The sequence below is a fragment of the Mirounga leonina genome, unplaced genomic scaffold, assembly GCF_011800145.1.
Source record: "Mirounga leonina isolate KUSES-001 unplaced genomic scaffold, KU_Mleo_1.0 Mir_493, whole genome shotgun sequence".
NCBI classification, from domain to species: domain Eukaryota; kingdom Metazoa; phylum Chordata; class Mammalia; order Carnivora; family Phocidae; genus Mirounga; species Mirounga leonina.
This window is the reverse complement of record NW_023270780.1, coordinates 2691349-2830532: the sequence shown is the minus strand read 5'-3', so window position 1 is coordinate 2830532 and position 139184 is coordinate 2691349. Positions and strand designations below refer to the sequence as shown.

At 47.3% G+C, this 139184-nt stretch overlaps 6 protein-coding genes and 1 long non-coding RNA gene across 28 annotated transcripts in view; 4 read left to right on the top strand and 3 right to left on the bottom strand.

Moving 5' to 3' along the window:
• POGZ (pogo transposable element derived with ZNF domain) overlaps positions 1–6339 on the top strand; it is a 51052-nt gene extending 44713 nt beyond the window's left edge. For both annotated transcript variants that reach the window (XM_034990028.1, XM_034990027.1), the window contains exons 13-19: positions 1761–1895; positions 2008–2180; positions 2337–2477; positions 2936–2992; positions 3184–3296; positions 3509–3533; positions 3671–6339. In XM_034990028.1, the coding sequence (XP_034845919.1) occupies positions 1761–1895; positions 2008–2180; positions 2337–2477; positions 2936–2992; positions 3184–3296; positions 3509–3533; positions 3671–5342 (2316 nt within the window). In that variant the 3' untranslated portion in view covers positions 5343–6339. The remainder of the gene's footprint in view (positions 1–1760; positions 1896–2007; positions 2181–2336; positions 2478–2935; positions 2993–3183; positions 3297–3508; positions 3534–3670) is intronic.
• A 1863-nt stretch (positions 6340–8202) lies between these two features.
• Positions 8203–10623, bottom strand: PSMB4 (proteasome 20S subunit beta 4). The gene is made up of 7 exons (XM_034990029.1): positions 10435–10623; positions 10002–10208; positions 9579–9725; positions 9322–9403; positions 8829–8945; positions 8531–8619; positions 8203–8326 (listed from the first exon to the last, which is right to left on the bottom strand). Exons 1-7 carry the CDS (start codon positions 10572–10574, stop codon positions 8314–8316), a joined length of 795 nt encoding a protein of 264 aa, XP_034845920.1. The 5' UTR covers positions 10575–10623; the 3' UTR covers positions 8203–8313.
• Positions 10624–44998: 34375 nt separating this feature from the next.
• SELENBP1 (selenium binding protein 1) lies at positions 44999–52772 on the top strand. Of its 3 annotated transcripts, none has more exons than XM_034990024.1 (12): positions 44999–45089; positions 47590–47646; positions 47828–47940; positions 48196–48381; positions 48890–49010; positions 50159–50341; positions 50615–50793; positions 51230–51308; positions 51406–51527; positions 51781–51873; positions 52048–52166; positions 52372–52772. In XM_034990024.1, the coding sequence occupies exons 1-12, from the start codon at positions 45086–45088 to the stop codon at positions 52532–52534; spliced, it is 1419 nt and encodes a 472-aa protein (XP_034845915.1). In that variant the 5' UTR covers positions 44999–45085; the 3' UTR covers positions 52535–52772. The 3 variants fall into 3 exon arrangements, with proteins under 3 accessions (XP_034845915.1, XP_034845917.1, XP_034845916.1); XM_034990025.1 differs by lacking the exon at positions 44999–45089 and adding an exon at positions 46277–46297; XM_034990026.1 differs by lacking the exon at positions 51781–51873.
• Positions 52773–62636: 9864 nt separating this feature from the next.
• On the top strand, positions 62637–68722 carry RFX5 (regulatory factor X5). 6 transcript variants are annotated; one of them, XM_034990021.1, is made up of 10 exons: positions 62637–62726; positions 63594–63728; positions 63959–63992; positions 64420–64502; positions 64752–64871; positions 65062–65181; positions 65321–65402; positions 65674–65875; positions 66108–66208; positions 66351–68722. In XM_034990021.1, the coding sequence occupies exons 2-10, from the start codon at positions 63613–63615 to the stop codon at positions 67338–67340; spliced, it is 1848 nt and encodes a 615-aa protein (XP_034845912.1). In that variant the 5' UTR covers positions 62637–62726; positions 63594–63612; the 3' UTR covers positions 67341–68722. The 6 variants fall into 6 exon arrangements, with proteins under 6 accessions (XP_034845912.1, XP_034845913.1, XP_034845911.1 ...); XM_034990022.1 differs by having other exon boundaries at positions 62705–62786; XM_034990020.1 differs by lacking the exon at positions 62637–62726 and adding an exon at positions 62797–63136.
• On the top strand, positions 66441–104535 carry PI4KB (phosphatidylinositol 4-kinase beta). 8 transcript variants are annotated; one of them, XM_034990017.1, is made up of 14 exons: positions 79299–80686; positions 80909–81145; positions 86475–87411; positions 91931–91975; positions 94377–94604; positions 95676–95903; positions 97461–97570; positions 98079–98183; positions 98403–98526; positions 99302–99567; positions 102069–102201; positions 102448–102568; positions 103219–103281; positions 103676–104535. In XM_034990017.1, exons 3-14 carry the CDS (start codon positions 86503–86505, stop codon positions 103855–103857), a joined length of 2514 nt encoding a protein of 837 aa, XP_034845908.1. In that variant the 5' UTR covers positions 79299–80686; positions 80909–81145; positions 86475–86502; the 3' UTR covers positions 103858–104535. The 8 variants fall into 8 exon arrangements, with proteins under 8 accessions (XP_034845904.1, XP_034845906.1, XP_034845901.1 ...); XM_034990012.1 differs by lacking the exon at positions 103219–103281 and having other exon boundaries at positions 79304–80686; positions 80913–81145; XM_034990011.1 differs by lacking the exon at positions 103219–103281 and having other exon boundaries at positions 79304–80686.
• Positions 75219–78490, bottom strand: LOC118000342. Of its 2 annotated transcripts, none has more exons than XR_004676434.1 (3): positions 78462–78490; positions 77884–78085; positions 75219–75258 (listed from the first exon to the last, which is right to left on the bottom strand). It is a non-coding gene; the product is annotated as an uncharacterized LOC118000342 (long non-coding RNA). The 2 variants fall into 2 exon arrangements; XR_004676433.1 differs by having other exon boundaries at positions 78431–78488.
• A 236-nt stretch (positions 104536–104771) lies between the features above and the next one.
• ZNF687 (zinc finger protein 687) lies at positions 104772–114306 on the bottom strand. Of its 6 annotated transcripts, XM_034990006.1 has the most exons (10): positions 113994–114306; positions 110690–110798; positions 108195–110317; positions 107873–108051; positions 107384–107560; positions 107133–107295; positions 106644–106976; positions 106437–106549; positions 106047–106188; positions 104772–105901 (listed from the first exon to the last, which is right to left on the bottom strand). In XM_034990006.1, the coding sequence occupies exons 3-10, from the start codon at positions 110298–110300 to the stop codon at positions 105404–105406; spliced, it is 3711 nt and encodes a 1236-aa protein (XP_034845897.1). In that variant the 5' UTR covers positions 110301–110317; positions 110690–110798; positions 113994–114306; the 3' UTR covers positions 104772–105403. The 6 variants fall into 6 exon arrangements, with proteins under 6 accessions (XP_034845897.1, XP_034845896.1, XP_034845900.1 ...); XM_034990005.1 differs by lacking the exon at positions 110690–110798; XM_034990009.1 differs by lacking the exon at positions 110690–110798 and having other exon boundaries at positions 114118–114270.
• Between the last annotated feature and the right edge of the window lie 24878 nt (positions 114307–139184).

The window sequence follows — 139184 nt, the reverse complement described above, 5'->3', positions numbered from 1 at the left end:
CTATTGAACAGGTAGTTGGATATATAGGTCTGAAGCTTGGGAGAAAAGCCTGAGTTGTGGAAAACATACTTAGGAATCATAATTACATAAATAAAGTGATTTTAAACGTAGAAGTTGCCATGTTCCCTCACCCCCAATTGAGAATAAGATGAAGGTTTAGAACCTCTGAAGACTCTGTCTACAAAGCCAGTACCATAGTCCTAGGAGGAAAACCAGAAGAGACTTGATGTCAAGGAAGCTAAGGGGAGGAAAGTGTTTTGAAGAAAGGGGTGTGATCAAAATGTTGCAGGAAGATGTCAAGCACTATAGAAACTTAGAGGCCAACCTTTAATTTAGCAACGTTGATGGACGCCATGTGGTTGGTTAGCAGAGTGGAAGTCAGATTTCAGCAGGATGAATGAAGAGGTGAGGAAATGGAAAAACTTTTTTTTTTTTTTTAAGATTTTATTTATTTATTTGAGAGAGAGAATGAGATACAGAGAGCATGAGAGAGGGGAGGGCCAGAGGGAGAAGCAGACTCCCCGCTGAGCAGGGAGCCTGATGCGGGACTCGATCCCAGGACTCCAGGATCATGACCTGAGCCGAAGGCAGTGGCTTAACCAACTGAGCCACCCAGGCGGCCCTGGAAACAACTTTTTTACAAGTTTCAGAAGGGGAAGACTGAGGGTTGGCACATCCAGGGGAAGAGGTAGCAGAAGAGAATTTGTTCTTGCTTTTGTGTTTTGATTTTAAGATGGGTTAAATAGGGCCTTGTTTTAAAATGCTGCAAGGAAGGAGCCACTAGAGAAGAGTGAAGGTATATAGAGAAGACACAAAATGGAGAACCAGATGGGTGCACCTGTGCTTAACATTTGCCTGGGTCTGCACACACGTTCCTGCACTGTCACATGTGAGCTCCCTCTTGGGCTCACATACTCATATGCATAGGGGTGACTGCCTGTAATCCTCCACATGTGTATTTCCAAAGAGCAGCATGGAAATTGTCCCTTGTACTCAGGTAAATGGAGTCTTGTTATCCTGGGAAGAAAACCATAGACCTGGGTCTTGTTTCTGAAGGACTTCAGTAGTAGGCAGTCTGCATCCTCAAACTTGTGTCACAGGGACAAGTGCATGTCTATATATTGATGTGTTAAGAGGAAAAATAGCAAGGGATAGAAAGGTATAGAAAAGGTAGAGAAAAATACTGTCATTCATGTTAAGAAAGGAAAAGAAAGGACAAAGAGGGAGATTGTGATTGGAGATGTGTTTGTGTTATGTGGCTATGTGCATAGACTGTCCATGAAAGAATACCCAAGAAACTGGTAACAAGTTGTTTCTGTGCAAAGGGATGGAGGGTTGGAATTGAAGGCAGACTTAAAACATGAAGGAATATGGAATAAAAAGTAAAGATTTTTTTTTTAGTAATGTACATTTTACTGTGTTTAAAAAAAAGAAGAATGTCCAGAAGTAGGTAGCACTGTCTGCATTGTAAAGACAGAGTAGGGGCAAGTAAAGCTTAAGCCACTAATCCACATTGTTAAACCAAGTCAGGAAGAGATGGTTGGAGGACCTAGTCATCCTGGCTGTGAATCTGCCTTTCTTTGGGACCATGGGAGGTGATGATTCTCAATGGTAGGTTTTGGTGTTGTGTATCTTTCTTCCTCTTTCAGTTACCCACAGAAAGGGGGAAAGGATGATTGTTAGCATTAATCTACCTTCTCATCAGGAAAGAAAATTTATTGGGAATCTTCAAGGGATTCTCTTTCTTTTCCCCCCTTCAGAAGAGGAATGTTTATCACTGCAACAAATGCCGGCTGCAGTTTCTCTTTGCCAAGGACAAAATTGAACACAAGCTTCAGCACCATAAAACCTTCCGTAAACCCAAGCAGCTAGAAGGTTTGAAACCAGGCACGAAGGTAAAGGGCTTGTCACCGTTTCTTCTATAGATCCAGGGGGCGGGGGGAATAGAGATTATCAGTATTCCAAGGTTTAGCACAGTGTCTAATTGTTCCTTCCCTTGGCTTGCAGGTGACAATCCGGGCTTCCCGAGGGCAGCCACGAACTGTTCCTGTTTCCTCCAATGATGCACCTCCCAGCACCTTGCAGGAGGCAGCACCACTGTCCTCCTCAACGGACCCTCTGCCTGTCTTCCTTTATCCCCCTGTCCGGCGCAACATCCAGAAGAGAGCTGTTAGGAAAATGTCAGTGCCTTCTTCTGGAGGCTGGGGGTCGGGTGGGCACGACGACTCCTATAGCCAGTGTAATCTAGTAGCCTTTTAGCAGGATCTGTTGTCTGAAGCCACCACAGTTTGAGGACTCCTGGGGCGTTAACAAGAAATTTCTTTGTTTCTTGACAGGAGTGTCATGGGCCGGCAGACGTGCCTGGAGTGCAGCTTTGAGATCCCGGATTTCCCTAATCATTTCCCTACTTATGTTCACTGCTCTCTCTGTCGCTATAGCACCTGCTGCTCTCGAGCCTACGCCAACCACATGATCAAGTAAGTCTCTGTTAAACATCTTATCTGGAAGTTCAGATTCTCCAGAACTCATTTCATTCCCTCCTTCAACTCTTAGAGCTGTTTGTCCATCTCTCCTAGCAGGGTAAGAGTCAAACCCATGTTCATTTGGCTTTGATGGTCTGTGCTCTAATTTTGTAGGACCTTGCTACTCAGAGTGTGGCCCAAAGACCAGCAGAAGTAGATGGGAGCTTGTTAGAAATTCAGCCTCTGCTCCCCAACCCCAGGCTACTCAATCAGAATGTGTGTTTTAATAGCTCTCCTGGTGATTCATGTGCATACTCATAGGGAATATTAATATGACAGGAAAACTGGCTTGGGTTGAGGTGAGGATGGATTAAAGTGGCATCTCTTTTGTTGGGGCATTGTCAGAGACCAAGATCTCTTGGTTAATGATCAGAACCCCCTAACTCATGCTGTTTTCTCTTTGTCTTTCTCAGCAATCATGTTCCACGCAAGAGCCCCAAGTATTTGGCTTTGTTTAAAAATTCTGTGAGGTAAGGGAAAACTTAGTGATGGTCTCTTAATTTTTCACGTTCTTACATTAAATCCTTTTAAGTAACTTAGGGAGGGGTATGTGAATTAATTTGAGAAAGAGGAGAAAGGATACTCTCTTTATTAGACCTCAGATTTTATCCCTAGTGTCACTGATACATTTGTTTAATATACTCTTGATTCTTTTTCTTAGTGGAATCAAGCTGGCTTGCACTTCATGTACCTTTGTTACCTCTGTGGGAGATGCCATGGCCAAGCATTTGGTATTCAACCCCTCTCACAGATCCAGCAGCATCCTGCCACGGGGTAAGTAGTAGAGATGGGAGTTAGTGGGACAACAAAAAAAGAAAATAAGGATATAAGTCCTACCATGAGTCAGGAGCCTCTCTACCTGGGCTAGCTCGTCCACTGTTCAGATAGACATCACCAAATTGGAAGCATTCCAGCCTGACATTCATATAAGACTGGAGGGCTTGTTTCTTTGAGTTAACATTTCTTTATTGTCTCATTTCCTATAGGACTCACTTGGATGTCTCACTCAAGGTAACAGGAATCTCACTTCATGGTTTAATTTCTATTTTCAGTGTGTTTTCATCTATTATTATTATCGCTGCTACTATTAGTATTTCATTTTCCTGGTTTAACTGAGCTTTCTTTTCCTCTCTTTGCTAACCCTTTAGACATGGCCACACTCGTGACCGAGTCCATGACCGGGGCTTGAAGAATATATATCCGCTTCCTGCCTTCCCCTCTAATAAAACTGCCACTGTGAAATCTGCGGGGGCCACCCCAGCTGAGCCTGAAGAGCTTCCAACTCCTATGGCCCAAGCACTCCCGTCACCAGCCTCAACTGCAACCCCACCACCAACCCCAACCCACCCCCAGCCTTTAGCCCTTCCACCCTTGGCTGCAGAGGGAGCCGAATGTCTGAATGTTGATGACCAGGATGAAGGGAGCCCAGTCATCCAGGAGCCTGAGCAGGCAACAGGGGGTGGTAGTGGCAGTGGGGTTGGCAAGAAGGAGCAGCTGTCTGTGAAGAAGCTTCGAGTGGTACTGTTTGCCCTGTGCTGCAATACAGAACAGGCCGCTGAACACTTCCGAAATCCCCAGCGACGGATCCGGCGTTGGCTTCGGCGCTTCCAGGCCTCCCAGGGGGAGAATCTGGAGGGCAAATATCTGAGCTTAGAAGCAGAAGAGAAGCTGGCTGAGTGGGTCCTAACCCAGCGAGAGCAACAGCTACCTGTGAATGAGGAGACCTTGTTCCAGAAGGCCACCAAAATAGGACGTTCTTTGGAGGGGGGGTTTAAGATCTCTTATGAGTGGGCTGTGCGTTTCATGCTCCGGCACCACCTGACTCCCCATGCCCGACGAGCTGTGGCCCACACCCTACCTAAGGATGTGGCAGAGAATGCAGGACTCTTCATTGAATTCGTACAACGACAGATTCACAACCAGGACTTACCCTTGTCCATGATTGTGGCTATTGATGAGATCTCCTTGTTCCTGGATACAGAGGTGCTGAGCAGTGATGACCGTAAGGAGAATGCCCTGCAGACAGTGGGCACAGGGGAACCTTGGTGTGACGTGGTGCTGGCCATTCTAGCAGATGGCACTGTCCTCCCCACCCTGGTTTTCTACCGAGGACAAATGGATCAACCTGCTAATGTGCCAGACTCTATATTGCTAGAGGCGAAGGAGAGTGGCTACAGTGATGACGAGATCATGGAGCTGTGGTCAGCCCGAGTGTGGCAGAAGCACACCGCTTGCCAGCGCAGCAAAGGCATGCTTGTGATGGACTGTCATCGCACTCACTTGTCCGAAGAGGTGCTGGCTATGCTTAGTGCCTCTAGCACCTTGCCTGCGGTGGTCCCCGCAGGCTGTAGCTCCAAAATCCAGCCCTTAGATGTATGCATCAAACGAACTGTCAAGAACTTCCTACACAAAAAGTGGAAGGAGCAGGCTCGGGAAATGGCAGATAACGCGTGCGATTCTGATGTCCTGCTTCAACTGGTGCTGGTCTGGCTGGCCGAGGTGCTGGGCGTCATTGGGGACTGTCCAGAGCTGGTGCAGCGGTCCTTCCTTGTGGCTAGTGTTCTGCCTGGCCCTGATGGCAACATTCACTCACCCACGAGAAATGCTGACATGCAGGAGGAGCTCATTGCCTCCCTAGAGGAGCAGCTGAAGCTGAGTGGGGAACAGTCTGAGGAGCCCTCAGCTTCCACTCCCCGACCCAGGTCATCTCCTGAAGAGACAATTGAGCCTGAAAGCCTTCACCAGCTCTTTGAGGGTGAAAGCGAGACCGAGTCCTTTTATGGCTTTGAAGAAGCTGACCTAGATCTGATGGAGATTTGAGTGTTGGGGTCATGAGCGGGTGTGGAGTGGGGGTGGGAAAGTGTGAAGGGGAGGGTAGGGGGATTTCGGGGAAAGGGGATATGCCAGGTCGGGTATTTGGTTTATATTTTTTAATTTTATGCCACCATTCCCCCCGATGGTGACTTCTGTTTCCCTGTGGATTTGTGGATTATTAGGAATACCAGTAGTGATCCCGTCTGAGCCAAGAGCTGGCCCATTGGTCGTTCACTTCTGCTAAAAACAGGTTTTCGTGACTTTTTTTTTTTTAAATTTAAATCACTGTGTTTGGTATTTTTCTGACAAAATCAAGAAAAAGAAAAAAAAATTCTTCGTGGGCGAATGTTAAATTTTTTGTTTCCCCTTTTACCTCAATTGTATCATAGTACATCTGGATTTTTTTTTGTTTGTTTTACTGTGTGGCAATGTCTTTGGGCATGATGCTATCCAACCATTGTCAATGTGAGAACATTTCTGAAGATGGGAAAGACAAAAATATGTAGCTCACAAACTCTGGTTTATTATATATATGGATAAAAAAAACTTTTTTCATTGTGGTCTTAACACTTTTATATAAAAATGAAAATGGAAAAAAAAAACCCACTGAACTCTCTTCCTTCTCCTTTCCTTCCTTCCCTCTCCAGAGATGTTGATTTCTCCAGCAACTCTGAGATACAAAATTGTGGCTTTAAAAATGCATGAAGTCACCTCTCATCCAGAATGATGAATTAGATTTGTTTTTCCTCACCACCCTCCCTCCAACAAAAACATGACAAAACCAATATTCTTTGCACTTGGGATCCTTACCCCTTTTCCCATGCTCACATCATCACTCTGGACAAAGAATCATACATGTGTCATTAGCAAGCAAGAGGTACTGAGGTGATCACAGTGTTAGGGTGGAAGCCATTCCCAGTGTATGGGTCTGCATCATGTTAAGTGGACAGCATGCCTGTTCAAGAGATCACATGTCCTACAGCCAGGAGCTTGTGCAAGAAGTGTTGAACTTTAAAAACAAGACAGACCACTTGTTGAAATCCTGCTTACCCTGTGGCTTTCCTTACTTCTCTTAATGCTTAGAGAACAGTGTGACCTGAAGAAGAAACACACAGGGGTGTGCACAAAGAAAAAGACATGAATCTTTATTTTTCACTGCCAGCTTCAAGGAAAGAATTTTTCTACGATTTGCATGAGGGATTTTTTTTAACTGTATGTACTCATGGTTATAAACTGAAATGTACTGTATCATACAGAGAAAAGGAACAAAAACCCAAGTCCAGCTTTCCCACAGCTAAACCTTCTGTCCATCCCAAGGCTTTCAGCAACATGTCCCTCCTGGGAGCTAAGGAGGCAGCCTGCAATAGGCTTGTAAATGGTTCATCTTTAAAATGTACATAAGTGGAACATTTAATAAAATGAGGGGAAATGGATTTATAAACAATGTGGTTTTTTTTCTAGGTAACCCTATTTTAGTAGGCTTTCACAGACTGGGACATGCTCAAGATGTGATGGGCCTGGTGGTACGGGTGTGACATTTGTTACTACCCTGTTTCTCCTCACCTCCATTTTTTGGTTTTTTAACCCCCAGCACACTATAATATAGTGAACTGGAGTGATCCCGCCCATAAACAGTTTGGCCAGCTTCATGAACCCATGGCATCTGAAAAGTGAACTGAGGATCCATCTTCTCTTGGGCTTCTCTTCCCCAGCTTTTTTGCCTGATGCCATTTTGACAAATACGGACTTTGAAGTCAACCCTTTGCCTTTGAGAAAGTTCAAGAACTATGGTCAACTATCTACAATGACCTAATCCTTCTCTTTGGTAGTCTCCACAGCAGCCCCAGCCTCAGCAGAGCTGGGTTCCTGGCCTCTGCATACTATATGACTTTCTTGATGGGTAATTTTTTTAAGACCATAACACCAACAGTGGATCAGCTGGGTTTGGCCAGGAAGTTATCTTTGTGGATTCCACCCGCATGGCTTAGTAGTAGAAGGAAGTTTTTTTTGTTTTGTTTTTTTTATAATTCAGTTTAATCAATAAACAAGTATTTATTGACTACTTTCTGTGTTGAGACTGAGTATGTGGAAGACTGAAATAGAAAACTCATGGTTTCTTTTTACTTTTCATTTACTAGTTTTGTCGTAACATGGATAAAATGGAGGGATATTTTGATCTCCCCGTCAGCGCTCTCACCTCACTAAACTTCTGCAGTTTTCAGTTTGCTGCCTATACTAGTTTCTCAAAGCAGTTTAGAGAGGATGTGCATCTGAATCACCTAGGGTGTTCATTTTTCAAGTTCAGGTTTAACACCATTTTGGGAGAATTTTGGCTAATGCCCCAAGTGATCTGACTCACAGCTAAACTTAGGACTTTTAAATGAACACAGTAATTTTAAGACGTTTTCTGATACTAGATATGGACAATAAACATTTAAGTTAAATGTTGAAGTTACTTAGTATTAAGGGTGAGGAGGTGGCATGGGTGAGGGATTGAAGCTTACCCAGAGCAGCTTTATTAGATGCTACATTTCCATCTTTGAAATGGTGTTTTAACTAAAATCACATTTGCAGCCAACATTAAACCAGAAAATCTTTAAGAATCTAGCACATGGGTGGAAACGTTGAAGAAAAATGTTAAGCACTTTGTTATCCCACAAAGATTAAGCCTGGCCTCTCTACGAAGCTGTTTTCTAGTACAGGCCCAAATGACAGTGGTGCATCTCCTGTACCGTCATGCAGAAAATCCTGTATTTGCTGTAAGAATCAAGAGCCGAGGGTTCTGTCAGCAGGGAGGGAGATGGCATGTGGCAGTACTTGACACCTTCACTCCTGGTGTGACTTAAGACAATAAAACCACTCAGCAAGCATTTCAAAGGACTGATTTATTTTACAATAGAAAAGTATACCTCTGAACCAGCCAAGTTCAAAGTTAGAAGAAGGGTACAACTGCAGTTCTGGATAATGCATCTGTATTTCATTCAAAGCCACTAAAAAGGAAGAGAGCATAATAAAATTGTGACACCATCGAGGAATTAATTCCTAAATGCAACTCTATCCTCCAACCAAAACCCTCTCAACCCAAAGAATTCTTTTGGTTGAGACCTCCAGAAAAACCCAGCTTAGTACAAGCCAACGGGCCTCCCAACTGTTCTACCACTTATTTTTAATTCTGTAATTTTAATTTCAATCACCTGATCATGTGAGCAATCTCCCAGTTAGTCTCTGCAGACAGTGGTCCCTCAATTTCAACACCTTTTTCGGTGACAGTGGCGATTTGAAACTGAAAGAAAGCAGAGTTCCCAATGAAAATTCTACCCCCCACCCCATGAAGTCCCTGAGACCTACTCAAAGGTCAAGTTAGGGATCTTCCCCAATCTGAAAAGAGGAAATTTGGTAATCTGTTCTTCAAAAGCGAAGACCCAGGTATTACAACTATCCAGAGCCCACCAGTTAGAGTCCCATTTCTTTATTATTCATATCCCTCCTCACCCGGTTATAAGAACGGGCATCTCGATAATACAGCACTCGCATGCAGCGTTCCACTAGCTCTCGGGCCTCAGTCTGGCTCAGGACTGGCTGCTTCTCCAGAACTTCTCGCAGTAGAGGCTAGGGAAATGGGAAAAACATGGGAGATACCAGGGGCTGAACACCTGTTGGTCCCAAATCCACAGTATAAATGATTAAAAAAAAAAGACGACAATCCACCTACTGCCTCACCACACTGAATTCTGCTTACCTGTGCTAACACCAACTTGAAGGGTAAATTCTAGGGCATCCCTCTTTGCACATGTCTACTGAATCTGACATACCACTTTGTCATCAGAATATAAGTGCCAACACATAGCCTCCAGACTATAAAGAAAGCCATCTGCCCAGCAGTAGGGATCCTAGCCTAGTCCTCACGTTGGAATTTCAAGGGAAGAACAAGCAGATGACAACTAGCCCCCACTGCCTTGTCTTCCCTCCCCTCTCATGCACTTACCTGAGCCAAGTATGCACCATAACCAGTGGCCAGGGAAGGGGCTTCATAAGCGACACCAAGCATGTCCACATAACCAAGGAAGCTAACAGGACAACACAACAGGTCAAAGAATTCATTTCATCTTAGGTTTTCTTAGGTATCTTAGCTGCAAGATGGGGCCATGGGGTCTGAGAAGTGGCATTCACTCAGAGGAAGAGATAAAACACTACACAGACACCAGAGGTTGGGTAGTTGGGGAAATTAAGTTACAAGTCAACCTCTCTCCATCAGCATAGCCTCCAATGACCATGGTGTTCCACAGGGGGTTCATCTTGGAGCGGCGGCTGTACATGGCCCTGGTCAGCCATGAATGAATAGCTCTAGGACTATAGCTGTGTCCATCTCCCAACAGCTCTTCATCAATCCTTAAAAGGAATTGGTCATGAGAAAAAGGAAAGAATGGAAGTCGGGAATTCCACCCACCCCGCAAAAGAAGTTACCATAATCTTCCCCATTTTACATCCCCTAACGCCGAAAACTATGTATTGCAAACACTCTCATCTTCCACCCCCAACAATTTTTCTGTCCTCTGCTGCAGCCTCAAAGTCCTCCACTCTAGAACTTCTAAGGGGATTTAAAGACAAAAACAGTGACTTCCTCTCCCCACCTGGGATCTATCCCCTATTCTCCAAATAACTTACACCATCTGGCCGAGAACTTGCTTCAAATACTGGAAATCTGCGTAGTCTCCGGAAGCACCCAGCATGGTGCTGTCGTTGACTCGCATAATGCGAGAGATGTTGCGGAAACGAGCCAAGGAGCCGTAGGAGCCCAGCATGTCTGCCGCAATCACCACTCCACCCTCAAACTTAACGCCCAGGACCGAGGTCCCGGTCACCATGGGGTTCCTAGACAGAGAGAGGGAGGTCTGGCGAGGGGAGAGGCACAGGAGAAGAGCCTGAGCTCTCTTCCACGCAGTGGGTTCCGCTTCTGATTTTCCATGTCTCCTTTCACTCTTCGGGACTCTCGGCCCCGCGGTCCGCACCTCGCCTTCCCCGGTTTCCTCAGAACCGACCGGCCCTTCCAGGCCTCCCCGTCCCGCCCCCTGCGCAGGCTAAGACGCCGAGAACTTACTGCGTGTGCGTAATCGGACCCCCGTAGGGCGCGGACGCCGGCTCCACGGAGGCACCAGGAGTAGGCGGGATGTGGTAAAACTGCCCGGGAGCCGGACCTCCGGCCCAAAGTCTGGACCGCGACTCCAAAAACGCTTCCATCTTAGTCACGGTGGCAGAAGAAATGATAACGCATGCGCCAACGGAAGCGGAAGTGACCCTTCGGTGGCCACACCTTCTTCCTGCCAGCCGCTTCCAGCAGCCATGTTGATGAGGTCACAGCCGACCGTAAGCATCCTCGTGGTTGGTGGCAGAGACCCAGAGAGTTGGAATTTTCTGGCGTCGCAGCGCTTGGTTGCATCGCAGTAGAGGCTGGACTAGATCAGAGTGTTCTGACGCACAAGTTCAAGGAAGGGAGGTTGATTGGGAGGTGGGTATGGGGAGCCACTTCAAGACACTGTGGAGGCAGAAATTCTCGTGTCCTTTTTTGGATCTTTATCAAAAAGCCCCACGTGAAACTGACAGTGAACCAGGATCGCTTACAGACGTCTGTACTTCTCAAAGCAGTCCTGTATAGCAGGCATTATTCGACCTATTTTATAAATAAGGCTTGTGGCGTAGTTATTTACCTGACCGCACAGCAAGTAAAGATCTGAGTCTTCAAGCCCAGATTTAAAAAGGAATCATATAGGGACGTCTGGGTGGCTCAGTGGGTTAAGCGTCTGCCTTCAGCTCAGGTCATGATCCCAGGATTCTGGGATCAAGTCCTCCATTAAAGGGAGCCTGCTTCTCCGTCTGCCTGCCGCTCCCCGTGCTTGTTCTCTGATATAGGAGAATCTTTTAATCATACAGATGTGCATGCCCTGGGGTGTATGGTATCCCAGGTGGATCACACTCTATGGGACCCTGGACAGATGTGTGAAAGTTCCCTTATTGTCAGTGTTCTTGCCCTCCTCGTGAGCAGCAGAAAAATTCCATTGACTGTGGGCGTGAAACTAAATTCCAGGAGTTCCCGTTCCGATGTGGTTCTGTATCAGGCACTGGAAGCAGTGTCTAGAATCAAACTGGTGAATCTAAAACCACTACTTTGCCACTCCTCCCTGATGTGGGAAAGACGTTAGGGTTCGAAGCTGATGGCCAAGGAAGAATTGAGAGGTCTTTGGTGCAAAAAGGTGATTTTATTAAAGCACAGGGACAGGATCCATGGGCAAAAACAGCTGCTGCCCTGGGGTTGTGAGGGGTGGCTGATTATATACTATAAGGTTAGGGGAGGTAAGGAAAAAGGGAGGTTTTGAGAGAACTTATTCATATGCTAAGGAGGACCTACAAGATACTGGAGGCCTTGCCATTGTCAAGTTAAGGTGGTTTTTTCCCCTCTAGCAAGGCATTAACATTAAGATAGGAGATTCCTGGAAGAATGTCCTACAGGTCCCACCCAGCAGTGGGGGCTGGGGGGAGGTTGCAGGGTGTCAATTCACGCTTTATCTTCAGCCAGCCTTCTGCTCCCTCATCACTCCGTACACAACTTGAATTTGAATTTTTTACACAGTGGGAAACCAAATCAATTTTGTTTCTTGTTTTTTTTAAAGATTATTTATTTATTTATTTGACAGAGACACAGCGAGAGAGGGAACACAAGCAGGGGGAGTGGGAGAGGGAGAAGCAGGCTTCCCACTGAGCAGGGAGCCCAATTCGGGGCTCGATTCCAGGACCCTGGATCATGACCTGAGCCGAAGGCAGACGCTTAATGACTGAGCCACCCAGGCGCCCCCCAATTTTATTTTTTAAAATTCCCTGAGTGGAGTGCCTGAGTGGCTCAGTCTGTGGAGCCCGGGACTCTTGATTTTGGCTTAGGTCATGATCTCTGGTGGTGAGATCCAGTCCCGCTTGGGCTTTGTGCTGTACTGAGCAGGGAGTCGGCTTCTCTCCCTCTCTCTTCCCTTCCCCCTGTTCATGCACACTCACGCTCTCTCTCTCTCAAATAAATAAATAAATCCTTAAAAATAAAATAAAATTCCCTGAGTCAATTTGAACCAAAGCAGTGCGTGAAATTTTAACCTAATTAAGTAACAAAATATTTTACTAGGTCATGAAACCCTGGGAAGGGAAGGGTCAAGATCTTGTGTTAGAGGCACCCGACTGACACCCTTTGTATCACCTTTTGGTCTTGAGAAATATACTTTCCTTTCTAAAAATAGCCACCTCATCCCCAAACCCTACATTCCAGGTGACTCCTGGGCCACTCAGAGTTTTACTTGGACAAATAGCTGGCACTTAGTGGGATGATGGCTTACTGGGACTCCTCGAAAACTACAAGAATACCTTGTTATTTGTAGCTGCCAGAGCCCTCATAATATGAACTTTAAATCAATCAGCAATTAGCTGGCTATGTCCCTGTTTAGAAGTGACCTCCTGGGTTGCTGGTTTTTGGTCTCACTCATTTTTAGGTCCCCAGAATAAGGCTCTTCTAAGGCCAGTACCGGTTCCAGAGATTAGACGGGTCTAAATGAAGAGAAGTGAAAAGATCTGGAATCATCCAGCCTGAGAGTAGAATGGCTCTCAAACCACCAACATTTGATGACGCAATATTCAAAAGAAGGTGACCAGCATGTCTTTGCTTATGAGGTGAAAACAAGACGTAAATTAAACTGAAAACAAGGGAAATTAGGAAGTTTCTTTCTTCTCTCTTTTTTTTTTTTTTTTTAAGATTTTTTATTTATTTAACAGAGAGAGACATAGCGAGAGCAGGAACACAAGCAGGGGGAGTGGGAGAGGGAGAAGCAGGCCTCCGCGGAGCAGGGAACCCGATGCGGGGCTCGATCCCAGGAGGCTGGGATCATGACCTGAGCCGAAGGCAGACGCTTAACGACTGAGCCACCCAGGTGCCCCTAAATAAAATCTTTTTTTAAAAATTCTCCATATTGGGCACCTGGGTGGCTCAGTTGGTTGGGCAGCTGCCTTTGGCTTGGGTCATGATCCTGGAGTCCCTGGATCGCGTCCCGCATCAGGCTCCCTCTGACCCTCCCCCGTCTCATGTGCTCTCTCTCTCAAATAAATAAATAAAAAATCTTAAAAAAAAATTCTCCATATTTTCATCTCTATGTCCATTATTTTCACTCTTTTCCTTAACACGTTAATCATAGTTATTTTTAGATTCTTATGTGCTGACTCTAATATCTGGATCATCTGTGGGGTTTTTTTCTGTTATCTTTTTCTTTTCATTTCGATCATCTTTCTTTTCTCTATGCAAATAGAATAATTTTTTATTGTCTTCTAGAAATGATGAATAATTTTAAAGGTTCCATAGCATGTTCTTTTCCACCAGAAAATGTTTTCCCTTTTTCCTTTCAGGCAGTTAGAGTGAGGGGCTGATCACCTCAATCCAGTCAGGGATTAGGCTGTATCAGGGTTGGATTGCTGTTTCAGTCTTTTCGCTCATATTCTTCAGGCATGTTCCTCACAATCTTCTGATTGAAAACTGGGCAGGTATTTATCTCATTGGCCCTGAAATACTGAAGAAGATTGAGCTAGCTCTCCAGGCTCCTGCTCCATGCAGCTCAGAATCTGGCTGATATCTTGAGGAGAAGACCAATTGAGGTTCTTGTCCTTCCTCTGTCTCAGCAGGTCTTTGTTTCCTAACCAATAATGCCAGACTGGGAGATTAATCTGCCTTTTAGAAGCTTGTAGTCAGGGGGCACCTGGGTGGCTCGGTTGTTGGGCGTCTGCCTTCGTCTCGGGTCATGATCTTAGGGTCCTGGGATCGAGCCCCACATCGGGCTCTTGCTCGGCGGTTAGCCTGCTTCTCCCTCTCCCACTCCCCCTGCTTGTGTTCCTTCTCTTGCTGTCTCTCTCTCTGTCAAATAAATAAATAAAATCTTAAAAAAAAAAAAAAAAAAGCTTGTAGTCAGGCTCTTCAGCCTCCTGTACATTCCAAGAGTTCAGCAAATATTCCATGAATAAACTGGCCACCTAAGTTTTCAGCTTGTCACTCCAGCTTTGAATGACCACCCAAAACTGATGATTTCTCTTCCCCAAGTAGAAGCATTCTGCCTGGGTTAAGCTTTAGCCTCAGCCTGTGCTCAGCTTAATTCAGATTCTTCCTTCTCTGGAATTTTACTTCACATAGCCTTCATTCCTTCCATAGCCCTTTGGTACTTTTTTTAAAAATATGGTTTTTGTAATTTATCTAGATTCTTACTGCAGTAGAAGGACTGATCTGCCATGACCTACAAGTTACCAGGTGCATTCATACAGATGCTGTAATAAATAGCTACAACCTTAGTAGCTTAAAACAACAAGAATTTATCATTGCACAATTCTAGAAGCCAGAAGTCTGAAGTTGAGGCATCAGCAAGACCACACCCCCCTGGAGGGTTCCTTGGCTTGTGGGTACATCACTTTCTGTCTCTGTCTTCACATAACCTCTTCCTCTGGGTCAAATCCCCCTCTGCCTTTCTCTTATAAGGATACTTATGATTGCCTTTAGGACCAACCCAGATAATCCATTATAATCACTTCATTTAGAGATCCTTCATTTAATGACATCTGCAAATACCCTTTTTCCAAATAAGGTAACATTTACAGGTTGCAGGGATTAGGGTGCAGATCTATCTCCAACCATTATCAACCAATCACATGTGGATTCAGAAGTGCATGTGTTTTCTTAGTTTTTATAATTGAAAAATAAAATACAGAAGATCATGCAAAGTAAATATATTACTTGATGAATTATTATAAGGCAAACACCCTTGGGATGCCTGGATGGCTCAGTTGGTTATGCGTCTGCCTTCGGCTCAGGTCATGATCCCAGGGTCCTGGGATCAAGTCCCACATCAGGCTCCTTGCTCAGCCGGGAACCTGCTTCTCCCTCTGCCTGCTGCTCCCCCTGCTTATGCTCTCTCTCTCTCTCTGACAAATAAATAAAATCTTAAAAAAAAGGCAAACACCCTTGTAACTACCATCTAGATCAAGAAATGGAACCTTTCCAGCTACCCCACCCAGTCCCAATCACAATTCTCTCCCTCCCCTAAAAAGCAGCCACTATCCTGACTTTTATGATAATCAGTCCCTTGTATTCCTTTAGTTTTATCAAGCAGGTATGCTTCTCTGGACATTCTACTTCAGTCTTTCCCACTTCTTTGATTTGGTATGTATTTTGAGGTTGTTGTTCTTTTTTTTTCAATCTTTAGCCCTTTTTAATGACATGTTATTCTTCTCTGTATCATTATATACAAATCAACAGTCTTTTCATTTCGTCTTGCCTTTTAGGGATAGTTAGGAGTAAGAATAAACCACTTATTTTTATTATTTTATTATTTCCATTCTATTTTAAAGATTTATTTTATTTGAAGATTTTAAAGATTTTATTTATTTATTTGACAGAGAGAGACACAGCGAGAGAGGGAGCACAAGCAGGGGGAGTGGGAGAGGGAGAAGCAGGTTCCCGCAGAGCAGGGAGCCCGATGTGGGGCTCGATCCCAGGACCCTGGGATCATGACCTGAGCCGAAGGCAGACGCTTAACGACTGAGCCACCCAGGCACCCCTAGAATTATTATTTTTTGATGACCCTTTGACTGTTGGTTGGAAAGTGTCCAGTTGGGTAAAATAGTGAAGATATGCTAAAAGTGCTTTAGTTATAATTATTTAAAATTTTAAATTATGTCATAATCTTTTAGAAGGAAAAAGTGAATTTAGAATGAGAAGGCGAAAAACATCAAACTTAAAAGCTACTGAGTTCCAGGGGCAACTGGGTGGCTCAATTGGTTAAGCATCTGACTCTTGATCCCAGCTCACGTCTCGATTTCAGGGTTGTGAGTTCAAGCTCCACGTTGGGCTCCAAGCTGAGGGTGAAGCCTACTTAAAAAACACAAAAACAAAAACTGCTGAGTGTAAAACAGAATTAAAATGGCTTAAAGATGATTCCCTCGGGGAGCCTGGGTGGCTCAGTCAGTTGGGCATCTGCCTTTGGCTCAGGTCATGGTCCCAGGGTCCTGGGATTGAGTCCCACATTGGGCTCCCTGCTCGGCGGGAAGCCTGCTTCTCCCTCCCCCACTCCCCCTGCTTGTGTTCCCTCCTTGCTGTCTCTGTCTCCAGCAAATAAATAAATAAAATCTTTTAAAAAAACCCAGATGATTCCCTAAACTGACAATGAAAATAAAGCTCTTCAAGTACAAAAAATTGGTTGTGGAGGAACATTCATACTTCACATGGTGATTAGAATTAGGTTGCAGAAGATTTTGTTAGTTACAGGTGACTGATTTTCCCTGAGCACACAGCTTTGGTCTCCGAGCCCTGCCAACACCCTGCCCCTCCCCAGCTCATCTCAAATTGTTGTCTAGGGCACCTGGCTGGCTGTCATTAGAGTATACAACTCTTGATCCCAGGTTCATGAGTTCAAGCCTCATGTTGGGTGTAGAGCCTACTTAAAAAATAAATAAATTAGGGCGCCTGGGTGGCTCAGATGGTTAAGCGTCTGCCTTCAGCCCAGGTCGTGATCCCAGGGCCCAGGGATCGAGTCCCGCATCGGGTTCCCTGCTCAGCGGGGAGCCTGCTTCTCCCTCTGCCTCTCTCTCTCTCTCTCTCTCTCTCTTATGAATAAATAAAATCTTTAAAAAATAAAATAAAAAATAAATAAATAAATAAATAATAAAAGTTGGGTCATGTCATTAAAAAAAAAGGTTGTCTAACCTTTCCCTTAATCCGTCTCATCTTGAGCTGATGGGAACTGCTTTCATTCCACCTCTTGTGGAGGTGATGAAACAATCTTCTATTTTGAATTACTGCATCTACAGATTTCCTCTTCTCTCCCTTTCTTTTCCTCACAGTTTATCTGTTGAAGACCCCATATGTTTTGCCTGTGTACCCTCCCTTCTGCCTGCAGTCTGGGTTTGGCTGATTGAATACTAGTAGTGTAGCTCACCATGTTCCTCCCACCTCTGCATTTCCTGCATGTGCGCAGCTCAATCCAGAGGTCTGATCAGACTCAGGCTTGATGCCTTTGGAGAGACTATAGGTGCTGGTGTGTTTTTTCATGAAGGCCCCTTGTGTCTGATTGTCTCTCCCTTTTGTGATGTTAGCAATTGCTTCTGTTCAGTAAATTCTCTTGGTGTTGCAAAATAATGATATTCTAAATTTGTGATTTCATTTTCATTCCTTAGCTTGAATATTTTTATGAAGAGATACTTCCCCTCATCTGCCTTTTGGTTACGCAGTGCTAAGCATATATAAGAAAGCAGGATAAGGAGTGCCTGGTTGGCTCAGTTGGTAGGGTATTTGACTCTTAATCTCAGGGTCATGAATTCAAGCTCCTCGTTGGGTGTGGAGCCCACTCAAAAAAAAAAGAGCTAAAAAAAAGGATAGGGGTGCCTGGGTAGCTCAGTCTTAAGCATCTGTCTTTGACTCAGGTCATGGTCCCAGGGTCCTGGGATCGAGCCCCACATCAGGCTCCCTGCTCAGTGGGAAGCCTGCTTCTCCCTCTCCCACTTCCCCTGCTTGTGTTCCCTCTCTCACTGTGTCTCTGTCAATTAAATAAATAAAATCTTAAAAAAAAAAAAAAGGATAAATGCTTGATTCTTTCTTTTTAATGATTTTTAAAAAAGATTTTATCTATTTATTTGTCAGAGGGAGCAGCAGCCTCCCCCACTGAGCAGGGAGCCCGATGAGGGGCTCAATCCCAGGACCCTGGGATCATGACCTGAGCCAAAGGCAGATGCTTAAGACTGAGCTACCCAGGCATCCCTCTTTAATGACTTTATTTCTTTTAAGATTTTATTTACTTGACAGAGAGAGACACAGTGAGAGAGGGAACACAAGCAGGGGGAGTGGGAGAGGGAGAAGCAGGCTTCCCGCTGAGCAGGGAGCCCAATGTGGGGCTCCATCCCAGGACCCTGAAATCATGACCTGAGCGGAAGGCAGCCGCTTAACAACTGAGTCACTCAGGCGCCTCCCTCTTTAATGACTTTTAAGATGATTTTGCCCGCTCGTTATCTAAATATGACTTTTTAAAATTTTTATGAATGCGTGGATTTTTTTTTAAGATGTATATATTTGGGGGGGGCAGGGCAGAGAGTGAGGGAGAGAATCTCAAGCAGACTCCCTGCTGAGTGCGGAGCCTGACATGGGGCTTGACGTCATGACCTGAGTTGAAATCAAGAGTCAAACGCTTAACTGATGGAGCCACCCAGGCGCCCCTGAACTCATGGATTTAAATATTATTTATTTTGATGCTCAAATTATTCCAGATTTGGCCAGTGAGAATTCTTTCAAGCCAGCTCCTGGGTCCTTTTACCATTTCCCCATCATTGGGCACCTGGGTGACTCAGTCATTAAGCGTCTGCCTTCGGCTCAGGTCATGGTCCTGGGGTCCTAGGATCAAGCCCCGCATGGGGCTCCCTGCTCAGTGGGGAGTCTGCTTCTCCCTCTGCCTCTGCTGTTCTCGGTCTCTCTCTCTCTGTCAAATAAATAAATAAAATCTTTTTAAAAACCCCAAACATTTGCCCATGATTATTTGAGCACATCCTTTCTGGGACAGCAGGATGTTTCCGGCTCATCTAGTGTCTCTGCACCAGCTCTGGTATCAGTCATTTCTCAGGAGCCTTGATTTCTTTTAGTGGAGTCTAATATTTAGGAACCAGGATTTGGTCCCCAGGTGAGCTCATTACTTTGCAGATATTGCTGTTCACAAAATTTCTCAGTGGAGTGAGCTACACACATACATTTACATCAGCATTTATTTCTCTACTTATCTATAGGCACGAAAAACTACAAGTTTACACCACTATCTCCAATCCCAATCAACACCACTGGGTATATTCTAATTTTCTCTCTTTCCATATTTCTTTTCTGAAGTGAGAAACGCGGGTCCCATTAGCTTCCCTATATGAGTTTTTAGAATCAGTTCGTTTACGTGTGACCAGTCTCCTATCTCCCCTGACACAGTCTCCATCCGTGCACAGCATCCTCCTCCTCCTGTCCAGATTTCAGTGCTCCTCGCTGTGCTGTGGCCGGTCGGTCCCACGCCTGTGCACCCCTCAGCCTGCCTGGGCTCCATCCTGCACTGCGCCATCCCCTCATGAAGACAGTCCCTCTAGCCTCCCCGGCCTCCAACGGCCCAGCTCCGGTCACTGCCACTGCCACCTCCTTACATCTCCCGCGGGGCCACGATGCATCCAGCTCCGCCTCACACACATGCCTACCTTGCTTGGCCCCTCCTAATGGCTTTTGGACCAAATTGTTTACAAAAGGAAGGGATAGGGGAAGTGGGGGGGTGGGGATATATAAATAGTGATGTAGTTTTTTGTTTGTTTAAAATTTTTAGGGGCGCCTGGGTGGCTCAGTCAGTTAAGCATCTGCCTTCTGCTCAGGTCATGATCCCAGAGTCCTGGGATCGAGTCCCACATCAGGTTATCTGCTCGGCGGGAAGCCTGCTTCTCCCTCTCCCACTCCCCCTGCTTGTGTTCCCTCTCTCGCTGTCTCTCTCTCTGTGTCAAACAAATAAATAAATAAAATCTTAAAAAAAAAAAAAAGACTTTGAAGTTTATTTAGAAAGTGAGAGCACACACACTGGAGGAGGAGCAGATGGAGAAAGAGTCCTCAAGCAGACTCCACGCTGAGCAAGGAGCCTGACTCAGGGATTAATCCCAGGACCCTGAGATCATGACTTGAGCCGAAATCAAGAGCCAGTACTTGACCGACTGAGCCACCCCAGGCACCCCCAAAGTGATGTAGTTTTGAGTAGCTTTGGGCTCCAGAGCTGACAGCCAAGAAGGAATTCTTGAGATGTCTTTGGTGCAAAAATATGATTTTATTAAAGTACGGGGACAGGACCCGTGGCAGAAAAGGCTGCATTACAAGTGGGAGGGGTGACTGATTGTATACCTGGGGGTTGGGGGAGGTAAGGAAAAAGGAAGGTTTCTAAAAGGACTTTCAAGTATTTGTCAGTGGGCTGCAGGTCCTAAAGAAATTTAATGTTAGGGCTCCAGGAAATTGAGTTATGGGTCTCTGAAAGTTAGGCTGTTGTTAAGAATGTTTTTTCCTTGTAAATCATTAGGACATTTGTAAACTGATGGAGACTCATGTCCTGCAGACTGTGATCTTTATCAGTTAACCATTTTTGTTTTTCCTTTCCCTTAGTTTTCGGGCAGCCAGAAGTACCTGAGGAATGTCACACATATCCCACCTGGGAGTTCGGGGTGAGGGGGCTTGCGGGGTGTCAGCTTATGCATTTGTCCTCAGTTTGCCTTCTGCTCACTCATCAAAAGTGCCTCATGAATTTACACTGATACTTCTACTTCAAGTAAAATGCTACAAATCTTTTACTTAACCTAGTCTCTGTGATATCTGTATTTCTTTTCTTCCACAATGAGAAGAGACCCTGTTTTCTCAAGGACATAGGGGGGGTTATAGAATTAAAATATCCCAAGATTATTCATTTATTTTATCCCACATTATACATCAGTCTCAGGATAAAAGTATTACTACCACCAACAACAATATCATTTCTAAAAACAATTAAAACATTTTTTGAATTTGTTCTTCCCATTCTCCCCCCTCATTTTAGTAGATATGCTATATCCACATGGTCAGATCATATAGCCATTATACCATACTCTTTTCCTTCTAACTCCCATTTATTCTACAAGTAATTTATAGCTAATATATAATACATATATATGGCTTAAACCAGCTCTCCTTATGTTGATGTTGTTCTGGTAATTTTGTTTGTCTAAAGCCTGGATTCTTCAGGGAGGGCTCATGGAATCTACATTCTCTTACTTAATGAAGTAAGAGACAACAGCAACAGTTCTCCGTACCATTCAAACTTCCATGTCAGTTTTCCTGGGTATAAAATCCTTGGCCCACAGTTTTTTCCTTGAGTATATTTGAGTTAATATTGCTGTGTTTTCTTCTGACTTAGATCATTCTTGTCAAATGACCTAATCACAATATGATTCTCCCCCCACCCCAATAGGATATTTGCTCCTTTTGCCTAAGATGATGAAATGAGTTTTTTCCTTAAAGTCCAGTAATTTTGCTGGAACATGACTATGCCATTCTGAGTCAATTTTTTTTTCTTTTTATTTGACAGAATGAGAAAGAGAGCAAGCACAAGCAGGGGGAGTGGGAGAGGGAAAGGCAGGCTCCCCAGGGAGCAGAGAGCCTGACATGGGACTCAATCTGAGGACCCTAGGATCATGACCTGACTTGAAGGCAGACGCTTAACTGACTGAGCCACCCAGGCGCCCCCAATGTTCTTTTATATGTGGTGTGTTGTTTCAATATGTAGGGGTTTTTTGTTTTGTTTTTTGTTTTTAAAGATTTTATTTATTTATTTTTGAGAGAGAGAGAGCACAAGGTGGGGGCAGAGGGAGAAGCAGGCTCCCCACTGAGCAGGGAGACCAATGCTGGACTCGATCCCAGGACTCTTGGATCATGACCTGAGCCAAAGGCAGACACTTAACTGACTGAGCCACCTAGGCGCCCTCAATATGTAGGGTTTTAAAAATATTTCTTCCCTTGACTTACAGCTTTTACTATTTATTTTCTTCCCCTGCTTTGATTTTCTTCTTTAGGTCTATTATCTATGTGTTAGAGCTCCTGATCTTTACCTATCTTTAGTATTTGTCACTGTCTCTTGAATCCTTAATATCTTTTCATTTATTTTCAACCTTAAAATTTTTTTGACATTCTGTTTCTCTTGAGGCATTATCTGTTGTGTTTATTAGTCTTACATTCCTTCTAGTTTATAGTCTTCATTTCTGAGATTTTTTTTCTTTTATTTCCAGTTCTTTCCTGAGTTTAATCACCTCATAGTTGCATTTTTTCAAATTCTGACTTATGTTGTTCTTTTATTTCTTGTATCATTTCCTCAGTATCTTTCAGCTCATTTTGAAATAGTGAATTAGTTTGTTCTGCTTGTGGGCATGTCTGTCTGGCATGGTTTCAATGTCCATAGGGATATTATCCTCCCTTCTCTCTTTTTTCATAGAATAACTTTGTGTGGGAGTTGCCTTCAAGCCTTGTCTGTTGCTCATTTCTTTTGGAAACATTTGTTCTCCTAACTTTTAGGAGTCCGTGGTTCAGGACAGCTTTTCTAACTTCACAGAGCTCCCTCTGCTGTTGATTTTGTGGAATGCTTCAAAAAACATGGCGGGTGCTAAGATTTCCCAGCTTGGTTCCTCTTTTCCACTTTTATCTAGACCTTCTCTTCCTTTGGCTCTATTATCCCTGTTGTGATTAATTTTTTCTCTGCTTCCAGCAGTTTCTCCTCAGTGTGTAGCACTGTCCTAGAAGGGAGCCTTGCTGCTCAGTTGGAGAGTTCCTGACATCTAGACTACTCCAGCCCCTTTAGACCCTGGGACCCCTTGCCTTCTCAGCCATTGGCTTGGGCAGAGCCCTTCTCTGTTTCAACGGCTGTTTTCAAATTAGCCTGTGCTTTCCTATGAATGCCTGTTGGCTCTTTTGGGATCTCCTGTTCTCAGGTGTGTCTGATGCCCTGTTGTTTTGTTCAGATAATCAACAAATATTATTGATTATTATTCAAAAAATAATCAAACAAATAATCAACACCTCACAGGTCTTTTAGCTAGCGGTGGTTTTGAGACAGGGAAACTGAAGGTGATGCAGACAGGCTGGGTCCAAGGGCCCAGAGAGGAGGTACCACAGGACTAGCCACGAGGTTCCTTGGCTTCACACAGGATGGAAATCAAATGTGAGCCAGGAGGAAGTGAAAGCAGAGTTTATTGAAACTATATGAAGAGAGAAGGAGATACAGACAGAGCACCCAGGAGACTTGGAAAGGAAAAGAGAAGGATTATCATCTTGCTTCGGGTCTGAGGTTTTTATTGGTGACTGTGGTCTGGTGCCCATGTCAGACATCTGGGAACTGGTCAGAGCAGGGCCAACGGCCACGTGTCCTTCATAAGTCACCCATTCCCTGAAGCCAGGGGCCTTGGGGTCAAGGTGTTTAGAGTCAGTGTGGTCTTGGAGAATATTCATGCTGACCCTGCCCAGTCACTCCTGGAAGACTCTGAGGATCACATTATCTCTTTGTCCCTTACCAGGAGGACTCGTGCTGTCTGCATGACAAGGCACATGTAGAGTGGAGGGCTGGGTGCACATCCTAGCAGGAACAAAAGCTGGAAAACTTGCAAAGGGGAAAAAAAAAAAAAAAAGGTTTTTTTTTTTCATGGGGTCCCTTCAGTTTTCCTGTCTCAAAGGGACCCCATGAAAAAAAACATTTTTTATTTCCTTTGCTCCTTTTCCTGCTTCTATTCTTGCTAGGACCTGAACTCCCCACCCCCATCCCCACCCCCCATATGCCTTAATGTATGCCCTTCTTGTAAAGGTCAAGGAGAGAGGGGCAGAGGGAGAGAGAGAATCCCAAGCGGACTCTGCAAGCAGACTGGGGCTCAATCCCACAACCCTGAGATCATGACCTGAGCCGAAATCAAGAGTCAGACGCTTAACCGACCAAGCCACCCAGGCACCCCATAAATTGCTGCAATAAATTCTTAAACTTTTATTGTTACATAATGATGCTTTCGTTTCTGTAGATGCAGTCAAAAGATACATACCTTTATTACTTCTTTATGGATGTCATACAGATAGTACATAAATCCTAGATGCACAACTCAATTAAAATGTTTATATGTATATATCCATGTAACCACTATTCAGATCAAAATATAAATCTTTCCCCAGAAACCTCCCTTATACCCCTTCCAAGTCAATTATCCTCCCCTGAGAGGAAACCACTATCCTGATCTTTGTCAACATAGATTTGTCAGTTCTTGAACTTCTACACTTGATCTTAGCCAAAAGGCCGAGAAGCAATTGATCTTGAACTTCTAATGAACAAATGATGAAGTACTCTTTTGTGCCTGGCTTTTGCTCAGCCATATGTCTTTGAGATTCATCTATGTTATTGTGTAAGAGTAGGGATTTCTTTTTCCTGTGTGGTATTCATTGTATAAATTGGGGTGCATATTTAAATTTGTTTTTTGTATCTTTTATTATAATAAAATATACATAGCATAGAACCTGCCATATTAACCATTTTAAGTGTACAATTCAGTGGCATTAAGTGTGTTTACACTGTTGTGCAACCATCACCACTCTCCATGCAGAGAACTTTTTCATTACCCTGAACAAATAATCACCGTTCCCCATTCCCCTCAGACCCTGGTAACCTCTATTCTGCCTTCTGTCTCTGTGAATTTACCTATTCTTTTTTTTTTTTTTAAAGATTTTATTTATTTATTTGAGACAGAGAGAATGAGAGAGACAGAGAGCACATGAGAGGGGGGAGGGTCAGAGGGAGAAGCAGACTCCCCGCTGAGCAGGGAACCCGATGCGGGACTCGATCCAGGGACTCCAGGATCATGACCTGAGCTGAAGGCAGTCGCTTAACCAACTGAGCCACCCAGGGCCCGAATTTACCTATTCTTGATACTTCACAGAAGGGGCACCATAAACTATTTGTCTTTTTCTGTCTGGCTTATTTCACTTAAGACAGTGTTTTCAAGGTTCATCCATGTTGTAGCATTTGTCAGAATTTCATTACTTGTTAAGGCTGAATAATATTCCAGAGTATGTATATACCACATTTGGTTTACTCATTCATCTATTGATTAATATTTGGGTTGTTTCCACCTGTTGGCTATTGTGAATAAGCACATTTTTAATTTTAATAGATGTTGATGGATTATTTTCAAAAGGAGTGTGTTCTGGACTGAATTGTGACCGCCCCTCCACCAAAATTCACACATTAAACAGGGTGCTTAAAAATAAATAAATAAATAAATAATAAATAAATAAATAAACAGGGTGTTTAGAGATAGGGTGTTTAAGAAGGTAATTAAGAATGAGTCATGTGATTGGGGCCCTGATCCTTTTTTTTTTTTAAGATTTTATTTATTTATTTGAGAGAGAGAATGAGATAGAGAGCATGAGAGGGGGGAGGGTCAGAGAGAGAGGCAGACTCCCTGCTGAGCAGGGAGCCCGACATGGGACTCGATCCCAGGACTCCAGGATCATGACCTGAGCCGAAGGCAGTCGCTTAACCAACTGAGCCACCCAGGCGCCCCTGGGGCCCTGATCCTATAGGACTGGTATCTCTCTTTATATGAAGAGGAAGAGACACCAGAAATTTTATACATTCTCTCTCTCCCTCCCCACATGCACAGAGGAAAGTCCATGTAAGAACATAGCAAGAAGACAGCCATCTGTAAGCCAGGAATAGGGGTGTTGCCAGAAACCAACCTTGCTGGTGGCACCTTGGCCTTAGACTTCCAGCTTGCAGAACTGTGAGAAAATGAATTTCTTTTTTTTTTTTTAAGATTTTTTTATTTATTATTTTTTTAATTTATTTATTTGAGACAGAGAGAATGACAGACAGAGAACATGAGAGGGAGGAGGGTCAGAGGGAGAAGCAGACTCCCCGCCGAGCAGGGAGCCCGATGCGGGACTCGATCCAGGGACTCCAGGATCATGACCTGAGCCGAAGGCAGTCACCCAACCAACTGAGCCACCCAGGCGCCCGAGAAAATAAATTTCTATACTTTAAGCCACCCAGTCTGTGGTATTTTGTTATGGCAGCCCACACCAACTAATACAGATTGTATAAAACTTTTACCCTCAGGGGCACTTGGGTAGCTCAGTCCTTAAGCGTCTGCCTTTGGCTCAGGTCATGATCCCAGGGTCCCAGGATCGAGCCCCACATCGGGCTCCCTGCTCAGCAGGAAGCCTGCTTCTTCCTCTCCCAGTCTCCCCTGCTTGTGTTCCCTCTCTCACTGTGTCTCTCTCTGTCAAATAAATAAATAAAAACTTTTTAAAAAACCCAACAACTTTTACCCTCATAAGTAGTGTGTTATTAGAATGTGCCTGATATCCCCACACCCTCAAAACCATTGGATATTATCAGTCTTTACATTTTTGCCAATCTGATAGTGAAAAATACCTCCTTGTCCTTTTTTAATTTCCATTATACTGATGAAGAGTGTTGTATTCAAATCTTTTCTTTTATGAACTACTTCGTCATAGTCTTTATACTTTTTTTTTTTTTTAAGATTTTATTTATTTATTTGACAGAGATAGACACAGCGAGAGAGGGAACTCAAGCAGGGGGAGTGGGAGAGGGAGAAGCAGGCTTCCTGCTTAGCAGGAAGCCCCATGCAGGGCTCGATCCTGGGACCTAGGATCATGACCTGGGCCAAAGGCAGATGCTTAACGACTGAGCCACCCAGGCGCCCCTAGTCTTTATACATTGTTTTCCTTATTTTTTTAAGATTTTATTTATTTATTTGACACAGAAAGAGAGAGAACGAGCGAGCAGAAGTAGGGGGAGCGGCAGGCAAAGGGAGAAGCAGGCTCCCCTCTGAGCAGGGAGCTGGACGTGGGGCTCAATCCCATGATCTCGAGACCACGACCTGAGCAGAAGGCAGATGCTTAATGACTGAGCCACCCAGGCGCCCCAGAAAAAAAACTTTTAAGACTGCTGATGGGAGTATACACTGAAATAGGCACTTTGAAAATGATTTGACAGCATCTAATAAAAATGAAAAATATACATGCTAAATGACCCAGTGAATCTATGAGCAAGAGACACCCACGTTCAAGAAAACAGGTTTAAGAATGTTCATTTGAGAATTACTTGCAAGTGCAAAAAATTAAACAGTCTTAAATGCCCGTCAAAAGGGGAATGAATAAATAAAATGCAATATATTACATTTATTTAGGAAGCTAAAAAGAAAAAAACTAACATGTAACACATTGTTGAGTGAAAAGGGCAAACTTCAGAATGATACAAATGATATGATACCATTCCTAATAATTTAAATGCACAAAATAATACATATATAAATATAAGGCTAATGGACTCATGATGGTGATTGAAAGTGAGTTTTATGTAATCTTACTTAGGAAAAATTCAAGGAACCTCTGAAAATTTTCCTAACAATAAAAAAATCAAGAAAATCTGCCAATTGAAATGGAATTAAAAGAGGAAATAAGCTTTTTGCTGGGGTGAGGGGAGTAACTTGGTCCCTGAAAGGGAAATGGTTTTGGGAGAAGTTATAATGGGATTTTAGTTTTACAATTTTTTTTTTAAGAATGGATATAGGGGCGCCTGGGTGGCTCAGTCCGTTAAGCGTCTGTCTTCAGCTCAGATCAGATCCTGGGGTCCTGGGATCGAGCCCTGCGTCAGAGCCCTACGTCGGGCTCCCTGTTCAGCAGGGTGTCTGCTTCTCCCTCTCCCTCTGCCCCTCCCTCCCCCGACTTGTCCCCTCTCTCTCTCTTTCTCTCTCTCTCAAATAAATAAATAAAATCTTTTAAAAAATAAATAATAAGGGCGCCTGGGTGGCTCAGTTGGTTAAGCGACTGCCTTCGGCTCAGGTCATGATCCTGGAGTCCCTGGATCGAGTCCCGCATCGGGCTCCCTGCTCGGCAGGGAGCCTGCTTCTGCCTCTGACCCTGCCCCCTCTCATGTGCTCTCTCTCTCTCATTCTCTCTGTCTCAAATAAATAAATAAAATCTTTAAAAAAAAAATAAAAATAAATAAATAATAAAAAAGAATGGATACAGTAATTGCTTGTGTACTTAATTTTTTTTTTTTAAAGATTTTATTTATTTATTTGACAGAGAGAGACACAGCGAGAGAGGGAACACAAGCAGGGGGAGTGGGAGAGGGAGAAGCAGGCTTCCCGCCGATCAGGGAGCCCGATGTGGGGCTCGATCCCAGGACCCTGGGATCATGACCTGAGCTGAAGGCAGTCGCTTAACCAACTGAGCCACCTAGGTGCCCTTGTGTACTTAATTTTTAATGTATTCATGCATGAGACTTTTGGTTTTAGGATGGTAAAGTAAAGATGTCTTCACACCCTGTCATCTTGAAAAATCTTAGGATTTGGAGGCATTGGGTACCTTGAAAGGTTGGGCTGCGGTGGGGGTGCTTAAAATTCAGATTTAGATAGAAACAGGATCACCAGGGATCACTAGATATTTGAGGAAATCCTCCAACATAAAGGAGAAAGAAATCCTCCTCTTTAATCCAACAGCAAAAGTTCTCTCACCTCTCCTAGGCATGTATACCCAAGAGAAAAGAGAACATACGTCACAGGAAAACTGGTACACACATATTCATAGTACCCCAAAAGATGGAAACAACCCATATGTCAATCAACTGATGAATGGATAAACAAAATGTGGTAGATCCATAAAATGGATTATTATTTGGCCCTGAAATGGAATGAAGTACTGACACATGCTACAACATGGGTAGACTTTGAAAATATCATGCTAAATGAAGCAAGCCAGATACAAAAAGTCACATATTGTATGATTCCATTTATCTAAAATGCCCAGGAAAGGCAAATCTATAGATTAGTGGTTGCCTAGGGCTGGGGGTGGGGAATGGAAAGTGGCCACTGATGAATACTAGGGTTGTTTCTTGTTTTTTTGAGATTATGAAGATATTCTAAAATTAGACTGTGTTGATGGTTGCATAACTGAATATACTGAAAACCACTGAACTCAACCCTTTAAATGGGTGAGTTTTATGGTATGTGAATTATATCTCAATAAAGCTGTTTTAAAAGTGATCTGAGAGGAAAACTAACTAAATAAATAAATAAGAATAAAATAAAAGTGATCTGGGGTGCCTGGGGCACTCAGTCAGTTAAGTCTTCGACTCTTGCTTTCAGCTCAGGTCCTGATCTCACAGTTGTGAAATCGAGCCCCACACTGGGCCCTGGGCATGGAGCCTGCTTGGGATTCTCTCTCTCCCTCTGCCCCTCCCAACCCCTCTAAAAAAAAATAAAAAGTAAAAATGATCTGAGAGGAAGCAAAGATATTGGAGGGCAAGGGGGAGAACTTCAGCCCTCCTCCCTTCATGTTTGGAACAAGCCCTTGAAAAATCCTAAATCAGAGAACTTGTTTCTGAAGCCACATTAGTCTTTTTTGATGTCTTACTATTTTCATTCTAAGACCATTTGTGTTCTAATTGCCAGGCTTTTTTTCAATGACTGTTCTCTTCTATGTCACCCTCTTTTTTAGGGTCCCTGACCTCGAGATAGTACTCTCTGAACTTTATGAAATAGTTCCTCTTTAAGCCCACTTGAGCCCAAAAATGAGTTTTACAAAGTATATAAACAGTACCTGTTTACTGTAAATAACAACAACAACAATAATAAAATGCTACATACAAAGTATACACAAATAAATATACAAAGTAAATACTAATTTCACTCTTTTCCCAAGAAGTAAACTTCCTTTACATTTTGTCATGTCTTTCCAGACTGTTTTTATCCACAGGCAAACAAAGAGTTTTGTTTTTTGTTCTTTTGAAAATAGAATCATGTTATACATACAGTTTGGCAGTTGGCAGCCTGCTTTTTGCCCAAATACCTTGACTGTCCTGTGCCAAGATGGATGGTCTGCTTTCTTTATATTCCACAGCACAGATATATTCCAAATTATTTAACCATGCTCTTAATGAAATGTCTACTGTTTTGGGGGCACTTGAGTGGCTAGTCGGTTAAGCATCTGCCTTCGGCTCAGGTCATGATCTCAGGGTCCTGGGATCGAGCCCTGCATCCAGCTCCCCGATCAGCGAAGAGCCTGCTTCTCCCTCTCCCACTCCCCCTGCTTGTGTTCCCTCTCTCGCTGTGTCTCTCTGTCAAAAAAAAAAAAAAAAAGAATGTTATGTAAACTGAATCATACAGTATATAAATTTTTGTGATAGGCTTTTTTCACTCAGCATCTCTGGAGAATCATCTAGGCTGTCATGTGTAAATAATAGTTCATTTTTTAAAAATTGAAATATAATTGACATACGACATTAATTTAGTTTCAGGTGTACAGCACAATGATTTGATATTTGCATATATTGCAAATGACCACCACAATACGTCTAGTTAACATCATCACCACCAAATTTTTCTTTATTGTGATGAGAACTTCTAATCTACTGTCTTAGCTACTTTTAAATATGTAATACAATGTTATTATCTGTGATCACCATTGTGTACATTACATCCCTATGACTTATTTACTTTATAACTGGAAATTTATACCTTTTCACCTCCTGCACTGATTTTCCCCACCCTCCATACTCCTCTCCTCTGGCAACTATCAATCTGTTCTCTGTTCTGAGTTGTTTTTTTAATTTCACATATAGGTAAGATTTGTTTTTCTCTACCTGACTTATTTCACTTAACATAACACCCTTAACAAGAATGCAGAGAAAGGGGAACCCTCTTACACTGTTGGTGGGAATGCAAGCTGGTGCAGCCACTCTGGAAAACAATACGGAGGTTCCTCAAAGAGTTGAAAATAGAGCTACCCTATGACCCAGCAATTGCACTACTGGGTATTCACCCCAAAGATACAAATGTAGTGATCAGAAGGGGCACCTGCACCCCGATGTTTATAGCAGCAATGTCCACAATAGCCAAACTGTGGAAAGAGCCAAGATGTCCATTGACATATGAATGGATAAAGAAGATGTGATTCATATATACAATGGAATATTAGGCATCAAAAAAAAAGAAATCTTGCCACTTGCAATGACATGGATGGAACTAGAAGGGATTATGGTAAGTGAAATAAGTCAATCAGAGAAAGACAGTTATCATATGGTTTCATTCATATGTGGAATATAAGAAACAGTGCAAAGGATCATAGGGGAAGGGAGGGAAAACTGAATGGGAAGTCATCAGAGAGGGAGAAAAACCATGAGAGACTCTTAACTATAGGAAACAAACTGAGGGTTGCTGGAGGGGAAGTGAGTGGAGGGATGGGGTAACTGGGTGATGGGCATTAAGGAGCGCAGGTGATGTAATGAGCACTGGGTGTTATATAAGACTAATGAATCACTGTCCTCTACATCTGAAAGTAATGATACACTCTATGTTAATTAATTGAACTTAAATAAATTTAAAAAAATATAACACTCTCAAGGTCCTTCCATGTTGCCACAAATGGCCAGATTTCCTTCTTTTCATGGCTGAATAATATTCCTCTGTGTGTGTGTGTGTGTGTGTGTATTCTTTACCCATTCCTCCACTGAGGGACACTTAGGTTGCTTCCATGTCTTGGCTATTGTAAATAATGCTGCAATAAACATAGGGGTGTGTGTATCTTTTCAAGTTAGTGTTTTCATTTTCTTCAGATAAATACCCAGACGATCATAGGGGAGTTCTATTTTTAAATTTTTTAGGAAACTCCATCCTGTTTTCCATACTGGATCCACCAACGTACATTCCCACCCACAGGGCACAAGGGCTTCCTTTTCTCCACATCCTCGCCAAGAGTTGTTATTGCTCATCTTTTTGGTAATAGCCATTCTGATGCTGTGAGGTGACATATCCTTGTGGTTTTGATCTACATTTCCCTGAGGATGAGTGATGTTGAGTAGCTTTTCATGTGCCTGTTGGCTTTCTGTGTGTCTTCTTTGGGAAAATGTCCACTTATGTCCTCTGCCCATTTTTTAATCGGATTGTTTGGGGTTTTTTTGCTATTGAGTTGTATGCATTCTTTATATATTTTGGATATAAACCCATTATCACACAGATGATTTGCAAATATTTTCTCTTATTCCATAGGTTGCCTTTTCATTGTGTTGATGGTTTTCTTCACTGTGCAATAGTTGATTTCTTTTTGTTGCTGAGTAAACTTACCATGGTGTGGATATACCAGAGTTTGTTTAATCATGCCAACGCAGAAAGACATCTGGATTGTTCCTTTCTATTTGTGGCCATTACAAATAAAACTAGTATAAACATTCCTGTACAAGTTTTTGTGTGTACTGTTCTCATTTTCCCAACTGATCATGAGGCTGTTGCTGGTCTTTATGACTTTCCCCTGTTACTTCTCATTCATTTGCCTTAATAATAGCTAACACTTATAGAATGTTTACTACATGCCAGACCCTGTCCTAAGTGCTTTATAAGTATTACTCAATTCTCAAAATAACGTTTGAGGTATGAACCATTATTATCCCTATTTTACAGGTGTGGAAACTAAAGCAGAGACAGGTACACAGTCAGCATGTGTGAGCACTTGGCATTGAATCCGGGTCGGTTGGAACCAGAGCTCAGCCTCTAAATCACTATGTTACACAACCAGGACTCAAGATGGTCGGAACTCTTTGCCTACGGAGTGACTTAGACCTTCACTCCTGGAGGGTCTGAATTCTCAGTTATCTCACTTCTACTGCTTTAGTCTTCTGCTGACTTTCACCATTAGACATGGTAGTATAAGGTATCCCTGGAGTGTCCCTGGCTTGCACCCATCTCCCTCCGTCACCCTGTTGTGTGACAGCAACCTTATTTTCTCTAAATCATCAAGATCAGTCACCCCAGCTAACATCTTGTCCCCCTTTCTGCCTATTCTCTCGATGGCATTAAGAGCCCAAAATAGCCAGGTCACTGTGCCAAGGTCCAGTTCAACGGAACTTTCTCTTCACAGAAGCGAATCTCCTTGGGATACCAAACCTCTAACCCAGCGGAACCCAGAGTCATGGGTCTGCAAGCAAAAATGTTGTGAATGGGTCATAACTCCCACCCTTCTCTCGGTTTCTGGGCCCATCGTGTACTCTGGCTGAAAGAAAAATGGTGCCATAGAATGCCTGCTGGTTGAGAACATAAACTGCTCTCTGTGGGCAGCACTCCATTCTTAGAAGATTTTGCCATAAATGAGTCTCCTGTCAGGCCAACTGCTTCCGAGGGATGGATAAGGGACATGATAAGATCCATGACTCTTGTGAGTCTGTGTGGTGGTTAAACCATGGGCTCTAGACCAATCATCTCAATTCAATTCAAATGCAGGCCTCACCACTACTATTGACTTGGCAATTTTTGAAATTTCTCTGTGACTCAACTTCCTTATCTGTAAAATGGAGCTAATGATAGTATGTTGCTCAATATGGTTGCCGGGAAGATTAGATGAGTTAATATGTGCAGGGCACTTCGCACAAAGCTGGACATTGCTGGCACTCTGTCACTGTGCAGTGAGAGCTTTGTCAGAAGCCACGTTGTGTGGGCCACCATGGGAACGTACGAGCCATCCAGGATGTCCACAGATGGTGGTGGCGGCAAATGGATGGGAGCAGGGAAAATAAATCCAAATATGAAATCGCCTTCTAGAGAGACCAAATTTCTGCCCCCTCCTTGTTGAAGAGACCTAACATAAGCATCCTTCACCAGGTGGTGGGCTGGTTTGATGGCTTTCGTAGGTCAAGTGGACCTTCAGCAATAGCCCTCGCTGGGTCAGACACAGCAAGGGCCAGTCCCTCCTTCGAAGGCCATGGGAAGCGTGTGTTCTTGCTGCCACAGCCACTTCGTTCACGGCATGTCTGGGGACGAAATGGAATGACATGCACAAAGCAGGTTGACCTCACCCACCTGATCACCAGAAGCGGCCTCCAGGGAGGGGACCTTATTTATGATGATGAGGGGCCATAGTGACACAAATATTCTTATAATCTGGGACCCTGCTGTGAGGTCTCTGCACAAACCTCCTTCCTAAACTCCCTGTCCCTAGTCCTCTGATTTTGTTCTATCCAAATCTGTCCACCCGGCCAAAGACTGGCCTTGCCCATGAATCAGTAAAGATCCTCAGACTATGTCTTCTCTCAACAGAACCAATGACACATTCCACTTGAAATTTTACCTACTGGAGGGTTTTCCTCCTCCACTCGCTGCCAGGACTATCTCTCAGAAAGCATTGTTATGTTTTTTTAAAGAAAGAGGCATTTAATTTTCTGCAAGTTAAGAAAAGAATTGCTAGTTGTCTTTTTTTTTTTTTTTTAGATTTTTTATGTATTTATTTGACAGAGAGAGACACAGCGAGAGAGGGAACACAAGCAGGGGGAGTGGGAGAGGAAGAAGCAGGCTCTCTGCTGAGCAGGGAGCCCAGTGTGGGGCTCGATCCCAGGACCCCCGGATCATGACCCGAGCCGAATGCAGACGCTTAATGACTGAGCCACCCAGGCGCCCCTGCTAGTTGTCTTTGAAAGCGAATATCTTCATAACAAAATGTCGTGTTTAAAAACTTCAGTTTTCGTAAGTTTCATAACATTTTCTTTTATTATTATTATTTTTTTAAAGATTTTATTTATTTATTTGACAGAGAGACACAGCGAGAGAGGGAACACAAGCAAGTGCAGAAGGAAAAGGAGAAGCAGGCTTCCCGCGGAGCAGGGAGCCCGATGAGGGGCTCATCCCAGGACCCTGGGGCCATGACCTGAGCTGAAGTCAGAAGCTTAACGGCTGAGCCACCCAGGCGCCCCTAACATCTTCTTTTATTGTGGTAAAGAACCTGTAACATTAAAGTTACCATCTCAACCATTTTTAAATGTACAGTTTAGTTGTGGGTTTGTGCAACAGATCTCCAGAACTTGAGAAGGGCTTTATTGCTGCAATCGGAACACTAACACTAACACTTAGTGCATGCTCAGTGCTATTTGAAGAGCTTTACATGCATTAAGTCATTTAATTTTCAAAACAACCTATGAGGGTAGAATTTTTTTTTTAATTATCTCTTTTAGAGATTCAGAACCTGAGGTACACGGAGGTCCAGTTACTTGTGCAAATTCACGCAGCTAGGACCTGTAGAACCAGAATTCAGACACAGGCAGTCTGGTTCTCGAATTCTTGCTGTTAATCTCCTATTAGACCACTAGCGCCGGGTGATGGTGTATTATGGAGAGCCAGCCACCCGTAATCCAAGCTCGAATATTTTTCCTTCTCAATATCTTTCCTGAAGCCAGGAGAGCCGACTTCCGAAGCCAGGGAGCAGACTGAGAAAGGGAGACGCTTTTGGCAAGACAGGGCAAGCTGGAGAGCACACCAGGGCATTTTGTGGTTTCTTTCGGCCTTCGGGAAGTTCTCAGGCTTCCCGCAGCTGTACTTGGAGGTGAGGAGCGTGGAGCTCCCGAGATCCTGGGCCAACTCAGTGGGTTGGTTAATCCTCGGTTCATGAAGGGGCTTGGGCCGCAAAGTCACCCAGTGTCCCATGTTTAGTTTCTCTTGGGACCCAGAAGCCCACAGAAGGCTATTTATCAAGAGAGGAGCTGTTACCTGCTGACGTGGGCTGAGCCTCCACATGTCTTCTGGCCACCCCCGGGAACTCTCCTTCTGGGTCTTGCTTGCCCCAGCCTCACGGATCACCCCAACCTGCAGAGCACCGTTGGCTCCACTGAGTCCTAAGGCCCCAGGGGCAGAGGTGTTGAACCGCAGCCGGGAGCAGCCAGAGAGCCCTTCTCCGTCCTAGACCCCACTGTCCGAACACGGCCTCTGCCCCTCACGTTCCGCGTGCAGCCGTGGCTCCACCAGCACGCGGGAGCCGCGAAGCTTCTGCGGCGCCGCTGGCCGCCCACACGCTCGCCGGAGCGCACATCAGGCTCAGCGCGCTCGCCGCCGTCCTCCTTCTTTGTGGCCTTGGCACGCGCGGCCGGCCAGGACCGTCACGCGCTTGCTCCCAGCTGCAAAGGGATCTGGGAAAGCGAGTGTCTGGCCTTTGTGGTTCCTATAGAGGCTGGTGGTGGGTTCCGTCTCCCACCGAACATAAAAACGGCTGTACGTGCTGCCCCTGCTCGCCGGCCCGAAACGATGGAAGATAAAAACAACCCATCTCAAGGAGCTTCGGGGAAGGTTCTGTGATTCACTACATTAGAGCGAAGCTGTCACAGGCACAGAGTCTGAAATCGGCTGTCTAGATTCGAATCCTGGACTCTGCTGCCCACGAGCTGTGTGAGTTGGAGCGAGTTACTTCCCTTTAGTATGCTGTAATTTCCTTATCTGGAAAATGGACATAATAAAAGAGTTCACTTTAGAGGGTTGCTGTAAGGATTAAATAAGGTAGAGCATGTAAAGAGCTTAAGTACCTGGCACATAGTGAGCTTTTATGTGGGTGTGGGGTTCATTTCTTTCTTTGTCTTTAAAGTGCTTAGAACAGTAGCAAGGCTATCCTCAGCATTTAATAAGTGTTATCTGTTGTTGTTATCATTATGACCTGTTTATTGCCTGCTTGTCCAGGTATTTCTATGGACTGTATGCTAGAATTGGAATTCCTAGGTAAAAGGCTATGCACAATTTAACTTTGGTAGGTATTGACTGCATTTGTTAATAAGGTACCAGTTGGCACTCTCACCAATCCTGAATGATGCCCTTTTCCTTACATTCTTTCCATGACTGGATTTTAACCTTTTAAATTTTTGCTCATCTGACAGGCAACAGTGTTATCATCTTCTTTCCCTATTTCAATTTTTAAATCATGCATGTATTTCAAGCTTACTATAAAATTTAAAAAATACATAATCAATATATAATGTGAAAAAATAAAAATTGCTCCCTATAATCCAAGTCCTCAGAGGTAACCTGTGTTGGTTACATTTGCTAAGTTTGGTATGATAAAAGAAGCTTATCTCTTCAAATCCTTTCCTACAAACACATAACCATATATATATATATATATATACATACATACATAGGTATAGTATATATTTATATTATAAACTAAATTAAATTATATAATTATGTACTATGTAATTATAAATTATAATTTAGCTTAATTAGTTTAATATATAAATGAATCAAATTAATTAAAACCCTGTGGCTTAACTAATTAATTTTATATATCATTTTAATTAAATGGGATCATACTATTTTTCTGCCTTTTCCCCCTGTAACCATATTTCTTGGATATCCTTCCATGTCAAAATGTATAAAACTATACCTTGTGGTTGCTTGGTGTTCATGTTATAGATGTTCCATAATATATTTAACTATTCGCATATTGGTTGTTTCCAACTTTTCACTATTCTGAACAATGTTGCAATGAACATCTTATTAATATATTTGGATACTTGTCTATTTCCATAGAGTGGATCACTAGAAGTGGATTTCCACTGAAAATATTGCTAGGTATTGCTAAACTGCCTTATTTTATTTTATTTTTTATTATTATTTTAAAATTTTATTTTATTTATGAGGGAGAGGGAGAGAGAGAATCTTAAGCAGGTTCCACGCCCAGCACGGAGCCGGATGTGGGGCTTGATCTCACAACCCTGAGATCGTGACCTGAGCCCAAATCAAGGGTCAGACACTTAACCAACTGAGCCACCCAGGCGCCTGCTAAACTGTCTTCTTAAAATGTCTCACCATTTTATACCTTTGTCAAAACATACAAGAGGGGCGCCTGGGTGGCTCAGTCATTAAGCGTCTGCCTTCGGCTCGGGTCATGATCCCAGGGTCCTGGGATCGAGCCCCGCATCGGGCTCCCTGCTCGGTGGGAAGCCTGCTTCTCCCTTTCCCGCTCCCCCTGCTTGTGTTCCCTCTCTCGCTGTGTCTCTCTCTGTCAAATAAATAAATAAAATCTTTAAAAAAAAAAAACAAAAAACATACAAGAGTGCCCTTGTCCCCACACTACTTCCAACACTGAATATTAACAATCTTTTGATTTTTGAAAATCATATCTGCTGTTTTTGCTTCAACAAGTATTTCTTCGGGGCACCTGCGTGGCTCAGTTGGTTAAGCGTCTGCCCTCAGCTCAGGTCATGATCTCAGGGTCCTGGGATCGAGCCCCAGGTCAGACTCCCTGCTCAGTGAGGAGCCTGCTTCTCCCTCTCGCTCTGCCTGCCGCTCCCCCTGCTTGTGGTCTCACTCGTTCTCTCTCCCTATCTCAAATGAATAAAAAAAATCTTTAAAAAAAATCTTTCTTAAAAAAAACCACCACATGTATTTCTTTAATTGCTAATGAGATTGGGTATCTTTACTTATTAGCCATTTATCCTTCATTTCCATATCCTTGGAATATTTTTCTATTGTTTGTCTTTTTCTAATTGATATGTTCGAGATTTTTTTTTTTTTAAGATTTTTTATTTATTTGACAGAGACACAGCGAGAGAGGGAACACAAGCATGGGGAGTCAGAGAGGGAGAAGCAGGCTTTCCGCCGAGCAGGGAGCCCGATGTGGACCTCGATCCCAGGACCCTGGGATCAGGACCTGAGCCGAAGGCAGACATGATCAACACACTGAGCCACCCAGGTGCCCTAAGCGTTTTTTAACTCTGGTTAAAAACTCTGGTTTCTGAGCAGTCTTTTGATAAGCTGAGACAGGAAATCCCAAAATATTCCCATTCCAGAGAGCACTTTCCATCTTTCTACACTTGGACGTGACCCTGGGGAGATCCTAGGGGAATAGCAGGTCAGATACTGTATATGGGAAACAGAGAATCCAGGAAGGCAGTGAGGCTTTTCCCCAGACCTTCCTCTGATTCCATGTAGAACTGAAGACAAGTCTCCCAAAGCCTCAGGCTTCCCATGTCTTTGGGACCCTGGAGGGAGTATCCCCCCACTCTTCCCAGGCAGCATTTTGGTGGTGAGGTGAGAAAATGGAGGCCCTGAGAAGGAGGGGATTTGTTCCTGCCCGTCCTGAGCTTAGTAGAGAAACTGTGACTCAGGGATATGACTCTAGGGGCCAAAGGTTCTTCCAGCCTCAAATAGAAGGGCTTTTATTTTCCTTTGGATTTTTTATTTATAGTATTATAACATGTCCAAAATGAGGCTTGATTAGGGGTTTTGATGGCTTAATTTGGGCCATTAACCAAGACTGACGTAATTCTTCCCAGGGCTCTTACCTGAGAAGGTGCAAGCCAAGTGGGCCTCTGTAAAGGTAGAGATGATTGCATAAAAGCCATTTTATTGTTCTTGTCTCAGCTTTTCTGGAGCCAGGCTTGGCACAGGAGGAAAGCTGGGGCAGGAGGGGCGGGGGGGGGGGGCAGGTCATAGCAAACTTACCCCTGCATCCCTGTGACTGATGTTGCTGTTACCCCTTCTAGACTACATACCTGGGTTCAAACCCACTTCACCTTTTCTTCTGGTAGATTAGATATGTGACAAGACACATAATGTCTGTTCCAGTCAGATCCTTCTTCACTTAAACTTGGATCTGTCTTCGAGGTATCTCCCTTTCTCATCTACAGATTGAAGAGATTTAAGAATAATAGGAAGCTATGAACCCTCTTCAGATCTTGATTCAAATGAACTGTAAAACAAAAATTTATAAGACAATAGGGGATATTTGAACACCGAATATTTGGTAAGAGTCAAGACTTACTAATTTGTTTAGGTGTGCTTATGACATGGTGGTTTTAAAAAACAAGAATTCTAATCTTGAAGGGATGCAAACAGAAATATTAATGCAAGAAATATTATCATGTCCAGCGTTTGCTTCAAAACAATCCAAGGTAGAGGAGGGCCAGGAGGTATAGTTGAAGCCAGATGGGTGATGAGCAGATTTTTATGGAAGGTGGGTGGTGTACCTGCAGGTTCATTATACTTTTCTCTCTATTTTTGTATATGTTGAAATTTTCCTCTGAGAGAGAGACAGAGATACAGAAAAAGCTCTCTCCCTCTCTCACTTTCTATTCTTTTCCTGTCGCTCCAGAGAAAGACACTTCCATCTCCTCAGTGTCTCCCTTGCTCTTATCATCAGAGGCAGGCTCCCAATAAAACGGAGTCACACGTAACAGCTCAGGGGGAGTCCCTGCAGCGGCAAGTTGAGAAGAGGCATCCCATCCCGAAGAAATACACCATGAGTGGCGAAGTTTCCAGCACCATGGCAGTCCGGAAGGGAGGACATTTCTGAGCGGATGGGGGGTGGGCAGGAAGCCCCTTGTAGGAAGCCGGGGCAGAGGGCTCCATCCCCACCCCCACCCCCCCCACCCCCTCCACCCCGCTTCTCTGAGCTCTGTTGTTACCGTGGGCGGCAGGCTTTGAACTCAGCATTGTGCAGAGACAGGGAGGTGCTGTGAAGTAAGTGTGAGCAGCTGGTTGAATTCGTAAAACTCTGATTCCTCTGATGCGAGATGAAGAAAACGCTACTTAGCTGTCCAGGTTTGCTGTGGGCAGTGACCGCGCGGCCCGCCAGCGAGCAGGGCCGGCCTGGCGCCAGTCGCGCCTGGTAACAGCTTTCAGTAAACACTGCCGCCTTCTGCAGTGAAACCGGGAGACCTGGGCAGGACATGGCTCAGAAACTGCTTAGCTGGTAGAAACCTCAACCTGGGCAGCCAGGCCTGCCTCAGGCCTCCCCAGGCTGCGGCTCCATGCGCCGCAGGCCCCTTGTATGGTGGGTTGGGCTGCTCGTTTGCAGGCCAGTCCGTCCGTGTATAGACCAGATGACCCTGTCTAATCCCTGCCTGCTCTCGGCCACCCACATTATCGCGGGTCCTTCATAGCCCTCATCGGCCATTGTGTGATTGGTTTATATGTTTCCTTGATGATGGGCATGGCATCTCTATGAAGGCAGAAACTTTGCCTCGTTCCCCACTTTGCCTACCAAAACAGGTGCTCCAGAAGTGTTTGCGGAATGCAAGAGTGAATGACTGAATGAATGAATGACCACGCATATGTGTGTCTCCCCAAGGAGAGGGCAGACCGGCTGAAAACAACAAAAAATTTAATACCTTTATTTGGGGTTTTGGTTACAAAAGTAATACATGCTTATTAGTTTTTAAAATATGCAAGTGTATAAAGTAAAAATGGAAAATTATCCCCTTCCCTCCATTGCCTCTCTCCAGAGGTAACCATGGTTATACTTGGATGGAGTCTCTTTCCTATAGCACGGGGGTGGGGTATCCCCCACTCCCTTCCCACCATGAAGACCTCACTGCTCAGGTCAGGAGACACCTGCTCTTTCACTGCTCTCCCCATTCCCAAGAAAGGGCCTCTGAGACTCCCCAGAGACACAACACCACAGCTTTCCTCTTTCCTTCTGGTGCTTCTGCCTCCCGGCTGCCTCCCCCGCTACCCTCCCTTCTCTTCACCCCCGCCAAAGCCAGAGCCAAACAAAACACAAAATGGCCCCAGAGTAATTAGAAAAACTGAGCTCCAGAGTTGGATGAACTTGGTAGGAATCCTGCTCTGCATCTCCCAGGTGCCTTGGCCCCTTCTGCGCCTCAGCTTCTTCCTAAGGAAAAGGAGGAGGATTTACTTACAAGATTGGGGTGTGGCAAGGGGTAAGTGGGGCACATGTGCAAGGGAGAGTGGGACCAGGTGGTTCATACAGGTTAGTTCTGCTTTCTCCCTAATATCACTCCCTTGGCTGGACTTTGATTGCTTCCCTGTCACTCTTATTTTGCTAGAGATGAAGAACAACATTTTTTTTTTAACATTTTTAAACATTTTTAACATTTTTATTCTTGGAGACTCCAGCTTCATCATCTCCTCTCCCTTCCCTTCTCTGGGTTTGGTCCTTCTTTCCTCCCTTCGCCATCTTACCAAACGGTGGTCTAAGGACCTGTTTAAAAAAAAATTTTTTTTTTTTTAAGATTTTATTTATTTGCGAGAGAGAGAATGAGAGACAGAGAGCGTGAGAGGGAGGAGGGTCAGAGGGAGAAGCAGACTCCCCGCTGAGCAGGGAGCCCGAAGCGGGACTCGATCCAGGGACTCCAGGATCATGACCTGAGCCGAAGGCAGTCGCTTAACCAACTGAGCCACCCAGGCGCCCTAAGGACCTGTTTAAAGAGGTCCGAAGAAGTCTGGCTGAGGCTGGAAGGAAAAGGGGGAACCCACAGCGGGGCTCCATGCCCCCAAGGTCACAAGAATCCATTTTCTGTCCGTGAAGATGGAACAGAGCCAAAGTTCAGGCAGCAGTTATATAATCTCCTGACTGTTAGGCTGCCAGCCTGATAACCTACCTCCCCTAATGTTTACTGTGCTTTCCTAGAGCTAGAAAGAGCCAGAAGGAGCATGGGCCACACCCACCCTTCTTTGCAGTGGCCATGCCCAGTATCAGGGTAGTGTACAACCTCCTGGGATTAACAGGCCTGGGCTGGGGTCCCACGCTCCCCAGGGACAGCACAGGGCAGGAAGCTCAGGGCTCTCCCCATATCCCTTCGTGTGAATCTGGGAGTCAGCCAGCTCTGTTGGACTCTGGTTGGCTAGGGAAGGGTGGCTCAGATAGAGGAGGGAGCCCTTAAGTTCCTGAGAAGCAGCATTTGGCAGGCTCAGGCCAGAAGGAGGCTGACTAGGGTGGCCCACCATGGGAGCAAAGACAAGCCAGGGGCCATGGACACCTCTCTTGCCAGCCTCAGCCCTCTCCCTGGACTGCCTCCACCTGTAGCCCTAATTTGGACAACTTTTCCCAAGCACGTTGCAGCCTCTGGAGGAAGCATTCTGGGAGAAAGCGGCAGGTAGAGGCTAGGGTGCCATGCAGGAGCCACCGAGCACTCCAGGTCCGAGGTCTGGGCATGAGAGAGCCGGCAGTCCAGGATGGAACAGTGCTTTGCAATTCTTGTCTAGGACAAGCAAAATCACAGCCTCTTTGGAGGTAATGACTCCAGGACTTTTGATGAGAGGGTGAGGATGGGCTTTCTTTCTCTCTCAGATCTTGGATATTAGGCTACTTCAAGCCCCAAAGCAGGAGAGTAGAGGAGGTATGACATGAGACCTCAGGAGGAGGAGGAGGCCAGAGGGGCGGGCTGAAGGCAAGGTAAGTGAAGGGAGCCAGCAGACGAAGAAGCCAGCAGAGGCGAAGAAGCAGCGCGAGGGGCCGCCCCGGGGGGACAGCTGCACCCACATGGCTGACTGGGGCCCGTGCCTGGCCAATGGTGTAATGGTGAGGATGCAGATATAGGAAAAAGGCAGGAGAGGCGGAGGGATACTGGGGAGAAGGGGGTAAAGGAGGCTCCCTGCCATGGGCGGCCACGGAGCATCCTCCTTGTGGGCTCCCTCACCCACGGGAACCAGGCTGGACAGACGCCCATCATACGGCAGCCCAGTTTTGTTCTCCTTCCTTCCACTCCAGTTTGGGAAGTCCATGGATCTTTCTGCGGGCAGTCTCAAGACCAAACTTTGTCCCTTTCACTACCCAATAAAAACTTCACCCCACAGCTTTCATCCAAGGAGATGAAAGTGGCTTCTGTAGACACAGAGTCAGCAGGTTCCTAGAAGAGTGGGGCAAAGTTTACCCTTGTCAGGCAGCCAGCTTTCAGGAAAGAGGGGGCCCTTGGCTTGAGGATGAAGGACTGTTGGGGTGGGTTCCCTTGTCCAGCCCTTCAAACCTGGGCTTCTCTGGATGAGGGCAGCCCCAGAGAGAGCTAACAGATCAGGCCTCAACCCTGCCTTAGTTCTTCAGCAAGCAGTTGCCTTTTGCCCGGAGGCCATCACATGTCCCTGCGACACTATCCTAGCAGGGCTCAGCAGCCCCGGCCGGCACTGAAGCCTCCAGCTGGAGCTCTCCTTCTTTCCTGGACAGGTGGAGACCCTTAGAGTTTTAGGACTCGTCACAGGCCAGTGAAGGACAGTGGCACCATGCTGGGCTGCCCTGGGGCCCTGCTATCTGCCTTGGGAGCTGTTGAGGTACCAAGCGGAGAGATGGGGTTGGGGGGACTCCAATTCCACCTCCTGAGATTTATGAGGGCAATAGAAAGTGATGAGCACTGCCAACTTCCCTTCCACTTCAAAGCTCAAGGCGGGGCACCTGGGTGGCTCAGTTGGTTAAGTGACTGCCTTCGGCTCAGGTCATGATCGTGGAGTCCCGGGATCGAGTCCCGCATCGGACTCCCTGCTCAGCGGGAAGTCTGCTTCTCCCTCTGATCCTCCCCCTCCCATGCTCTCTGTCTCCCATTCTCTCTCTCAGATAAATAAATAAAAAATCTTTAAAAAAAAAAAAAAAAAGCTCGGGCACCTGGGTGGCTCAGTTGGTTAAGCAACTGCCTTCGGCTCAGGTCATGATCCTGGAGTCCCGGGATCGAGTCCCGCATCGGGCTCCCTACTCGGCAGGGAGTCTGCTTCTCCCTCTGACCCTCCTCCCTCTCCTGTGCTCTCTCTCATTCTCTCTCTCTCAAATAAATAAATAAAATCTTAAAAAAAAAAAAAAGCTCAAGGGGAATACAGGAGTCTGGAGGAAGTGAAACCTGGATATTCTAAACCCTGGTTCCTGTCAGGGCAGGAAGACCTGGGTGAGCAGCTGGGTGGGTAAGGTTGTGCCTTTTGGAGCATGGATGGCTGGAATGAGAGGGTCCTTTTAGGAGAGAGCTGACCCTGGCTGTGCATAGGAGCAAGTGGGCCCACAGCCCGGGGTGCCCCTCATGGCGAGAAATAGATCCAATTACAGAGAAGAGCCTTTAGAGGCAGGGACACGTGCACACACACGCTCACACAGACACACACACTCACACACACAGCCGTAAACACCCTGGCAGGCACAGGCTCCCACAAGGACACACAGACGTGCCCAAGTCCAGACAACACAACACTCACGCTGGCACATTTTCGCACGCAAAGACACGCACACACACACACAGGCAACGCACAAGTATACGAGACCATGCACATTCGCAGACCCAGGTACCCACAAAAGAGATGGGTGCACAGGCACAGCGCGTATCTGCATGTGCACAGACCCCTGTGCTCGCGCGCACACACACACGCGCGCGTGCGCGCACCCAGTAACTCAAACACCGGGTAGCCTCCCGAGCCATTTGAGAGCGTCCTGGCCAGCTGCCCCGGGTCTTTCACTCTTTCACTCTGGGCTGCAGCCCAGGCCCTCCTCCTGCCCCACCCCGCCCCCAGTTGGTTGTATAAATTCCTTCCCTTTGCCCCTTCCTGGCACAGCCTGTCTGCAGCACCAGCACAGCCCCGGTCAGGACCAAAGCACACCAGCAAGCCTCATGGGTAAGGAGGGGCCTTCTGACAGCCAAGTGCCACTGACCTCTGGCCCACAAAACAGGAAGGGACAGAAAAGCCAGGTCGGGGGAAGCTGGTTAGGGGAGGGGGTGTTGAACTCTGCTCCAGTGTCCCCACCCCCACCCCTGCATTTCCCAGTTCAGCCAATGTTTCTAGACCTGCAAAGAGAGGAGGGTAGAGGGACTGCTGGGATGGGTGGCCCTGGACCCCCACCTGGCTCCCCAGCGGTGGCCTGGAGGGCTTCAGGGGCCTTTCTGCAGCTGGGAAAATCTGGTAGGGGTGGGGGCATACGTAAGGAAAACCTCTTGTCCCTGGCTGTCACCATAGGTGAAAGATAATTCTGATTCCAGCCCTGGGCCAGATTTTTACTCTAGGAAGTAGGAAACCCAGGCCTTAGGGGCCAGATCACTCTCTAGCCACCCTGAACCCCCCCGATCACTCTGAAAGGGGAATCAGAGCCCACACACTCTCACTGGGGCCCTGTTCCATCCAGTGCCTCCCAACTTCCCAGTCCCAAAAGCCCCCCTATTCCCCATCCTCGGGCTCCCGGATGTCGGGCTGAGGAGGAGTTCGGGTCTGCTTGGGAGTATCGAGGCCCTTGTCCCCTTGCATCTGGCTCTTTCCTGGCCTGGCAGAATGCCTAGCAGCCAGCCTGACACTGGGAAAACCCAGTGAGCTTCTCCTGGGTTCATCTCAAACCCAAAAGTGTTCAGAGATGGTGCTTGAGATGCTTAAGACAGGGAGGGTGTCAGGCAAGAACACTGATGCTCCTGGGGACCTGGGGTTGCACAGGGCCTGACTGACTCTAAGAAATGCTGGGGTGGGGGGTGGGGGGTGGGGAGGGGAAGATGACGCAGCCGGCAGCACCTCCCTCACACCTTCTGTCTGTCTCTGTTCAGCTTTGCGGGTTTCCTGTCTCTGTCTTGATGTCTTGGAGTTTTGAATTTCCTTCTGTTCTGTGTCCAGCAACCTCCTTCCTCACCCCCTTGCCTCCCGTGCCAAGCCCTGGCACAAGTCTCCTTCATTGCTTTGGACTGGCCCTCTCACCCTGCCCCACCCAGCCCAGTCCTCTCCCTGGGATTTCTGTCCCCCACTTCTGGCGCAGCCCTACCCGTATATATACGGCGCTTCTCCTTTACAAAAGTACTTCTGAATACATTGGCTTATTTGACTTTCATAGTCACCTAGAAAAGAAGGTAAGATATTATTACCCCCTTTTAGCCAAAGAAAAAGAGAAAGTAAAGAGAGCAGATATCAGATCTGGACCTTCAAACCAGGTTTCTGCACTCGAAAACGCCGTTGCCACCTCCAGGCCTCCTAAGTCACTTGGCTGCCATGAGTAGGAGACCTGGTTTCCCGGCTGAGGGCCTGAGCCCAGGCACCAGTGTGGCTCGACTCCGGCTCCTCCCACCTCCCCACTTGCGTCCCCCCAGCTGTCAGGGCAGTGGCCACGCTGGCCGCGGGCCAGGGCAGGGAGGCAGCGCCCCGTCTGTGCTCTCCAGTCCAGGATTTCTTTCAGCCTGCAGCTCCCTCTGTGCGTGCTATTCCTCAGCTCTTCCTCCCGGTCAGACCCCAAAGCCTGCTGCCTGAAGCCTGGTCCTGCTGGCGCTCCTTCTTGGCCGCCAACTTTGGTGCCGTAGATCCCTGTGGCTTCTCTTGCCAGACTTCAGGGCCACACGCTACAGCTCTGCTCGGTGGGCCTCTGAGCCCTCCAGAGCTGGACCAAACACAGATAAAGGAAGTGGGGCTCACGGCGGGGGGGGTGGGGGTGGAGAAACTGGTCTAAGGACAGCCAGGTGGTAACAGCCCTATGGCCTCGAACTTCAGCCTCCTGTCCCTTCCTTCCCAGACCTTTGGCTAAGTCATCCAGGTTCTGGCCAGCAGCCTGGGGGCAGGACCCAGAGGGGAGGAAAACGGGAAGTGCCCCAGGTCCGGTAGAGATCCCGGCTGGGCCGAGCCGAGCCCCCTCGCTAGCTGAGGGCAGCCCGGGCGGACTGGCTCCGGTCAAGCGCAACGCTGCCCACTTGACGGCACCTTCCTGTGTACCTCTCCTCAAAGCCCGCTGTGGTGTTCTCGGGACCTTCTTTTTATACACATGGTGTGGAAGTTGAGCTGGGAGGTTAAGTAACTTGCCCAAGCTCCCATGGCTAGTCAGCGAGCCGCTGGGACTGGGGTGCGAGTCGATGTGGTCACTGCTGTGCCACCCAGCCTCTGTCGTGCTCACCCTTCGCCTGCCCTCCCCTGCGTCCTGCTTGAGTGTCTGTCCATCTTCAGGTCCTACCTGTGCAGCTCCTTCTGCCACAGGCACACACTCACCAGAGCTTTGAGGGGCTGGGAGACTGGTGGCAGTGATGACGCTGGAGTTGACACAGGACCCGGGACGGTGTGTCTGCCTTGGCCAGTGGTGGGGTGTGTGTGGTGGCATGTGGGGAGGGAGCCTTCGCCCTCCAGAGAGTGGTCCAAACGACGTGCCCCACTGTTTCCACAGCTACAAAATGCGGGAAGTGTGGACCCGGCTACCCTACCCCTCTGGAGGCCATGAAAGGTCAGTGTGCAACGTCCGAGAGCCCATGCCCCCGGCAAGGAATTCTACAGGCCAGCACCTTCGACTGATTCCACCGCTACTGGGGCTGGGCCACCTGAGACCTCGGCCTCGGCACATTCAGCACTGCCCCTGTCATTCCTCTCCGCCCTGCCATCCCCACTAACTGCTTGCTACCCTTTAGGACCCAGGGAGGAGATTGTCTACCTGCCCTGTATTTACCGAAACACTGGCACTGAGGCCCCGGATTATCTGGCCACTGTGGACGTTGACCCCAAGTCTCCCCACTATTGCCAGGTGAGGTGGAGCTCGGGCACTGGAGGACCCTGAGACCCTTCCCCTGGCCCTGGCCCCAGCGATGCTCCTTCCCAGTTCAGCCTTCTTCACCTTCCTTTGGGTATGATTGTAGAGTGTGTTCTCCACCCAAGGGCACCCCTGAGGTGCTGGGCAGTGATGAATTCCAGGCTGTGCTGTGCTGCCAAGCCCAAGTGGGTCCAGGGATCACAGAGGCATGGTCTGGGTGAGCACCACCCCTCCCCACTCCCATCCTAGGTCATCCACCGGCTGCCCATGCCAAACCTGAAGGATGAGCTGCATCACTCGGGATGGAACACCTGCAGCAGCTGCTTCGGGGACAGCACCAAGTCACGCAACAAGCTGATACTGCCCTGTCTCATGTCCTCCCGCATCTACGTGGTGGATGTGGGCTCCGATCCCCGGGCCCCGAAGCTACACAAGGCATGCGCCCTGTTTTTTGCTCAGGGACCCTGGGGGTGGGCAATGGAGGCGTGAGAATAGTTTTTTGTTTTGGGGGGAGGTTTGTTTTTGTTTTGTCTTGTTTTGTTTTGTTAATTTTCCCTCCCTTAGGCAGGAGCCTCCAGTCCTTCCTTTTAACATGTTTTTGAGCACCATCTTTGTGCCACGCACTCGAGGCTGGCTGCTGGTGATACAGAGTTAACACTGGCAATGGCCCGGGCGAGAAGCTTCTGGTCTCACAGGGCTATGAGACAGGGGGAGAGAAGTCAGTGCTTTCTGCCTGCGGAGTTAGCAGTCTCTCAGACTCTCCCTTGCTGCTCTGCAGAAGCTACCAGATTGAATCTCTGTCCTATTTCCACTGGGAAAATTGTGTCCGTGTCTTGAAGGAAAAGAAGGTGGGGTCAGCAGATAGGAGTAGGGGAATGGGGGAGTCGTAGGTGGGTCCCCCCAGCCCTGTAAGATTCTGATGCCATTCCTTATCCCCCTCCAGGTCATTGAGGCTGAGGACATCCATGCCAAGTGTGGCCTGGGCTACAACCACACCAGCCACTGCCTGGCTAGTGGGGAGGTGATGATCAGCACCCTGGGAGACCCCAAGGGCAACAGCAAAGGTAACTGCTGGCACTGTAGGCACATCTGTGGGGGGAACAGATCCCAAGCTGGGGAAGGGATAGAATGACCTTCCAGGGAGAACCAGAGGGCTAGGTCTCATCCAAAATTTAAACCATAGTCAATTAACTTCAGTTGTTTCAATTATTTCTATGAAGATGAAACCTGACTGATGAATTCACTTAAAAGTTATAGTCAGAACAGTCCGCTGTGGGGAATGTGAGCACAGACATGGCCCCAGAAAAGGCATACATTTGATGTCAGCCTTTATGAATTCAGGAGCAAGTCTCACAGTCCTTGGGACCCTTCATCTTCACATTTGCTCTCTCATTTATGGTACGATCAGGGCTGACACAAAATGTCTACTATGTGCCAGATGCAACCTCTGAGGGAGCTGCTACTAGGAGCTCTGGTTTCCAGATGAGAAAGCAGGGCACAGACTGATAAATAACTTACCCAAAGTCGTACAGCTAATGAGCTGTAGGGGTGGAACTCAAACCCAGGAATCTGAATCCTAATCACTACACTGGGCTGCTTCCCTCTGAACCTTACCCATTTTGTCAGCGCCCTCCATCTGACAGCTTGGAGCAGACTATCAGCTCCTTTTTCTCAGAGATGGGAGAAAAGTGACACTCCTAGATTTAATAACACTTCAGAATTGACATCTAGTTGTATTTGCAAAGAATTGTCCAGGCTTCATAACATACCGAGCAAGGGAAAACATGTTGGGCATTCATGTTGAATGAGAAGTAAATATAATTTGTCTGCTCTTAAAAAAAAATGTAGTGAGCAGAATGGAGCCTAGACTCTGGGAGGAACCCCACAGAGAGTGGGAGGCTGGGCAAGAGAAGCACGGGGTGTTGAGTCCCAGGCTCTTGGCTCAAGGGAACAGAAAATATCCCCTGTGGTCTGGAGAGGACAGGGATGAAATTGATGGTGGTAAGGGCACCAGAGTGAGTCCCCACCTCCCACCCAGTCCTCTGGGTGGGACCCTTTGGACACCTGAATCGAAGGCGCTGGCAAACCCAGTGGGAGGAAGGGGCACCAGGCCATGGACTTGGAGCCTCTTGGACCTGCCTGGGGGTGAGGGCTGGCTGACGGTGGCAGCTCTGTTGCCTCTACCTGCCACGTTACTTCCTTCCCTCCTCAGGGGGTTTCGTGCTGCTGGATGGAGAGACGTTCGAGGTGAAGGGGACGTGGGAACGGCCTGGGGGAGCCGCACCTATGGGCTATGACTTCTGGTACCAGCCTCGACACAATGTCATGATCAGCACTGAATGGGCGGCTCCTAATGTCTTTGGAGATGGCTTCAGCCCTGCTCACGTAGAGGCGGGTGAGAATGCCCTCCACAGGCCAGCAGGAGCCAGGCACGCACGCCGCTCCTCTCTGCTTGAAAACCCCTCTCCGGGCCTCTTACTCCCCTCCTGAGAACCCGACTCTTGGGGTGCTGGTATAGGAGTGTGCTGAGTACTCTGACTTGCTCACGCATCTTTCTAATCCCTCCCACTGGTTTTTTCAACCTAATGCGCGGGGCTGTGCCCTGGCTTTTGCCCACCGCCCCCTGCCTGGATCCTGAGCCCATCCTCTGGTCCTGTCCCCACCCCAGGGCTATATGGAAGCCACATACACGTGTGGGACTGGCAGCGCCACGAGATGGTGCAGACCCTGCCTCTGCAGGATGGGCTCATCCCCCTGGAGGTCCGCTTCCTGCACAACCCCGACGCAGCCCAGGGCTTCGTGGGCTGTGCCCTCAGCTCCACCATCCAGCGCTTCTACAAGAATCAGGTGACCTGTGTCCTCCAGCCCTCTCCTCCCAGCAGTCCCAGCCTGTACCTCTGCCAGGCTTCCATAGCCGTGAGGCACCCCTCTCTCTAGGCGTGACCCAGGCCCCTCGGCCTGGCTCCTGAGCCCAACTTCTCCGAACAAAATCCAAGGCCACTTGCTCTCTCTCTCTTCTCTCCTCAACCCTAAATTCCCACGTATTCATTCAAAAAGTATGTGTGAGCTTCTACAGTAGGCACTGTGCTAGGTGCTGGGAATGCAGTGGTGAAGCAGACGTCATCCCTACCTTAAGGGGCTTGCATCGGACTTAGACCCCAGTGGCAAGAAGACCCTGCCTCGGCTGGCTCCCTGTAGACAGTAGGCCCTGGAGAGACCCACATCTGACCCCAGCCCCCTGATCTCACAAGCTCACCTCTCTGCCTCCCAACCCCACCCCCAGGGAGGTACATGGTCAGTGGAGAAGGTGATCCAGGTGCCCCCCAAGAAGGTGAAGGGTTGGCTGCTGCCTGAAATGCCAAGTGAGTGCCCGGGGCGGTGGGGGGGGGGGTGTCAAACGGGGCTTCCTGGCCGGGGGACAAGAGTCCTTAAAGCCTCTGAACCACACTCCCACCCTAGGCCTGATCACGGACATCCTGCTGTCTCTGGATGACCGCTTCCTCTACTTCAGCAACTGGCTGCACGGGGACCTGCGGCAATATGACATCTCTGACCCGCAAAGGCCCCGCCTCACGGGACAGGTGGGGCGCCAACAGAATGGGGAGCGAAAAGGAGGGAGGAAAAAGAAGTCTGGGGGTGAGGGAGAGGGTATGAAGTGGCTGGGGGATGATAAAGGAGGTGCAGGAATAGCAAAACTGGAGGCTGAGGGATGGTGCAGCCCAGGTCTGTGGGGAGCCATGGCTATACGTGGGGAAAGTGAGGCAAGCTGCTCTTCCTGCAATGTGCTCACCTCCCACCATTGTCCTCCTTTATGCTCTGTATCTCCCTGCCCAGCTCTTCCTTGGGGGCAGCATTGTTAAGGGAGGGCCTGTGCAAGTGTTGGAGGACCAGGAGCTAAAATCCCAGCCAGAGCCCCTGGTGGTCAAGGTGAGGATTTACCTCCCCTCCCCCTCCTCCAGCACCCCCTGCCTCGCAGGGCCCAGCCCAGCTCATGGGACCCTCGGATCCATGCTGGAGAAGTATGGGGTGGGGGGCATACTCCATGATCCCCCTCCAAGGACCCATATGTTACCATGGGCCTGACCCCCTGGTTTTCCCAAGGGGAAACGGGTACCTGGAGGCCCTCAGATGATCCAGCTTAGCCTAGATGGGAAGCGTCTATACGTCACCACGTCGCTGTACAGTGCCTGGGACAAGCAGTTTTACCCTGATCTCATCAGGTGAGAAGCAGACCGCCTGGGCTTCCCTCCCTAGCCCTCCTCTCCCAGAAGAGTCTGGCTTTCTGAAGACTCCTTGGGCACGCCCACCTGCTTCCACCCTGCAGGCCCTGCTCCTTCCCTAGGACCTACCTCTGCATCACAAACCCTTGGGGGAAGGGGATGGCCACCGCTGACCTCTCTTTTTTCCGCTCCCTGTTTCCACCAGGGAAGGCTCCGTGATGCTGCAGATTGATGTAGACACAATAAAGGGAGGCCTGAAGTTGAACCCCAACTTCCTCGTGGACTTTGGGAAGGAGCCGCTAGGCCCAGCCCTGGCCCATGAACTCCGCTACCCTGGGGGTGACTGCAGCTCTGACATTTGGCTCTGAAGTCCACCCCTGGTAGCCAGTCCACATCTGAGCCCTCACTTACGCAGAGACCTGGCTTCGCTCTGCTCCCTCTCGGCCCCCAACCCTTGGCAGATTGTCCCACCAAAGCCAACCTGAGGCTGTTGGAATATACTGAGTAGTGTCTTCATTTACAGATCACTGTTGCATGTTGCTCACTGGCTGTTTTTACATGAGCTCTTGGAAATTACTTTATCAAGAAATAAACTGGTGAACCTATTCCTCAGATCACGTCATCTTTGGGGGCACAAGGTCTATGACTTCCCGTCTGCTGACCCTTTGTATCTTTTTTTTTTTAAAGATTTTATTTATTTATTTGAGAGAGAGAATGAGAGAGAGAGCGAGCATGAGGGGGGGAGGGTCAGAGGGAGAAGGAGACTCCTCGCTGAGCAAGGAGCCCGATGCGGGACTCGATCCAGGGACTCCAGGATCATGACCTGAGCCGAAGGCAGTCACTTAACCAACTGAGCCACCCAGGCACCCTGACCCTTTGTATCTTGCATGGGAAAGTTCTGATGAGTACTCCAAGGGAGTGACTAGTTCATACCAGTGATGACAACACAATACTAAGGGTGCCCAAATCTCACTTTTATGGCCAGACAGAATGTGAAGATTTTGGAGGTGGTTGTCACAAGGAGACCTGGGAGGAGAGAGTGTCAATGGGTGTTCCTAAACTTTATTATTTTTTAAACCCATGCTTTCTTTTAATGAATGTAAAATCTCGCCCACAACCCCCAAGAGAGTGTAGTGTGCCCCCTCACACACAAGGGACACCCCAGACCCCTGACATGGATGGTGCAATCTGCTGGCGAGAGTACTGGAAGGAACACAGAGTTGTCGGGAGGTTAGGCGTGTCACCTCCCATCTGGAAGACAGGAACATGATCGGGCAGGAGGGCCGGGAACATCAAGGTGAACCAACCCAACAGACCAGGCCTGGCTCTCTTGTCTCCATACCTGGATGGTGCCTTAGGCCCTTGCCCAAAGCAGAGATGTCTCTTTTCTCTGCACTAGGTCTTTCATTCTTTATGAAAGGAATGAGACAGGAGTTTCAGGAACCTAAGAGACAAAAGCTAGGCAGTAATTCTATTGACTCCTTAACTCCTTACCCAAGACGATACCAAGCAACATTCAGGTATCAGCCTACATTCTTCTCTGCCTTCCATAAAGGTGTCTTGTTTTAATTAATTATTAATTAATTAAATTTAAAAAGGTGTCCTGTTTTATACATTGGAGCAGTCTAGGACTCCCAAGATGGCACTCCCAGGGCACCCCAAGAATATAACACACTTTTTTCCTTTGGGGTCTCTAAATATGCTCCTTGAAAGATCTACCTCAGCTTAGTCCTGATTCCATCCCCCTGCCTTACCTGTCATCTGGGCCAGGTTATCATATCCTTTGGAAAGCCTCCTTCACTGACTCCCCAGGTAGGGACCTCCAGCACTTAACCTCAGCATGCACATATGTCACATTATATTGAAACTCCCTGTTTATTCCCAGCACCTGGCTTGCATCTTAGCACATAGTATGCTTTAAGGAATAAATGAACATAAAGGAGGTGTGTGGGATGAGTGAGTTACAGGGAGCCTTGGGATTTAGTGGGTCTAACCAGATGTTTCTCTCCTAGATTTCTTCCCTGTCCTTTTCAATAACCAAACTGCTTCAGAAAGAAAAAGGATGGTATAGTTCTACGTCATTTCTAAATATTTCCAAAAGCTTAAAATTCCATTCAACAAAATGAACCTCAAATACTTACCATACCAGAAAGCAAGGAAACTATGAAGACTCCAGGGGTTATGTCTAAAGGACATGGGACATATCTGACAAAAGACTGATATCTAGACCACATGAAAAACTCTCAAAATTCAACAGTAAAAAAAAATTCCAATTTGGTGAAAATGGGCAAAGTACATGAACAGACATTTCACCAAAGAGGATGTAAAGATGGCAAATAAGCACATGAAAAGATAATCAATATCATTAGCCATTAGGGAAATGTAAATTAAAACCATGGGATACCACTACACACCTATCAGGATGCCTAAAACAGAAAATAGTGATAATACAAAATGTTGGCAAATGAGGAAATCCTGGATCATTCATACATTGCTCCACTCATTGCTCCATACATTCCAGCCACTCTGGAAAATACACTGGCAATTCCTTATGAAGACCAAACATGCAGGGGGCAGCTAAGATGGCGGCATAGTAGGAAGACCCTAGGCTTGCCTTGTCCCCTGAACACAGCTAGATAACTATCAAATCATTCTGAATACCTAAGAAATGGACCTGAGGACTGATAGAACAAACTGCACAGCTAGACGGACAGAAGAGGCCACATCAAGGAAAAAGTAAGCAAAGTCATATTAAAAGACAAAATAAACCTCAGGCTTGAGCAAAAAAACCCAAAAAAGACAAAACATGTACTTATATGACTCAGCAATTAACTTCTGGGCATATATCCCAGAAAATTGAAAATGTATGTTCACACAAAAACCTGTATACCGTTGTTCATACCAGCTTTACTCATAATAGCCCCAAACTGGAAACCATCCAAATGTCTTCCAGTGGATTAATGGTTAAACTGCTATATCCATACCATGGACTATAATACTCAGCAATAAAGAGGAATTAACTATTGGTACACACAACAATCTGGATGGATCTCAGGGGAATTATGCTGAGTGGGGAAAAAAGCCAGTCTCAAAAGGCTATATACAGTATGATTCAATTTATATAACATTCATGAAATAACAAAAGTAGAGATTTGGAGGGGCACCTGGGTAGCCCCTCCCCCTCTCTAAAATAAATAAATAAAAATCTCTTTTTTAAAAAAGTACAGAATTGGAGAACAGATTAGTGGTTGCCAGGGCTTAAGGATGGGACTGGAGGGGGGGTGGCTATAAAAGAGTACACAGGGGATCCTTGTAGTGATGACGTTGTTGTGTATCTTGACTGTCACGATGGTTACACAAATCTACAATACGATAAAAAATTGTATGATAAATATACATACACATACATGTAAATGAGTATATGTAAAGCTGGAGAAACATGAGCAAATTTGGCGAGTTGTATCAATGTCAGTCAGTTTCCTGATTCTGATATTGTGCTATGGTTATGCAAGGCGCACCATGAGGGCAAACCGGGTGAAGGGTACATGAGCTCTCTCTGTATTATTTCTTGCAACTACACGTGAATCCACAATTATCTCAAAAGAAAAAAATAACACATAAGTCAACTTGAAGGAGCTTCCACTGACCAAAGATAGAACAATTTGAGTTTCAAAAAGAACAATCATCGAAGTAGACTGAAATATACCAACTATAATAAAATCCAAAAGTTCATGAAAACACACACAGAAAACCCTAATTGGTCATGTTTGAAAGATGCTAGAAAACTGTTTTGTTATTCTGAAAACTGGAGAACAAAGAGAAGGAATCAAGTATTTATCTTGATTTTCCTCAGGAACTTGCCTTGGGATAACCAAATAGTTGATGAGGAAAAGTTTTTTGTAGAATTTCAGCTAGTACATTTAGAAGGAATGATAGAATTTTAATAACACAATAACTTATTGTGTTATTGACAATAAAATTAACAAATAAACAATAATTTGTAACCTCCAGTGACAAATGGACCTAAGCAATGATCATCAGTGGCTGCTAAAACCATTAAATGAAACACTAAAATGAAATTTTATGATGGATAGAGCTGACCAACAAAACCTGAACACACTAATCAGTCTGCATCACAAAAAGAGAGATGACCAGGCATTATGTGCCACCTATGAAGTATTCTTGCCAAAAAGTCAAAATGAATCTGACCAAGCCTCTAGATCTCATGATCAGTTTCCAGGGAACACAGGAGACAAAAGAACAAGTTTTAAAAAATAAAGAACACTACAAAGATACAATCATAAAAATGAAGAATGTGGGAAACTCTATAGAGCAAATGACCTGTTTCCTCAACGAATAAACTGAAAGAGAGAGGGTATAGATTAGGAAGATTGAAGAAACACGTCAACCAAAACTAAATGCAATGCAATGTGTGGACCTTGATACTGATGTGAACATAACAGAAAATACATTTTTTTAGAAAGTTGAACAAATTTGGACAGTAACTGTTTGATAATAATAAGAAATTATGTTTAATTTTTTAGGTGTGATAATGGCATTGGGACTATGCTTTAAAAAGTCCTTATTTTTTAGCCACACTGAAGTACTTACATGAATACTAAATTATATACAGATGTACTGATACTCATTAGAGTGTCTCCATTAAAATGACCTAGAGCAGATGAGGTGGAGAGTGGAGGATATGCAGATAAAACAAGACTGATGAGATGCTAATAATTCTTAAAGCAGGATGATAGGCATATGTATGCGGGGGATTGTATTCTTCCTTTTCCTTTTGTGTGTTTGAAAATTTTTCATAATAAAAACTACAAAAAAAGCTATTCACCTGTATCCTAGTCCTGGCTTCATCTCTCTAATTCTGACCCTACATTACTGAAAGAGACACTCCAAAAAGAAGAGAGTCCCTCCTGTCCCAAATGCCACAGCCAGCAGCTATGGTGTGACCCAATCTTCCCTAATCCCTGCTGTACCTACTCTGACAGGACCCATCTCTGTTGTATGCACAAAGATTCCACCCCATGCCCCAGCACCAGGCTAGAGGAGCACAAATAGCAAAACTGAGATTACCATGTCAAAGTCTAGTGTATCATCTAGGGCCTCCTGCTAGCACCATGGTCAGCTCCATAAGTTGGTTTATGACACCATCTGGAAAGTTCTAGACAGTTTGCTGAGCTCAAGGACATTCCCAGAAAAGCTGTAGCCCTGGTCCGCCATGACAAAGGACTGACAGAGTACTGGAAGGTGTCCATCCATCATTGGTCCTTTTAGCATGGTTAGCGCTCCCACCCACTGCAATTGGGTAAGTCTTTAAGGACAACCTCAAGTAATTGCATTTATCTCGGGGATTATTGAGGATCACTCTCCTTCTTGTACTTTCCAAGCATTTGATTGCCTGGTTCCATGATCTAAATATCTGCTTCTGGCCATTCTCTGGCACACTATTAGGAGTCCCTTTCCTGAATTACTGATTTTGAGGCCTAGCAAACTCTCTGCTCTAAACACTACCTGACTTACAGCAATGTACAACATTATGTTAAGTAAACAAATTAAGTTGCAGAGTTATATATATAAGAGAATAGTATAACCCCCATTTTTAAGAAAAAAATTGGACAAAAACTTCTAGTTAGGTAGACTTGTGTTTGTAAGAACATGGAAATGGGCATGGAGGATACTTACCAGAAATGTTACCCTAGAGGGGTGAAGATTTTTTATGAAACTTATAAGCTGTTTCTAAAACTAACCTGGAAATGTAAATGCATAGTGTTCCAGTTATCTATTGCTGTGTAACAAACCACCCCAAAACTTAGTGGCTTAAAGCAATGGCAACACTACTTTTGTTCACAAATCAGCAGTTTGGACAGGGCTCTATGGGAACTCTGTTCGGTGTCAGCTGGAGCAGCTCAAAGACTAGACGCTAGAATCATCCGATGGCTCACTCACTCACATGGCCAGTGATTGATGCTGGCCGTCACCAGCAACCTTGGCTTGGGCTATGACCTACACATGACCTTTCCATGTGGGGCTGCTTGGCCTCCTCACAACATGGTGGCTGGGCTCCCAGGGTGAGTGTCCCAAGAGAGAGCAAAGAGGAAACTGTATCACCTATTCTAACCTAGACTTGGAAGTCATACAGCATCACTTCCACTGCATTCCATTCACTGAGATAGTTACAAAGACCTTCTGGGCTTCAAGGGGACAGGAAATCGATTCCATCTCTTGATGGGGAAGTGGCAAAGTGGAATAGTCTGTGAAACCAGAAATACTGTTGTGGCCACATTTGGAAAATACATTCTTCTATATGTAGAAACGAATAATGGAAGATGTTCAGCATCAGATATCAAAACATAATTACATTAATTAAGACAGACAAACAGAATCAACAGAAGAGCAGAAGGTCCAGAAACAGACCCAACTATAAAAGGGAACTTAGCATATGATAAAAGTATGAAAGGAAACAGCTATAATAAGAAGGAAATGAGGGGCACCTGGCTGGCCCAGTTGGTGGAGCATGCAACTCGTGATCTCCAGGTTGTGAGTTCGAGCCCTACGTTGGGTGTAGGGATTACTTAAAAAAATTTAAAAAAAAATTTTTTTAAGATTTTATTTATTTATTTGACAGAGACAGAGACAGCAAGAGCAGGAACACAAGCAGTGGGAGTGGGAGAGGGAGAAGCAGGCCTCCCCTCGAGGAGGGAGCCCGATGTGGGACTCGATCCCAGTACCCTGGGATCATGACCTGAGCCGAAGGCAGATGCTCAATGACTGAGCCACCCAGGCGCCCAAAAATAAAATATTTTTTTTAAAAAAGGAGGAAATGATAAGTATTTTGAAAAGACTGGCAAAAAAAATGAAAGAAAGAAAGAAAGAAAAAAGAAAAGAAGGAAGAAAGAAAAAAGAAAGGAAGGAAGAAAGAAAGAAAGACCAGAAAAAGAAAAGACCGGCCATCGATTTGGAAAACAAACAAATTAAATTAGATTCTATGGAAGACATTATTATTATTTTTTTTTTATGGAAGACATTATTGATTGGCTGAACAACCATTCCTAAAACTCTTTTCCCTTGCTCACCAGAAGTAACTTGTACCTTGCTCACCAGAAGTAACTTGTACCTTTATTTTTTTTTTAAGATTTTATTTATTTATTCATGAGAGACGGAGAGAGAGAGGCAGAGGGAAAAGCAGGCTCCCAAGGAGCAGGGAGCCCTATGCAGGACTCGATCCCAGGACCCTGAGATCATGACCTGAGGTGAAGGCAGACGCTTAACCATCTGAGCCACTCAGGCACCCAGAAGTAACTTATATCTTTAATTTTATGGTAATAATTCTATTACTTTTACTTTTCACCACATACGTATTTATACATAAACAATATTGTTCAGTTTTGCCTGTCATTAAATATTTGTAAATTGCATTGCACTGTATGTTTTCTTCTGTTATAGTTCCTTCACTGTTTCTAAAGTTCATCTGTGTAGATGCATGTAGCTGTGGCTCATTCATTCCCACTGCCCTATGACATTCCATCATATAAATATACCACAACTTATCACTCTGCTTGCTAATGCAAACAGTGAGACTATAAACCTTACTGCCTCTGTCTTTAGGGCCTGTCTGTAGGAGTAGGATTGTTGAATCATAGAATATTCACATATTCAACATTATCAAGTAATTCCAAACTCTTTTCCAAAATTATAGCAAATTGCATCCCCACCAGCAGTGAGTGAGGAGGGCTCCTGTTGGCTCACAGCCCTGTCAGCTCTCAGCATTGCCAGACTTTGTAATTGTTGCCAATTTAGTGGGTATGAAATGGTATCTTGTGGTTTTAATTTGCATTTTCTTGATTACTATAGAGAGAGAACAACTTTTCATATGTTTATGAGCCATTTCTGCTTCTTGTATGAAATTCCTGTTGATTTTCTCTGCCCATTTTTTTTTTAATTTTTCTTTTTTTTACAGATTTTATTTATTTATTTGGCAGAGAGAGAGCACTAGTAGGCAGAGAGGCAGGCAGAGGGAGAGGGAGAAGCAGGCTCCCAGCTGAGCAGGGAGCCCAACGCGGGGCTCAATCGCGGGACCCTGGGATCATGACCTGAGCCGAAGGCAGCGGCTTAACCCACTGAGCCACCCAGGCGCCCCTCTCTGCCCATTTTTCTATTTGGGTGTTTATCTTTTCATTTGTAAAAGGCCTTTATAAATTTCAGATGATAATCCTTTGTTATGTGTCTTGAAATATCTTCTCCCAATTTGTGGCTTGATTTTACATTCTTTTCATAGTGGTTTTAAAAATAAATTTAAGTTTTTAATATTAATTATCTAAATTTATCAATATTGTCTTTTATGGTTTGCTTTCTCATGTTTAAGAATTCACTCCCAATAGCAGAAGGCATTGTACAATAGTGTCTAGAGCATATTCTGATTCAGATAGCCTAGGTTCAGATCTTGGCTCCCTCACTTACTGTGTAACACTGGGCAAATTATTAACCTCTCAATGCCTTAGTCTTCTCATCTGTAAAATAGGGATAATCACAGTACCTATCTGATAGAGTTGCTAAGAGATAAAGTGGCAACATATGTGAGGCCTTTAGAGAAATCCCCAGCACATATTAAGCTCTAGATAAATACTTGCTGTTATTGTGGTGATGCTAATCAGATCATTTTTATTGTTACTTCTCAGGACAAGGTACATTATACCTTATTCGGCGCTGCATTCCCCGCTCTTAACGCAATGCCTGGCATAAGTGAATACTTGCCTGTTTTTCCCATCTTAAGCCTTTCGCCCCATGCAACCTCACCTTCTTACAGTGCTGTCAAAATAATCTCCTTTACATACCTATGATACTTTTTCTCCCTTTCCTGAAGTTTCCATTTATTCCCTGCCACCTGCAAATTCCTAAACCAGCATAATTTACCCCAATCTCTTTTTCTAATCAAAGTGCCCTATATCTCCCTTCATACCAAACAGTGGTGGTTGGGGGTATCTTTCTATCAGTCTATACCCATATTTGTATATGAGTGTCTACAAGTATGTATACACAGTCTAGGGCAGTGTTCAAGAAAATGGGCTCTGAAGGCAGACTGCCTGTCTTTGGATCCTGATTCCAGCACTTACTACATACATAACTGTGGACAAGTCCCTTCACTTCTCCGAATCTCAATTTCTTTGCCTATAAAACAGAGACAATAACTACTTACTTCAAAGAGCTGTCATGAGCATTAAATGAGGTGTTTAGAATTAGGGATGGTGTCTAGCACACAGAAAACACCAATAAATTTTTGCTGTTAATCGAAAACCTTCTTGCCAGTGTATCCTTATTCCCCCAAACTCTGCAATTCCTTAGGTTCTCCCAGCACCCACAGAAGCCAGTAGTTGGTTATTGGGGGCTATAAAGGGCAAAGGTGACCAGATCAGACAGTTCTGCTTGTGCCCTTTAAAAAGTACACTGATGATGAGACTAGAGAATGTATTAGAATCAGGACTGCAAATAGAGTTTTAGGTGTAAAGTATCTGTTGTGCAAAACAAAATACATCCATTCAAAAGAATGTTAACCTGCAGTCCCTGACCTCTGAAATTAGATGCGAAACTTGGTCTGCATGTGCCTTTTTCACGGCAGAGGATTCATTGCTTTCATTTGATTCATGACCTAAAAACATCCTTAACGAAAAGGGTTAAGAACCCATGACCTATACGGTACAAAGTTCTATGAGAGTAAAGAGTTCCTGTGGGTATCCAGCACCCCCTGGGGGTGTCAGTCAAAATTCCAATGTTCGCTGAGTGCAAAACTATGGGGATGCAGATACATTAGCAACTCTTTGGAGGGAAATAAAGTACCCACGGGAAACCCATGAACGCTTGGCATTTTAACTAAATGTGGTACAGCTGCGGAGGTTTTGAGGCCTCCATCAGAGAGGAACGTGAGCCTGTGTTTGCAGGTTTGTTGTGGAGTGCCTGTATGCTGTTGAGGGCGGGGGTCGAGGGTGGGGTGCTCAATTTGTTTTTCATCAAAAAGGTTATGTGAGCTTACAGCGAACCTCCATCACTACTACCCATAATTTTCTAGCTTTTTTTTTTTTAATCATCCATTGATTCTTTTCTTCCACTAGCTCTGACGACCGAAGGCAAAACTGAAACCCGGAAGGAGAGGGCAAAGGAAAAGAAAGCTCCAAAGGGAGCCCAGCGCACGGGCTTTCGTCCTGCGGTCCCTTTAAGAGAAGAATCTCTTGGGACCGGCAGTCCCAGCCGACCCCAGTTTTAACCGAAACCTAACCCGGACTTCCCCCTCTTCGCTCAAATAAGACCAACTTTGGATTTTCCCTCCCCTATTGACCAATCAGAATCTGTTACCAGGCAGACTTTAGCTGCCGGCAGTGCGAGCCCGGCGCCTTCTGTCTCCGGGTGGCAGCAACGACCAATGAGAGAGCAGGTCGTCCGAGTATCTAGGCAGATCGGGGCTGTTCCAGCCATTCAGAAAAAAGAAAATAAAGCAACGCACGAGCCCGCTGGGCCAGGACCGTAGGGCTGGGCTGGAGTGAAGGTGGCTACGAGGTAGTTTCTCTTTCTCCCTTACCTTTATTGTTGCTTGTGTTGGAAGGCGACTGTTCAAAGGTAGGGAGGGGGCAGTATGAGTTGGGAGGAGAGCAGAACAAGATTTTGGCTGTATTTTCAAAGCTCCCTCACCCATGTGCACGTGCCCCGAATCTGGGACCCCGTTCCCCCAACCGGGTTTCCTACGCCTAGCCCAGGAGTTCGCCACCCTGAACCCCCCACCTTGCAACAACGCGGGATTGAATGCAGGGGGAAGGGAGGGAGGTGGGGGTGCGCCTCTGGATGGGAGGTTGAGGGAGATGACGTAGGGACCGGCGACGTGGGGAGGGGGAGCCGCGGAGGAAGCCGTGGCGAGATTAAGTAATGAGAACTTGGGCCCAGTGTTTTCCAAGGCTGGAAGGGCAGAATATGTTCGTATCCTTTCTGACCTCCCAGGAAAATTAAGGCGTGAGGAGTAGCTTAGAGAATTGGAGAACTTTGTTTTGTGGTTGTTATTATTTTTATTTTTGTTTTTTTTTTTTAAGGGGATGAGGGCAGTACGGGATCAGAGGCAGAAAAGGACATGTCTAACGTCGATTCCCAGTCCCCCTATCCCTTCCTTTACAGTTTTCCATATTTAGGAGACTGCAGAAAGGTGGGGCAGACAGAATGGATATGGCAAAGATCTCTTTGGGTATATGTGGACCTGGAGAAGTAATGGGATAATTTCTAATTTTTGGAGAAGGCAAGTGGTGGGGAAAAAAAGACCACTGAGGAAATTCAGAGGCTTTCTTTCTGTTTCTCTGTGTTTCTGGGTAGGGAGATGAGGAGTGCCCGGGGCCCTCCAGGGAAAGGGAGGTTAAATCCTCATGCCTGGTCTCCTCTCAGCTCTAGCCCTCATGCCGGGATGGCCGAAGATGAACCCGATGCTAAGAGCCCAAAGACTGGGGGAAGGGCCGCCTCAGGTAGTGCTGAGGCAGGAGAACCCACCACCCTTCTTCAGAGGCTCCGAGGTACCATTTCGTAAGTACTCATCACCACCTCCAAACCTTGCTCCAGAACTGTAGCCCTTCACTTCCTCTGTAGATGAACTGCCTCTCCCTGAGCAAGTGCATCTGAGCATGGGGAGATTCTTCATCATGGGAGCAGTTGCTGAGCACCCCTTAAGCATCTCATCCCTCTTCCTCTCCCTAACAATAAGACACCAGAGAAAATCTTGTGTCTGACCTCCAGCTTTCTCCTCTTTTCCACAGCAAGGCTGTGCAGAACAAAGTCGAGGGAATCCTGGTAAGTATTTTCGGGAAGAGGGCAACAGAGAGGTGGAATTGGTGGGGGATGAGGATGATGAAGATATGCATAACTGGAAGGTTTATGTGGGAGAGGCAGTATTGTCTTCCCTGTCAGAAGGTAATTGGCTTTGCAACTTGTTGCCCGATTGACCTTGAGCATCTTACTTCATCTCTCTGTGACCTGTTGCGTAGACGCTCAGTAGGAATAATATCAAAGCCGATCCCCTCCACTCCCCCTCTCACCACAGTAGCTCACAAGGGCACTCCTCACAGCACAGTGAACACCCAGCCCCAAATCATTTCTAAGGTCCTTTTTCAGTCTGACAGTCTCTAAGGCAGCTGGACTTTGGGGGAAGGATCAGAAGATCCTGTCTTGTGTCCTTCTTGGCCTTATTTTTTCTCCTGCCTCTCTGTTCCTACCTCAGCAAGATGTACAGAAATTCTCAGACAACGACAAGCTGTATCTCTACCTTCAGCTTCCCTCAGGGCCCAGTACTGGAGACAAAAGGTAGGTTTGGTGCTAGAGTTTAAGATATCAGAGGTTCTGGTTTTTAAAGGAAGGCTCACTGGGATGGGGCTGGGTGAATAGGAGTACTCATAACAGCTGTCCTTGATGAGAATAGTCCCTGTCCTGCCCTGGTTTACCAGGAAAAGCTGGATTCTGGGTGATTTGGTCCAGCACTGCTGAAGCAGTAGTCTGGATAGAACCACAACTTTAGGATCTTAGTAAGGCTTGTCCCTTTTACTTCTCTTGCAGCTCAGAGCCAAGTACACTCAGCAATGAGGAGTACATGTATGCCTATAGGTGGATACGTAACCACCTAGAAGAGCATACTGACACCTGTTTGCCAAAGCAAAGTGTTTATGATGCCTATCGGTGGGTGAATGGGGCGGGGGGGGGGGGGGGGGGGTGGCGGGCGTAGGACTACCCCTCACCCCGGAGAGCTCCCTGCCTTGATAGAGCCTGACTTCTTAAAGGGTTTCCCAAACCTGTGCCGGGGACCCTCGGAATCTAACCATGACCTCCTTCTCTGAGTGTCTTCCCACTCTACCCCCTCCCCACCCAGGAAGTACTGTGAGAGCCTCGCCTGTTGCCGCCCACTCAGCACAGCCAACTTTGGCAAAATCATCAGAGAGATCTTCCCTGACATCAAGGCCCGAAGGCTTGGTGGCCGGGGCCAGTCCAAGTATCCTTGAATGGAGAGGTTGGGGTTGGAGGACCCGGGGAGGAAAACTTAGGGTGTCGAGGGCCAGGAGTGGAAACAGCCTAACCTTCCCACGGGGCTTGGAGATCCCCACCGTTGGCTGCTCTTTAACTTGCCTCAGATATTGCTACAGTGGCATACGAAGGAAGACCTTGGTATCTATGCCCCCCTTGCCTGGACTTGACCTGAAAGGCTCGGACAGTGTAAGTAACAACCAACCCTCCGATTGCACTCTTCTTTCCAAGGCGGAGGGCTGACACAGCCTAGGTCATTCTGCACATAGCTTCTAGGTATATAGGATATGCCCTTCTACCTACCCTGTGGCTCAGGCAGAGGATGAAGAGAATTTGTGGGTTTCTGGGATGAGTTACCCCATCTCCAGTCTGGTCTTAACTGTGGCTGACATTGGTGTCTGAGAGGGGCCGAGGGTTCTTTAGTTTGGAGTGTGACTGGGCATGTGTTTCCCCACTGCAGCCAGAAATGGGCCCAGAAGTAACCCCAGCACCTCGGGATGAGCTGGTGGAGGCAGCCTGTGCTCTGACCTGCGACTGGGCAGAACGAATCCTGAAACGGTCCTTCAGTTCCATCGTTGAGGTCGCCCGCTTCCTGCTGCAACAGCATCTCATCTCTGCCCGATCTGCACATGCCCACGTGCTCAAGGCGATGGGGCTTGCTGGTAGGTGGAGACTCTCAGGCCCCAAAAAACTCTCAGCCACTTTCAACATCATAGGCCCTCCCACCTACTAGGACAGAGACACCTTGCATTTGGCTTCTATTCCTAGTGCCCCTTGTAGGGCATTAGGACACCTTCTTCCCCCTTCTCCACCAGTCAGTCAGTCAGAGTCACCTCACTTGGCCATTGTTTCCTCCTCACTCTCACCTTATTACCTTTTCTGGCACCTCTGCAGAAGACGATGAACATGCCCCTCGGGAGCGGTCATCTAAATCCAAGAATGGTATAGAGAGCCTAGAAGGTGGAGCCCATAAGAAACCAGAGAGACCAGCCCAGGTAAGGAAGTTGATGCCACTGACCTTGCTACCCTGGGCTGGGGGCTTGGTATCCCCTTTCCCATATCTTCTCACCCTCCTGTGTCTGTGTTTGCTCCAATGTCTAGTCTTCCCACTTACTGTGTCCTCTCTTCACCTTTTAGCCTCCTAAGGAGCTGGAACCCCGGGCTGGAGGTGGCCCCCCTGCACGTGGCGAGCGGAAGAAGAGTGTAGTGGAGAGCCCAGCCCCAGCAGCCAATAACCCACAGGTTAATGCCCTGGTGGCCCGGCTGCCTCTGCTCCTTCCCCGGGCCCCTCGCTCACTTATTCAGCCAATCCGAGTCTCTCCACCCATCCTGGCCCCCAAGCTTTCTTCAGGCCTGAAAGTGGCTACACTGCCTCTGCCCAGTAGGGCGGGGGGACCCCAGGCAGCTATGCCCATCATTAACATGATCTTACCAACCGTTCCTGCTTTGCCTGGACCCGGACCCGGGCCTGGGCAAGCCCTGCCTGGGGCGCTCACTCAGCCGCAGGGCACAGAGAACAGGGAAGTAGGCATAGGTGGTGACCTGGGACCCCATGACAAGGGTGTCAAGAGGACAGCTGAAGTACCTGTGAGTGAGGCCATTGGGCAGGATCCACCTGCTAAAGCAGCAAAGCAGGATATAGAGGATACAGGAAGTGATGCCAAAAGAAAACGGGGGCGCCCTCGAAAAAAATCAGGTGGAAGTAAGGAAAGGAACTGTCCCCCTGACAAGTCAGCACCTGCCATGGACTCTGCCCAGTCCCCAAGGTTACCACAGGAGACGTGGGCCTCTGGAGGGGAAAGCAACTCAGCTGGAGGGTCAGGGAAGCCAGGACCAGTGGGAGAGGCTGAGAAGGGGATGGTGCTTGCCCAGGGTCAGGAAGATGGTGCTGTTTCCAGAGGAGGAAGGGGCCCCAGTTCCCGGCATGCCAAAGAAGCAGAAGCTAAAATTCCTCTGGTCACCTCAAAAGTGAGTGTCATCAAGGGCAGTAGAAGTCAAAAGGAAGCTCTTCATTTGGTAAAGGGAGAGGTAGACACCGCAGCGCAGGGTAATAAAGACTTAAAGGGGCATGTGCTTCAAAATTCCTTATTCCACAAGGGGAAAGACCCCAAAGCAACACCCCCATGATAGGTATGTGGGGAAGAGTGTTTATATCCACATTAACTCTACCTGCCTAGTAGAGGTCCCTCTGCACTTGCTTCTCATTTGGCTTTTCTTTTCCCAAGGGAATTCATTCACCTGTACAGACAGCTGAGGCACCCTGTCTTACACAGTGTCCGGCTCCTGCCTCTGACCTTTCCAGCTCAGTACCCTTGGCTTTAGCGTCATTGATAAATCTGTCGTGACTGTCTTACCTGGATCTCTGTGCTATCCTGCAGGAAGATAGGGATGGAGTAAGTATGGTGAATGTATAGGCTAGGAATCTTTTGGTTTTAAGTAGTAAAAAAAACCCAACTCAAACTGGCTTAAAAATAAAGACTGACTGGCTCACATAACCGGAAAGTCCAGAGGTAGTACTGGCTCCAGGAAAAGCTGATGCGGTGGCTCAGTGTGTCTCTAAATACCTGATGGATTTCCCCCTGCTGCTACCTTCTGTAGGATCATCTTAAACCTGGGCCACCTAGTGGCTGCCAGCACTCCTGGGAGTAGACGTTTTCTCGTTTACACCCAACCAGAAGGGGTGGGGGGCATCTTTGTGCCAGGCATCCTAGCAAAGCCTTAAGATGGACTCTGATTAGGCCAGCCTGGGTCACATGCCGATCCCTAACCAATCACTGTGCCAGAAGGATGGTGTATGCTAATTCGCTCTTTCTACATCAGGGAAAGGTTGGATCACATAGGTCTCCAAATGGGAACTGACGCGGGCAGTTCCTGGGGAGGCAGCTGACACCCGGCCAATACCAGGAAGTACATGTGGTTTTAGCTTGCTAGGTTGGGATCAACTACACCTGTTTCCTTTTTCCCTCACCGTCTTGCGTTTTCCTTACTGCAGCTGTAGGCTCTTTCCTCTTGTAGGCGCAGAAGGAATGAGAGGGAAGTCACTCTCCTTTAGGGACTATCTCTTTAGTCTCATTTAGATGACAGTCCCATTTCAGAGATGGAGATCCTTCCCTTTCCTGTTTCTGAATGTTGGTTTTCTCATTCTGCTTCCCTATCCCCGACCCTACTGCCACTTTCACTAAGTGGAGTGAAAGATTTACTTCCTAGTCATTTTATTAAATCCATTCTGTATCCACCAGGTGTCAGTCTCTTGTCATACATGTGTCAGGATTTCAGCCAGGATTGTGGGGTTTAGACTAGGTGTGTGGCAGGAGGTAGCTCTGCACATCCGCAAGCACCAGTAAGAAGGGAACCCAGATGTTACCCTTTGAAAAGCAGTAAACCAACCAGTATTTACTGAGGACATACGTCATTTTCTGCATAAGGGTAGCTTCTGTCAGGGAATCTTGGTTCTGCACAGGAAACAGATTTTCTTTCAGGGAGACTTCACTCATTTGTTTCCACCACAGCAGATTTTTAAAAATTATAATATGTAATATTTGGTATCTATAAAGAATATATTTAACATGAATAAATTATGAAACATAATATTAAATGAATACCTTTGACCCATCGCCCAACTTATACATTAAAACATTAGAAATACCATTGAGTTTCTTGTGTTCCTACCCATTCCTATCCCACCTGCCTCTCCCTAGAGGTAACCACTGTCCTTAATTTTATGTTTATTAATTGCCTGCCACACACACACACACACGTGTGTATATATTTAACCATATGTTTACAATATTCTTTAAAAATTATTGTTCAATTTTGCTTTTTTTATCTTTACAAAATTTTTATGCTCTAATAGTCCCCTGAAGTTTGCTTTGTTTCACTTAACATTTCTAAGATTCATCTATGTTGTAAGTAGCTGTAATTCGTTCATTTTCACCTGTGTAATATTCCATCAAGTACATAATCCACAAGTTATTTATGCATTCACCTATTAATGGACATTTGGGTTGTTTCTAATTTTTTGCTATTACAAACAATGCTGCTATGAACATTCTTGTACCTGTGTGCCTTTTTGAAGTAAGATTTCTAAAAAGGTTTCTAAGATGGTTCATTTGGTCTGTACACCCTCTTATTCTTTGGAAGAGTTGACATCAGATTGAAATGAGCTGTCCCTTGACACTTTGGTAAAACTCAGCTGTCGAACCATCTTTGCCTGTCTTTTCTTTTTGGGAAAAATTTTAACCATCAATTCAATTTCTTTAATAATTATAGGTGTCCGGACTTTCTATTTCTTTTTTTTTTTTTTCATGGCTTAATAGCTCATTTATTTTTATTTTTTTAATTTTTTTTTTAAAGATTTTATTTATTTGACAGAGACACAGCGAGAGGGGGAACACAAGCAGGGGGAGTGGGAGAGGGAGAAACAGGCTTCCTGCTGAGCAGGGAGCCCAATGTGGGGCTCGATCCCAGGACCCTGGGATCATGACCTGAGCCGAAGGCAGACGCGTAATGACTGAGCCACCCAGGCGCCCCTATTTTTTTAATTTTTTAATTTTTTAATTTTATTTTATGTTAGTCACCATACATCATTAGTTTTTGATGTAGTGTTCCATGATTCATGTTCCATGTTTATGTATAACACCCAATGCTCCATGCAATACGTGCCCTCCTTAATACCCATCACCGGGCTAACCCATCCCCCTGCCCCCCTCCCCTCTAAAACCCTCATTTTGTTTCTCAGAGTCCATAGTCTCTCATGGTTCATCTCCCTCTCCAATTTCCCCCCCTTCAGTTTTCCCTTCCTACTATCTTCTTTTTTTTTTTTTTTTAACATATAATGTATTGTTTGTTTCAGAGGTACAGGTCTGTGATTCATCAGTCTTACACAATTCACAGTGCTCACCATAGCACATACCCTCCCCAATGCCCGTCACTCAGCCCCCCATCCCTCCCACCCCCCACCACTCCAGCAATCCTCAGTTTGTTTCCTGAGATTAAGAATTCTTTGTATCAGTGAGGTCATATGATACTTGTCTTTATCTGATTGACTTATTTCACTTAGCGTAATACCCTCTAGTTCCAGTTGCAAATGGCAAGATTTTGGCTTTTTGATGGCTGTATAATATTCCATTGTATATATATACCACATCTTTATCCATTCATCTGTTGATGGACATCTTGGCTCTTTCCATAGTTTGGCTATTGTGGACATTGCTGCTATGGACTTTCTATTTCTTTTTGAGTCAATTTAGGGTAAGTGTTCTAGGATTTTGTGCATTTCATGCCTTTTTTTATTTTTTATTATTATTTTTTAAAGATTTTATTTATTTCTTTGACAGAGAGAGACACAGCGAGAGAGGGAACACAAGCAGGGGGAGCGGGAGAGGGAGAAGCAGGCTTCCCGCCGATCAGGGAGCCCGATGTGGGGCTCGATCCCAGGACCCTGGGATCATGACCTGAGCCGAAGGCAGATGCTTAACGACTGAGCCACCCAGGCGCCCCATGCCTTTTTTTTTAATGAAATTTTTATTTTATTTATTTATTTATTTTTGCCTCTGCTCTCGGTAGTCATGTCCTTCTTTTCATTTCTACTGCGTACTTTTACCTTCTTATTTCCTCCTCATCAGTTGCACCAGAAGTGTGTTATTTTACCTGTCTATGTTGTGCTACTACTTTGGGCTTTGTCAGTCTTCTCACTTATGTATTGTTTTCCATTTCATTAATTATGGATATTATCTATAATATTTCCTTCTGCTTTCTTTAGATTTAATTTTATGTTTTTCCATAACATCTTAAATTTGATCTAATTAATTTTCAAGCTCTGCTTTTCTACTGTAAGTTTTTAAGGACCTGTTTCTCTATATTCCCTGAATTTTTTTTGCTGTATTTTGATTATAACTTAGCCCTAAGAATATTTAAATTGCCTTTATGACTTTTTTAAATTTATGAGTTATTTAGAAAAGTTTTATGAATTTCCAGATGTCTGGATATTTAAAATTTTATCTTTTTGATATCCATTTTCAGCTTAATCATTTGTGCTCAGAGATGTGGTACTCTGATACTAATTTGAAATTTGTTGGGATTGTTATTTTATATTTCTGTGACTTCTCGGTATCTGAATGTTTTGTTTTCTGCTCACTCTTGCCTGTGGTAGCTTGTTTCCTAGTTTATTCTCAGTTTGGGGGTTTGGGGCTCATATTTTGTTAAACTTAATCTGTGGGAATCCAGAGAGCCTAAATTGGGGGTACTTTCCCCCAGAGAGGATTTGCATTTGCTTGTGCCAGGATCCAAATGATGCTCCTGACCTGGAACTGTGTTAGCCCCTCAGGAGTCTCAGTTCAATCTGTTAGTCCCAGGTTTTCTCCAGTTCCATGGCTAGGCCCAGGCCTTAGCCTCTTTTCACGATACTGATATTGGCAAACCTGCTGCTCCTGCTGCCTGTTGCTCATCTTTCATACAGGTTTCAGCTTAATGTTATCTTTTTCTTCCTTTCCTGATTTCTCTTTCTAATGCGCCCAGCAATGTGCTAAACATTGTTTCTTTTTTTTTTTTTTTTAAGATTTTATTTATTTATTTGAGACAGAGAGAATGAGAGAGACAGAGAGCACATGAGAGGGGGGAGGGTCAGAGGGAGAAGCAGGCTCCCCGCCGAGCAGGGAGCCCGATCCGGGACTTGATCCAGGGACTCCAAGATCATGACCTGAGCCGAAGGCAGTCGCTTAACCAACTGAGCTACCCAGGCGCCCTAAACATTGTTTCTTGTAATTTATCCAGGCTCTACTTGTATTTTAATGGGAGAGCCTTTTCTCTTATCCAGGCTGCCAGAAATAGGCATTACTGCAGTTTTTCTATTTTCCTTCGTGTTTTTGTTTTTTTTTAAGATTTTATTTATTTATTTGACAGAGACAGAGACAGCGAGAGCAGGAACACAAGCAGGGGGAGTGGGAGAGGGAGAGGGAGAAGCAGGCTTCCTGCCGAGCAGGGAGCCCAATGTGGGACTCGATCCCAGGACCCTGGGATCATGACCTGAGCCGAAGGCAGACGCTTAACGACTGAGCCACCCAGGCACCCTTCCTTCGTGTTTTTTAAGTGCCAGGAACTTATTAGAAGCCAGTTGACTTAGGCTCTGACTTCAAGTCAATAATGATCACAGCACAGTGGCAACATAACAGTTATGTTAGCATTAAGCACAGAGAGCTGTGGGGGCCCAGAGGAATAGCATATAAGTCAGACGGGGGTGTGGGATGACTTCCAGTAGAGGTGAGTAGGAGTTAGCTGGACAAGTCTAACTCATAAAGCAAGGACAGAACAACATAAGACATATGGTAAAAAGAGTTAAATCATAGCACTCATTCTGCATAAGAACTATAAATGCAGAGAGATCACTTTGGGCTGAATAATTTGGGAAGGTTTCATGGAAAAGATATGCTTGAGTTAAACCTTTAAGGTATGTGGAGCTTAGGTGAAAAAGGAAGACATTCCAGGAAAAACAGGGGTTTGGGGAGCTGTGAGCTGTGACTAAAGGCATAGCAGAACAACCCCCCATAGAGACCTGGCAGGCAGAGGGGTGTGTATGAACAATACTGAGAAGTCAACTAGAAGAACACACAACCATTATTATAGTTATCTGTTGACTGAATGAATGGATGAAAGGTATGAAGTTTCCATTAGAGGATGAAGGAACTGGAATTAGAAGGAACCAACCAGGCAGATGGTTCAATGTGGGAGGAGAAGAGGGACTGGACCGGGCTGCTGACACATTAGAAGTGATAGGCATATGGAAAAATAAACCACTGGTGTTAGAATAGATGGAAGCATCCAAGGAAACACTGTCCTTACCTTGGTTGGGCCTGGGGATATATCCGTTCATTCTGGGAGACCAGCCCACGCGAGGATTTTGAGATTTATGTGTGTTTTTGTTTTTTTTTAAGTTTAATTTTTTTAGTAATCTCTACACCCAATGTGGGTCTAGAACTCATGACCCCAAGATCAAGAGCCACATGCTCTTCTGGCTGAGCCAGCCAGTACCTGCCCCCCCACCAGGGGTTTTTAAGTAGCCTATTTTTAAAAGATTTTATTTATTTATTTGACAGAGAGAGACAGAGGAACACAAGCAGGGGGAGTGGGAGAGGGAGAAGCAGGCTTCCCGCAGAGCAGGGAGTCCGACGTGGGGCTCGATCCCAGGACCCTGGGATCATGACCTGAGCTGAAGGCAGACGCTTAACGACTGAGCCACCCAGCCTGGCTCAATTGGAAAAGTATGCAACTCTTGACCTAGAGGTCGTGAGTTCAAGCCCCACGTTGGGTGTAGAGATTACTTAAATAAATAAAACTTAGGGGCACCTGGGTGGCTCAGTCGTTAAGCGTCTGCCTTCAGCTCAGGTCACGATCCCAGGCTTCTGGGATCGAGCCCTGCATCGGGCTCCCTCCTCGGCGGGAAGCCTGCTTCTCCCTCTCCCACTCCCCGTGCTTGTGTTCTCTCTCTCTCGCTGTGTCTCTGTCAAATAAATAAATAAAATGTTTAAATAAATAAATAAATAAAATCTTTAAAAAAAAAATCTAAAATGAAACAAGTTATTGTCATTTAGGCAATCTTCAGTTTACTGGAGTAAAGGTTTGAGGACTGCCTACTGCTTCCTCCCCACCATTCCTACTCCCTCCCCAGCACCCCACTCTGCACTCCCATGACCTCACCCACCAAACATCATATTTTTTCATTTTAGCCCAGTCATAAGTTGAAGATAACTTATAATTCACTAAAACTTGAAATAATAATTTACTACTAAACCAAGACAAGCTCTATATGTCTAGTCTATGGCTCCAAATTTATTGTTTATTTTTGTGGATACTAAGCAACTTTCTTCAGAAATGAAAGCAAATGCCACATTCACTCACATACTAAACAGGGGGACTAATGTCATTATATATTTGTCTAAATGTTTAATCTCACGTTATGTTTCCTCAGTAGGCCTATCCCTTCTTTGCCTAGGATTGTCCTGCTGGCTTCATACAATGAGATAAAGCTAAGCACAACATATATATAATGCATTTTTTAAGAAATGTTCATGAGAAGGTATTTGTTTGCTGGAAAGAGCATGAATTCAGTTCACATCTAGCTTTACCACTTATGATTTTGAACATTTATTTAGTAAAGTTTTCCAAACTACAGATTGCAACCCATTCATGGGTTGTGAAACTGATTTAGCAGGATGCAAAACAGTATTTTCAAAAAGGGAAATAGAATAGAAAATATCAGAATGCATTGCATATAGTTAGGGTATTATTTCATGAAACCTTTATGTCAATGAAGACACATTTGTGTGTTCTTCAGTGATCATGAGAATAAAATGTATTTTTTATTGTGGGTTGAAATAAAAAAAAACCTTGAAAAAAATGACCATTCTGAAGCTCAGTTTCCATAAAATGGTATAATACCTCTTTCACAGGATTGTAATGAGGAATAAAGAAGTAATGTTTGTTTTCATATACAGTAGTGGCTTGGGCAGTAACTGCTGGCTTCTTTATCTTTTCTCTGAAAAAAAAAACCCCAGGGGCGCCTGGGTGGCTCAGTTGGTTAAGTGACTCCCTTCAGCTCAGGTCATGATCCTGGAGTCCCGGGATCGAGTCCCGCATCGGGCTCCCTGCTCAACAGGGAGTCTGCTTCTCCCTCTGATCCTCCTCCCTCTCATGCTATCTTTCATTCTTTCTCTCTCAAATAAATAAATAAAATCTTTAAAAAATAAATAAATAAAATAAAATAAAAATAGGTTCAGCGTGGTGAGGAATTTTAGAGAATATCATGTCATGCTTTAATTTAATATAGGAAACAAAGAATAGCATTCAGTTTTATAATTTGACAACTGAGATCAAGAAGAAAAGAAAAGGAGGGATGCCTGGGTGGCTCAGTCGGTTAAGCGGCTGCCTTCGGCCCAGGTCATGATCCCAGGGTCCTGGGATCGAGTCCCACATCAGGCTCCTTGCTCAGCAGGGAACCTGCTTCTCCCTCTCTCTCCGTCTGCTTGTGGTCTCTCTGTCAAATAAATAAAATCTTTAAAAAAGAAAAAGGAAATAGGAAGAAGAAAAACTAGTTTAGTCAAATATTTACTTGTTAATATTTTTAATTTATTAATTCATTTATGAAAAATAACTTTTCCCAAACCAAAAAAAAAAAATCAGTAAGACAGTTGGCATTGTTTTACATTTTTGGAAACCCCTTTAATGCCTGACTGGATTCTCATATCTGCTTCTGCATTCCATCTGTTGCTATATCAACAAACATAATTTTTTCTCCATGTGGTAGAAACTAAGGATATGGCTAGAATACAAAGATGAATCCTCCCCTGCCTTGAGTTCAGACCAGAGAGGTTTGGAGACTTGTGGAAAGAGAGAGAGAGAGAGTGAGTGAGTGCATCAAATAAATAAATAAATAAATAAGTGAGTGAATAAATAAATAAATAAATCTCCAGAAAAAGTCAGAAAGACCAAGTCATACAGAGATGCAAAGAAATTCACACTTGAGCCCTTAGAGCTATAAACAGAAAACTCAACACTCTTCTGCTTAATACTGTGTTTGTGAGGGGAGGGCAAGGGGAGGAGGTCTCACTTGCTTAATAAAGGTCTTAATAGGGGCACCTGGGTGCTTCATGAGGTTAAGCATCCAACTCTTGATTTCAGCTCGGGTCATGATCTCAGGGTTGTGAGATCGAGTCTGCATAGGGCTCTGCACTGGGCATGGAGCCTGCTTAAGGCTTTTTCTCTCCCTCTCCCTCTGCCCCTCCAACATCCCCCTTCCCCTCTAAAAAAATAATAAAGGACTTAATAACTGTCAGTGGCTATAAAAAGTTCCTACTTAAAGATTGAGCAGAGATGTTCTTGAAACCTTGTTTTGTTGTTGGAAAATAAAAAACTTCCTACTATAAAAAGTAAGGCTTTCACATCCCTTTTCACAGTGTTCCAAAAACTGGCCCTAAGGGGGCACCTGGGTGGCTCAGCCCGTTAAGTATCTGACTTCCACTGGGGTCATGGTCTTGGGGTCCTGGGATCTAGCCCCATGTCCAGCTCTGCACTCAGCAGGGAGTCTACTTCTCCCTCTGCACTGCCCCACCCCCCGCTCATCCTTTCTCTCAAATAAATAAAATATTTTTTTTAAAAAAGATTTTATTTGTCAGAGTAAGAGAGAGTACAAGCAGAGGGAGCGGCAGGCAGAGGGAGAAGCAGGCTCCCCACTGAACAGGGAGCCCGATGCAGGATTCGATCCCAGGACCCTGGGATCATGACCTGAGCTGAAGGTAGATGCTTGACCAACTGAGCCATCCAGGTGTCGCTAAATAAATAAAATCTTTTTTTTTTTAAGATTTTATTTATTTATTTGAGAGAGAATGAGAGACAGAGAGCATGAGAGGGAGGAGGGTCAGAGGGAGAAGCAGACTCCCTGCCGAGCAGGGAGCCTGATGCGGGACTCGATCCCGGGACTCCAGGATCATGACCTGAGCCGAAGGCAGTCGCTTAACCAACTGAGCCACCCAGGCGCCCTCTAAATAAATAAAATCTTAAAAAGAAGGGCGGGGGGGGGGGCCTTAAGGCCCTTGGGAATCCTACGCCTGGAAGGGAGGGATGTGCGACACTTTAAACTCTAGGTTAAAGCAGGATCATTGCCTCTTGACCCTTGCCTGACAGCTGATTGGGAGCTGGCCAAGAGTTACAGGACCTGACAGGTGGACTGGTGATTCCCCCCTCCAGAGCAGCGGTGACAAATTCAAACTATCTTTGGCACTCTTGGCTTCTTTCTCTGCTCATCTGTCTTTACTGTACTCCCACTTTAACCTAGTTTATCAGCTTGCCCTCTCATGATTCAAGCAAATTCCCATTTCTTTTCTTCAACATACAATTTTTTAGTCTTCAGAATGCTCTCTCTTTTTTGTTCTGCTGGATCCTGCCCAATATCTCTTCTAATACCTGGCTTACAGTATTTTTGAGAGGTCTTCCATTCATTCATTTGCCATATACTTGGTGGCTAGGCCTTCTGTATTAATTAAACATACTCCTCTCTATTCCTTCAGCAATTGGGTACCCCATTTGTTACTTTTGTACATACTGCATGTTTTACATAGGTATTTTCAAGCTACTACTTTTTATTCTGCCTCCCCATTTGCTTCCATGTATTTTTAAAATTTCTTCTTTAATTTCCTGATTATTCTGGAAAATCATTCTATTCTGCCTCCCCATTAAACACAGAAGCAGTGACCCTTTTCTTTCATCATCCTATATTATTGTCCCAATAATAGTAATGTAGTGCTATGGTAGTAATCTGTACTCTCTTTTAATCCTCACAAAACCCTGTAAAGTGTTAATATTCCTGGGTCCATTTTGCAGACCTAGAAACTGAGGTTCAAAGAGGTTACTCCAGTCCTCCCAAATCAAACAGACTTTAAGTGGCAGGGAAGGTGGCATCCAAGATCTGGGCTAGCCTCAGAAATCTAGCCTCAACGACAAATATTAAGTAAGGCCCTATAAGGGTTGGGACAGAGGTTCTGAGGGAGAGGGTTCCCAATCAGTAATACTGACAAATACACAAAAGCAAAACCAGAGGTCCAGCTGCAGGGCGTGTTTTTGTTTATTTGTTTAGTTGTATTTGGTTTGGTTTTGTTTGGAAGACGGGGTTATGATCACTCACCTCTCCCGACCTGGCCCTGTCCAGCCCCTCCTTGGAGGGATCGACGGCCGGAGGCTGGAGGCTGGAGGCCAAAGGCTACCCAGGCAGGTGGTGACCTCGGAGGCAGAACCACGGCCTCGAGTCGCGCCGCTAACGGCGGAAGATTGACGCGGTTGGACCGCGCCATTCCCGAAGCGATAAGGGGCATAATCTTGGCAGCGTCCTTAAAGATTAATAGGAAAAAGGTGGTGAGGGTGACTTTCTTCCCCGCCCGCCCTTTTTCTTTCTCCACTCCCCGCGGGCCCCCCGCGTCCATTCCACGGCCTAATTTACTAAGAGAGTCTTGTGGAATAGGGGAGGGGGGAAAGCCACTGATAGCAATTACGGTAACTCCGTTGCTAACACAAACGGACTCATTTACATATAATTTGCATGTTCAGGTACTTATGGAAGTACCCAATGTGTCTGTACTTCCTTTCTTTAATAGGGCACCCACAGCCGCCTGCTGGCCTGCCTCTCTCTGCTCTAGGCCAGGGGGCCCTGTCCCTTATCCAGTAAATTTTACTACCTTCTCGGTTCCCTAGCCTCGCAAACGCTACCTCTGAGCCTCCGGAAGATTGGCCCCTCCTCCCACCCGTAGGCTCCTCCCTTCGCCCTCTCCTCCCTCCCTAGCTTCCAAATGCGTCTTCCCCGCCCCCTTTTCTATTTCTGAGCAGGCATGTTCCAGGCAGCTCACCCGACTCCTTAGATTGCTATGGGATTGGTAGGGTCCTGAGCGTCGGAGAAGCCGGAAGGCATATCCCAAGAAGGGTTGCTGGGACTCACAAGAAGAATTGAGCCCTACTGGGATTTTTTATTTTCGTCTTGCTTTTGCGGAGGGAAGGCGAGGAGGCTGTGCGGCCCGGTCGAACTTGAGGCAGTGCGAAGGCCCCCTCAGGCGGCGCCGAGGGCAGCCCCTAAGCCGGGGCCTGGCTCAGCCGCCGCGGCCGCTGTCAGGGAAGCGCAGGCGGCCAATGGAACCCGGGAGCGGCCGCTGCTGCTGAGGCGGCGGTGTCGGCAGCCCGACCCCGACCGCCCGCACCCCCTCCGCGGGGGTCCTCAGGAGGTAAGCGACTCCTACCCTGGGAGTCCCCCTGGCCCTGTGCGTGGGGGGTCCCTCTCCCACCCTGTCCCGCACAGCCTCCCCCCGCCCCCACACCTGGGTTTGACTACAGAACTGCCCTCCGGGTGGCAGCTGCACCCCGGGTGCCTTCACCCTTTCCCTTCAAGTCTGGGGTCCTTCTCTGCTTTCTTGGCTTCCTCTTCTGTTTAGCTCCTCCCTCCGCCCGGGGATCCCCCCGCCGCCCCCCCCCCATCCCTGTTGCCTCTGTCCCGAATTATTTTCTCCTAAGTCACGAACCCTTTCCACATCAGGGTACCTCTTGTAATGTCCATTCTTGTTTGCCCTTCCTCGTCAGCTGTGTTCCGCCCCAAACCTTTCCCACAGCCTCCTCCTTCATCCCCTTTTCCTATTTTTGCCCCTTTCCTCCGATGTCTCCGTGCAACCCCAGCACTGGGTTCCCATTTCCCTGAGCTCTCTCTTCCCTGTGGCCCTCTATTCCTCTGTTTCTGATTCCATTACCTCACCGCCACCCACCCAGCTCCTGGCTTCCAAGAATTGCCTATTCCCCTCCCCTTAAGAAATCTCAGGCCTTCATCGTCATTCCCAAGGTACTATTTGCATTGTACTTTGGTCTTAATCCTTACCCTTCTCTAGAGAGCTTTATGATCCCTGTAACTTTCTTTAGCTTCCCTTTTCCCACTCCTCAATACCCCAACCTCTGGAGGTTTGTTCCTATAGAAAAGATCTAACAGTGCCTCTTCCCATTCAGGATTTCCATCTCTGACACCTTCTCTCTCTCTCGTTTCAAGGATTTTGCTGATCCTTGTGACCCTTGGTTCTGTTTTCCCTGTGGTCTTTCTGTGTTCTCTGTCACATTCTTTATCTCTACATACCACTTATTTCAGGATCAGCTAAATCTTGAACTAAGAAGAAAATGTGTTGGTGGGGGGAGCCTCAGCTGTCTCACTCAGGCTTTTCTGGACAGAAGGGTGTTTCTGAAGGATGGAGTAAGTTTTGAAGAAGTTCCTATCAGATTACACTTTGTTGACTACCCAGGATCAGCCACTAGGAGGGATGAACAGGCCTGCCTGGAAACTGTGAGATTGTGAGAAATTTTGTTTTGGGTTACTTAATTTTAGGCTTGTCCTTAAGGGATCACTGATTAGAGTGTCTTCCAGATCCAGAAGGAGTCAGTTTATTATCTGTGGCTTACTGGAATAGTTTTGGTTGATTCCGTAAGGCTTAGGCCTAGGGTGGGTTTGGGGGTAACTGAGAAAAGGAACATGAGACATTAGAGAGAGCGTGGACATTCAGAATCAGGACTTCTGGATTCAGTATGTGACTTCCTCACTTGACCTCTAGAGTGACCTTTTTGGGAGAATGGCCCACTCTGTGGGCATCAGTGCAGTAATGGGCTACTTGTAACATGTGGGTTGGGGGAAAAATTAGATTTGGTTTATTTGTTTACAAAACATTCTGGGTTTCACAGAGAAAAGGCATTTCTTAGTAGTGGTTTAGCTGACCTGAGAGTTTTCCTTCATTGTGATCTCTCTATTGGGTCTTTCTAGTCGACAGCTGTGGCAATAAGTCCATTTGAAAGACAAGCTCCAGGCCTGCTTCCTTTGTCTGCCTTGCCTTTTTTCTCCGCTACATGAAGTTGCTGACCACCTGTGCTGTTCCTCTTGGACTTAATCCATAACTCCAGATTCTGTAGATGGAAAAGTATGTTTGTGGGAAAGCCCTTTGAGGAAGATGGCTGGGAAAGAGAACTTGGAGTGAAGTGGGACTTGGGAAACTAGTTGCTCCCTTGTATGCCATGTCTCTCTTGGCCTGTGATAGTGAAGAGGGCATGTGAAGTTGCATTTTTCTTCCAACTCTAAGTCTTTTTGAAAGTAATCATGCTTCCTCTTCCCACTTATCCCTTGTCTCCCTCTTCATTGTTAGCCAGAGTGCAGTCTCCTCATCCTCCTTTTTAGGAGTAGTTTCCCTGCTTCATTCTCAGAGCTGGGTCCACGCTGCATGAGAACGTGTTTGCTGAATGCCATCCAAAGCAACAAATTGAGATTCTTTGATTTGGGGAAGAAGTTTGGGAGGAACCTTTCAGTAATTGGCATGAGACAAGAGAGGGCCTAGTCCAAGCGCATTTGGGGCTTGCAGCAGGGAGGAACAGTTCAGAGAGAGGTGAGTGCACAAGTTACTTTCTTTGCCATCTGTCTGTTTCAGCAGGGGCTCCCAGAGCTGGCTTGGGCTGTCTGACTGGAATCTGCTTATACCAGCTCCCATGGCCCTGCACAGAGACTTCTCAGCTTGATTCAATATTGGCTTAGCTACCCTGAGACCACTGCCTTCCCTGCCTTTCTGCTGCTAGCTCAAGAATGCCCTCTTCCCTGATGCCAATCCCCCACTGGGGCCTTGGGGGAAACATTTACGGGATTCCTGCTAGGGTCTGAGCCTACTTACTGTTCGTCCCTGGGTTTCTATGAGAAAAAAAAGTAGCACTTAATCTCTACTTTGTCCATTGAGGTCAAGGGAGAAAGATGAGCTGAGGCCTTTTTAACGAAAGGTTTGAGTTAGACTTTAGGATATGAGGAGGAACTTCTCAACAGCAGAACAAGCAGCCTAGGGTTATGCGGAGTCTCTTTGGAAGAGCAGCTTCTTTTTTTTTTTTTTTAAGATTTTATTTATTTGACAGAGAGAGAGACAGCGAGAGAGGGAACACAAGCAGGGGGAGTGGGAGAGGGAGAAGCAGGCTTCCCGCGGAGCAGGGAACCCGATGCAGGGCTCGATCCCAGGACCCTGGGGATCATGACCTGAGCCAAAGGCAGACGCGTAACGACTGAGCCACCCAGGCGCCCCGAGCAGCTTCTTTTTAAAAATTATTATCAAAGGTGGGGCGCCTGGCTGGCTTAGTTGGTGGAGCACACAACTCTTGATCTCTGACTTGTAAGTTCAAGCCCACGTTGAGTGTAGAGATTACTTAAAAAAATAAAATCTTTAAAAGAAAATTATTATCAAAGGCAAACATGCACTTGGTAATAAATCCAGTGGTACTTAAGAGTTTATGATGAAGGGGCTCCTGGGTAGCTCAGTCGTTAAGCGTCTGCCTTCGGCTCAGGTCATGATCCCAGAGTCCTGGGATCGAGCCCCACATCAGGCTCCCTGCTCAGTGGGAAGCCTGTTTCTCCCTCTCCCACTCCCCCTGCTTGTGTTCCCTCTCTCGCTGTGTCTCTCTCTGTCAAATAAATTTTAAAAAAAATAAGAGTTTATGATGAAATCAACAGTCCCTTTCCATTCTTCCCACTCCTCCTTTAGAGTTAACACCTTAATTATCTCAATGTTTATTTTTGAAGGTTATCACCATAGCATTGGATAAAATGCTTGTGCCTCTATTTCTTGGTGTATTAATTGTTACAAAAGAGCATTGAACTTTAGAGGATTTACACTTCTTGTTTATATAATAGTCATTTTTATTTATTAGAAGCCTCTGTAATTGTAAATAACATATGTGAACTTCCCTTTTCTATGAACTTGTAACAGTCTCTTAACTACCCACCTTGTAGGATGAAGATAGTGGCTTCACTACCCTTTTTTCCAACTCACATGATCCATCTCAAAGGGAGGAAAATTGAGCTTGCCTACCTGCTTGGAAATCAGATGAGCTCTTAAGACAGTTCCATGAAAATACAGGAACCTGTAAAAACATGAGGATTTTCCTGAACCAATCCATATTTTTCTAGTCCCCCAAGAAGGGAATGGTCATTAACTGGGTGAGGGGATTGATTTGGGGCTTTCTACTGTCCTGTCTAGCAGAGACCAATCCAGGAAATCCTTTAATGAAGATCAGTAGGGGGTTGGAAGGTTCTTTGCCTGGAATCTTGTGATGAGAAGCAGGAAGCCAGGTTAAACATCCCCTCCCCCTAGAGTTTTTGCAGACATTTACTTAAATGCTAGGTCATACAGAATACAAACATGTACACCCTCTTTGTCCTCTATAGCCACTGCTGTGCTCAGCCCTGAACAACCCCCTGATGCTTAGATGAGGATTCCCTACATTGCCCAGACAATTAGCTGTGGAGCCCCATCAGTTGTTAACACTCCTCCACTCCTACCCAGTGCCTAGAAGCCAGCTGCTAGGCTGGGGTGGGGGAGGCCTCTTCAGTTCCTTCATCATCTAATTGGAAGGCTAGTTTAGGCTCCCAGTGTGAAATGTGGAGCCTCAGTTGTTTGAACGTCCTTGAGAGCATAGGAGCCATTTGATATTAAAGGTTTGGATTTTCTTCTTTTTTCCTATTCTCTTACAAGGCGACGGGTGATGAATATAGGACCTCTTCCTTTTTTCTTTTGCTTTCTAGTCCTTTCACTTTTTTTAGAATGGTTACTTACCGAAGTTATATTGTCTTTGCTTTTGAAAATGAATGAACTGATGTTGAAGACCGTATTAGGACTTAGGTTTTGGAGAATCCCTTTCCTATTTCTTTTTTTATTTTATTTTATTATTATTATTTTTAAAGATTTTATTTATTTATTTGAGAGAGAGAATGAGATAGAGAGCATGAGATGGGAGAGGGTCAGAGAGAGAGGCAGACTCCCTGCTGAGCAGGAGCCCGACGTGGGACTCGATCCCAGGACTCCAGAATCATGACCTGAGCCGAAGGCAGTCACTTAACCAACTGAGCCACCCAGGCGCCCCCTTTCCTATTTCTTACTGTCTAAATTGGCAACTCAGTACCTCCTCCCCCCATGACTTGTTTCAGATGCAGGCAATCCTTGAGGCTCAGGGAGGCGAGGGAGGTCCAACTCCAATTTGGTAGTTTCTAGTGGCAGAGCCACTAGAGAGGAGTCCAGTTTTCCTGCATCTCTTGACACCATCTGGTTCCCTGGGGAATAAAGACTGAGATGGGGGATCTGTTTGGTGGAAAAGTCCCCTGAGTACTGTGATGCGGGATTCCTCGCTGAGCCCTGGGATAAAAAAATAACGGCATCCTTCCTTCCCCTCCTGGTGCCAGTAATAATCCCAGCTGTGGTCAGCTGGGGCAGGCATCTGCTGAGTATCCTAGTGAGGTCTGAGGTGCTATATATGGGAGGATGTCTGAACTTCATGTCCCTTGGAAGTTTTGAAAAGTGGATTTTAGGAGCTTTTGATAACTTGGAAGTCTCTGGAGTAGAGGGAAGGGGAAAGATTTGCCAAGCATAGAGAGATTGAGGGAAAAATAAAAGTTGGTTGTATAAAATGATTGAGGCTATCATGTGAGTTTTTTAGCAGACCTAAAAGGTGGTGGTCTCAGTTGAATTAGAATGACCCTCTGGTGCAGAGTGCCCTGCAAAGGTGTGGCAAGGAGTGATTAAAGCTTATTATTTCTGTGTAGCCTAAAGTTGCGAGTAGAGACAGATCCACATAGGCAGCCATGCTGGTTCTACTACTCAGAGGGCTCTGCCTAATTTTAGGAGAGAGCATGATGAACGAGTTGCCAAATTTTTACTGGTACCAAGCTCAAACTGCATCAGAGAAATTAAATTCAGGGATGGGAACTTCTTGTTTGACAGAGTTGGGAGAAAGATAAACTAGCCTTTTTTGGTGATCTCTGAGAACAGAAGAGTTCCCCATCTGTCTTCCTGCAAGACTTAGTGGTGACTGCTGGGAGGGAGGGAGCTAGGCTCTACTGTATAGGGCAGAGCAGAGTAACTGATTCTTAACATTTCAGAGGTGCAAGAAGAGGCACCGGAAGGGTGGCGGTGGAAAATGGGGCTTCCCAGAGTGATTATAGAGAATTTGTATCGGAAGCCTCTTTTCACCTACCCAAAGTGATATGCACCCAGATTCACTAGCATCAAAGGCAGTGTCACTAATGGTTGCAAACTACCTGCGTTTCTACTCTACAGTAGATCCTGCCTTCCTCTTGTTCACGCTCTTGAGTTTATCTTAGACTCGCTCTTGTGTTTTTGTGAAGAGGCCTCTGAGCCCGTTGTTGACTACAGTCGGACTCTGGAGTTGGGTAGATCTGACATTCACGGTGTGCCTCTCCCAGTTCTTGCTTTGAAATTTCCTTCCGTTCTACACTATTCTGATCCAAATTTGGTGGGGCTCGGAAGAATCGTCCTAGGAGAGCAGTGGCTTTTGTCAGCAATGTTCTCTCACTCCAGAGAGGGACTCTTGGTGATGTGATTCCTGTTCCTCCTTGTTCTTTGGATGTTATAGACCCATGAGCTCTAGCTAAATTCTTTTTGCCTTCTCCCAGCCTTTCCAGTTCTTGGGCTGTGTGTATGATAATGGAGAAAGTAGTGTTGGGGTAGGAGAGGGCTGTTATAAATGTTTTGGGAGATTCTTAGACAACAAATGTAATGCTAATTCACTTTCCTTATAAACAGTATATGTGTGTGTGCGCACACACTCGTACGCATATACACTGTTTACTAACTTGTTAGGTGATTAGGATTCACCTAATATTTATTGAGTACTGCTGTGTGCCAAGGACTGTGCTAGATCCTTCTACACTCATGACATTTTCCCACACAGCAACAGTGAGAAGTAGATAAGTTTTTCCCATTTTGCAGTGGAGGAAACTGAAACTCAGAAGATATGTGGTTTGCCTAAGTTTACACATCTCATAATGGCAGAGCCAGGATCTTGAATCTCAGCCCATTTGACTCCACGTTCAGCAGTCTTTCCACTATACTTAACTGCTATGGCACTAGAGAAAGAGGGAATGATGTCATGAAGTCAGACAAGCAGAGAAATGGCACACTTCAACGGGGTTGTTGATGGTTGTTTTAGAGCTGTTTTCTTCTCAGTGAAGCCTGGATGGTATTTGCTGGCCCTTATTCCTTGGGAACTTTGAGTCTGAAGGGAAGGTGACTAGAGGAACATATCAGGACTTGGATACTGGGAGGTGTCAGGCTGGTTCAGTCGGAAGAGCGTGGGACTCTTGATCTCAGGGTCTTGAGTTCAATCGAGCCCCACATTGGGTGTAGAGATTACTTAAATAAAAATAAAACTTAAAAAAAATAGACTTTGATACTAAATGGAGGTGAGATGTTTAGGACCTGTGTCTGGAGTGTTATATGAGTAAGGAAATACAATTTAAAGAGGAAAAGAGAAAGGTTATTGGCAGGCGTGTCAAGGGAGACACAAGAAGAACACAAGATAGTGAAGAGTTAGGGACAAGGAAATAAGACCAGAATTGCTTCCCAGTCTACCTGAAGATTTGTAAACCTATGTAAACAAAACGTATAAAGCAGCATTTTGCAAATGCAAGGTAGGAACAGAGGCTAAGCTGATAGCTAAGTGCAGAAGGAAGGAAGAGTAATGTGGAGATCAGCAGTGGAGCTAGTCAGGGAAGGCTTTGTGGGAGATGACTTCTCATCTGATTTTGAAGGAGTCCAGGAAGACAAAAGAGAGGAGGGGCCTGGGAAGGTTTCATGGTAGACGAAAGGAAGACCTGAGGATGGCACCACTAACCAGTGTGTGTATGTGTCTCCCTTTCTGTTCCTTTCTCCCTCCTTCCTCCTGTAGCTTGGAAGCTCGAAGTCTGGCTGTGGCCATGGGAGACATGGTGGTGGAACCTGCCCCCCTGAAGCCAACTTCTGAGCCCACTCCTGGCCCGCCAGGGAATAATGGGGGTTCCTTGCTAGGCGTCATCACAGAGGGGGTCGGGGAGCTATCAGTGATTGACCGTGAGGTGGCCCAGAAGGCCTGCCAGGAGGTGCTGGAGCAAGTCAAGCTCTTGCATGGAGGTATGTCTGTATCTAGCACAGACACCCCACTGGAGCTGGTCAATGGGGATGTTTTGGACAGTGCAGTCCGTTGCCTGGACGATCCACCTGCCCAGATAAGGGAGGAGGAAGATGAAATGGGGGCCACTGTGGCCTCGGGCACAGCCAAGGGAGCAAGGAGGCGGCGGCAGAACAACTCAGCCAAACAGTCCTGGCTGCTGAGGCTATTTGAGTCAAAACTATTTGACATCTCCATGGCCATTTCATACCTGTACAACTCCAAGGAGCCTGGAGTACAAGCCTACATCGGCAACCGGCTCTTCTGCTTTCGCAACGAGGATGTGGATTTCTATCTGCCCCAGTTGCTGAACATGTACATCCACATGGATGAGGACGTGGGTGATGCCATCAAGCCCTACATAGTCCATCGCTGTCGCCAGAGCATTAACTTTTCCCTCCAGTGCGCCCTGTTGCTTGGGGCCTACTCTTCAGACATGCACATTTCCACTCAGCGACACTCCCGTGGGACCAAGCTCCGGAAGCTGATCCTCTCAGATGAGCTAAAGCCAGCTCACCGGAAGAGGGAGCTGCCTTCCTTTAGCCCAGCCCCTGACATGGGGCTGTCTCCCTCTAAGAGGACTCACCAGCGCTCTAAGTCTGATGCTACCGCCAGCATAAGTCTCAGCAGCAACCTGAAGCGAACAGCCAGCAACCCTAAAGTGGAAAATGAGGATGAGGTAAAATGCCTGGGAGGGGCAGTGGGGAAGATGGCATGGAGACAGGATGTCTGATATATACTTCCTCTGTCCTTTTCTCTCCTTCCCTCTGTTTCATTTCACTGATAAAAGCATGGGATGTCAGAGTGGAAAAAGACCTTAGAATTCATGTATTCCAACTGTCTCATTTTACAAAGGAAGAACTCAGAGACCTAGAGAGATAGAAGTGACTTGCCTCAGGTCATGTAGCAAGGCTGACACTCCTGACTCTGTCCAGTTGTTTTTACTCAACTTCACTGCCATTCCATTAACTACTTACTTACTGAGAACTGTGACAGAGACCCTCCCCACCCTGACTTGAGACCTGGGATATCTACGAGAACCTCTCAGAGTAGCAGCCATCAGGGAGGAAAAGGGATGGTGTGTGTGCTGGGGGGCAGGGTATTAAATAGAGCCTTAACTTCATTCTCCTGGTCACTCCTCCTCATAATCCCTCTGCCCCACTCTCCAAAGATCCAGCTTTTTGTTGACTTAAGAGTAAGATTCATTCCCTATCACTGAGGTATCTGCAGAATGCCCTCGCGCCCGCCTTTCCTCAGGGGAAGGGATGTCTTAGCATTTGGGAGAAGCACAAAGGGAAGAGGAAAGTGGTCTTGCTGTAGAGTAAATCTTGGGCATGCCCAGAGTCTAGTCAGAGACCTGAAGGCTGGAAAGAAGAGCAGGCTGCAGGAGCAGTTGGGGTGTCCAGAGCAGGGAGGAGATAAGCACATCAGTAGGTTATGCCCACCTTCCATTCCATGTCTGGGCAGATAGCTTGGGAAGTTGCCACTGGACAACTAAGTGTCAGTGACCTGGTCCCAGCCAGACAATGATGCCCCAGTCCCCCCCTGTGACTCACCACTGGCCCAGCTCTCATCCTGGCTGCCAGCCCAGCCTAGGAGAGAAGGGAGAAAAGAGCAAGGAATTTGCACTTGTTAGAAAATGCATATAGCCATGGTGCTGGCATCTGCCCCTGTGGGGCACATAACTCACCCACAGTTTTGATACAGTGGGACTTCTTTTCAGCTTCTTTCAATCAGAGTGACTAGGGAAGGGAAAAGGCAGGACGGAGGGAGACTACAGAGCCTGCTTTCTGGAAATTTGGGGTTTTGTTATGATAATAATAGTGAAGCTAAAAGAGCTAACATTTGTTGGGCACTTATTAGATGCCAAGCATTGTGCCAAGTACTTTACGTTTCATCCTCAACACTCCTAAGAGACAGGGATTATTTTACCATTGAAGAGACAAGTTTAGAGAGGTGAGGTGATTTGCCCAGGGTCCCTCAGCTAGGCCTCAGATCACAGCTGGTGCTTTTAATCATTCAGCTGAGCCATCTTGCTTATTTCTCAGCATCTGCATTCCCAGGCCCTCAGCTGTCAGAGTCTGCTTGGGGAAGAATGGCCTAGGCCCTAGCCATCTGGGTTTCCACAATTCCATGCACAGGCAGAAGAGCCCAACGGGTTCTCAGAACCAAAATGCATCATTTTCTTTTCTGGTTGAGCTTGCAGGGAAATTCAAAGTCATGAACAGAGGTCGTTGCAGAACAAGAAGAATCATCCACATCTGGTGGGACTAAGGCCCTGAAGGGTTTGGGAGCTCCTTCTCTTGGGGTCAAGCCTGTAGCAGTATGTGTGTGAGCAGCTGCAAATGCACCCCTTTGTGCCTCCTGTCAGGCATGGCTTTTCTCTATATGCATTTGGTAGTTGTCATCTTAGGACCAGAAAAGCTGAGGCCTCGGGCCTACTCTGTGCTGGTTCTTGGTCCCTCTTCCTTGGATCTAACTCCTTCCCAGGATGGGATTATGGGTGACTCTGAGACACAGGTATTCTGTGAGAGCTTAAATCCTCTGGAGTGGCTTCTCTGGCTGCCATTCTTCCCAACCTGGCTCCTTATCATGGGTTATTAGATCCAGGAAAGGAAGGAGATACCAGATCCCTAGGTATTCCTAGGTTATCTGATGCTGGCAGAATGAGACACCCGAATCCGCTGTGCAACCTTAGGAAACGTGAAAGCAGGAGTGAGAGAATAAATATGAGTATCTCTAGGGGTCTCAGCATTGGAGTCTTCAGCACAGAGGTCTGTCTAAACCCCTTTGGCAATTTGAGGATACGTCTGTCAAGGCTTTTGTTCCCCAAATACCAAGGGAATTGGTTTTCCTCCTTCTGCTCCTCCTCCTCCCCTGTTATGCAACATTCATTCACTCAGCAAATGAGCTTGTACCGCGTGCACAGCCCTTGCCAGAGGCAGTGAAGGATGAAGGATAAAGTGTGGCTCTTCCCTCCAAGAACTTGTAGTGTGGAGACTCCAGTATCTAAGAGTCCGCTTAGTATGTGACTCTCAATTTTGTATACTGAAACTTTACTGAATTTATCAGTTCTAACAGTTTTTTGGTGGAGTTTGTGACTCTCTTGAGAAGCTGTTTCCTGCATGTAAGGAGGAAGTCCACAGCTTACTAAATAAAGCACATAATTATCTAAAGAGAAGCTCTGGAGGGTAAAGTGAGGCCACAGAGAAGAGGCCCCGGCTGCCCGTGCAGTTCTCTTCCTGCCCGGAATCTCCCTGCACAGTCCTTTTCTGCCCAGATCTCACACGGGGTTCTGTTTTCTCTTAATGATGGATCTTTCACATTCTCCACTATAAGCCAAGGACTCTAGCATGGATTTCTCCCAGCCCCCACCATTTCCGCCCCCAAAGCCTGCCACTTCAAAGCAGTTTTTGTCAGCTTAATTGGAGGACTCTGCTCAGGTAGTCTTTCTTCCCATTAGTAACCAAATGGTAAACATTTTGGCCTAGAGTGGGGGCCCAGGGAACAGAGATGATTTAGGTACCACCCCCACCCCACACCCTGCCCCACATAATGACACTCGTAGTAGATCAGCTTTGTCTTTTAAGGATATAACCTTTGTACAGAGAAATCTGCTGCATGTCACACTGGAAGCCCCAGTGGGCCTTCTAGCCTGATGTGGTGTGATGTCAGCTTCTTGGCCTCAGCTTTTCTCCTGGAGCTGACTCAGTGTGAGTGACTCAAGCCTACAGAGTAGGAGAGAGGAACAGATCATGATATACCTCCCTTCCCCCAAGGCTACTAATGAGTCAGACGGGACCCGTCTGTGGAAGAATCAGCTGGAGCATTGCTCACAGAGCGGTACCCTCCCTGCTGTTCCTTCCCCAACCAGCTCATGGATAGAGATTGAACCCCTAAGTCAGAATAGGCTCTGGCATCCTCACTGCCTCAGTTCTGTCCACCTCTACCCAAAGCAGAGGAGTTGTTGCCTTGGGAGAGTATTTGACCTGCCTTCTCCCTCCAAGTGCCCCTCTCCTCAGATTCTTCAAGGAATGACCTGACTATAGGACCTCCAGCTAGAAGAGAATGTAAACCATGGAATGGAATTAAGTAGGTGCTTGAAATACTGATTGCAGAGTATAAGCTCAGTAACTAATGTCCTCCTGCTCTGGGAGCTCTCAGGACTTTGTCTCTAAGTCCAGGCCCCTGCCCTCCTACATGTTTGTGCACCCTTCTCCCTGCCCTGGGAGACCTTGGTGGACAGAACCCAGGATGGGCCCGTGCACGAGCTGCAGTAGAACTGCTGAAGGCGAGTTTGACCACCAGCCCTTTCCCCTGTTTTTGCTCACGGACACCAGTAAGACACAGGCATGGGGTGAGATTTAGATACATCTCCTAGGCTGGGACCTGGACAGCTTCTGCTCAGCTGCTCAGCTTTCACAGGTGGATGCAGCTAGGACCAGCTCCCCAACTGAGGTCCAAAAATTGTAATTTACTGAGTGTGGCACAAAATAGCCTGATTGGAAGCCTGCGGAGGTTGAGTAGATAGGAGGAGAGTCATCCATCCTTTATGCCTGGCAGCATCTAGCCCAGAGGTGTCATGCTCATGGCTCTGGGGTGTCCCTCATCACATGGCTCAAGGTTGGGACTGGCCATCCCAGGATGATAATGAGGCTGATTGGAAAGGAGACACCCCTGGCACTGAAAGTTTAGCTCTTCTTCCTCCCTGACATTTGCAAGAAGCTGGAGGAAAGCAGGCTTTCCAGTATGGGGGCCATGCAGCTTGTTAAATTCAGTTCCTTTGTGGTGGTTTCCACAGAGAAGGGTTTGGGTAGGAGCATGTGAGTGGCTGAAGAGAAAGCGGGCAGCTTGGCAGTGCAGTTACCGCCCTGAGGCACCCAGCTGTAGGGTCTGTCCTAGAGGGAGAGCTTGGTGCAGGCAAGGAGAGAAGGGGACAAAGTGAAAAGCCGAGGTCTTCTGTCTCTTCAGCCTTTCTTCTGACCTCACAGTCTGAGCCAGCTCTCCATTGTCTCCTACAAGGGTCAAGAATTTGGGCAAGTGGTGTTTCTGGGTTGACTTTCTGTCATTAAAGCAGCCAGGTAGAGATACATGAGAGAAGCAGTTATGATCCAAGTTGGAGCTAAATTCTTTGCCTTTGTCTCTCTCCCCTCCCTCCCTGCCCCTCCTCCTCCCCTTGCCCTCTGGCCCTTTCCCAGGAGCTCTCCTCCAGCACCGAGAGTATTGATAATTCATTCAGTTCCGTAAGTGGGGCCAGGCTGGGACTGGGTGGCAGGCTCCCCCCGCTGTGGCCGCATTTCCTCTCCGTCCCCAGGTCTTCTGAGTCCCCAGGCCAAGGCTTGAGTTAAAAGATCCCTTTTCTTCCTGGGAGATCAGCCCCTCCCTCCCTGGGCTCCCCAGCCTGGAGGAGTCCCCTGCCCTTTGTCACCAGTGCCCTGAGCCCAGGCTTAGTCCTGCTCTATCCTTCTCCCAGACGCAGCTGGGATGCAGTGCGACTCAGCCCCCAGTTCCTGGGTCTCTAGAGCAAACAGCTGGGAGAAAGGTAGAATTTACCCCTGGACTGGAGCCAAGAACTTCTTGGCAGAAACCCCCAGGATCCTATTTCTCCCACCCAGAACCCTTTCCCTATGGCTTCTGCCATCAGACCATCAAATATTTATTCGGTTCTTCTAAATGCTAGGCCCTGTGCTGGGGGAGCAGACCCCAAACACAAACAGGATTTGGCCTGAAGGAAAGTTTTACCTCCCAAAAGCCGGTTTTCTTTTTTAGCTTCAACCATCTTTTTCCAGGTCTGAGTTCTTCCCTTTCCCAGCTCACTGCCCAGGAGGTTCCTTAATCCGCATTCTCCTTTCTTGTTCCCTCTGGACTAACCCCTGACCCTCTGGTCCCACAGGGTCTCAGACCTTGTTGCTGGGCAGAGACGTGAGAGGAAATGCTGGACCCTCTGGGAGTTTGGATGATTTTTTTACATTTTCTTTTTGATTTGTCTACCCAATCAGTTTTCTCCGTTCTGTGCTGATCCCCTTTCAATCATGATTCCTATCTCCTCCCATGTGGCAGAGCCTCTCTCCAGGCCTGGGGTCGCATCTCCAACATGCTGAAGGAACGTAGGGGCCCCCAACCCAAATGCTGATTTGAGGATGGGAAGGAATTCTGCTTTTTCTAATCTGAGATGACTGAATTGGTTGGGGTGGAGGGTCCTTGGAACAGTGACCATTTGCCACCTGATTGGATGGATTAGGGGATCAGAATGAATGAAGGAGTGAGTTTCCAGATTTCCTCTTCCTTTCTTTTGCTTTCTCCATGAGGCCCCTGGGATATTTCCAGGGACCACAGAAGCCCAGTTCTGCTGTCTTCCTGTCTTGATCTCTTTTCAACCCGGTCTCCCAGAGCATCCCTGATTGATTCCGACATCCTGTTTCATTATTATATGGGACCCTGAGCCAGCCCCCAGTGGGGCAGAGCCTGGGAGATGAGCTATTCCTTTGAACCCTGGCTCTTTGCACATGCAGAGATGGGCCTGGTACTACCCAGCTTTCAAAAGAAGCTCTTTTTTGCAGTGTGAGGGAGTGAGGGTAGAAATTCTCAGTTCTCAGGAAACTAAGCAGGATCCACAGAGAGGGAGAGAAAGGCCTGGTGAGTGAAATACTGTTTCTGTAAGAAGAAGAAATATTGTTCTTATCTAGCTGAGGGGAGCTGGGATGGGGATGCTGGCGGTGGCCACCTTGATAAAGTACTCCTAATGGTAGAAGGACTTAGGCTGGGAAAAGAGCCCTTCTTTGTATCCATCTTTTCCCCCACCCTCATCTCACTGCCCAGATGGACCTTTCTGGGAATGATGAAGTGCACAGCCTGAGGAGCCAGGCTCACAGCAGGGAGTTAATATGGGGAGCCTGTCCCTGAGAGGTAGGGGAAGAGGACCTAAGGAGGAATCACTGAAAGAGACAGACCCTCAGGGCCCTTGTCAAGGGCAGAAAGGAGCTATTGCTTTCTCCACCCACTCCCCACACCTCCCTCCCTCCATCTGCTTTTTCTGTCCCTGTTGATTGTTCCCTCATTAATGCAAAGTCTGTTCATCCCCTTCACATCCCGTGCATGTGCACTGACCTCTTGTAAGAGATTGTGGGGTGGACAGGGGGATGCTATGAAAGATAACAAAAGTCATTTGAATGGAGTGAGTCCTTGAAAGGAGACGTAGTGACTCAGAACGCCCCTCCTTAGCTTTGTGGGCCACTGGCAGAGCCCCTTAGCAGAGACTCAGCCCAAGGACCTGGAGATAAGTGAAGCGTGTCAGGTATAAGCAGCTCTTCTCTCTGGATGTTGTCCCTCCACCCATCTCGAAGCCTTGGGACAGTTCGTAACAAACTCAGGTCCAAGAGAAGAGAGGTACCTCCCAGTGACACAGGTTCACACCCCCTTCACCCTCAAGAATCAGCCTGTGGAGGAGTGTGCTGGCTTTTCTACCTATTCCCAGCTGAAGCTGTCAGGGGTGGAGTGGTGGGACCTCCCACCAGTGTTGAAAGGTAGCTCCTTCCCTAGAGTTCTCCAGACATTGGGATCCATGGCCAGGAGTGATTAAGTGGGTGGGCCACTTTTTTTCTATGGTTTCTTTACTGTCTTTTACTTTGACCCAATCCCCTGTAGCCTGTCAGACTGGCTCCTGAACGAGAATTCATCAAGTCCCTGATGGCAATTGGCAAGCGGCTGGCCACGCTCCCCACCAAGGAGCAGAAAACACAGCGGCTGATCTCAGAGCTCTCCCTGCTCAACCATAAGCTCCCTGCCCGAGTCTGGCTGCCCACTGCTGGCTTTGACCACCACGTGGTCCGCGTGCCCCACACCCAGGCTGTTGTCCTCAACTCCAAGGACAAGGTAGGTGGGCTCTGACCCAAACCCTACCCCCTATTTGACTCTTCTCCCATGGTTGTCCAGTTCCCGTGTATACACTCAGGGATGCCCCACCAACATCCTGGCCTCCACGGTTCATGCGCACGTGTCAGTCTTGACTTTATCTCAGTGCTGTTGTGATTCTGAGGGCCCTCTTGTCCCCTTTCTTGGGCCTTGTTTTTTTGGACCAAAGAGGCCTAATCTTTTCAGCTTGCCTCTTCCTTCCCATGTCTCAGGAGAGAGTTACTCACCAGTCTCGTTCCAGCCCTTTGGTAGCTCTTTCCTAGCCCTTAGGCTTTCCAGCTACAGTGACAGTGGGAGTAGAGAAATAAATCTCTTGTTTCTAAGACCTTTTCTGATCAGAGTGGGAAGGAAGAAGGAGAGAAGGATGCCGGACTCATGTTGGAGAGACTTAGCTGTCTGCTGATTGGAATGAGTCCTAATGGTTCATATTCTTTTTCAGAAGTGTTGAGGATTAGGACCCTGCTTGGAGCAGTGCTGATTTTTCCCCAGTCTCTGTCTTTAGGACAAGCCCCCAGATAGGCTTCTAGGCCTCTCTGAAGGTGGTAATTGATAGTTTTGCCCAAGTGTATCATCTGTACATGTTGGAGCTCAGCTGAAACATTTTTTATTTTTAAGATTTTATTTATTTATATATTGGAGAGAGAGAGAGAGATTGAGAGAATGAGTGGGAGGAGGGGCAGAGGGAGAACAGACATCCTGCAGAGCAGGGAGCCCAATGTGGGGCTCGATCCCTGGACCCTGGGATCATGACCTGAGCCAAAGGCAGACGCTTAACAGACTGAGCCACCCAGGTGCCCATCAGCTGAAACATTTTAAAGACCTGTGCACTCTCTCACCCAAATTCTTGAAATGCATGTTCACAGGACAAGTTCCTGCCCTGAATATGGCATTCATAGTGTCAAGGGACTGACAGGTGAGGGTTGGAGCTAGGAGTGGGCAGCTGGAAGGACTGTGTTAGCAGAGTTGAGATTTGGGGGACGGTGGTGGAGGGAAGTTGGAAATACTGTTCTCACACACACACCTCCCCTCCAGGCTCCCTACCTGATCTATGTGGAAGTCCTTGAATGTGAAAACTTCGACACCACCAACGTTCCTGCCCGGATACCCGAGAACCGAATTCGGAGCACACGGTCTGTGGAGAACCTGCCCGAATGCGGTATCACCCATGAGCAGCGGGCAGGCAGCTTCAGCACTGTGCCCAACTATGACAATGATGATGAGGCCTGGTCGGTGGATGACATAGGCGAGCTGCAGGTGGAGGTGAGGGAGCTCCCTGGAGGTGGTACTGGGGCCCAGCACTCGTTCTTCAGGAGCTTTCATTGTATTTGAGACAAGGCCACACACCCTGAGGCAGGCTGAGGCAGGTGCCCATGGGGATGAGGGTAAAAGCCCTGAACACCACTAGTCTGGACTGTTCAGGTGGAGCTCATTTTCCTGCAGAAGGAATTTAGGTCAAGTATAAGGATGAACTTCTAAGCCCAAGGGAGGGAAACTTAAAATATTTATTGAACATCTGCTATATAAAGTTGTCTTAGGGAAGTAGAGAATAATAAGTCATACATTCATTCCTTCAAGAAGTATTTATGGATAGCCTTGTTTGTGCCAGCCTAGAGTACTGTGGACTAGTGAACAAGATGGCCCCTGCCCACAAGGAGTTTATGACCTAAAAAGAGAGGGAACAAAACCAGTCAGCAGGTAGCTATAGTATGGTGAGATCCAGGTTGTGCTGCAGGGAGTGGGGCGTTAGGCAGCCCCTGAGGGTGGGGGTCGGACTTACTCCAGACTTGGGCCTGGGCACACCCCACATGATTTCCTAAGAAGGAAATATGTCAGCGGGGCCCTGAAGATGGGTCACTGGACTCACTGGACAGACCATTCCCAGCAGAGGGAATAGCAAATGTGCAGACTGGAGGACGAGACAGCTGGGCTCAGTTGAGAAACTGAAGGACGTTATGTGTGGCTGTGATGTGCTCTGTGGGTGTAAGTGGTGAAGAAGGAGGCTGGAGAGGTTGGCATGAGCCACATTGTGGGAAAGATCCTATCAACTGTGGAAAGAAACTTGGACTCTGTGCTGGGCTCGTGAAGAGCCAGAGCCGCATTTTATGTAGGACTGTGACACAACCAGATGTCACTTTGTGAAGACAGACTCTCTGTCCTTGAGCTTACAGTCCAATTAGGAGATTGGACGCAGACATTTAAGGGGAAAAAATCTGTTTATAGGATATACAACAAGGCAATGTGCAGTAAGTGCTGAGTGGAGTTGGGGTCTGGTAGACTATTTTGTATTTGAGAGAGATGGGGAGATTAGACCGAATGGCTGAGACTGAAGAAATGGTCAGAGGGGCCTAGTTCTGGACCCTACGGGAGAATGCGGCTGCAGCCGGGGAGAACTCCTAGTAAAGGGCCAAAGTCCAGCCTTCTCTGGCAGTCGTGGCGGTGATGTGCAAACCTGATCACACTGGGGTCTTCTGGACAACTTGTTAAAAATGCAGGCTTCCAGATCCCATTCCCAGTAATTCTACTTCAGATCGATGGCGGGATATGGCAGTCTGCATTTTAGCAGCATTCCAGGTGATTCTGATGAGGTAGTTCACACTTAGGGAAACATTGCTGTAAGGCCCTTGTGAGTGCCCAGGCGTTTGGGGTCCAAGCGGTGAGGGTGGCGTGGAAGCAGGGCAGGCTTTCTGGAACTGAGTCCAGAAGTGGGGGAGCGATCATGATGCAGAGGCGGCAAGCGTGTAGAGTGACTGGAGGAGCAGGTGACAGAAGTGAGGCCTGTGTTTGGCGCTTCTGACCTGTGGTCCCCTGCTCTCCCAGCTCCCTGAAGTGCACACCAACAGCTGTGACAACATCTCCCAGTTCTCTGTGGACAGCATAACCAGCCAGGAGAGCAAGGAGCCTGTGTTCATAGCAGCAGGGGACATCCGGTATGGCCAGACTACCCTGCCCCACGTTCTTCCTCCCTCTCAGGCACTGCCTGTCTCTGTCCTTTCCTGTCTGTCAGCCTCTCTTTCCCTCTTCTCTCTCCTTACTCCATCGTTGTCCTGAGGCCGCCAAACTTGAGGCAGTGAAGGTACAGGTTGAGAAATTACTGGGCTACCATGGAAGGAAGTTACATTTAAGAGCAGCATTTCTTGGAATGGGTCTGAGGACTACACGTGTCAAAACCAAGGGAGAGGGAGGAGAGCTTGCTGGAAATGCAGATGCTGGAGCCACACCTGATCTGAATCAGAGTCTCGGTCAAGAAATGGGGAGGGCCTGGTAACCTGCATTGCAACATGATTGCAGACCACCAGGTTAGCAAAACTCTCAGCCCAGGTTTCTATCTCTGTGTGCCCAGAATCAAGGAAAGAGTGCAGGAAATGCCGGCATAGACAGGGACATGAGGCTCTGGGGTAACTCCTCCAAGCAAATGATATAGTTTCTTCCTGCTAGACGGCGGCTCTCGGAGCAGCTGGCTCACACCCCCACAGCCTTCAGACGAGACCCGGAAGACCCTTCTGCAGTTGCTCTCAAAGAGCCCTGGCAGGAGAAAGTAAGGTGAGTCGGATGGCTGTGGTCCCTGGGCCCCTCCCAAAGCTTGGAGGTGGCCTCAGGTACTCACCGTGGTATCTGTATTGTCCGCCAGTCTCCCAAACTATCAGGCTCCCAGGCATCCGAGTCCTTGCCTGTGGGAGTTTGGTTTGGACTTCAGGTGGAAGCGATGTCTGTCCTCTCCTGTCCTCAACCCTTTGACACCTTTTGCTTCTTTCTTCACAGGCGAATCAGAGAGGGCTCCCCCTATGGCCACCTCCCCAATTGGCGCCTCCTGTCGGTCATTGTCAAGTGTGGGGATGACCTTCGGCAGGAGCTCCTGGCCTTCCAGGTGTTGAAGCAACTGCAGGTAAGAGAGGGAGGGAGGAAGAAGGGGAACTCAGCCCAGCTGAGGTGAGCACACAGGTTGTTACGCAGGTGGTTCCACAGGGAGCTCTGCTGGGGACCAGCTTCCTGCCCAGGTCTAAACTGGATGCAGCTCCCTCGAAAGCTGGTGCTCCTTCCCCAGGGTACTTCCCCAGGAAGTACAGCCACAGGAACAGCTCCACGGCGACCCCTCGTGGCCAGTTCGTGACCTGCACCTGCTGTGATCTCTGAACTCGGGAGGCTGGATTTGTCCTTTAGTCTCCTAACTGGTCTGTGGCAGCTGGTTTGCAGTGTGCTGAGATGTCGATCCCCTGAACCTTTGGATTGGTCATCTGCAAGCAACTTTACCTGTTAATCCTATTCTTTCTATAAATATTGTCATTTTCTTAAGAGGCTTTCTCTGGACCTAAATCCTTTCCTGTCTTCTCCCTGTTATTTGAATTTGGATTAATGGCTCACATTCTGTGTGTCTGTGAGGTGTCAGTGTGGTTTCCCATCCTCCCTGCCTTTTTGGGGCTTTCAACCTACACGCTGCCTTTTCTCATATACTTCCCTGTATCTTGTCGAGCCCTGGACTTCTTTCAGAACTCCCTGGTCCTCAGGGGGAATCAGTGGGTTTTACTCACTTGATGGCCTAGAATCCAAGGCCACAAAGATGGGAACTGTCCGAGGTTGGGCTCCGGGGGCAGGGGGTGGATTTTAGCCTCCTCCCCTGGTTTGGAAAGATGATAGTTGCATGCCCCTGTGTCTCCCCACAGTCCATTTGGGAGCAGGAGCGAGTGCCCCTGTGGATCAAGCCATACAAGATCCTTGTGATTTCTGCTGACAGTGGCATGATTGAACCAGTGGTCAACGCTGTGTCCATTCACCAGGTGAAGAAGCAGTCACAGCTCTCCTTGCTCGATTACTTCCTGCAGGAGCATGGCAGTTACACCACTGAGGCATTCCTCAGTGCGCAGCGCAATTTTGTACAAAGTTGTGCTGGCTATTGCTTGGTCTGCTACCTACTGCAAGTGAAGGACAGGTGGGTGAACTCCTTATCCTAACCTTGTCCCTTCTTGAGAGTTCTCACTCTTCATCACCTGCCGTGGCCTAGATGTAACAGTGGAATGAACAACACGTTTTAAGCAGAGACTTGTTCGTGTGCCATTAAGCAGGGAGGCAGACTGATTAGTGCCTGGGTACAGGGGCAAAGAAGTGGAAGACTTCTGGGAGGAGCAAGGGTTTGAGCGAGCAGGGTCTTCAGGGACAAAGGCGGTGAGGACCGAGAAAGCTGTGGGGGGAGGATGCTCCAGGTGAGGAGACAGCTCAGTGTGCTGCCTGGCAGGGTGGTGGGCGGTGGCTTCATAGGTAAGCTGAGGTCAGGTCAGAAGGGCTTTATTTTGCAGGCAGAGGAGTGACAAGATCCAGTCTGTGTTTAGTGACTGCCCCCAGGACGCAGAGAGTGAGGGTGGATGTAACTGGGTCTTCCATAAAGCAGGAGGTCCTAAGGCCTGGCCCGAGGGTAGCGGGGGCCACCAAGAGCAGAAAAGAGAAGATGGGTATGAGGAACGTGGTGGATGTACGGTTGCAACTCCCAGCGCTGAACTCTCCTTCTTGTTCCAACATGTGAATTTCAAAACTTTTAAGTATCTCTTGTGCTGAGAGCGGTCATTTCTTCCAATATCACATGGACCTTTGTGAGGTCCGGCTTCACGTATAGGCGAGTATGTCGGACAGATAATTACGCCACCTGGGGTCTTGCTTTCTAAGACTGTCTCCAGACAGTGACTCAGGGTCAGCACCCAGAACGCTCCCATAAGTCGTGCCTTTCACTGGGCAGGGGGCAGTGCCCTGAAAAGGCTGAGATGTGATGGCCTCTGCTCCTTGGGTTCCCAGTGACATGGCAGCACATGAAGATCTAACTCACAGGGCTGCTTATCAGAAATCTAATATCTTTTAAGTGCTTGCCATTCTTATATGAAAACCCTGTCAGGCAGGCATCTCCTTGTGAGGGAAATAAGGGTCAGGGAGCTTTCAGGACCACTGCTTATTCTACCCTGACAGCCCTGTAAGTGAGCCCAGCAGAGGCTTTGCGTGTGCAGGCTGATGGGAAATGTAACTATTTGTAAGGAGTTTGGTTGCAAGCTTTAGACTGTCCCTGAAGCGGCAGGATTTTGAGCCCAGGGCCCAGGGAGCCTAGTGCTGAGCCCCAGATACTTGAGTAAGTGGGTGGCAGGGAGGCAGGGCCTAGTCAGGCCTCTGGGCTTTCCTGTAGAAAACTAGTATGTTTGGAAGACTTTAAAGTGGGGGAGGGGGCAGGCAGCTGATAAACCTTTTCTAATAACTCGAAAAAGGAATGGATGTGGTGAAGCCAGGAATGGAATCAGCCACTGGAAAGAAGTGGCAACAGTGAACGGGTCCCAGACTGGAATCAGGTGCATGAGATCTTCACTGCTTCAGAATGAGCCCCCGAACTAAGCAAGCGGACTCGAGCAGTTAGGAGATAAGCTGCCCCTCAATAGCCTGGGGGCCTTGTGCACGAAAGTCACTTTTCCTCTCCGGGCCTGTTTCCTCACCTGTAAAATGAGAGGTTGAACAAGGACATCTAGAACCTTTCTCGCTCCCAAGATTGTGTCTGTGCTGGTAAAATTGTAATGCTTTCCCCAAGGGGAAAGGACTGAGGTGGGACTGGTTCTCCCTCCATCCCCCTCTTTTGGCCAGTCTGACCAAACCTAGAGAAGGTGGCTTCAGACCCGGAGCTCTTAGCCTAACAAAGCCTCTATTGACACGGAGGGGGTCGGTTATGCTGAATGGGCCAGGCTCACATGCTTAGCATGTTAATTGTTCCTCCTGCTGGCCATTCATGTGGGAATCACAAAGACCTGGGATTTATCTCCCTCTAACTCTTCTTCCTGCAGCTAGCCAGCCCCTAGTAATTGCTTCCTGAGATTTTTTTACATAAGTGTCCTTACCGAATGGTTAAAACCTACTCCTCTGCTCCTGGGAGCCCCGACACGGTATTTAACATTTAAACTCCCCTCAGCCCGCTCTCTTGTGGTGGGGCTCTGCTCTGCAGTGGGCTGACAGGAATTACCAACAAAACTCAGGTAAGTAGGTTCTGACTGGAGGCCTCCCACTGCGCCAAGGGCTTGGCCTCTAAGACAGTTGGCTGGAGCTACAGAGACCTTTCCTTGATTCCAGCTTCTTTACTCAGTTGGGATCAGTTTGGGTGCTAGAAGAATGATTTTTGGAAAATGGGGATATTCTTAAACTTTTTAAGTTGTTGATAATAGCAATTTCAAAAAAAAATCATGATGGCAATTTCGAACCCCAGAGCCTTTGACAGCAGTTTACTTTTCTGATTTCCCTTCTTTCCTCTGATTAGCTTTAGGTCGTAAGAGGTTGGGCCCAGAGTTCTAGGCAGCAACAAACTTGGCAGGAGGCTCCCCTAACCTGGTATCACATGGCCAGGGTGTTGCAGCTTGAGGCTCCTGCCTCAGTCAGACTTACGACTGCCTCTTTCTCTCCTCTGCCCCTCCTCAGACACAATGGAAACATCCTTTTGGATGCAGAAGGCCACATCATCCACATCGACTTTGGCTTCATCCTGTCCAGCTCACCCCGAAACCTGGGCTTTGAGACGTCAGCCTTTAAGCTGACCACAGAGTTTGTGGACGTGAGTCAGGAAGGAGAGGTGCCTCACTGTGTTCTTTCTGTCATGGGAGAGGGAGCTGTGGGCTCCCCCCAAATTAGGGACCAACAGAACAGAAATGGCAGCGAGTCAGGGTGAGGCTAGATGTCCTGGGAGGCTTCCTGCCCGATAAGAGAGCGGGGAAGTCACGGAGTTTGGCATGCTTGCCCTGATGGAGGAAGTCCTGGCTGGCTTGTGAGCCCCCGTGCACACACAAGTCTCCCTTCACAGGTGATGGGGGGCCTGGATGGCGACATGTTCAACTACTACAAGATGTTGATGCTGCAGGGACTGATCGCTGCTCGGAAGCACATGGATAAAGTGGTGCAGATCGTGGAGATCATGCAGCAAGGTGGGCTGGGAAGAGGCCGTGTGTTTGGGGACAGGGCAGTGCCCATAGTGCTTCAGGGGTCCACTTAATGTTGGGGCCCCGGGGCATAGAACTTCCAAAAAGTGGATTCCACCTCAAGACTGGGGGCACGGTTTCCCAGAGGGTGCCATTCGTCCTTTGGGACATTGTTTCTGATGGAGCTGGGTCCCAGGGATGGGAGGGGGTGGGGGGTACAGACTGCAGAAACTACCCCTTAGGCATCCTCAGGGAGAGAAGAGCCGCATCTCCAGCCTCCTGGTCCCTCCCCGTCTCCCCATCCCTTGGCCCCCTGATTTTTTGTTTCCTTCCATCCCTCTGGCTCTGCTCTTTGCCAGCCCAGGTGTTTCCGGTCACCATTTTCCTCCCTGTTGGCCCTTGACCACTGACTGCCCTGTCCCCAGGCCCCTTCCCTGTCCCAACACTCGCTTCTCGCGGTGAGCGGAAAGTATTTCCTCTCTGCTCTTCTTGATCTACCCTCCCTGAGCCATTCCCTCATTGCCTTGCCACCTGGAGTCTCTCCTCTGCCAGCTCTTCTGGGCCCTAGTCTCCATCCCCCTCCTCAAGGCTGCCGCATACGCTTGGGCTGAGCTGCCAGTCTCCTCCTCCTTCCCATCCCTGCCCCCACCCCACAGGTTGTCGCCGTTGCTCGGGAGCATCCCCGTCTGGCCCCGTGATGACGGTGGCCCAGGTCATCTGTGAGTGTCAGACGTAGCATAGGCAGAGGCCTGCGACCAGATAAGTGCCCAGCTCAGGGCCCATTCCCCAGACCCTCTTCCCAGCCTTCCTCTGGGTCCTGAGACTGCTCCCTCCGCCCGTACTGGGGGCGATGTGGTGCCGGCCATCTCCCCCTCTACCCTCACACCCTCATCTAGAGGGGCTTAAGAGTGTGGGATGAAGACGGGCTCAAGACAGGGTCCCCCCAACGCCCCCATCTCTTCCCAGGCAGAACTGCATCCACAGTCAGGGAGCTCTCTGATATGGGAGGGAAGGGGCGCTTCAGCTACCCCTGGCTCTGTATTTCCTGCTGTAGCTGTTACCACTGCCCCCCCCTTGCCATCCGTGACCCTGTGCCCTCACCGCTTTCCCCAGGTTCTCAGCTTCCTTGCTTCCATGGCTCCAGCACCATCCGCAACCTCAAAGAGCGGTTCCACATGAGCATGACTGAGGAGCAGCTCCAGCTGCTGGTGGAGCAGATGGTGGACGGCAGCATGCGGTCTATCACCACCAAACTCTATGACGGCTTCCAGTACCTCACCAATGGCATCATGTGACACCCTCCTTCTCAGGCCCCGGAGTGGTGGGGAATTCAGAGGACTCTCCCTGGGAGAGCCCTTGTCTGAGAAACCCCAAACCAGGAAACCCCACCCACGGGAAATGGAAGGCAAGAAATACAGAGGATCATGTGGTAACTGTAGAGCTTGCTGGGGGTGGGAGAGCCAGCTGTGGGGCCCAGACTTGCCGGGGCTTCCCTGCCCCTAGTGGTGTCATTGTTACCATCTGACAGACTGCAGGACTCGCAGCCCTCCAGAGAACAGAGGTGATAGACGTGAGGGGCGCTGGGGCCTTTCTTCTCACCAGGGTCCAAGAAGTTCTTTCCACAGGCCATCCTTACTCTGTTCTGGGTCCTGAGGGGGGGTGGGGGGGGAGTAGGTTCTTGGTACTTAGGACTTGATCCTGTGGTTGGCCTTTGGCCGTGCTGCTGCCCAACTCTGTCCCCTCCCAGCGACTGGCCCAGGCCGAGTTCCCCTTGCTGGGTGGACTCTGGCATAGGGTCCCCATCCCAGGGGTGGGGAGGGGAAGGGTCACGACCCCTCCTGTGGATGCGGGTATCAGCCTAGTCACAGGGAATTCCTTGGCCTGATCCCTTCCCCACACCCAGGGAAATAGTGCTCAACTTTTTATTTTTAATTTTTGTTTGAAATAAAGTCCTTAGTTAGCCATCTGTGTCATTTCTGGATTGTAATTTTTTTTTTCAGGGGTTGGGGCGGGGGGGTAGTTGAGTATGAGCAGACGCGTGTCCTGGATGCCAAAGGCACCACAAAGAACTGAGTGGAGGAAGACTGTTCTTTCCCTGCCTGTCTTGGTCAGTGTGTCCTTGTCCTGGGAAAGGCCTCCCCAGCTTTGACTCTCTCCCCCTCCCTGCCAAGTCCACAATGTCCAGGTCACATAAAAAGAGGAGCGTGAATGGGGATTAAACCACGAGCAGTTTTAATGGTCTGGTTTTCTCCCTCCTATTTCCCCACTGTTAGTATTATTATTACTACAAGAATAAAGGATTCCTGAGAGCCTGTCCCCTCCTCTCCCTTGGGCCCCCCTTGACAGGACTCGTCCCTACCAACCCCCCTGGATTTCTGGGTAAAAAAAAAAAGTGAAAGGCACTGCAGGGGTGGGGGTGGGGCTCAAGTGCCAGGGAGTCTGAGGGGTGGTGCAGGGGCAGGGCCAGGCCCTTGAGGGTTGAGAAGCTTCCTGAGGGCCCCAGCGGGGGGGGGGGGGGGGCCTTCCCTGGGCCCCACTAACAGGCCTAGGAAAGTCCCTCCTCCCACCCCAACCCACTCTGGGTCTGCAGCAGGAGGATAATTAGTGTTGGGCTCAGAAAGGAGGAATGGAGGGCCCACTCTACTAGGACCCAAGGGCCAGACCCAAAGGGGGGACTGCAAATCACTATATCCTCAAAAGCCTGTTGTGTTTGGGGGCTGGGGGAGAGGAGCTGAACAAAACGTGAATTAGAATGAAATCCCTAGCCCAGGGACAAGACAGCAGCAGTGACCCAGGCTCCCGCCGAAGAGGGAGGGGAGGCCGGTCAGTCCAGGCCCGGGCCTAGTTGTCCCCACTGCCCCCTTGCCGAGCCCTGATGAACGCCATGCCATGTGTGCGGAAATGGGTCTTGAGGTTGAGCGGGCTGTCACAGCTCTTGCCACAGACCTTACAGGTCAGCGGGCCTCCAGAAGCCGACAAGGGAGACTCTCCGCCCTCTGGGTCAGACCTCAGTGGAGGAGGGGCCTCTTCTTCCCCATCACCCAGGCCCAGGGCACTGGCGCTCCCCGCACCCCGTTTCTTCTTGTGGCTGATGAAGCGGTGCCTGCTCAGAGAGCCAGGGGAGGCGAAGCACAGACCACAGTCGAGGCACTGCTGGGCACCGCCATCCACCCTCAAGCCCACCATGAGGCTCTGCTCCACCGAGCCGCTGCTCCGGTAGCGCAGGGGGCCGTGGCCTCCCGAGCCGGGCCCGCCCCTGGGGGACTTGGCTGGAGGTGTTGTGCTGTCAGGCTCCTCACTGCAAGAGTCAGAGGACTGGCGGCGCTTCCGTCCCGGCCCCTGGCGAAGCGAGGGAAGAAATTAGGCCTCCCTATCACCCCACACCGACCCTGCCACCCCCGCCTAGCTTCCTGAGGCCAGGGCCTAGAACCCTGCAGTTCCCCAGTCCCACCGCCCCGAAACAGCAGGCTGGGCCTCTGCCTACCTGGGCTCTGGCTCCGGGGCCCCGAGCCAGGGTGCCCCCCCGGCCGGGGGACTGGGCCCCAAGCGGCAAGCCATGCCGGACCTGGACGTGTTTCTCCAGGATCAGGCGGCTGCTGAAGGTGCGTTTTCCCTCTGTGCAATACCTGCAGGGGAAGAGTGGGTCACGTGGGTGCCAGGAGACTAGCCCAAACACCAAGGCCTGTGGCTTGAGGGGGGGGGTGGGCGTTCCCAGAGCAGAGGGAGGTCTCAACCTTTGGTCCATTCTCGAGTCATGGTTGGAAGGTACTTAGTGGGACTGGGGGCATGGGGTGGGCAGGTCACTTGCTGCTCAGAGAGAGTAAGGGGCTGGGGGGGGGGGGGGGAGTGTTGCGGATGAGGCGGCAAGGGTTACCTGCATGGGTAAACTCGCTTGATACCCTCGTGATTGACCCTGACGTGGCGCCTCAGGCTGGGGGCGGAACAGAAGGAGCGCTCACACAGGCGACAGGGAAACTTTTTCACTGACTGGGAGAGCAGAGGGTAGGGAACCTCAGAGCCAGGCTCTAAGACCCCCTCCGCACAGCCGCACAGCCCAGTCCCAGGGGCAGGGCCCACTCACCTTGCCGTGCTCCTTCTTCATGTGAGCCACATACTCGTCTCGCTCAGGAAACCAGGAGTGACAAAGGCCACAGGTCCAGCCTCCAGGGCCCCCACCCCCACCCTTGATGCCTTTGTTCCCTAGTTCCCGTCGGGGCCGTTTGGTTGGGCGAGGGGGCTCAGGAGAGCTGGGCAGTTCTTCTTCTTCTGAGGATGAAGATGAGTCCTCAGTAGGGGCAGCTGCTCCTCCCCGAGCCACAGCCAAGTCCTCGGGCTCAGCCTTGGGGGTCATAAGGGCACCCGCAGCCCCTTTCCCAGCAGTCTCCTCCCCCGGGCGCCCGGACTGATGGGTGTTCTGTGACAGGGAGACAAGGGGGTGGCCACCGTGGGGGAGGGCCTGGCTTTGCCAGAGGCCTCGTTGCTCCCCCACGCCCACTTCCTGAGGGTTAGGTTACCCTAGCCCCAGGTCACCACAGCCAAGCGCCCCGCCCCTGTCCCTCAACTCCTCTACCTTAAGATGTTCCAGCATGGTCCTTTTCTGAGCAAAAAGCAGAGGACAAGATGGGCACTTAAAGACGCTGACACGCTGGGGCAGCAGGTGCTGGTCGAAGTGTGAGGAGAGGAGGGGTTTGTGAGTGAAGACCGTGTCACACATGGCGCACTTGTAGATCATCCTGTGTGGGCGGAGAGGACAGTGCAGACACCGTGCCCATCGGGGCCCCAATCCCGCTCCGGCCCACCCCGCTCCCTGCCAGGTCTCACTTGGCCTGCTGCGTGTGGAAGCTGGGGTGCTGGGTGTACAGGTGGGCATGGGCGCTGGGCGCGGACTTGAAGGCCATGGGGCAGATGGGGCACTTGTGGAAAACCTCGCAGTGCGACGTCTGGATGTGGGACTTGATGGAGTTCACGCCCCCGAACACCACTGCACAGCTGGGGCACCTAGGCAGCAGGGGGCGCGGAGGTGAGGCAGGCAGTCTCCAGCCCGTGCCCCAGCCCGGTCACCCCTGGGAACTGCTGGACTCGGAGGTCCACGGCGGCCGCAGTGGAGCACGAGCAAGGTGGGGAGAGGAGGCCCGCGGAGGCCGAAGCGGGGCAGACACACAGACCTCGGCCTGAGGGGTTCAGCACGAGAGATGGGGCACTCCCTGACAGGCCAGCTAAAAGGCTGGTGCTGGGACACAGGAGGCCGTAAAGTGCCGGCGGGGCCTGGGGGGCAGTGGCCAGACTGTGGGTAGGAGAGGCAGGAGGCACCTGTAGCCCACACGGCGAGACAGATGTAGACAGGCCTCCCGAAGATGGGTCTGAAAATTGGCTTGCAGGAAGTTGCCCCCACACTCCGGGCAGACATGGGGAGGCCGGTTCTTATGCATGCGCTGGTGGGCACTGAAGCTGCAGCGATTGGGGAGCATCATGGGGCAGGTTGGGCACACCTGTCGAGGGGGCGGAAAGAAGGGAAGTCGGTGAGGAGTGGCCTGTCCCCCATGACTTCTGACCGAGCCCCCACCACCTTCCCAGATCCTACTCTCATGGCGGCGGCCTCTACCCCCGGGAAGCGCCGCGAAAGGGAACTCACAGTGCTGCTGGCCCCGGGGGCAGGGGGCCCGAGCTGCTGGAAGTGGGCAGCCATGCCAGCCTTGTCCCGGCACTGCTCCTTGCACTCCAGGCAGCGAAAGCACGTGTAGGCCGAGGTGGCAGGGGCAGCAGGCGGCTCAGACGAGAGCGGCAGCACGGGGGCCTCAGCGGCAACGGCGGCAATGGCGGCGGTGATGGCCCCGTCACCCTTGCCCAAGGCAGGCAAGGCTGGAGGTCCGAGGGCGGGCGGGACAGCCAGCAGGGGCGTGATGTCCGGCTGCCCCACCATCTGGTCCAGGGCGACGGGCCTCATGACCAGGTGTGAGCACTGCATGACGAGCCCTTTGTCCTTGTGCTCTCGGGCGTGCAGCAGCAGGCTGCACTTGTTGAAAAAGACCAGGCGGCGCGCGCAGTGGTTGCAGGTGACCTCGATGCGCATGCTCCGGCGGTCATAGTGCCGCGCCAGGCTCTTCTCCAGCGAGAAGGCGTCCCCACACTCGAGGCAGCGGTAGCCTGTCGGAGGCAGGGCCAGCCCGGCCTCGGCCGGTGGGCTCAGGTTGGGCCGGTAGGCAGGCAGCAGGTTCTTGCTGTTGAGGATCTTGTTGAAGGCCTCCACCAGGCTGGACTGGGTCCGCGAGATCACCGTGCCACCCCCTGCACCTGGCCCGGTGGCCGCCTTGGAAGGCTGCACCATCACCACCGAGGCACCGTTCACCTTCTGCCCCCCGGTCCCCAGCCCTGCCCGCCCCTCCACCTTGGGCAGGGCTTGGGGCACCAGCCCTAGCACATTCTTAGCCAGCGTCTTAGGGCTGGTGGCAGCGCCCCCAGGCAGAACGACAGCTTTGCGGGCCACACTGGCCGCCATCAGCATGGCGGTGCTTGCGTTCTGGATGGTGGCCACGGGCAGCACGGTGCCCTTTAGCCTTGTGCCGTCACCCAGCTGGACGCTCACCACCTTTGGACCCTCAGGGGTCGAGGTTGCAGGGGACAGCTTCAGGAGGCCAGCCTCAGCCAGGAGGGTCCCCTCAGCCAAAGGGGCAGGAGGATCAGGGTCTGAGGGGACCCGGGTTACCGTCCTTGTGATATTCCCGCAGGATGTTTTAATGGTCTTGATCCGCACCTTGAGAGGCCTTGAGGAGCTGGAAGAGGCAGGGGAGTCATTGCTGTCCTCATCTGCAGCCTCGGCTCCACTAGAGGGACTCTGGGGACTTTCGGGGGAAGGCTTATCCACCGGCCCCTCCTCCTCTTCTTCCTTCAGGGGCTGACAGCGGGGCACTTTGGGGGAGGCAGCAGGGCTCTGATGCCCGGGAGACTGCTTGAAGAAGGGCAACCCAGCAACCCCGGGAGGCGAGGCACTGGCAGAAACGCCCGTGGCCTCGGGGCTCGAGCCAGAGCCTAGCCCGGCTAGGCCCTGAGGATGAAGGGGGCTGCAGCTGTCTTGCTTCATGGTCCCCAGCGGTGGGGGAGAACCAGGTGGCAGCAAGGCTGGGCCATTCTCCCGGGACAGCTCAAAGGGAGAGGGGAAAGGAGGTGGGGTCATGGCCCCTTCCCGAGGCGGGGAAGGTGCAGAGGGAGGGAGGGGATCAGGGTGCTCCCCTGGCTCAGGCCCAAAATGAGCAAAGAGGTCCAAAGGAGCTTTGCCTTCCATGGCTTTTTCTTTCCAGGTACCCCCACTGGGAGGAGCTGGAGAGTGGGGTGTACCTGGAAGGGATGACTCAGGGCCCCCAAAACCATTCTGCATCAGACGAGGCCCCACAGGCCCTTCCTTAGTCACCCCCCCAGCCCGGGCCCCTTCCCCTCCTGAACTCCCAGCCGGGGACTCAGGCTGCTCAGGACACACAGTGTTCTTGACAATGACGCTGACTGCTGAGATGTCTGGCGGCGGCAGGCCATGATCAGAGGCCTGGGCTGGAACCTCGGGGCCATCCCTGGAAGCTGCTGCCGTTGCTTCTCCAGAGTCACCTCCTACACTGGGTTCTGGCTTTCCTGAGCCACCAGACCCTTCGTTTTCTTCTGGCCCAGAGTGGATGGCTTCATTTGCGTCAATATCGGGAATGTCAAATGCAGCAAGGAGGTCATCAAAATCAGGGGTCTTCATGTCCCCCATGGCAGCAGGTCCCAGACCTGATGAAAACAGAAAAAAAGAGCAAGAAACTTAGCCTTCAGGAGGCAGGAACCCTGGCCCACCTCCCTTGGGATCTCCATATTTATCCTCTCGGGACCATGCACAGTCTGACTCGGGGACACTTTTACCACAGCGCAAATCCTAGAGTTGGTGGAGGTACCTGGTTTGCCAAACCCTAAAACTGAAAGGTAGGTTATGTGCACATTCCAGGGAAGACACCAAGATCGAGAGAAAGCAGAAGAAAAGGAACTTTTCAGAAATACAGCTGAGAGACAAGGATAACAGAGACAGAGGGAGTTCAGTGAAGATCTTGGTTGAAACCACCTCGGCCCCTCCTGTGCCCAGCAAAAAACCCATCAATTAATCAATACCACTATTAAGGAGGAAGATGTACAGGACGCTCTGGGTCTAAGGGCTCATTCATGGCAGCATGGGATCCATTCATAATTCTTCATGGATCTTCTGGGGGTCCACAGAGATCTGAAAGGCCATGTGTACAAAGGGACAGTGACTTAAGCCAAGATGAAGAAATGATTCTAGTTCCAGCTTTATCAATGGCCTGATGTCCACTACCTTACTTTTGAAAGGGGAGGCAAGTAACCCATACATCACAGGGTGATTCTGAGCACAATATGAATCATAACCCTGAGAATCAGAACCCAGAATAGGATTTATTATTACAGCTGGGACAAAAAAGGACATGTCAGGTCAAGGAGGAACTGGGAAGGAGAAAGCACTGGGAATCTGGGGCTGGGGTCAGAGACAAGAGTCAGGGGTCAAGTCTAGGGACTTGGGGAGACCACTGGCACCTGGACATCTAGCTTGGTTAACAAGGAGAAGTGGACTCAAGGAAATCACCCAAGAGACCAAGATGGACAGAATAAGACACAGGAACAGAAAGAGACAAAGACAAAAGACAGGGGAAAACCGTGACGGCAGCCTGGTCACAAGGGCCCCAGCCTAGGCCTCTCCTGTCACAAACACCTGCCGCTAGCTCACCTACCTTCCCCAGAGTGCCTCTGCCCTCCCGGGGCCAGCCCCTCCTCTCTCCCTCCCTCCCCATCTTGCTCTCTCAGGGCCAAACTCCAGGGTAACATCCAGCACGACCGCCATATAGGGGAAAAGCCAAGCCCCCTTACCCCTGTCATTCCTGCTCTGAGCTCCTAATTCACACTCCTCACTCTTTTCATTTTCCCTTGGCAACACCAGTCCAGGAAGTCTTGCCCAACCCCAACCTGGCCCAGTGAGTGTGCATGTGCACGCGCGCGTGCGCACACACACACACACACACAAAATCCCACAAGACGCATGTGGCACTAAACCAACATGGCCAGCCTGAAGCTTGGGGGGGACCCGGATCTCTTCCTCACCAGTTTCTCCCCACAAGTGTTTCTAGATCTAGGAAGAAGAAACTGAAAAAGTCTCTGTCACTACACATTCTCTGCCCAGGATGCAAGCCATTTCTCAAGGCCAATTCCCTCACCTCCTACCAGCCTTTAGACTGAAACTGGAGATGGTCCCAGCAGGTGGTAGCTGGCAATGGTGGGACCAAGGTAGGGTGGAGGAAGAGGGGACCAACAAGAGGAAGAAAAGGAAGTTTCCCCTCACCACCACCCCCTACTTAATTCTGCAGTCTCTGGATTTAAACAAAGCCCTCCACCCTTTGCCTCTGCCCTGATGGAGAGCTAGGGCCCTCCCTCCTCTGCCTGCTTCTCTCCCCACCAGGAGAAACCCGAGCTACCTTCCACACCGGCCCTCAGAAAAGTGTGCCGGTGGAGCACAGATCAGTGGCGACTAGGAGAAAACATCTGCCCACTCGCCCTCCCCAAGCAACTCCCCCTTTGGCGTCCAAGTGACTTAGAGGTCATGCGATAGCCAGGAGCCGACGGTCCACCAAGCAGCGGGAGCTCAAGGCCAAAGAGGCTTCCCCCACCCCACGGCCGAGGCCTTTCTGCGGCTGCTGTGCCCGGACTCTTGGGCTCCGGCCCTCCCCCCTTTCCCTCTTGTTCTTCCCCAAAAGCCAAAGGAAGGGGCTGAACAGGAAGAGGGTGAACTGGCCTGGGTCGGCAGGGGGTTCCACTGCTCTTTGCCTGGCCCGGGGCCTGCAGAGCAGGGCGAGGGGCCGGCGGCCGGGGGCGATTAGGCTGCCGCCAAGCTGGGCAGCGGGCGGAATTAAGTCCCTGCCATCTGCCGAGGGCCGGCGCCGCGAGCATGTCCGGGGTTGCAGGGAGGGGGCGGGGTGTACAGAGGAGAAGCCACTGGGGAAACTGAGGCGCACCGCCCTTCTCTCGCTCCCACCGTGAGAAGGGAAGGACCGGCCCCGGCCAGGCCAGGCCCTTGGGGAGCTGCCGCGCAGCACCTCCCGGCCCAGGACTTCACCGGAGTCGGGGAGGCGCGTGGAAAGAGAGGAGTCGGGAGGGGACGGTCTTTGCGTGACTCGCAGCTCTCCGGCCGGGGTCCGTCCCAACTCCCACCTCCTCCCCTCCCGGCCCGGCGCGGCACAGCCTCCTCCTCCCGCAGACTCCCGCGGCTCCCTCGAGACTGAGGAGTGATCCGAAGGCGCGCGGCGGCCCGGGGCACGAGCCTGAGTCCGGCCCGGGCCCGGACGCTGACCCGCGCCCAGTCGGGGTGCAGGCTCCGCTCCGGCCTGGCCCAGCTCCCCCGCCCCCGCCCCCGAACACGGACACCATTTTAGGTCGCGACATCCCGCAGCCACCAGTCACCGGGCCGTGCTTCGGACGCCTCTTGGGCTCGGGGCGCCAGGACCTGGGGACCCCTACCCTCCCTCCACGTTTACCCGGCTAGGGGCTGTGCTTTCAACAGGCTGGGAGTTTCGCCCATCAGCCTCAAGGGATGGAGGCGGCGGCGGGGCCTTCCTAGAAGCCGCCCCAGGGGGGCGGCGCGGAGAAGGGGGTAGTTGACCAAGTGGGGGAGGGGCGGGGGTATTTACCCGCCCCCCCAGGGGGCGGGGCCAAGGGCGGGTATTACCCCAGGCATGCTTACTTGTTCCGCTCCAAGTGCGGGCCGAGACCCGGCGGTCTCTACCCTGCTCCCACCGCCACCGCCACCGCCGCCGCCCTCCCCGAGGCCGCCGCTACTTCCTGCTTCTCTCCCGTTCAGCCTCCCCCTCCTTCAGCTCCCTCCGCGTTCCAGGTCTGGGCTGCCCGCTTCCGCACTCGCCATTGGCCAACACCCCCGTCGTTCAGCACTGCGCCCCTCCCAGGCCCGCACTGGGTTGGCCCTAAGTACTGCCGCTCGGAACTAGCCCCTCACAGTCCTCCCAGCCTCATTGGGCAAGGAGCCTAGGCCTTCTGAAAATGCCTCTCCCCATTGGTTGCGCCGGGCCCACCTGCCCCATCTGGGCATCTCAAAAATGACTGGCTTCCGCTACTGTCGCTTAGAAAGAAGCCAATCTGATCCCCTGCTTTCCCTCTGGAGGCGGTGACTGTCCCAGGTGCGTCTCCGCCCCCTCACTCCCTATTGGCCGCAATCTTTGAAGCCCGCAGTTCACTTATGCAAATTAAAAGAACTCTCAGCTTCTATTTGGTGGGCACTTTGAGGAGAACCTCGTCGACTCTGAGAGAAGCCCGGATGCGTAGATCCTTTTGCTTTGTTTTCTCAAACTAAACCCCAGTGTCAGTCATGCTGTGCAGAAGTCACAAAATGGGACGTTACCCAAAACATTACGTCATCTGGTTGACCAGTTCCTTGCCGTTTTCCCACTGTCTAAATCGTCATATAGTCTGGACGGATGGGGTTCTCACGCGGGCCAGCTCCTGGGCGATGGCGTCACCCGTACCTTCTCCCTCTGCAGGAGGGCGTGCAGTAGGGGCGGGATTAGGAGTGTGGAAGGAACCGGCACCTGGAGCCCGGGACAGCCCTGCAGACCGGAAGTGGAGGAGAGATGACGTTAGAGTGCTGGCGTGGCCTGGGCCATTTCCAAAGGGATCTTAAATCGGTATGCTGGTAGGCTTCCTAAGCACGGGGATGGGGTGTGAGCCGGCTGTCGCTTCCATTTCCCATTTAAGAGCTCTCCTTTTCCCCGCCCCCAGCACGGGCTGGGGGTGGAGTCGAAGCCGGTTTTCCCGCGCTTTGTTGCCACGCCCCCTGGGGGCGGGGGAAGGGGAGGGGATGTTCCGCAAACAAGTTGCGGTGGTACTCAGAACACATATGCAAGCCTCGCGTGCCCTGTAGAGCACGGGCTCACCGGCCTGCGAACCTCCGCGGCTTGCGACGCACGAAGACGTTCATCACCGGGATGTGGTTATTTTAAAAGTAGTTTTGTTACCCTGCGCAGGGGTCACTGGACCTCTAGACCTCTGGATCTAGGACTCTCCGGCGTACCCTGAGAGTTTGCATGAGTAATAGCGACTGTATTGAGATGTGAATCCGAGCCTCTGGGTGGAAATCTTGGGAAATCTATGGTTCCATCGGGCAGGTCGCTCGACCTCCCTGAACCGGTTTTCTCATGGATAAAATTGGGATTATAATACCAACCGACATGATTGTTTTTGTGAGGATTAAACGCATTTAGTGCACCTGGGTGGCTCGGTGGGTTAAGCGTCTGCCTTCAGCTTGGGTGGTAATCCCAGGGTCCTGGGATAGAGTCCTGCGTGGGTTCTCCGCTCAGCGGAGAGCTTGCTTCTCCCTTTCTCTCTGCCCCTCCTCCCCGCTTGTGCTCTCTCTCTCAAATAAATAAATAAAAATATTTTTAAATTAAAAAAAATAAACGCGTTTAGAACGTAAGGTTCTCTGTAAAGTGATGGGCAAATGGAATTAGTGCGTCCCTGTCTGCCGCCTTCTTGTTCCAGGTTTGCCTGCAGTTAAACTCCAGCTCACACAGCTCACAGCGTGGATATAGCCAACCGGCATTCCGTTCCCACTTCCTCTGCGTCTTCCTGCATGGAATAATAGTCACTACTGATGCACACGTACTGTGTGTGGGACCTATTATAAGAATTTCATGTATATTAACTTACATAATCCTTACCACAACCGCATGAGGGAGGTATTATTATTATCTCCATTTTACTGGGGAGGAAACTGGCACAGACAGGTTAGGTTAGGTATTAAGCAAGGTCAGAAGCAGTGGAGTTGAAATTCTAAGGGTCTAGCAAGCTAAACAGTGTTTCACAGATTCTTTTGCCCAGAGAGTTCTGAATAGAAGTTTGTTCTTCAATTAGATGCACTATTCACTCACCTAAGAAATATTTTAATTCAAACCAATATTTGAGCACTGTCTATAGGTAAAATACTGTTGTAGGCACTGAGGATACAGCAGTGAACAAAGCCGACAAGAATATCTGTCCTCATGAAACATACAGAGAAGACAATAAATATGGTAAATAAGTAAGATAAATAGAAGCATGTTAAAATCGGTAATTGCCAGGAGAAAAATGAAGCAAGACTATTAAGCCATGAAAAGAAATGCAGGAAGTTTAAATGCCTATTGCTAAGTGAACGAAGCCAACTGGAAAGTCTGTATACTGTATGATTCCAACTATATGACATTCTGGAAAAAGAAAACTGTGGAAGCAGTAAAAAGATCAGTGGTTGCAAAGTGTTCAGATGGAGGGAGGGATGAATTGGTGGAGCACAGTGGATTTTTCGGCAGTGAAACTATTCTCTATGATACTGTCATAGTGGATACATGACATTATACATTTGTCAAAAGCCCTACTGTAAACTATGGACTTTAGTTAATAATAATATATCAATATTGGTTCTTTAATTGCAACAAATGTACCACACTAGTACAAGATGTTAATCAGGGAAAACTAGGGATAAGGAAGTATACAGTAACTGTGATTTCTATTCAATTTTTCCATAAACCTAAAACTGCTCTAAGAATTATGCTATTAACCTGTTTTTAATGTGAAAAATAAAGAGGGAAGGAGGACAGGAAGTCTGGGAGGGCTGCAATTTTAGATAGCACAGACAGTAAAGGCCTTTCTGAGAAGGTGGCATTTAAGTAAAGGCTGAAAGTTAGTGAGTGAGCCATGCAGCTATCTGCATAGCTACCTGTGAGACCATTCCAGAAAGAGAGTAAATACTAGACCTTGAGGTGGGAGTGTGTTCCAGAGGGGTAAGGGGGTGGGAGGAATGGATCAGGTCATGGGATGCTTTGGGGGCTATTGGAAGGACTTTGGTGTTTTCTCAGAGTGAGATAGGAAGGAGACATGACATAGTGGCCTGACTTACTTTGGGGTTGGATGTGCAGGGAAATGCAAATCAAAACCACAATGAGTTATCACCTTACACCTGTCAGAATGGCTAAAATAAAAAACACAAGAAACAAGTCCTCATGCAGATGTGGAGAAATAGGAACGCTCATGCAGTGTTGGTGGGAATGCAGACTGGTGCAATGACTGTGGAAACTACCCTATGATCCAGTAATCACACTACTGGGTATTTACCCAAAGGATATAAAAACACTAATTCAAAGGGATATAAGTGCCCTATGTTTATTGTAGCATTATTTACAATAGCCAAATTATGGAAGCAACTTAAGTGTCCATTGATAGAGGAATGGATAAAGAAGATGTGGCATATACATATAATGGAATATTATTCAGCCATAAAAAAGAATGAAATCTTGCTATTTGCAATGACATCAATGGATCTAGAGAGTATAATGCTAGATGAAGTAAGTCAGGGGCGCTGGGTGGCTCAGTCATTAAGTGTCTGCCTTCGGCTCAGGTCATGATCCCAGGGTCCTGGGATGGAGCCCCGCATCGGGCTCCCTGCTCAGCGGGAAGCCTGCTTCTCCCTCTCCCACTCCCCCTGCTTGTGTTCCCTCTCTCGCTGTGTCTCTCTCTGTCAAAAAAATAAATAAAATCTTTAAAAAAAAAATGAAGTCAGTCAGAGAAAGAAAAATACCATATGATTTCCCTCATATGTGAAATTTAAGAAACAAAACAGATGAGCAGAGAGATGGGAAAAGGAGACAAACCAAAAACCAGACTCTTAACTACAGAGAACAAACTGATGGTTAACAGAAGGGAGGTGGGTGGAGGGATGGGTGAGATAGGTGATGGGGATTAAGAGTACACTCATCCTGATGAGCGCCAAGTAATATATGGAAGTGTCAAGTCACTATATTGTACACCTGAAACTAATATAACACTGTATGTTAATTACACTGGAATTAAAAATTTTTTTGCAATGAAAATTTTAAAGAAGAAAAATCTATCTAAATGAGTAAATAAAACATCATTTTTAAAAAGATTTTATTTTAAAAAAAAAGATTTTATTTATTTGTCAGAGAGAGAGAGAGGCAGGCAGAGGGAGAAGCAAACTCCCCGCTGAGCAAGGAGCCCAATGCAGGACTGGATCCCAGGACCCTGGGATCATGACCTGAGCCCAAGGCAGCCGCTTAATGACTGAGCCACCCAGGCATTCCATAAAACATCTTTTTTTTTTTTTTTTTTTTTAAGATTTTATTTACTTGTCAGAGAGAGAGACAGAACACAAGCAGGGGGAGAGGCAGGCAGAGGGAGAAGCAGGCTTCCTGCCGAGCAAGGAGCCTGATGTGGGACTCGATCCCAGGACTCTGGGATCGTGACCTGAGCCGAAGGCAGCGGCTTAACCGACTGAGCCACCCAGGCATCCCCATCATTTTTTTTAAAAAGTTGGATGCGGGGGGGCACCTGGGTAGCTCAGTCGGTTAAGCGGCTGCCTTTGGCTCAGGTCATGATCCCAGGGTCCTGGGATCGAGCCCCGCATCGGGCTCCAGCCCCGCATCGGGCTCCCTGCTCCTCGGGAAGCCTGCTTCTCCCTCTCCCACTCCCACTCCCCCTGCTTGTGTTCTCTCTTTGTCAAATAAATAAATAAAATCTTTAATAAAAAAAAAAGTCGGATGTGGGGTATGAGAAAAAGAAATTCAAAACCTTGAGGCCAGAGGAAGTACAATGATGTTGCCTTTTTTTTTTTTTTTAAGTAGGCTCCACACCCAACATGGGGCTTGAACTCACAACCCTAAGAGTCACATGCTCTACTGACTGAGCCAGCCAGGCACACCTGATGTTGCCATTTCTTGAGCTGGGAATTCTACCAGGAGAAGCACATTCCAGGGCAAGTTCAGCAGCTTGATTTCAGTCATGGTCAGTCATATGACTCTTCCAAGTGGAGATATAAATTTGGGTGTCATCAGCTTATAGATAGTATTTAAAATCCCAGTCAGAATGGATGAGATCATCAAGGGAATGGATGAAGATAGAAAAGAGAAAAAGTCCAAGGACTGAACCATGGGGAACTCCAGAGTTTGAAGGTCAGGGCAATAGGGGAACCAGTAAATGGGACTGAGAAAAACTGGAAAGAAAAGAAAGAGGGGCGCCTGGCTGACTCAGTAGGTGGAGCATGTAGCTGTTTTGTTTTGTTTTTTTAAGATTTATTTACTTGTGAGGGGTGAGGGGCGGAACAGAGGGGGGGCAGTCTTTTTTTTTTAAGATTTTTATTTATTTCTTTGAGAGAGACAGATAGCAAGAGAGAGCATAAGCAGGGTTAAGAGGGAGAAGCGTAGGGAGCCCAATGTGGGGCTCAGTCCCAGGACCCTCGGATCATGACCTGAGTCGAAGGCAGACGCTTCACTGAGCCACCCAGGCGCCCCAGGGAGAGACAGTCTTAAGCAGGCTCCCACCTGAGCGCAAAGCCCTATGCTGGGCTCGATCTCACAACCCTGAGATCAGGAGCGTGGGAGTCTTGATCTCGGGGTTGTAAATTCAAGCCCCACGTTGGGTGTAGAGATTACTTAGAAATAAAAACTTAAAAAAAAAAAAAAAAAAAAGGAGAGAACCAGGAGAACGTTGTGTCCTTGAAGGCACATAAAGAGTTTCTTTTTGGGGGCGCCTGGGTGGCTCAGTCGTTGGGCGTCTGCCTTCGGCTCGGGTCATGGTCCCAGATTCCTGGGATCGCCCCTGGTCGGGATCCCCGCTCCGCGGGAAGCCTGCTTCTCCCTCTCCCACTCCCCCTGCTTGTGTTCCCTCTCTCGCTGTGTCTCTCTCTGTCAAATAAATAAATAAAATCTTTAAAAAAAATAAAAAGTTTCTTTTTGTTTGTTTGTTTTTAAGAAAGTGTTCCAAGGAGGAGGAGAAAAGAATGGTAAATTGTCAGATGCCACTGAAAGATCAAATAAGATGAAGCCAGGGAATGACCAGTGGATTAAGCAAAATGGAGATTATGGGCGAGCATGATAAAGACAGATTAGGTGGCCTGGTGGGCAGAAGAGCTTGTATGTAGTGGGTTCAAAAGAATGATAGTGGGTGGGAAACAGTGATTATAGACAGTTCTTTCCAAGGAGGGAAGGAGAGAAACGGGGTGGTAACTAGAGGGGAAACAGAGGTGAGGAAGGGACTATTTCAAGATGAAGGAATTGCAGGGACACCTGGGCTCAGGTCAGGATCCCAGGTCCTGGGAGCCCCAGGGCAGGCTCCTTGCTCAGCAGGGAGCCTGCTTGTCCGTCTGCCTGCCCCTCCCCCTGTGTGCTCTCTCTCTCCCTCTCTCTCTCACAAATAAATAAATACAATCTTAAAAAAAAAAAAGTTGAAGGAATTGCAGTATGTTAGTCCACTGAGGGGAAAGATCCTGTACTGACGCAAATCTGGGGTTGCAGCAGAGATAGAAGAGAGTTCCTGGAGCCAAATGGTTAAAAAGATGAGGGGTGGGGCCTAGTTCGCAAGCGGAAGGCCAAGGATCGTTCACCTATAATAACAGGAGAGAAGGCAGAGTAAGTGGGCATGGCAAGGAAGCTGTAAAAATCTCTCTAGTTGCTTCTGTTGCTGGGGTGTAAGAAACAAAACCATTCCCCCAAGAGTGAGGATGACGGAGGGGCTGGAGGTTTGAGGAGAGGGAAGGTAGGATATAGGCATTCAGGAGCAGATCGAGGTTGGAAGGCTCGTTTAGGAGACACTGGAATCAACATTAGGACAGGAATAGTGCAGGAGAGAGGGACAGGGTGGGGTGCGAGCAGCAGATGCCTGCAACAAGGAGAGGTGGTCCTGGTTTAATGAGAAAGTACTGCTGTGTGTGTGTGTGTACATTACTAACTCCCCAAAGCCTCCTTCCCAGACAATAATTATTTCTGCTTCTTTCTTTTCTTTTTTTTTTTTTTAAGGTAGAGAGAAGGTGAGGAGGGGCAGAGGAGAGGGAGAGAGAGAATCCCAAGCAGGTGCCAGGCCCAATGCAGGGCTTGATCTTATGACCCTGAGATCATGACCTGAGCCAAAATCAAGAGTCGGACACTTAACCGACTGAGCCACCCAGGTGCCCCGATTACTATCTGCTTCTATCACCATTGATTCATTTTGCGTGTTCTTGAACATCATATAAATTGAGATCATACAATATATAATTTTTGTGTATCTAGTTTCTGTCAATATTTTGGTTGTGAAATCTAATGTTGTGGCAATAGTTTTGGTTTGTTTGTTTTTTTGCTATGTAGTATTTCATTTTATTGACAAACCCACAATTTATCCATTCTGCTGTTAATGGACATTTTGGTTATATCCAGTTTTTGGGTATCCTGAATAAAACTCCTATGACATTCTTGTACCTGTATTTTCATGCACAGGTGCACTAATTTTTCTTGAGTATGTAGCTGGGCCATAGGGGATGTGTATGTTTAGCTTTAGTAGATAGTATCTAAATATTCCAGTTTATATTCCTCCAGGCAATGTACACGTGTAGTGTCCTCACCGACATTTGGTATTGTCAGTCCTTTTAGCTTTAAGTATTTTGGTGGTTATGTTGAAGTATTTCATTGTGGTTTTAATTTGTATTTCCCTGATGCAAAATGAGATTAAGCAACTTTTCGTTATTCTTATTGGCCATTTATAGCTTATCTTTTGTAAAGTGCTTGTTCAAGTCTTTGCCCATGATTTTACTGTGGGTTTTTTGCTCATCAATTTGTAGTTTTTTATATATTCTGGACACAAGTGCTTTGTCAAGTATGTTAATTCCAGTTATTTTCTCCCAGTCTGTGTGGTGCCTTTCCACTGTCTTAATGCTATTTTTTGGTAAACATAAATCCTTTCTTTTTATTGTGCTGAAATTCACATAACATAAAATTAACATTTTAAGGTGAACAATTGATCAGCATTTAGTATAACCACGATGTTGTGTAAAACCACATCTGTCTAACTCCAAACATTTTCATCCTTTCCTTTCACCCCATACCCTTTAAGTAGTCACTCCCATTCCCCACCCTCCCAACCCCTGAAAACCAGCAATCTGTATTGTTCTGTGAATTTACCTATCTGGATATTTCATAAATGGAATCCTACAATATATGACCTTTTATGTCTGGCCTCTTTCACTTAGCAGAATGTTTTTAAAACTCATCCAAGAAGTTCTTAATTTTAATAAAGTCTAATTTATCAAACCTTTCATTGGGGTGCCTGGGTGGCTCAGTTCATTAAGCATCTGCCTACGGCTCAGGTCGTGATCTCAGGGCCTGGGATCAAGCCTCATGTCAGCCTCCCTGCTCAGCTGGAAGTCTGCTTCTCCCTCTCACTCTCCCTCTGTGCTCTCTCTCTCTCTCTCAAATAAATAAATAAAATCTTTAAAAAAATTGTTTTTAAATTTAATTTAATTTAATTAAAAAAAAACCTTTGATTTATGGTTAGTGCTTTTGTGTCCTGGTTAAGGTCAAGAAGTTTTGTTTGTTCGTTTTTCTAAAAGCTTTATTTGTTTTACTTTTCACATTTAGGTTCATGATCTATTGTGAATTAATGTTTGCATACACTGTGAGTTTAGGGATTCTCCCCCATATGGATATTCACTATTTACTGAAAAGACCGTCCTTTCCCCCCACCAAATTGCAATGGAATAGTATTGTGTTCTTGAAATGAATAGTGCCGGTAGTAACCAGTAGCTTCCTGATATCCTCCCAACTTCCTAATCATGGCAAAAATAGCAGTTTCCCTGGCAGACTAGTTCTGCCATTTTCTGAGAATCATTCCTGGAAGCCGAGCTAGCACCCTCCCTTGCAGCCCTTCCAAGTACTTTGCAAATACCTAATTCAATAAATTGAGTTCCTTTTTTCTTAATATTGGATTTCATTTTTTGTACAGAGCCCAGACCAGTCAAGCCCTCACACTGTGTATACTACTCATCGGGCTTGGCTCTGGTGCCTACTGCTGCATATATTGTTGCCTGGAGCTTCAGTTTGTCTAATTGCCCCGCAGCTACCTTGTTATAGGGCCGGTGGGACTGCGGTAACAAAGAAGGGAAAAGCCTTCCTGTGGTTTATTTTAGACTGTTGCCCCCTGAGGGAAAAGCGAGCTGCTGGAATGACCCTGAGTGTGAGAGCGCGACCCAGGCTTGCTCAGCCTCGTCCCCTCACGCCGCAGCAGTCATGCGGGTAGACGCAGCTTTCAGACGCTGGAAGTTCTCACAGCCCCGGGCCCCAAAATCCCCTCATCAGTCCACACCGTCTCCCTGAGTGCCTCATCCACAAGCATCCATCACCTTGGCCTGACAGCTTTGCATGTGTGCCACTCACTCACACCTGAGTTCCAGAGTGCCACCCAGAAATGCCACAGACACTTCCCAGGCCCCATGATGAGAACCAAATTCACCACTTTCTACCAAACATTCTCTTGTCCCTGGAGCTGCATCTCAGGGAAAGTTAGCACTGCTGACCCACACACAGAAACCTGGGAGGCATCTTCCACTCGTTCCTCTTCCTCATCACCCGTGATGACAAAGGCCTATCAATTCTAACTCCTTAATATCTCTCCAGTCCACCCCCCAGGCCCATCATCACAACCCTTGTTCCAGCCACCATCATATCTAATGTTTGCAACAGATTCCTTATCCTTGCCCCACCCCCATTGAGAATGTTTTCCTATAAAACAAAACTAATCCTATTCAGATGCTTAAAACCCCTCATTCTCTCAAATGCCCGCATGATGAAGTCCAAGCTCATCATACAAGGGTGAAATAAAGACATTTTTGGCACATATGAGGGTGAAATAAAGACATTTTTACACCAACAGAAACAGAGTTTACTACCAGCGTATCTTAACTGTAAGAACTCTTACAGGATTGCCTTCTGGGAGAGTATAAACTATCCCAGAGAGAAGGTCTATGAAGCAAAAAAATCAGTGAGAAAAAAAAAATTAGTAAACTTGGGGGTAAAGCTAAATCAACACTGCTTGTATATGACAATAATAATCATATCTAATTTATGTGGTTCAAAAGCAAGACAGACTTCTGGGCATAGAGGGTATATTATAGACACTCATTTATTTTTGCTCCTTCCAAAAATCTACTGGAATGATAATAAAGGCATTTTTAAAAAGACATAAGCTCACAAAGACAAAGAGAACGGAAAAGTGAAATTTGGGAAGCTAGAAAGCAGGTGAATGTGTGTAACTGACGGCATGGACCAAGGAAAACTGAAGTCTAAGTCAGTGGGCAAAGCTGGGAGGCAAGTTGGTTAGACTGCAGGTGCAGAAGCCCTGGACTATCAGGAGTCAGCAGCACCAGCTACTTCTGACAGGGATGATAAAGATGTGGTGAAAAACAGGGAAACTATTTGAAAATCTGTCTAAGGAGGGTTGTAACCCAGGTCCCCTGCCGCATTCCTTTTTTTTTTTTTTTTTTTTAAGATTTTATTTATTTATTTGACAGAGAGAGAGAGCACAAGCAGGGGGAGCAGCCAAGGGAGAGGGAGAAGCAGACTCCCCGCTGAGCAGGGAGCCCAATGCGGGGCTTGATCCCAGGACCCTGGGATCATGACAGGAGCTGAAGGCAGATGCCCAACCAGCTGAGCCACCCAGGCGCCCCTCCCCTGATGCATTCCATGCATACTCTGTGACTCCCTCCTCCACCATGGCAGAAAAGTGGAGTCTCCAGAGAGGGCAGGAATAGGATGCTAAAAACAAGAGGACCAAAAGAACATTTACATCCTGAATTCTGAGAGCCCCAGCCCTTTCCCCAAACTCAGGACCCAGAATGCTAGCAATTAGAACCATTCTTTCCAAGAAAGAGACTGGAATATGCTTGCTTCAAAGAATCTGATTTAAAGATACTGACCTCAGGGATTCCCCCAGGAAAATGTCTGGCCAGATCATGCTAGAAAGAACATTACAGCTAACAGCTCCCCGCCAAGGCTCAAAAATATTGTCTCCCACACACCGAGAAAGTAAATCTTAGAGAAGGTAAAATCCTGCCCTGCCATTCATGAGGCTAAGAGACACAGAAAGCCAGCAAAGTTAACAAAAAACACTTTCTCCCAAGGTATGTAGCAATAAAGTTCATAAGGTCTCCCTTCTGTAACTACTGCTTTCTCACTCACTGAGAAACTTTGTTCTCTAAACTCATGGGCCATAAGAAACATTGCTATTTGAAAGCCCAGCAGTAAGAATGAATCATTCTCCTTTGGCCTGAAGGATCCAAGTCATCTTGAGATAGAGAAGCAGTCCTGATTTACAACCCAGGTGCAGAGCTTCAGATAAAGGGTTTCTGGACATAGTATTTCACATCTATGTTTACTTCTCAGTCCAGCCCTGATATTAACCGCTTTACATGGATCCCTGTTTACCTTGAGCCTATTAGAACACTGCTTCATCTAAATTTCACCTAAGCCGGGGCGCCTGGGTGGCTCAGTTGGTTGAGCGACTGCCTTCGGCTCAGGTCATGATCCTGGAGTCCCGGGATCGAGTCCCGCATCGGGCTCCCTGCTCGGCAGGGAGTCTGCTTCTCCCTCTGACCCTCCTCCCTCTCATGCTCTCTGTCTCAAATACATAAATAAAATCTTTAAAAAAAAAAAAAAAAAAGAAAGAAAACTGGAGGTTTTGGTCCACCAAAGCGAGAGAGTAAACCAAGAATGAAGTCCAGTGGATTGTGGGAAATAGGATCTGACACAGGCAAGAAGCAAGGAGAATTGCCGGAGGATAGTGGGGGGGGGGGGGTCACAGGGAAGAGGGCAAAGAGGTCAGAGAGGTTCGGCCCAGGAGCCCCCAGGAAAGACTTCAGTGGGAAGGTGAGATTGACTGAGGGCCTTCAGAGGAAATGTAGACAGTTGGAGAAGAGTTTAGGGTCAGTTAGTAATAAGTAGAAGACAAAAAACACTCCAAGGAAGGAAAAGTATCCTCGTGACACATCTGTGAATAACATTTACATAGTCAAAGTAATGAAAATTCTGAATAGTCCTTTAACCAAAGTTGTTATATAATCATATGGAGGAAGTGGGGGAGAGAGGATGAGGCTATGGAAGATCTGAGTCCTCATCTTCCATTTTAGAAATCTATGCATAATATTATAAAGTAAAAAATCAAGTATTCACCATATAAGATGTTATTTAGGGATATGGAGATAACTGCTAAACTACCCTGCACAGGGGTTGAAAGTGGTTGCTTCTAGGTAGGGGGAGACGGGTAGAGTGGGCTGGGATGTGTTGTTCATAACAAGTATTGTACTGTTTACCTCCAAATTGTAGCTCAAAAACCCAAAACTAAAACTAGAAAAGATAGAACTAAAATCTTGAGCTTAATTGCATATTGGTTGGGAGGGGTTGATTAAAGTCACTCTAAGGTTTTAATTTTGATTGTTAAATTAAATGTTCATGTTAAAATTTTTCATTTAGGGGTACCTGGCTGGCTTAGTCGGTGGAGTGTGCGACTCTTGATCTCGGGGTTGTGAGTTCAAGCCCCACACTGGGTGTAGAGATTACTTAAAAATAAAATCTTTGGGGCGCCTGGGTGGCTCAGTCATTAAGCGTCTGCCTTCCGCTCAGGTCATGATCCTGGGGTCCTGGGATCGAGCCCCATGTCCGGCTCTCTGCTCAGCGGAGAGCCTGCTTCTCCCTCTCCCACTTCCCCTGCTTGTGTTCCCTCTCTCGCTGTGTCTCTCTCTGTCAAATAAATAAATAAATAAAATCTTCAAAAATAAATAAAATCTTTAACAAGAAAAATAAAAAATAAAATAAAAATTTTCATTTAAATATTAGTAGAAGAGAAGCAGAGTATATAATTTCCAAGTAGATAGGGAGGAAAAAAGGAATGGAGGGGTATTCAAATAGCCCAAAAGAAGACAAGAAAGGAGAAAAATAAAAGACTTAGAAAATTCTGGATGGATAAAAACCACCAAAAAACATTTGCTAGAAATGAATCCAATGATATCCCAATCACAATCAATGTAAATAAAGTGAAATCTCCAGTTAAAAGGCAGTTTTTATTTATTAAACTAAATAAACATTAATATCCAGGTTTATATATTGATTACAAGATACATACCTAAAACATAAGAAATATGAAGGTTAAAACTAGAAGAATAGAAAATATATATGTGCCAGGCAAATACAACCAAAAGAAAGCTAGTGTAGATATATTAATACCAGATAAAATGAAATAAAATTTATGACAAAAGCACCCACAGGTAAAAAGAGCTACTATGTTGATATAAGTTCCAATTCACTACAAAGACATGATCATTATAAACCTATGTTTTTAATAATACAGCTTCAATTTTATCAAGAAAAAATTAACAGAACACCCAAGAGAAATGGATAAATCCACCACAGTTGTGGGAAATCTTAACATAGATCTCTCAGTTAACTGATGGATCAAGAAAACAGAAAAAATATATATGTGTGTATGTTTTTCATCAAGAATATAGAAGATTTGAGGGACGCCTGGGTGGCTCAGTTGGTTAAGTATCTGCCTTCAGCTCGGGTCATGATCCCAAGGTCTTGGGATCGAGTCCCACATTGGACTCCCTGCTCGGCAGGGAGTCTGCTTCTCCCTCTCCTTCTGCTGCTCTCTGTCAAATAAATAAATAAAATTAAAAAAAAAAAAAAAGAATATAGAAGATTTGAACAACACAACCGAAGGTTTGACCTAATGAATTTATATAAAACCCTGCAGCCAATTACTAGAGAATACGTATTTTTTTCTCGAACACATACAACATTTTAAACAAATTTATTAAGGTATACCTGACATACATAAGCTGCACATATTTAAAATGTACAATTTGATAAGTTTCAACTTAGTATACATGCATAAAACCATCACCACCGTCAAGAAGATGAACATAGGGGCACCTGGGTGGCTCAGTTGTTAAGCATCTGCCTTTGGCTCAGGTCATGATCCCAGGGTCCTGGGATTGAGCCCCGTATCGGGCTCCCTGCTCTGCAGGAAGCCTGCTTCTTCCTCTCCCACTCCCCTTGCTTGTGTTCCTGCTCTTGCTATCGCTCTCTCTGTCAAATAAATAAAATCTTAAAAAAAAAAAAAAAAAAAAAAGATGAACATATTCATCAATCCCAAAAGTTTGCTCATGAACCTGTTATCTTGGGTGGCAACGTAACTGGTTGAAAGACTACATTTTCCACCTCTTACAGCTACTTGTGACCATGTGGCTACATTCTACGTATATAAACACAAAGAAGATGTGAGTGGTGTTTACTGGATGGATCTTCCGGAAATGTTCCTTAAAGAAGGGGCAGAAAGCTGACATATATCCTTTTTTAATCCTTTAATCTTTAATCCTTTTGATCCTTTTCCCCTTTTCCCCCACTTTCTCTTCCTGTTTGGAGCGCAGACTTGATGACTGAAGGATCTTGTGATCTGGAGGCACGTTGCGGATAGAAAACACAGGCTAAGGATGGTAAATGGGGGGGTGCCTGGGTGGCTCAGTCGTTAAGTGTCTGCCTTTGGCTCAGGTCATGATCCCAGGGTCCTGGGATCGAGCCCCACATCGGGCTCCCTGCTCGGTGGGAAGCCTGCTTCTCCCTCTCCCACTCCCCCTGCTTGTGTTCCCTCTCTCGCTGTGTCGCTCTCTGTCAAATAAATAAATAAAATCTTTAAAAAAAAAAAAAAAAGGGTGGTAAACAGGGAAGTTGAGGAACCCCCGAAACCATGTAGGCCCTGGACTATCTATATCCAGACCTCATTACCTTGAGAGAAAAATTAACTTCCGCTTGTTTAAGTCTCTGCTATTTCCAGTCTCAGTTACAAACATAAATGCAGTTCCAAACTGATGGAAGTGGAGTATCTAAAATGTGGCATTTGCTTAGGGGAAGCATGTTGGCCAGTCGTTTAGGGAGGATCCACTCCACTGCAGGCTGGAAAGCTAGCAGCCCCTAGTACTTGCAAAGCACTTATTGTTGTAGCTTAGAAAGCCACTGAGAACGGGTTTCATGTTCTTGTTTGTTGGTGCTGCTTTTAGCAAAATTCTGCATGAGACATGAAGTTACGCTTGAACCAGTCTGTAAGCATAAAAAAAGAAAAGAAACGAAAATAACATGGCTAAGGAAAGCTCTCTCTCTCTCTACACACACACACACACAATCAGGAATATAAAAGTTGATGGAGAGTCTCATTATATGGAGCCTTCTCTATCCCAAACTGAAGCAGTTCAGAATAGCAGCTGCTAAACAGTCACCCGCCAGGAGATAGCACTGTGGCCCCAAACCTTTTCAAGCATCTTTGCTTAAGAGTTCTGTGCCTGGGGGTGCCTGGGTGGCTCAGTCGTTAAGTGTCTGCCTTCCGCTCGGGTCATGATCCCAGGAACTTCTCCCTCTCCCACTCCCCCTGCTGGTGTTCCCTCTCGCTCTCTCTCACTTTCCCTCTCTGTCAAATAAATAAATAAGATTTTTTTTTTAAGATTTTTTATTTATTTATTTGACAGAGACAGAGACACAGCGAGAGAGGGAACACAAGCAGGGGGAGTGGGAGAGGGAGAAGCAGGCTTTCCACGGAGCAGGAACCCTGATGCAAGGCTCGATCCCAGGACCCTGGGATCATGACCTGAGCCGAGGGCAGACGCTTAACAACTGAGCCACCCAGGCGCCCCAAATAAGATCTACACTTGATCTTAGCCAAAAGGTCGAGAAGCGATCCCAAATAAGATCTAAAAAAAAAAGAGTTCTGTGCCTGACTATAGTGCAAGACACCCAGCAAAGATCAGACTAACAGTTCATCTTCCCCTTCAGGCCTCCAACAATTGGCAGGGTCGGGGGTGGGGGAGGCTGGGAGGGAGTGGGGGGAGGACACAGCGGCCAATATGCAAAATATGAGTTTCTAGCCTCGCCTCAGTATGATATCTTGGCCACAGTAACTCATGTTTAAGAGTTGACCGGAAGCCTACTAATTCTTTCATGAAACTATGTTAACAAAAACAAAAACAAACAAACAAAAATCCGCACCTGGCCTGTCATAGCCTCTGGCTATAAACTAAAACATCCTGGATCCACAACTCAGAAGTGGCCCCCTCTAGAGGCGGCTTCCCAAACTGTGTAGTCCTTGAAGAGAGTATCCCCCACAGAGGTCTCTTCAGATGGGCCATGAGGGATGGTGGACAAAGAACAACTTCCCTGAGGGCAGAGCAAGAGGCCAGGGAGAGCAGTGGAGATTTTCCCAAGGGGCAGAACGAGGGTAAGCCAGATAGACCGACTGAGGAACTTACTCTTCCGTCAGGGCGCATGGTCCTTGGTCCCTCCCAGACTTGATATACCCTGTTGTTCTACAGATCTATTGCTGTGAAACACATCACTCCAAAACTTAAAAATAGCAATCATTTATTATCCCCACAGCGTCTATGGCTCCAGAGGGTTTTGCTGGGCACCCTGGCTCAGGGTGGCTTGTGTGGTAGGAGTTATACAGCTGGAGCTGGAAGAGCGAGGCATCTCACTCTCTTTTCTATTCTCAGGGCTTCTCAAGGGCTCTCTGTGTAGGCCACCTCGGGCTTCCTCACAAGATGGTGGCCTCCAGGCAGTTGGAGTGCTGACTTAGAGGGTCCCAGCATCAGTGTTCCAACAAACTAGTCAAAAGCTGCATTGCCTTTCAGGACCTGGCCTTAGAGGTTACAAAGCATCACTTCTGCTCTCCTCCATCGGTCAACCAGACACTGGTACATCCAGGTTCAAGGGATGAGAACACAGGCAAGCCACTCAGTGGTCTATGGACCAGTGACCAGCCACTGCTGGGTGTTCCCTATGCTGTCCTGAAAAAGAGAGAGCTTTGCTTGTGATTGACTTTTCCTATTCCACCAATGTATATACGGTGCATTGGCAGTTGACAATTTGTCTTAGTTCATAGGTTGCTAGGGCCACCTGGCTCAGTTAGTAGAGTATGTGACTCTTGATCTTGGAGTCATGAGTTCAAGCCCACGTGGTGCAGAGGTTACTTAAACCAGTATAGGTTGCTGGAACACAAATAGCCACATGAGAGACATTGAGTAGCTGAAGGGATGTACTGCTGCAGAGTCTAATAGTCACCTATCTAAACTCCATTCTCCACACTACTGGGTATTTACAAAAGAATACAAAACACTATTCAAACAAAGACAATACAAAACACTAATTCAAAGGGATGCATACACCCCTATGTTTACGGCAGCATTATTTACGATAGCCAAGATACGGAAGCAGCCCAAGTGTCCCATCAATGGATGAATGGATAAAAAAGATGTGATATATATATATAATGGAATATTACTCAGCCATAAAAAAGAATGAAATGTTGCCAGTTGCAATGACATGGATGAAGTTAGAGAGTATAATGCTAAGTGAAATAAGTCAATCAGAGAATGACAAATACTATATGATTTCACTTATATGGGAATTTAAGAAACAAAACAAATGATCAAAGGGAAAAAAGGGAGAGACAAACCAAGAAACAGACTCTTAAATATAAAGAAAAAACTGATGGTTACCAGAGGAGAGAGGGGTGGGGGAATAGGTGAAATAGGTGAAGGAAACTAAGGAATGCACTTGTCATGATGAGCAGTGGGTATTAAAATAAAAACTTAGGGATGCCTGGGTGGCTCAGTCATTAAGCGTCTACCTTCGGCTCAGGTTATGATCTCAAGGTCCTGGGATTGAGTCCCGCATCGGGCTCCCTGCTCAGCAGGAAGCCTGCTTCTCCCTCTCCCACTACCCCTGCTTATGTTCCCTCTCTCCCTGTCTCTCTCTCTGTCAAATGAATAAATAAAATCTTTTAAAAAAATAAATAAAATAAAATAAAAACTTAAGGGACAACTGGGTGCTCAGTTGGGTGTCTGACTCTTGATCTCAGCTCAGGTCTTGATCTCACGGTCTTGATCTCAGGGTCGTGAGTTTGAGCCTGGCACTGGGCTTTGGCATCTGGTCCCATCTAGATGGTTCAAGCCCAAGTGCTTTCCATGATGTTTTCTTGGTTCATGGGAAACTCCCACATTCTTACCATGCCAAATGCTGGAAGTGCAGGCTGCCTCCTAGGACTGGCATCCCAGGTCCTGGCTCCAGTCAACCAAACCATCAGCAGATACTTATCCTTATGTTCATATGCATTTCCCAAATGCCAGAAAACTCCTGTCAAGTTCTTCTGGAATTTGTGCTCTGTTGTACTCTTTGGCAGCATTGGGACAATAACTCTACCACCCAAGAAACATGCAGCCAAGGAGTGAGATGCCCACCTCTGTTTCTTGCAAGTACCCCCAGTCTCTAGATACTCTCCTCACTTGGTGTATAGCCTCTGCTCACCTCCCTCACAATGAGAAAAGGGGAAAAACAAAGTACTCCAAAATAGCCCAACTATTTTATCTCCATACCTTCATTCCCTCGTCAAATTTCTCATCCTCTATAGGATGAAGATGAGGATAAGGACCATCAATCTTGGAAGAGTTGTTCTCTTTAGTCTGTCCAGTAGTCTTTCCTTACTATGTGGAGTACCTACATGCTCTTCTTCTCTCCTTGAGGACTCAGTTCAAATTCCAAGGCAACAGGAAAAATCTCTTTCAACATCCTGTTACATATGCACTACTATCTTTAATTTTCACAACCACTTTAGGAGTTAGAGAAATGACATAACTGAGACTTGAGGAAGAAGCTTCTGGTTAAATATGGTGAATTGAGCATACACATTTATCTCTGTTCCCTCCAGAAACCATATCAAAATGAGAGTAAGGAGGCGTGCCAGGGTGGGTCAGTCAGTTAAGCGTCCAACTCTTGATCTCAGCCCAGGTCTTGATCTTGGGGTCTTGAGCAGGCCTCGTGTTGGGCTCCACACTGGGCATGGAGCCTACTTAAAAAAAAAAAAAAAATGAGAGAAAAAATTAAAAAAAAAAAAAAAAAAAACAGAAAAGCACAAGGACAAAGAGAGAGAAGACTGGAGCAAATGAGAGATATAACTTTGAAAAATGGAAAGTCGTATGTGTGAGGTTTTAAATCCTTAAGTTTGAATATTTTCCATTCTACTCATGAGGTGTGGAGTTGCAATCCAAAATGATGTAAGATAATTGGAGTCTTAGAACTTGTAAAGACTTCAAAAATCAGAAGGTCTTAGTCTTTTGAAAGCAGGGTCAGGAGGATTGGAAAATTCCTCTTTGGGGACAATGATTGACCCAGGAGAAAAAATTTACAGAAGCTCAAGGACTGGTCCCTCCCTCACCCACCACACAATGAGGCCCACCAGCTGACTTTTTCTGGACCTTCTATGAGCTTTCCATTTCTCTTTTTGACCTCAGCTTAAGTCAGAACAGATAGTCAAGGATCAACAGAAAGCTGATGGCAACCTCAAACATGAAAGACAAGAAAAGGAACCAAGAAGGTAACGGATAATGAAGGGGTCAGAAGACAATTACAAAAAACTTCAATTAATATCTTGGGGGGGGGGGCGCCTGGGTGGCTCAGTCGTTAAGCGTCTGCCTTCGGCTCAGGTCATGATCCCAGCGACCTGGGATCGAGCCCCGCATCGGGCTCCCTGCTCAGCAGGAAGCCTGCTTCTCCCTCTCCCATTCCCCCTGCTTGTGTTCCCTCTCTCCCTGTGTCTCTCTCTGTCAAATAAATAAATAAAATCTTAAAAAAAATATATCTTCAGAGGGGTACCTGGGTGGCTCAGCAGTTGGTTAAGTGTCCGACTCTTGGTTTCAGCTCAGGTCAGGATCCCAGGCTCCTGGGATTGAGCCCCGAATCGGGATCCCTGCTCAGCCAGGAGTCTGTTTGTCCCTCTCCGTCTGCCACCCACTCCACCTGCTCTCTCTCTCTCTCCCTCTCTCAAATAAATAAATAAAATCTTAAAAAAAAAAAAAAGAATTAGAGGCTTAATCTAGGAGACAGAATATCTGATTAATAAGAGTTTTGGAGGGCCCCGGGTGGCTCAGTCAGTTAAGCATCTGCCTTCGGCTCAGGTCATGATCCCAGGGTCCTGGGATCAAGTCCCACATCAGGCTCCCTGCTCAGTGGGGAATCTTCTTCTCCCTCTGCCCCTCCCCCTTCTCATGCTCTCTCTCTCTCTTTCTCGCAAAAATAAGTAAATAAAAAATCTTAAAAAATAAGAATTTTGGGGGCGCCTGGGTGGCTCAGTCAGTTAAGCAGCTGCCTTCGGCTCAGGTCATGATCCCAGGGTCCTGGGATCGAGTCCCGCATCGGGCTCCCTGCTCTGCGGGGAGCCTGCTTCTCCCTCTCCCTCTGCCTGCCACTCTGCCTACTTGTGTTCTCTATCTCTCTGTCAAATAAATAAATAAAATCTTTAAAAAAAAAAAAATAAGAATTTTGGAGGGCGCCTGGGTGGCTCAGTTGGTTAAGCGACTGCCTTCGGCTCAGGTCATGATCCTGGAGTCCCGGGATCGAGTCCCGCATCGGGCTCCCTGCTCGGCAGGGAGTCTGCTTCTCCCTCTGACCCTCCCCCCTCTCATGTGCTCTCTCTCTCTCATTCTCTCTCTCAAATGAATAAATAAAATCTTTAAAAAAAAAGATTATAAAAAAATAAGAATTTTGGAAAGAGAACAAATTGAGTAGTTGCTGGAAAATTATTAAAGAAATAATTCAAGAACATGTTCCTGAACTGAAGGACATGAGTTTCCAGATTGAAAGGGTCTAACACAGTAAATTTAAAAAACAAAGAAACAACATTTTTTTTGAAAATCAAACACCCAAGGGTATTTCATTATGAAATTTCATAGTAAATATTAAATGAAACTCTTAAAGGCTTCTAGAGAGGGGCGCCCGGATGGCTCAGTTGGTTAAGTGTCAGACTCTTGATTTTGGCTTGGGTCATGATCACTGGGGGCAAAGCCTATAAAGATTTTCTCCCTCCCTCTTCCTCTGCCCCTCCCCCTGCTCATCTCATGCGTACTCTCTCTCAAAAAAGAAAAAAAACTGTTTAAAGGCTTTGAGAGAGAAAATCAGGTTGCATACAAGGGATACTCAGTTGCATACACAGAATGGCATTAGATTTAATAATACTCCTGAAAACTATAAAATGATGAGGACAATGCCCTCAAAATTCTAAATGAATATTATTTTTAATCTAGAATCCTATACTCCTTCCTCTAAGATGTTTCCAGGCATGCAAAGACAGGAAATTTTCTTTCTGTGCTCCCTTCCTCAGGAAGCTAGTGGATGATGAAGTACTAAAACAGAGCATGAAGCCAGGGAAAATCAAAACACGGTATCCCGGAAATAAACAGTTGATCCACACAGAAGAGAAACAAAGGGATTCCCTGGATGAAAGTGTAGGGAAGAGCCAGGACAACTTTGCAACAGGCCTCTTGCCACCACGCCAGCTTGATATCACATGAAATCAACAGGTTACCTACTGTGTTTGACCAACTTGAAAGCTTTACACTTCTTTTTTTTTCTTTAAGATTTATTTATTTGAGAGAGAGAGAGAGAGAGAGCAGGCGCGCGCGCGCGCGCACACACGTGGTGGGAGGGGCAGAGGGAGAGAATCCTCAAGCAGACTCTCTGGCTGAGCTTGGAGCTCAATGCAGGGCTCCACTCAGGGCTCCACCTGGCTAGGGGCTTGCCTCCGGCTCTACCTTGGGACCCATAAGATCATGACCTGAGTCAAAACCAAGAGTCTGACACTTAACCAGCTGAGCCACCCGGGCTCCCCAAGAGGTTTACACTTCTGACAGTGTATGAAACAAAACCAACAAACAAAAAACCCCAAGGCAATTGGAAATTTCAGGAACAACAAAAATTTATATGAGACAAATTTAATCGTAATTATTTGGCTTAACTGTGAACAAAATATACATAGTCATAACCATACAAAAATAAATAATGGGTACCTGGGCAGCTGTCAGCTAAGCATCTGCCTTCGGCTCAGGTCATGATCTCAGGGTCCTGGGATCGAGCCCTGAGTTGGGGCTCAGTGGGCAGTCTGCTTCTCCCTCTGCGCCTCCCCCCATTCATACTCTCTCTATATATATATCAAATAAATAAAATATTTTTTAAAAGAATAAATAAATACTGGGGCACCTGGTGACTCAGTCGTTAAGCGTCTGCCTTCGGCTCAGGTCATGGTCTCAGGGTCCTGGGATCGAGCCCCGCATCGGGCTCCCTGCTCTGCGGGAAGCCTGCTTCTCCCTCTCCCACTCCCCCTGCTTGTGTTTCCTCTCTCGCTGTGTCTCTCTCTCTGTCAAATAAATGAATAAAATCTTTAAAAAAAAATGCAGAAATATTCTACATTTATTATAACATTTCATAGAGGTTTCTATGTACATTAAAGTATCTATTAAAAGTGTACATATTGTCCATTCCTCTCTCATATAATATGAAAATAGTGTGATCTTTGAAACATCTTATGTCAGTTTTACCAGAGATGATAATTTAAAATGCAGATTAATTACCCTGCCCAAGATGTACTGAACCAGTATGTCCCTGAGATCCAGCAGTGACATTTGACTGAATGCCCCAGTGATTTTTAGGTGTCCTAATGGAATCTAATAGAAAAACATATCTTGGATTACTCTATGGTATTTAATTTTTTTTTTTTTTAAGATTTATTTATTTATTTGAGAGAGCGAGAATGAGAGAGAGTACATGAGAGGGGTTAGGGTCAGAGAGAGAAGCAGACTCCCCGCAGAGCAGGGAGCCCGATGCGGGACTCGATCCAGGGACTCCAGGATCATGACCTGAGCCGAAGGCAGTTGCTTAACCAACTGAGCCACCCAGGTGCCCTACTCTATGGTATTTTCAATTACAATAATTTATTTTGCGTTAAATTTATCCTCTCAGGATAGGAAGTTACTTTTCTCTCATAGCTCTGAGGTACTGTTGATTCTATCATTCTTTCAAATAATATCTCATTCTATTGTTTTATCATTATAGTCTTAACTTAGTAGTCATATTATTCTAATTTTTCTATACTTACTTATCAAATAATGGCCTTGTAGTTTATTCATTTTCTAACTCCATTTCATTCTCAGGAAGTTCAATAGAAGAATACCTCACAAGTACTGATTAAAATATGACAATGGAGGGGCACCTGGGTGATTCAGTTGGTTAAGCGACTGCCTTTGGCTCAGGTCATGATCCTGGAGTCCCAGGATCGAGTCCCGCATCGGGCTCCCTGCTCAGCTGGGGGTCTGCTTCTCCCTCTGACCCTCTTCCCTCTCGTGCTCTCTGTCTCTCTTTCTCTCTCTCAAATAAATAAATAAAATCTTTTAAAAATAAATAAATAAAATATGACAATGGAGTATAAAATAAAATCTGAGGAAAAAATATACTTTAAAAAACTGACATTTATTTTCCCTCAAAGCTTTATTTTTTATAAAGATTTTTATTTATTTATTTAAGAAAGAGAGAGCAGGGGGAGGGGCAGAGGGAGAGAGAGAATCTTAAGCAGACTCCACATTGAGTGCAGAGCCCAATGTAGGGCTTGATCTCAAGACCCTGAGATCACAACCTGAGCTGAAACCAAGAGCCAGTCACTCAACACAGTGAGCCACCCAGGCACCCTTCCCTCAAGACTTCAGACACAGGGGCACCTGGGTGGCTCAGTCGTTAGGTGTTTGCCTTAGGCTCAGGTTATGATCCTAGGGTCCTAGGATCGAGCCCCACATCGGGCTCCCTGCACTGGGGGAGGCCTGCTTCTCCCTTTCCCAGTCCCCCTATTTGTGTTCCCTCTCTCGCTGTGTCTTTCTCTGTCAAATAAATAAAATCTTAAAAAAAAAAAAAAAAGACTTCATATACAATTCCAGTGTTTTTTTATAAATATTTTTTAAAGATTTTATTTATTTATTTGAGAGAGAGAGAATGAGAGACAGAGAGCACGAGAGGGAAGAGGGTCAGAGGGAGAAGCAGACCCCCCGCTGAGCAGGGAGCCCGATGCGGGACTCGATCCTGGGACTCCAGGATCATGACCTGAGCCGAAGGCAGTCGCTTAACCAACTGGGCCACCCAGGCGCCTCTCCAGTGTTTTTTTAATCTATTGTTGCTGATTAGAAGCCTTTTGTGAGTCTGTTTATTTTTTTTAAGTTTTTATTTATTTATTCATGAAAGACAGAGAGACAGAGACAGAGAGAGAGAGGCAGAGGCAGAGGGAAAAGCAGGCTTCTTCCTGCAGAACAGGGAGCTCGGTGTAGGACTCGATCCCAGGACCCCGGGATCATGACCTCAGCCAAAGGCAGACGCTTAACGACTGAGCCACCCAGGTACCCTGTCTATATTTTCTCTTCAAGATTTATTTACTTATTTTTTTAAGTAAGTTCTATGCCCAATGTGGGGCTTGAACTCATGACCCCAAGATCAAGAGTCTCATGTTCTACCAACTGAGCCAGCCAGGCTCCCCTTTTTTGTTCTTTGGTAGATACTCTGTTGATTTTTCTTTTCTTTTAAATATTTAATTTATTTGAGAGAGAGAGAGAGCACAAGCAGGGGGAGAGGCAGAGGCAGAGGGAGAAGCAGACTCCCCACTGAGCAGGGGGCCCAACTTGGGGCTCGATCCCAGGACCAGAGCTGAAGGCAGATGCTTAACTGACTGAGCCACCCAGGCGCCCAAGATGGTGGTTTAAATGATAGATTTTGAGTTCTTTGCTCATTAGAGATGAAGCAAAGAAGGAAGAAGCTAACAGTAAAAGAAAATAAAGGAAGTTTTCAAAGAAGTGAAGTTACTTTTACATGTTTTACTGCACTGCAAATTTCTATCCCCCACAAATTAAATACTACGACATTTTCTCTTATGTCTTGCCAGTGATTGTAAAAAGAGGGAAACGATAGGTATAATGAAACATTTAAGAGATGGACTCTACAGGGACTCCTGGCTGGCTTAGTCAGTAGAGCATGTGACTCTTGATCTTGGGGTTATGAGTTCCAGCCCCACATTGGGCATGGAGCCAACTTAAAAAAGGAAAAAAAAGAGCATGGACTCTATAGCCAAACTTCCTGGGTACTGTCCTCTGCTCCATCACTTCCAAGCTGTAGAGCAGTGGTTCTCAAACTTTTTGGTCTCAGGATCTCTTTCCACTCTTAAAAATTGAAGATTCCCTGAAGGCTTTTGTGTATGTAGATTATATATATAGATATTTACTATATTAGGAATTAAAACAGAAAAAAATAAATATTAATCCATTTAAAGTCACAACAAACACATTACATGTTAACCTACCTTAGTTTTTATTTTTATTTATTTATTTATTTTTAAGATTTTATTTATTTGTTTGACACAGAGAGAGAGACAGCGAGAGAGGGAACACAAGCAGGGGGAGTGGGAGAGGGAGAAGCAGGCTTCCCGCTGAGCAGGGAGCCAAATGTGGGGCTTGATCTCAGGACTCTGGGATCATGACCTGAGCCGAAGGCAGATGCTTAACGACTGAGCCACCCAGGCACCCCTTTACCTTAGTTTTTATTAAAAGAATAATAACTGTATTTTCCAAAACAAACATTTAACAAGATGGGTGTGCATTTCTACATTTTTGCAAATCTCTTCAATAGAGGAAGACAACTGGAGTCTCAACCTGTTGCACTATATTGTTTTGGATTAGAATATAAAGAAAATCTGGTCTCACAAATATGCTGTTGAAAAAAATGGAGGCATATATCTTAGTTTTAGTTTTTATTTTAATTCCAGTTAGTTGATACATAGTTTTGCATTGTTTCAGGTGTACAACTTAGTGGTTCAATGAAGACATATTTCTTTTTTTTTTCTTTAAAGA

Coding starts and splice junctions, on each gene's coding strand:
- ZNF687 (XM_034990006.1), bottom strand. CDS start 110,300: ATGGGGGACATGAAGACCCCTGATTTTGATGACCTCCTTGCTGCATTT. Junction 106,977..107,132: donor CCATGCTGGAACATCTTAAG/GTAGAGGAGTTG, acceptor TCCCTGTCACAG/AACACCCATCAGTCCGGGCG. Junction 106,189..106,436: donor AAGCGAGTTTACCCATGCAG/GTAACCCTTGCC, acceptor CTTCCCCTGCAG/GTATTGCACAGAGGGAAAAC.
- PSMB4 (XM_034990029.1), bottom strand. CDS start 10,574: ATGGAAGCGTTTTTGGAGTCGCGGTCCAGACTTTGGGCCGGAGGTCCG. Junction 9,404..9,578: donor GGCTATGCTGATGGAGAGAG/GTTGACTTGTAA, acceptor TTGTCCTGTTAG/CTTCCTTGGTTATGTGGACA. Junction 8,620..8,828: donor ATGCCCGTTCTTATAACCGG/GTGAGGAGGGAT, acceptor GCTTTCTTTCAG/TTTCAAATCGCCACTGTCAC.
- SELENBP1 (XM_034990024.1), top strand. Junction 51,528..51,780: donor GGCCCCGCCTCACGGGACAG/GTGGGGCGCCAA, acceptor CTCCCTGCCCAG/CTCTTCCTTGGGGGCAGCAT. Junction 51,874..52,047: donor CAGAGCCCCTGGTGGTCAAG/GTGAGGATTTAC, acceptor GGTTTTCCCAAG/GGGAAACGGGTACCTGGAGG.
- RFX5 (XM_034990018.1), top strand. CDS start 63,529: ATGAGGAGTGCCCGGGGCCCTCCAGGGAAAGGGAGGTTAAATCCTCAT. Junction 64,872..65,061: donor AGTGTTTATGATGCCTATCG/GTGGGTGAATGG, acceptor CTCCCCACCCAG/GAAGTACTGTGAGAGCCTCG. Junction 65,876..66,107: donor CAAGGCGATGGGGCTTGCTG/GTAGGTGGAGAC, acceptor GCACCTCTGCAG/AAGACGATGAACATGCCCCT.
- PI4KB (XM_034990017.1), top strand. CDS start 86,503: ATGGGAGACATGGTGGTGGAACCTGCCCCCCTGAAGCCAACTTCTGAG. Junction 97,571..98,078: donor ATAGCAGCAGGGGACATCCG/GTATGGCCAGAC, acceptor TCTTCCTGCTAG/ACGGCGGCTCTCGGAGCAGC. Junction 98,184..98,402: donor CCCTGGCAGGAGAAAGTAAG/GTGAGTCGGATG, acceptor CTTTCTTCACAG/GCGAATCAGAGAGGGCTCCC.